The sequence below is a fragment of the Nesoenas mayeri genome (assembly GCF_963082525.1).
Source record: "Nesoenas mayeri genome assembly, chromosome: 5".
NCBI lineage: Eukaryota > Metazoa > Chordata > Aves > Columbiformes > Columbidae > Nesoenas > Nesoenas mayeri.
The window spans coordinates 19,309,368-19,424,723 of NC_137548.1; the positions used below are offsets into that span (position 1 = coordinate 19,309,368).

Below are 115,356 nucleotides of genomic sequence, written 5' to 3' on the forward strand. Positions count from 1 at the left end.
TTTGTTGGTCACTGTTGGAGGAGCAGACACCTCTTTAATGTTGTGGACTTATGAGATGGAAGGACATCGGGACAGCAGGCAGTGTGACAGTGAAGAGTCTGATCTAGATTCTGAAGAAGATGGAGGTCAGTAATAATTTATAGAACTAGCTGTATTGTGCTATCTCAAAAAGACTTTATTAACAGAAAGCTGCTAATTTAGAAATAATCAGGTTTTAGATATGATTGTTTTAGTAAAATTTCTTTTTGCAGAAAGGACCAATAAACTGTTGTGAAGGAAATGATAATGAAGTGTTTGACTTGCTGCTTTGGGTCAGAGTGTATAAAAACACTCTTGACATCTTTTAAATGAAAAAAATTAGGTGGCAATTATAGGTAACTTCCAAAAATCTATATAGAAAAATACATTCTTCACAATTTACATTTGGGCACTAATTCTAATAGAATTATGTTGAAATCTGTATAGTGTGAGATCATATTTATCTTGATGTTACAGCATCTGTTTCCATAACATGCAAGCATAGTAGACTGAAGCAGACTGATACTCATATATGGAACAATCTCTTGCAAGATCATAACATCAGTAGTTATAAAGTGTTAATTACATTTCATAGAATTAATTTCTGTTGGTTTTACCATACTTAATATTTTCCTTTTCATATTGTAATTCCAAAGGCCCCCAAACTTGCTGTCTCAAGTGCAATTTTTCCTCTGTGTCAATTCATTTTTAAATTGTCACTGCTACTCTTTAAATAGTTCTTTGTAATAAATTAATTTCAGTTTTCACTAAAATCTGCTAAATAACCAAAGAGATGCTTTAGATTTTAGAGGCTTATTAAATATTCATTGGAGAAGAAGTTTTATGCACTTACTGCCGAAAAGTATTGAAGATTGTATCTGCTAAGTAATTTAATTGCCTGCAGGAGGACTTGGTCAGCTTTAGCTTTTGGAATGAAAAATAGTAATCTTCAGACATGTTAGCACATCTTTGCCCAATAACCTTCCTTAGGCTCTGGTGCTTTACACAGGACCCTCTTAAGCTATGTGTTCAAAAATTCTCTGAAAGAAAGAGCGGTCTATTAAGCTTTAGAAGAAAAGACATTGACATATTTTTCCACAGAAGTTTCTCTTCATCAATCCTATTAATTTCATCTAGAGTTAAGAACTATTTATAAAGTTGGCATGAGTAGTCTCGGTCTTTGAAAAAAGATTGAAGGTAGGTAACAACCCTGCCACTATTTAGACTTTTTGGCATGTTGACTCTAGTAAACATCATCTTGATGTGTCTGACTATTCCTAAGCATTGTGTAGGAAGCCTGTACAGACCTATGGATTCCATCCTAATGGATGGATCCTGAAATTGAGAACAACCTGGTGCTACATCTTCCAGAACTTAACAGCAGGCCCTTTGTTAGTGACCCTGAGTTAAGGCCAACCAGGCAGAAATGGGGTAGCTTTCAATGTCACTTGAATCTTTGTTAATAATTTTTTCCACAAAGTTCCTGCAGAGAATTTTTTTTTCTTAAAATGTCTTTTATTAACAATGTTCATTATTCCCAGTTGCTTTCTTTCTGTTTTCTATTGATGTTACTAATAATACATGGTATAATTGCTCTTGTACTCCAGTACAGTGTTGAAAGCTGCACAAATTATAATTTAACTTTTTTTTTCCTGCTATCTCTTTTTTTTTTTTTTTTTTTTGGTACTGTTTACTCATTTTGTTAGGTTATGACAGTGATGTGACAAGGGAAAATGAAATTAATTACACCATCAAGGCCTTATCAACAAACATTAGACCAATGTTTGGAATTAAGCCTCATCTGCAACAAAAGGAGCCAACTTTAGATGAAAGGTAATTGCTAGATTACAGTCCTAGCCAAGAAAGCAATCTGAAAAGATGATTAATAGTAAGACATAATTATATTGGAATATTTATACATCTTTAAAATGTATGTGTAAAAAGAGTGGAAATATTTATTCGGGAAAAATAATCAAGCAAACAAACTTAAGAAAAGTCTTACCTAAGGACTAGGCTTTACCTCTTTTTCAGAGACCACAAAAACTCTGAATGACTTATGTATATGAGTATGTTTGGGCAATTTCTTGAGGTAATTGAGTTCCTTGCTGTTGTTTGATAATATATTCTTTTTGAAACTTAAATACTGAGTCATGTCTAGTGGTGTCATTCTAGGCATGAACGTGTACAATTGTTTTGTTGGAAGACAGCTCTCAATTATTTGCTTCTGCTAACAAGCTAATCTGACTAATTCATCTGTAAATGCTCCTTGCATTGTTTCTGCCTCCAGATAACTTATACCTTTCTTCGAAAAAATCTGTCCACAGTGGTTTTGCAGTTTCTATTAATGAGTGTTAGAAAATGAGGTTGATTGCTTTGCAGTGTTAGTTGTATTGTTTGGTTCACTGTCATACGCTTTCAAAGAGAAGAGAATGGGAAATAAAGTAGAATAAGACCAGCTGGTAAAGTAGATGTGAAATAAGAAAAAGAATTTATAACCACTAGAACATAATCTGTTGCAGAATCTGCAACTGAGCACGAGATCCTGGAAGTTGTTGTTGTCAGCAAAATCCATGTGGACAGTGTAGGTGAGAGAAAAAGGAAGAGGGATTCCTAACGCAATCCGTGGCAGTTGAGGAACGCTGGTATTAAAGAGCAGGAAGACAGGAAAACACAACATAGTATAGTCAGGAGTAAGGATATAGAGAAATAGCAGTTTGGAAACTTCCTGCAGAGATGTGAGTAATTCTGTTACAATTCACATGCCTCTTTCTGCAGCCAAGCTGCAAATCTGTGATGCCCTTATTCAGAAATGCAGCCTGACCTTTGTGGTAGTTTTGGTATTGTCTTTTGGTTTTAGGCTGTGGTGCTGAAGGAAAGAATGGATGCCTGCAGAAAAAGCTATGGCTCCCTATCTTTCATTTAAATGAGAAATGGTCTTTCTACTTCATAATTAAATGTATTTGATGTGGAAATCAAAGATAAATTATATGCATGGTATCAACAGTTTGGATTTATATTTACTCTTGGTAATGAAAGCTGTGATTAAAGATTTTTTTTTAATTCAATTCTAAACCTCTTTTATTTCTTTCAGTATTTTTTTCTGAATCAGAGTGATTTGTTTTTCAATTTCAAATAAAATATTCAAGTAAGGTAACTAGATTCTGATTCAAAATACATAAAATTCAGGAAAATATTTAATTGCCTGCATTGTTTAGAGGTTTGGGGCCTTAAAACTTTCAAGAAAACCTTTTATGAAGAATGAGAACAGAAAATGGTTACGGTATGCATTTTAACTTCTGTTCTGCCCAAGTTAATATTGTATAAGTTTGGTAAATGTTTTAGTAGTTCTACTTTAATAGATACTAATTTTTATTTTAATTTTATTTCCCTTTCCTTTTGCTTCATATGAAGGCAGGGGGTAGTGAGGTAAGTTCATTTACACCACATCCAGATCAAACGCATTTTAATAACTTAAGCTGCTTGGGAAAGTAGTTGTATTTTGAAATAGGAGTGAAATCTTTAAGTCTTTTCTATTAAATAGTAGTTTGTTAATGGGTACAAAAGGGATAAAGGACAAAGAGTAAGCCCTGTTCTCAGTCTCAGTAGACATGGGTGAGTCCTAAATAGAGTATTTGGGAGGAGGTGATAAAATCTCATCCTCTTTTCCTCAATAATTTGAAACGGCTAAGGAACAGCTTGACTTAAGTAGCTATAGTCATAGAGCTTGCCTAACTTCTTGTGAACTTCTTTAAGACTATATCTCAGCATTGGCATAGAGGTTCAACATGGAATGAGAAGTGCAGGGGGGCCATTGCAGAGATGCCTGAAGTGGCTATACGAGCAGTACTGCCACATCTGTGCCACTGTGCTTGAGCTAATGAAGTTTCAGGAACAAGAGGACCGTAATTGACTTGGCAGCAGCATTTTACCAACACACCTGTACTACTTAAGGAGCTGAGCTGCGAGGTCCACAGAGCTTTGATATGACATGCAGAGTAGCTAGCTTAGGTGCCTGCATTAGATTTTGCACATACTCTATTTAGAATATATGCCATACTCAACACCATGCTCTTATGTTTGTAGCACAGTACATCCTCAGGCTGTAGGCCACCCTTTAGACTTGTAGACTGAGCTACCAGGTCACTTGGACCTACACTGGTTAAGAAAGAGAACTTCTCTTCTACCTACCTGGACCCTGTTTCCGTTGTGATGGCAGATGATAGAATTGTGTTGATCTCCTTGTATCCTCGTGCAGACAACTTGACGTAATCAAGAAAGCCACATCTTCATCTAACTTTTAGGTCATACCACTAGCAACCTTTACAAAATTAATTCTGGTTCTGGGCTTTTAAAAAAATATGTATCTGTAAAGTCAGTGTTTCTGTGTAAGTTACATAGAGCATGTATAACTTATACAGACTTTTCTTCTGTATTTGTTCATTTACAGGTGTTTGGTTGTACTTTTCAAAGTGTGGATAGTACATCTGTGTCATTCTGTGTTATGCATAGGCTTGTTATAGTGACTGACAAACATTAGAAGAGATACATTTCTTGTATTAATAGGAACTTTATTGGAGTCCGTGTATTCTCAGGATCATGGGTACACACCAATGTAGAATGTGATTCTGAGAATGTCTTTCAATTTTGACTTTGTTTATCAAGGATATTCCCTACCAGAAAGTATCTGAACATCTTTTACTGTTGAACGTAGGAAGGTTAATTCTCTGTGGGAGAAGATGGAGATATTAATAAAAGCTAACACATAACTGAAGTTTAAGGCTATGTATAAAGGCCTTAAAGACCACATCTAAAACATAGTTACTACTTAAGATTGTTGTACCTGGCAGCTGAAGTGGAATTCATAAACCCAAGCTGACTAGTGAAGTTCCCTCTATATAGAAGGAATATGATTTTTTGGTATCCTGAGTATTACATGAGATAAGCAATAGAACACTAAAGGAAGAAGTATATCTGAAATCTCATCTGTTTTGTACTTCTGTCTCACAGAAGCTCCTCTGTGAGGCCAGGAGTTGTAGTCTAAGACTGTGGCCTGGATATAGAGTCAGAAATTACTCAACTACATACCAAAAATTGATTCATTAGAATTATTTTGATTCTAATATTATCAGAAAGGTTAAGTTGATCTCACCTTTTATATTTTAAATATTAAGATGTTGTAGGAAATAATAGTTTTTAGCCACTTAATGTATCAAAAATTCAAATACACATCAAATAACACAGGTGGGTCAAAACAGCACCACTCTTTTTTACTAAAGCAGAATGGAATGAAAGGATCCCTAGCATCAGAAAGGGAGAATAAGCAAAAGAGGGTGCAAAACACTGCAATCTGGTGGTTAGGTAACTTCTTTGTGAAGTATGGAACATGAAATTCTGCTTTTGGTGTAGCATAATCATTTCCTTCCAGTGACCCTTAATTCAGAATGTAAATGCAATTCCCAGAACATGAATCTGAACAAAGGACTAGTTTTGCTCTCTGACAGAGGTAGTGTCCTCCTCTCAGTTTTATGGTTTTGCTCGTAAATTACTTTTTTTCCTTGCAACAGCAGAACTTAAAGAAAAAAAAAGGTTCTCCCCTTCACAGTAGCACAGTTTTACTAGGAGCAGTGGACATTTCTGTGCCTTAATCATTTTCATGTCTAACACATTACCTTGAGATGTGAGATGCATCAATTCATATTTGTAGGCAGCACTGCCTTTATTTTTTTCCTTCAGGATAAACATCATTTTCCCTACTTTTTCTATGACCTTTTTTAAAAAGTATTATTTCTGTAACAATCTCAGTAATTCAGTATTCAAAAGAAAATAATACGGTAAACATTTTTTAAACCTGAAATATTTAGGTCTGTTTTATCTACTGCTTGAGTCAGTTGAAGAAGAGAACAATACATGTTGTGAAGAAGGATTTAGAAATGGATGGAAGAAATAGTTTGCTGCACACCAAACCCCAACTTCCAGGCATAACCATTTGCAGTTTTATTGCATGGTTCCTATAATGAAAAAGCAACTGGATTAGTGTGCTCTAGTACTAGAGAGCATACCTGACCAGATGATGCAAGCTATAAAAGGATACAGCTGGCAGTAAGCTCATTCTAATAGGGCCCATTGATGCTGCAAATGAAGAAAAATGGTAGCATTGCAGTGGTAGTTGTTCAGTCTTCGTTTTAGGACAGAAAGGAAAAATGGAGATGAAAGACCTACAAGACTGCATTAGCTTCAAAGCTGTTTCAGCTTGCTTTTGATTGTGTATTGAAAACAATTATTTTTATTTGCTCTTGTAGGTTCCCATACAATAATTTTTGCTTTATTAGAAGTTTTAAAATTAAGAGAGATGGCTTTAGAGGCTTTATTTTTAAGTCTTAAATCAGCATTACTTCAACTTATTATATCATGTAATGAAAGAATCAGCAGGCAGTTAATTAGAGTTAATAAGTCTGAATGTTACTTCTAGCTTTCTTTCAGAAGTTAGTGAGACAGAAATTTTTTGAAAATAAGACATGCTAGTGCTGTAAAAGTCGATATGCTGAACAAAAATATGTTGAAGCCTTAAATTTCAGGCAGATTTTTTTGAAAAACTTACGGATACTAGAACTCAAGATTTTGTTCAGATTCAGTTGTTTTAAGGTGTCCTTGCAGTGTAGTTTAAGGCCACCTCTACTAATGATACACCATTCTCTAGTAGTAAAATTACCATAATGTATCTTTGACATTGAAATACTTACTTTCATTTGTATTGAAAACACAAAATGATGTTGTCTGAGGCAGCACTTAGTCTATAATTTGAAGTATTTTAATTTCTGAATAGTGATATTAAAAGATAATATTTTTATGTGAAAAGATGTCTACTCTGTGTCTGATATGAGTGCGTAATAGCTTTATGGATATTCAGCAGCACACGATAAATTGGAAAACTGTTTTATCCTTTACTGAAAGTTCTTTCCTAGTATGTTTTTGTGCTAGGTAAATTGCTCAGAAGAAAAATCCATCATGGATTTTGAAAACAGTTCTGGCTCAGCTACTCCCTGAACTGCAAATCACTAGAGGTTGGGAGAAGAATCGGGAGAATATCACTCCATTCTTATTCTGTTCTTACACTCCCTGAAGAGCTCGCTATTTGTCACGGTCAAAGGGAGTACTTTAGATAAGAACATCTGTACCAAGAGATCTCATAACTAAACAACTAGGAATTCTGGTTTAATTTTTCACCATAAATTTGCCATACTAAAGATTTGCAAGCAACTAAGAGCTCTGAAAGAGTCTGTCTCATACTCATCACTATCCTCTTTATATATACCATTACTCAGTCTACATGCTGAGATCTCTTGTATGACTTCCCAGTGTTGTATATCTTTTGAAAATTCTTTAGATGCTCAGCATGCACTCCCAGATGCAATTCAAAACCAGGCAGCATGGAAAAATTGCTTCAAATATATATATATGTGTGTGTATATAGATATGTATTTTGTCTTGAGGATTTCTTTGTGTGTGTGTGTAAGGACATATGCAAAAGTGCATAACCTGTTTTGGATTCTTGTGTATTCATAATGGGAAAGGAACTAACAGACTATTTACAAACTAGTGCTTTACTGATCTAGAAGTGAAGAATTTTTTCTACTTGATACAGACAGTAAAAAAATGTAAATTGTACTTCCAGGGGGGTCAGGGAGGCAGGAAGCTGCTGGAATGAGCTTTCCTTTTTCTGAACCTCGCACTAATCACCTTGTCATTGGCACTGAAATTTAGAGATTTTATACAAATATCCTACATATGTTTTGCATAAATGGGTGGAATGCAATTAGATTTTTCTCCTTGCCAGTGTCATGACTTGTGATGTGAACGTGTAAATAGCAGAAATTCCAAAGTTGTTTTAGTAGAAGATCAGCTTTGTCCTCTCCTTTCACTCTGTCAACTTGTGTGATTTGGGAGAAGGGAGAAGCCAGGAATCAAACTGAAAAATTACAGCAAGAGAGTTTCTGTGAGCAGCTCCTTCTCTCTGTTCATGCTGTTTGCAGAATAAATCAGGTTACAGGAAAGTTTAAATTTTAAGTTAACTATTTTTTTAACAGTTTTAGAAAGAAAGCAGGGCTTTTTGAAGTTAACCTTTCTGTGAATCAGTTTCTGCACATGGGAATGTACATCAGTGCAGGATATTAACCTTGAGATTGAAATCCCCCAAAATTTCTGGAGATTTCATTCTTCACAAGCAAGAATTTAATTATCTTGATTTATGTGTATTACTGTCTCTGAGCCCCAGTGATTGACTAGAACAACATTATGGAAAGTAATGGTCTCCCTTTACCAGTTTAAGGTAATTATTTTTTCCTCCCATAGCTGACCTGACTCATGTCTTTGAGGAAATCAAAAAGCCAATTACCAAAGTATCAAGGTTTACCAAAAAATCTCTAGTTTTGAATGCAAGGAAAAAACCTGTTCATTTTGCAACTAAAATAATCAGATGTGGTCAGGAAACAAATATCTAGAGGAACAATTGCATGGCCCAGGGATGCAGGTTGGAAGATTTGTATTTGGGTTATGATCTGTGTAGAATGACTTCATCAACAGAAGGTAAGAAGTTATATGAACCGTATGCATTTATCAAAGGCCCCCAAGAAAGGGATAACTGAAACACAGGCATATTGCGAGATAGGTTGAATATATAATCGTAGAATCATTTAGGTTGGAAAAGACTTCTAAGGTCATTGAGTCCAAGCATTAACCTAACACTGCCAAGTTCACCTCTAAACCATGTCCCTAAGAACCTCATCTACACATCTTGTAGACACCTCCAGGGATGGTGACTCCACTACTTCCCTGGGCAGCCTGTTCCAATGCTTGACAAACCATTCCATGCAGAAATTTTCCCTAATATCCAATCTAAACCTCCCCTGGTGCAACTTGAGGCCATTTCCTCTTGTCCCTTTGCTTGAGACTTGGGAGAAGAGACCAACACCCTCCATGCTACAACCTCCTTTCAGGTAGTTGCAGACAGTGATAAGGTCTCCCCTCAGCCTCCTTTTCTCCAGGCTAAACAACCCCAGTTCCAAATAAGTCTTGTATACCTCAGTGATGAAGTTGACACAAAAGCCTTTAATGCAATCTGCCTTGTGCCAGTTACGCGTCCTATCATATCTCCATATCTGTAAATATTTACTGGCTAAAAATTAGCTATGTCACATGTCACCCATGTGGAAAATCTTGTTCCATACTTAAGTCATGAGATTGAAAAGTAGACTTGGAGATTAAAGAATTGAAACTGCTGAATAAAAGCTAAAAATTTTCCTCTGACTATATGAACATTTGGTTCAGTGTACTCCGTAAAATTATAAGGGAAATCTGCGCTCCATTCCTGGAGAAACTCTTATCTCTCCTGCATAGTGCCTATTCTGAAAAATATCTGAAGATATTTGAATTCTGTGGTACTTGAAGAATTGCATGTTATTGACTGTAAAACCTTTTCAAGATGCGTTTGAATTTTATTCGAAGAAAAGGTGTAGTTGTTTCCTGTATGAAGAAACAGTGCATCAGTCATGCATTGCAGAATAAAGTTGGAACTAATTAGAAGAGATTCCATAAAACAGATTCTTTTCAATAGAGGAAAAAAAAAAAACATTTTTAAGTTAGCAACACTATTTTCTTAATTTTTTGGAAAGTTTTCCCTAACAGATGAGAGAAAAATTATTTTTGCTTCACCTCTAAGACTGATAACTAGTGTCTATGCTGCAGTGGAATTGCTTGTTAGTTCTTAAAAGAAAAGCAAATTTTAAAAAAAGACAGTGTACCTGCTAATTAGCCTAAGTGCCCATGCATAGTACAAGTATTAGGAAATAATGCACATGCCCATATTTTCCAATGGATAATGAATTTTTGCTAGTCGAAGTATAGCAGTATGCATCACATCTGACTGAGAAAACCCATCTAGTGCAACACGTTTGTGAAACAGATGCCCAAATATCAGCAGTCAACATAAATTGTATTAAATAATAATGAAAAAACAGTATATATCAGCAGTGCTCAGTACCCTGCACATTTTGACTGGCCGAGATAATTTATTTTAGTATAACTGAATGTAGTTTTATGAGTCAACATCTGTCTTTAATAGTGAGTTGACGGTTCTACTCATCAGCTCATTTCAGGCACTTAAACCTGCACAACATTTCTTTGAGTAGTTCAGGTGTTGTGTTTGCCAACTCTTTAAACATTTTACATACTTCAGAGGCTTTTGGTCTGATTCCACTTTCTTTCTCTCTTTACAGTAGGAGTCATTCCTAAGAATTAGATTCTCATGCCAATGCAGGTTCATTGTTCCTGTTAAATGAATAGACAATAGACAATTCTGTACATAGACAATAGATCTACATAATGTGTGAAGTTGTGAGTAATCCCTTTGTTGTAAAAAGAAGTAAACAAATCAAAAAGTCAATAATAATTCTATCTATTAAAAATTTACTGACACCTAGATCTCAGCAAAACTTGTATAAGTAATCCTTTTCTCTTTCCCACCTGCTGCTGAAAAGAGGTTCCAGGTAATGCTTTTATTTTGCTATCTAGTCCATATTTTACTGTCATCTCCCATTTTTCTTAAGAAGCCATCTGTCATGTTGGGTGCTATACCATGCACCTATTACTCTTCAGACTATTGCTGTATTACAAATTTTAAATTTGTATGTATTCATTGTAGTTCCATTCCATACAATAAGCTAGATATTTATTTACCTACCAATATAAAATTAGCTACATCCCTATGTTTTACAAATAGTATTTTTCAATAATATGTATTAAAGTACAGAGATGAGCGTTCTCTTCAGTCCCTACTGGACAGCTATCCACCTCAAAGGTGGATTGTTTTACATTTGATTGGACAGTCTTGCCTGAGATGTCAAGGTGTACATGCTACTAAATTATTTAAGTATTAGATTATCTATGTCAACATTGGTGTGTACAAAATGGCACTTACTGCTCATAGGACACATGAAAATAATTATGACTAATCATTCTCAAGAAGCAGTATTTAAAAACTACCAGGTTTCATTATCTTCTAATGGAAATCAGACCTCTACAGTTTCACAAGTGACTTTGAAAATCTTACAAAGAGTGAATGGAGACAACTCCTACTTACTTTTTAATTGAATTCTCTACTTCATGCTTGCCAGCCCCTTATGGGCAGGGCATTGAAAGTCACTTCATGCTGAAAGCTGGTATGAAATCATCTGCTGTGTTCTCTGTAAGCCGCCCAAAGTTTGGGTTGCAGCTGTAGGGACCCTCACAGGAAGGAACTTTTGTACCAACAGCTGTAATTTGCTTTGTGAAATCATGCCCGAAGTAACACTTGGGTTTTTAAAACAGAATAAGTATTGTCATTTACATTGTCATAAGTTACCATGGAACTAAAAGAATTGATGGCAGTTTGTATTAACTACAGAAGACCATCCCTTGTTCTGTTAATAACTTTCAGAACTCAGTATCAATAATAAAAATAGTGAGTTAAATACAACAGCATCATACAAGACAACATGGGTAACAGTATCAATAATATTGAAACTATGTCTAAAAGCATAAACACAAACTGCTTCAAAATGTTTGAATTCTATTTGCATGTTGAAAATAAAGTGCCAATAGTAAGGTATTTATTTCCCCTATGATAGATGGCTGGAACTCTCCTTCCACATGTTCAAACTGACCCCATCCATTTGTTTATTCATCCCAAAATGTTTTTCATGCTCTTTTTCCCATCTTTTGCACACAGTGGTTTTTATGCATGCAGGTATATGACCACTGGGTGTTGTATATGCCATTATTTGCTTTTCTGCACTTTAAATAGTAAGTGGAAAATATATTCAGCTTTTCCAGCTTTAAAAAAAAACATTTGGAAAATGTATTCTGATGTACTTCAACATTCCTACTTTTAAATGCACAAATTGTCATCTTGAAACTTAATTAAGAAAAAATACATACACGCTTGTAATTTGTATTTCAGTTCCACTGCTCTGAATCAATATAGAGTTAGTCTTTCATAGGTGGGTACTTGTATAAATTATTTAGGTGACCTGTGAGATAATAACAGCTGAGCATAAATTGTCAAGTCAGGTTTTACTGACCAATGTACATTCACTTTGTTCTTTCTCATGGCAATGTACAAATGTAAATGTACTATGATGATTGGCTAAGGATGAATATGAACCTGTATTTGTGTTTGTTTATCTGTACAACCTTTAGGTATAATGGTCTTTTCAAGTGGTTGCATAATATGAGATTGTTTTACCTCTTCTCCCATTCTATCACAAGGGATCAGCAGGCAGCAAATATTATAAAAATGCCACATTCTAGGTCCAAGCAGCAGAGGAATCTTCACTTCCAGTCAGTTCAGCTCCAGGAACATAAACCTGTGCCAGAACCATGTCCTTTCAGTTGTTACTGCCAGAACCATGTCCTTTCAGTTGTTACTGCTTTTTTTTCAACTTTTGATAGGCTCTTCTGCTCTATTTAATTTTTGTGCCTTTTGTTTTTTCTAACTCACTTATTCCTCTCTCATACCTGTACATAAATGAAATAAGAGGTGGAGGGGAAAGGGAGAGAAACAAGCTTGAGTGCTCTTTGTCACATATGATGGTGACAAGTGGAAGAAGGGCTCCTTATGCTGTGCTCTTTCCATTTTTAGAGCAACAATAATGAGCCTGTTGCTAGATTGTCCGTGACAATTGAGGAATTAAAAATATAACATATCTGGTAACATGTAATTACGGGGATTTCCTCTGCTGTTTTAGATGTATCCTTTTTATTTCCTTGAATCTGCCTTGACCTACGCAGTCCTTCCTCTGTTTTTTATAAATCTTTTGCAACAGCAGTCAAACTGCACTACTCTCTGACAACTGATAAACATACAAAATAATGCTTCTGAGAATGCCTTTTTTCTTCTGAGAAGCATGAAAATATTTTTATGGATAGATTGTTAGGAATTGTCTTTAGAATTGGACTTGATTCCCTACAGTTTGGACTTTATGCTTCATGCTTCATGGGGTGTTTTTGATGGTAATCAATAGTAGTCTTCTGTCTTTGATTCTTTGATCCAAAATTTTCATTTGCTCTTGTGCTACTTTTCATAAGCTTTTTTTTTTTTTAAGAGTAGCCTTAGTTACTCATATGCTTGTTAGTCTGCTGTTCAGGGTAAGAGAAATTTATGCCAGTTTACTAGATCTGGAACCTGACATTCTTGTTCCTTGTGCTCGCTGCAATGTAATCTAAAGGAAGCTACATTTAAAGATTTCTTGCTGTCTGAAAAGCATCAGAAATTATGCCTCACAGCTAGGAAGTCTCTCTGGAACTGTGTATCTTTTTCTACTCTCCTTTTTTCAAGGAGGTTTGGATTTTTCTCTGCTGGTGTGTGTGAAGGCTGGCAATCATATCTTGGGTATTGATGCTTCACAATTGAGTAAGGTGGCATTGTGATTTTCTTTGTAGCTGTCAAGATGTCATTGCCAGCTGGATTTCTTTTTCTCCAGAAGCCTTTTTGAGTTCTACAACGTGCCAGTAGAAGCAGCATGCGAAACCACCAGCATGCCAGTCTCACATTTCTGCAATACTCCCTTGCTGTTTTATTTTACAGCTGCTGCATGGGATGAGAGAAGAGGTAACACAACAGTGGAAAACTAGTGAATGTTGATACTATTTTTTCTAGGTTCTTCATTTTTTTCCCACTCTCTGATTTTTGGGGAGACTAATGGTTGGGACCAACAGAATCAGCAGTTATACACTCTTGTAATTTTCAGGATTTCAGCATTATTCCTGATTTCCATGTTTAAAAAGAGAAAAGTACATGTTGTGTTTGCTTAATTTAAAAAAAGGATTTAAAGTCAACATTTTGTAAGTGGTTTTCAGGGAACCACTTTTGTCTAAGTGTTTTTTAAGGACCTTCTTGCATTCATAAGTGTGCTCCTAGTTACCTTATAGATGAGCAGTAATTATGGAGGTGTCAGAGTAATTAAGGAACTACAATTATAATTCAGAGTAATAAGCTGTATGTAGCAAAAAAAATTGGTTAGCAGCTCTTAATATCATTAACATGTTACACAAATCAGGTATTAGATATATTTCAATAACTGTAATTCTTCGCCATAAAACAACAGGGTATGTATTATCACGGATATGTTCAATTCATTTAACTTGTTAACCCTGTTCGTTCTTCAAAGACTTGATTGCACAGGCAGATAAGTGGTTATTATTTTTCCATTTAACTCCAGAGACTGGAAGCACTAGGATTTGTTCAGTTTTAAACACTACTTATATGCAGAAAAAACAAACACCACTTCAAAACCCAAACAAAACTTTGTTAATGTTTTGAAAGGTCAGTGTGACCATTCCAAAAATTATATTGGGAAAAAAAGTTGTTTTTACCAGAGAAGAGGGAATCTCAATGTTATTTTACCACAGATGCTTGATGAAGCTGATTCCGTGCCCGCCTCCCCAGCAAATTTTAACTGGACCTGGGCTGTATTAGTTTCTCTCTTTCTCTGTCTCTTCATTTACTTGAATGAGTAAAGGAAGCTTTTTATTCTCTGTGTCACTTGAAGTACTTTTAGAAAGCAAATTCCTGATACCAAATCTGTGTCTTTCAATTTTTGTTCGTGCATTTCTGTAGTTTTACTTGATTGGATTTAATCAATTTGAGTAGCACACAGTGGTAGAAAGGATTCTATAGCACTGAGAGAAATCTGTTACCTCTTGAACAGTGAATTTGTAACTGAAATTGCTCATCTACTGTGAAGGTGGGGAAAAATATGGTGAAAGACTTTTTTCCTCTGTAAAACTTTAGATGGCCTCTCTCCATATATACTTAATATGATAAACATTGTGACCTATTGGGAGTGTTTTGTGTTGAGAATTTAGAAACTTCTAAATAAAAGTGTAGTTTCTTTATTTCTTAAAATTAAAACCCGAGCATTTTAATCATACTTGAAAATACCATTGTAATATGATGGGGTAGATGAGGAGATGCTAGGAGTCAGTGGTGGCAGGACAGAAGAGAAGACCTGGAAAATAGCTGGGCAGGCTAGGAGTTTTGCAGCAAGTAGGAGACCTGGAAGGTTGGTAGAGAGACATTAGTGGTTCGAGAATGGTCATGAAATGGGATGCTGGGATTGCTGATGGAAATCAGATGTATACCTTGCTTCCTATGCTGGTCAACATGCTTCCATAGACGATGCGGGCAGCCCAGACCATGCTCGGTTTGTTTTTCCTTCTCTTTTTTCCAAAAGTCAGGAGAACACTGTTTCGTGCTCACAGACTAAGGGAGAGGATGCTGTGGCTGTGAGCTCGGTCCAGGCTGTAACTGAAAAAACACCCCAGAATGTTAAAATGCCTTGCTTTTCTCTCTTGAGGTGTATGTGAATTCCTTCTAACTAGAGACCTCAGAGAGAAAAAAAGAGACCTGTAACTGAGGACCTTTGAGAATTAAGTCTGGGGATACATTCCCACCAGACCAATTTCAAGCAGGACTGAAAGAGTGTATTTAAATGTTGCAATCTTTCAATATTTGTATCTAAGCAAGGAGACTTTTAGTGCATGTCTACATTGGACTCCTTTTCTGACCTGGATTGCTATGTACGATAGGTGTCCCCAGATTTTTCTTGCACTTCCAGTCTATTAGAAGTCTGTTTTCCAAGAACAAGAATTTTGTAGTAGCAAAAAAAGTGTTAGACTACAGTTCTTTGTGAAATGTAAATATCTTTCTCCATACTTCAGTTAGTGTTCTCTGTTTTAATTTGCAGTTATTTATGAATTATTATTAAATATGAGCCTTAGTTATTTTGCTTCATGCCTTGAATTTTCTTTTGAACTTTAAATTATTATTTCATACTTTGATCTGGTAAGAATTTGTTTAATACAGCTCATATTGCCTCCCTGTGAAAAGACTAATTGTGTTACCTGATGTAAAGTAGCAATATTTCTTCTTAGATCTGCATTTGGATTTTCTAGTGTAAAGATTTTACATTTCATAAAATCTAGATTTCTGATGCTGATTTAAATATTTCAAGTACCTTCCTGTGGCCCTATCTAACACAGTAGTCAGCTTTAATAAACGTGATCATGTTTGGGTGATCCAGGCATTCAACAGACTTCTTTACCAGGTAGAAATTTTTCATCATCTGTTTTTCTTTTGTATTTTTTTTTTGGTAGGTACTTTAGAGGCTTCTAAGCATAGGGAAGGCAACAGAGGTATCTCAGAACACAGTTCAGAGTTTGCATAATAATACATACAAATCTTTTGACTGGAGGTATGACATAAATCTATAAATTGTACTAAGAATAGGCAGGGAAAACAGATGAATAAAGGTCAGAGAAAGGTATTTTATTAGAATAACTGAAAAAAACTTTTCAAATGTAGTTCAAAATATACACTGTGCAGACAAATCATAGTCTATTGTTCTTAGAAAAGAGACAGTGATTATTTTCCATCAAAGTCATTATTCAAGATATGGAATTAAAGTAGTTTGTACTAGAAAGGGAACATGAAAGAGAACTGACCTGTTGCTCTATGTGTCATATTAGTTTGTTACACTGCCTGCTGCATAAAATCAGGTAGGCTTTATTGAATCTACACATGGAATTTATTTTTAAATGAATTGTTCCTCTTGAGGGTCAAACTTAAGGGTTTCTTTTCATGGCCACATATGCTGTATATACAGAATCAATAACTAATGCTCCTGAAGGTTACTAGAAATAATTGCACAGTTTTGATAAATAATATGTATTTGTATGCTTCTTTGTATATGAACAGTTGAACATCATCTGAAAGATATGTTACAGATATTTATCAAACTTATCTAGTTGAGATTTCTTAATTAAATCTGGACTATTCAGATCAGTGGAACATAAGTTATGGCTGATTTTCATGCTTTTGCATGGTGATGGGTTTACTTCCAACAAGGTGTTGATTGATAACGTGCTTCTGTTGATGTAAGAGTGAATGTGTGGGTGTACCTGGAGTTCCTTACAAACCATTACAAAAGTAAGAAAAGTTAGGCCCTCCTGAAGGCATGTGGGAACAGGAATTATTATCTCAAGTGTTTAGATTAATCAGGTAAGCCTTTAAAGTTTATCCAATAAAAAATACTGCAGGGAAGGTTGAGTTACCTTAACAATAAAGCATGAAAAAGCTAAGAATATTCTGTTAGTGGTCATTCATTTTAGAACAAGCTTTTGCACGAACCTCATGGATTGTTGAAGAATTGTCAGAAAACCTAGCAAGTTAAACAAAGGTGTGTTGGGTTTTTTTTTTCTTCCTTTGACAGAGGTATTTCTTTTAAAGATGAAAACAAATATTAGTTAAACAGGATGGGGCTATAAGTTTTCCATATGCAATAGCAGGTTGGAAGGTACTGTGTTAGTATGGAATGGGTGACGGACAGCCTTCTCTTATTCACAGTTCTTTATTTCAGACCATCAGTTAGTAGGGCATTGCCACAGCCTGAGAAACTTCAGACGAATAACGTTGGGAAAAAAAAGAGACCTATAGAGGTAAGAAAAAAACTTGATCATCTCTTCCTTTCCTCTTCCTTTTAGGATGGGTTTGTTTTTGTTTTGCCATAAATTGACACATTTGTGGACATACTAAACATAAATGTATCAAAGATGGGAATATTGAATAGTGACTAAATAGCAAAAAAGTGAGAGAGGATTTTTTTGTTTGTTTGTTTTTGTAAATATTCCTTTTTCCTGCAAGACGAAATGGAGCACAACTTAATTCTTAGTAACAATGAAACCTTTTAAATGTGGTGTTTAGAAAGCAGTACGTCCCTTTTAGATAACTGGATTGTTAACGCGTGTATTATCACTATATAACTAAGCATCTCTTACTGCAAATTTAAAAAAACAGATTTTAAGAGTTTGTTTAAAATTCATTAGTGTGAACAGTTTTAAAAAATATTTTTGTAGAATTTATTAATGATATGTTTAGTGGCCACCTGTTTTGTTTTTGCTGGCCAAAGCAAATAAATATACTCACTTTTGACTAATCCGAAGTGGAAATTTCATCTAACCTTGAAAAATGCATACACTTCATATCAGCTGAACTATCTTCTATGATATGAAACAAAGTGTTTAGTGTAGCATAATAAACAGCCCTTTGTCATCAGTGTTCTAGAAGTTTTAGGTTGCAATTCAGCTTTCTTAATTGTCAGCTGGAATAAAATTATGAACCAATGGTTGTCATCCTTTGCTTCTTAGTATCTTCTTCATCAAGAAAGAGCTGTGTTCTTCTTGGCTCACTGTGATTTATTTGTTTAGATGCATGTGTCTGTTGTTTTCCATGTATGGATACGTGTGTGTAAATATCCTCCAGCATCCACCAAACACAGGTGACAGGGTGACATGACTGTGTATGGCAAGACTGAGCAGCAATGGCAGCTGGCAGGGAAGGCAGGATCTCAGCTTCTGTTGCTTTGGGACATCATTAAACTCTTTTCCTTTACTGCATAAGGAGATATTTGAAAAAAAAATCCTGGTAAAATACTGTGAAGTTCATAATTACTTTAAGGCTTTGGTGTAAATGTCTTTTTTAGGACTTAATTTTGGAGCTGGTATTTGGATACCGAGGCAAGGACTGCAGAAACAATGTGCACTATTTGAATGACGGTGCTGACGTAATATATCATACTGCGTCTATTGGGATCTTGTATAATGTGGCAACAGGTAGGAGAGAACCCATTTGAGGAGAAATGTTTCTTTACACACATGGAGTTACACTTTATGAAGTACCTGGTATGATTTAAATCTTACAAAAGTATGTGGGAAAATTATTAGCTGAAAATTCAGTGTGTAGAGGTGATTTGTAATAGCTGCATAAGCAAACTAAATATATCAAAAGGTTTCTGGTCATTGAATTTTGAAGGAAGTAAATATTTGATTGCTTTTCTATTAGCTTTCTGAGATATGCTTGTTAAAATGATCAGAAACTGTTAAAACATCTGAACAGTGGGGTCATTATAGTTGTTTAATGTTTTTTCTAAGACTAAGTTTTGGGGTTTTTTTAATTTGGTTTTCTTTTCAGTCCACCATATCACATACATTCATTCCCAACAAACAGTTTAGTTTAGATTACTTAGACCTTTTAAGGAGCTACACAATGCCATTTGTTTCTATAATGTTTACGGAACTCGACATAGAAAACTTGACAGAGTAGTTTGGAGTTATTCAGTGCTCTGTGTTAAAATCAAGGTAAAAAATTAGGACTTTCTGTTTTCTGGTTTTGAGCTCCAAACTGCAACATCATCATAATGCTGTTTTCTAACAAATATTATAAAATTTTCAAACATTAACCATGTCTGTATCTGTATAAATGTTTTAATTGAAGTTGGACTTTTGTTTTTTTTAGGCTCTCAGTCCTTTTACCAGGAACACAATGATGATATTTTGTGCCTCACTGTAAATCAGCACCCCAAGTTTACCAACATAGTGGCAACTGGCCAAGTAGGTATGTTTGTATTTTTGTAAAAAGAAATTAACGTAAGAGCATGCAATTAGGGCCTTGTGAGTTCACAATAAATCACAAAAATATTTGATTATGCTATCTCCGTTTGTATGAGTGTTACTCAGTTACCTGTCCTCTTTATTTGTTTCTTTGAGTGTAATTTAATAAAGTTGAAAAAAAAACCAAACATTTAGGCATGAAAGATGTTTAAGCTTATCTTTTGTTTGGAGTGTTATCAAAAGTATTTTTGTAGAAATCTTAAGCCCCATGAAATTAGTCTGGTTTTATTTAACTATTAACTTGTGTTAGGCCTTCCAAAGAAGCTTAATTGAGCTGTTCTTCACTTCTATATGGACTGACCTCAGAATTCTTAAAATAGATGTCAATTTATGTAGGTTTTATCTCATTAGACAGATTCGTAGTATCTGCTTGGTGCTTTGATAATAAATAGTCATAATATTCTAGGCAGAACTAAAACTCTAGTGGTGTTTTCCTACAGATAAATTTAGATTTAGGGGGGAAATATATAGGTTTCATAGTAATATTAAAATTGATCTATGAATTAATGAGGTTTTAAAAAAAGACAATAAAATTTTAAAAATCCACTGTACATCTGCATAGCTGAACTAATACTGCTGTTTCTAAATTTTGCAGAACAGTGTAATTTTTGTAGTCCTATAACCCAATTGCACTTTTCATACCTCCAGTTGTTTTTCAGCAGATTCAAATCCCCATTTGTTTCCTTAATGCATAGAATACCAAAACACTTTGTTTATTTTAGCCAGAATAGGCTTTTTTCTTCCCACTGTAGGTTTGGTTTGGATGTTTCATTTAAATATGGTCAGTTTTTCAGAGTTTATTATCTGCTCCCCTGTGTCTTTTGGATATTTAGATACATGTCTCATAAACATTGACTTATTGATAGTAGTAACAGTTTAGCTAAAATAGCTTTATTTCTTGGTGAATTTCTTGTCTCACAACAATCTAAATAAATCATTAATAGAAATTATTTAAATTGAAAAAATTATCAGCAGATCTTTGCCTATAGTGTGATTGAAAATAACATTTGCAGGAATTACAGACCTTTCATTGTCTTTAGGAAATTGCTTCTTCAGTGTATTTCTTAATACACTGTTAAGGCCTGTTTGCCTTTCCATATGATAGAATATATAGGAGGAATGTAGGCATAATGTGAAAAATTGTTCTTTGCGTGGATTTTCTTCAGTGTTCATCTTACCTGAGAAGAAATACACGACCCTTAATGCTTTTTTATTTCATAATCATTTCTACATCAACTAGCAGTAGAACAATTGTAAGTGTTTTGTAACATGGATTAAGGCATACAAATCAGGAGCAGATGACACTTAAACTGCAAAACATAGTTTTAAGGAGAGAATTAAATCTGAAAAATGAGCCGTAAACAAGGTATCTTCAAACTACACTTATTTTTAGATTCTGAACAGATGTTAAGGAGTACATTCTCCACAAAGAACATACTTAACTGCTGCTACTTTTCCTACTGATATGACTGGCACAAACATGGCTTCACCATTGTGATGTAAATCTTCAAGAGATTTACAGAAACGTTATTTCAAGTATTTTTAAACTGTAATGCTGTTGTGCAGAGTCTCGGTAATACTTCCCAGTACCTGAAACTTTATAATCCTGGTTTCTCAATGCTCCTATAGAAGAACATTGGTTTTATTTGCCATTTGTCAAGATCAGACTCAAGCATTCTCCTTCTTAGGAGAACAACAATGAGCATTTTTTTTTTTTCAGTTCATTTGTTAAAATATCAGTAGCAGGTAAAATGTGGGTTTTATTTAGTTTGGCAGAGAGAGACCTAACATACACCAAAACTAGACTTTTGTGTTGTAACTCGAAATGGAAATCAAAATAAATTCATTCTGTGAATTTTTATTTCTGGTGTGACCACCTTTTATCAGTAATTGTTCATCTTTAACACTAAAAGCAGTATTGGTGGTGCTGCAATGCAGAGAGATGACATCAAGGTGTATGTTAAGGAATTACACTAAATGTGCCGTATATTTTCTTTAGCTCTTATCTTACTTCTGGTCTAATTATTTTTCTGCTGCTTTTCCATTACAGGAGACTCAGCAGATATGTCAGGTAAGGGAAATAAAATTTTAACATCTTCAGGTGTAGTTAGCTTATCTAGTAGCTGTCTACAGCTTTATAGGACGTAAATTCAATTTTAGTTTATTAAAACCCTGTATCAGTGATATTACCATCAGCACTGAATATAAACCACAGCAGCTCAGCCAATTGTAAATATAGAAACAATTAAAATGTTAGAACACACTTAAAAACTACTTTCGTTGTAACATATTCCCTTCTTGCTGTCCAGTGATTAGTGAGTTCTAATCCATACTGCTACTGTAGATTCCTATGTGCTCTTGCAGGTTCTATAGACATGTTGGGGCTGACAATTAACATTTATTTTAGATACTCAATTGAATATAATTTTTAATATGCATTTCTAAAGTAAATTTCATTGAGGAGGCCTAGGTGACTGAGTGAAAAAAACAATCACCTTTCACGTTTATGTATGATTGCCATGCAGTTATTTCCACTGATTCAAAATGCTTAGTATGACATCAATTTAATTTTTTCTGCATCATTCTGGGTCTTTGACAGTCTGACAGTCTTGACTGAGCTATTTCTTATTAATATGTTGTTTTTTCAACTGTAATCTTAAAAATTCATCACCATCATGTATGAGTGAGTTCATTGTTGAGTAGCCATAGTTGTCCTGTGACACATCTTCAGAGATGCATAAACGTGTGTTCATTTGTACCTAGAAAGTATAATAATCTTCATGAGGATCTATAACTTGTTCTGTGAAGAACAAATGTACTATGGCGTTTTTAATGTGTGTCGACTTCTTTTAAATATGCCAAATTGTGCTTGCTCTAAGGATGGGAGGAAGAATATAGGTACATTTTCCCACAATTTTAAACCATATAAAAGAAGGAATGATGATATGGTTGTTTATATCAAAGAACATTTCTAGTCCTGCATATAATGCCTGGAGACTTTTCCTCTCTCACTCGCCTTCTTCCTACTGCAACTTCAGTTTGAGCTTGTGTATATTACTAAATTCTGTTGCCACTGCCTGAAACCAACACTATTTTTTTCTTCTTCTTTATGGAACCAAGAGTCTGGAATCCAAGCTGCTGCCTTGCCTTCATTAGAAAGTTGCATAGTTTCAGTTAAAATTTATCTGTGGCTATTTGGCACCTTTCTTACTGACAACTTTTGCTTTTCTAGTTTCAGTTTTCTGTTGCCTACAGTGAGGTAGGGGTTCTTGAAACAGTAATGTTTGTAACAGGCTGGAAGGGCAAATTAAGTTTGATACTGACTTGGTTTAGACTTCCTTCACATTACTGAAGCTATTTTTTGTCTGACTAGCCTATGGTAGCTTTATCTAACTTCTCCCAGAAGGACATGACATCTTAAAAAATCCCTCATGTGAGAGTGGATGTTGAGCAGCTGGAATACTTCACAGGAGGGCTTTTAGAGGGAAACCATCAAGTAGGAGGACTCGAGAGTCCACATTCTCCATCCTGCAAATCTGAAAGATTTTGTCAGTTCTTATTCATGGAATCTAGGTGACAGTTTCTGTTTGCCACCCAATATAAAAATTTTGGCCAAGGTTATAGAGGAGGTGCACAGGAAAAACCTATTCAGAGCCATAATAAAGCTTTCTCTTTCCTCAACTTTCCATAAGGACAGCAAGGTGTTTACTTAGAATCTTGAGACATGCCACTTGTTGCCTTTCCTCCCTCCCTCCCTTCCTTCCTCTCTCCCTCCCTCCCTTCTTCCCTCCCTCCCTTCCTCCCTCTCTCCCTTCCTCCCTCTCTCCCTCCCTCCCTCCCTCCCTCCCTCCCTCCCTCCCTCCCTCCCTTCCTCCCTCCCTCCCTTCCTCCCTCCCTCCCTTCCTCCCTCCCTCCCTCCCTCCCTCCCTCCCTCCCTCCCTTCCTCCCTCCCTCCCTCCCTCCCTCCCTCCCTTCCTCCCTCCCTCCCTTCCTTCCTCTCTCCCTCCCTCCCTTCTTCCCTCCCTCCCTCCCTTCCTCCCTCCCTCCCTCCCTCCCTCCCTCCCTCCCTCCCTCCCTCCCTCCCTTCCTCCCTCCCTCCCTTCCTCTCTCCCTCCCTCCCTCCCTCCCTCCCTTCCTCCCTCCCTCCCTTCCTCCCTCCCTCCCTTCCTCTCTCCCTCCCTTCCTCTCTCCCTCCCTTCCTCTCTCCCTCCCCTCCTCCTTTTAATGGCAGGTCTGATGGTGCCATGAGAGGAAATTCCAATGAGAAACAGAAGAAATTAGGAAGATTGTTCTAAAGACTGTTTTGGAACAGCTCTGAAATTGTGCACAAAAACTTAGTTTAATGTGTCTGAAATTTTACCTAGGTCTCCGTGCCTACTTTTTCCAGTGATGTGTGCCTTTGAGGGACTAGATTGATCTGATTAGTAAAACAAAGCATGGAGCTGAAATAGATTTCAGTTTATGTGAATCTGGGTCTATGACAATAACCAGTAATTGCCAGAGTTTACATTCAGATTTACTAGAGATCAGAAGTAAAGAAATTTGAGAGAGAATCTTAATGTCCTGGAAATGGCCCAGGTGCTATTCAGAGATTGAAAAGTGGACATGGATGCCATATCTTTGGAGAAGGCATTGCATTTGGAAAAAAAATATAGCTATCATCATAACAGAAATAATCACGTGTATTAGTAGCATGGAAAGACGGTTCTTACTGAATGAACTTGCAGTCTAGACAATGCAAACTAAATTAAATATCTTAGTTCTTCTGCATCAGTAAGCAAGCTGATTATTCAGCTGATGTTCTAAGAGAGCATGCATTTCAGACAGATGGCCATTTTGTAAAAAAGGAGATTTTGGTCTTGCACTGTAAAATAATTTCTCTGTTGCTGTCAGTTGTCCAAAAGCCCCTGTAGAAATTACTTTCTTGATGATCTACTCAATATCTATGAAGGGTTTTGAGTTAGCATGCTGAGCTGAGTTTTACTAGGAGAAAAACAGGCGAAGACAACTTGCTTTCAGAGCTTCTGCTGTGCTTCAGAAGTCCGCTAACAGGTTAAGCAAAGTTTTCATCTCCAGTAGTGTAATGATGCTAACTTCTTAGTCCTGCTCAATGATCCTGTTTGCTGTAAATTGGTTTCCAAAGGGAGGCCAAAATCTCCTTTCTTTTTTATTTTTCTTTTTTTTTCCGTCTGACCAGAACACTTTTTTGTCTTACTAAAAAATATTAACTGCTTCAATAAGCAAACCATTAGACATTTTCAAAGCATATGCTAATTACATGTTTTTATATTTATGTAGCTACAGCTCCTTCTATTCATGTGTGGGATGCAATGAACAAACAGACGCTGTCGGTGCTGCGGTGCTACCACTCCAAGGGCGTTTGCTCAGTTAGTTTCAGTGCCACTGGCAAACTGCTGCTCTCCATCGGGCTGGACCCCGAACACACCATTACCATTTGGAAGTGGCAGGAAGGTAGGAAAGCGATTGTTTTTGAAGCATGTGTTTATATTGTTAGAGTTATGTTGGCTTGAGTCAAGAGCAATTGTAACAAAAATATCAGCAGATCAAAAATGATTACAATAAATGCTGAGCACTATGCAGTATACAAGAGGAGGTAAAATAAATGTGCTTACCCATTCTAGTAACTACTAAATATATCTCCTTTGGAACTGTTGTGTGAAGACCAAGATAGTTCACTGATTTCCAGTTAGAATAATTAAAGAAAATTGTAGTCTTCATCCTTTGTTTTTTCAGTCATTTCTTTGCTTCTTGGTAACACTTTTTGTAAGAACTTTTTTGCTCCCATAAGAAATGTTCTGTTCTTCTCTGTTCTTATTCTTCTTTAAAGTCTGATTACTGACTAGGTGGTTGCACTTCTAAAATTATCCCCCCAAAATTACAAATTGCAGAAATGTGATGAGTACAGCTCCTCTATGCAGCTATGTAATTGGTGTCCTAAGCTGTACTACATGTTTTCAGATTGGCTTTGATCTGAGTTCAGGATTTAGGCTAAAGCAACTCAGTCTACTCCTTTCCTCACCTCGTTTCTGTCTGGCAAAGCCATGCCCAGGTTATGAAACTGGTTCTCTAGCCTTAAGGGTTTATTTCCTCTCCCTTTGGAGTTTTCCATTGATCAACTAGTATATGTCAGAAGTTTAAAGATCAGCTATAAGGTTAATAAAAAGTTGATCCTTCACAGCTTGTCTGCTAGATCCTGTGGAGCTGGATGTGATGTCAACTGTGCATTTGTACAGTGTTGGGCAGGGTGAAGGGTGTGTGGGAAGAACCCAGGCAGCAATTCACTGCTGTGTCAGGCAGAACGTGCCTGTGCTCGTTCCTAAGAGTCGATACAGATTCAACACGGCAGCCACAGGTCCAGATCAAGGAATCTTCATATGGGTCAATATGTCTGATTTTAACACCTCTGAAGCGACTGGAAAAGTATTACCTGTGAATCTAAGACCGTATGTAGCAAAGTCAGTTTCTGCATTTTCTGCAGAAAAAATTAAGTTTTCTAACTGGAGAAAATTTGCAGAGAAGTCGTTCATTAGTCTCTTGTAATTTGTCCAGAGTTTGGGATTTTCAGAGGAGTCACAGGAATTTAAGAGGAAATGGAAATTTACTTGGATCTGAGATCCTAACTCTTTTATACTTCTGAGGAAGTTGGAAATTATAAGTAGATGGCACCTTCATTAGGTACTACACTTTGCTACTGGGTCTTATTAAATGATCTGTTTTTTTAAACTTCATCTTAGTTTAGTTTTAATTTAGGAGTAGTTTGTGCTTTTCTTCTTGATCTGTGTGGTCTTGGATCACTCATCATTCTCCGTAATTTTCATTTATTTTTTTAACCATAAATGTCTGTTTTTCTCAGTGAATTCAAAATGTCCATTTTCTTTCTGCCAGGTGCCAAAATTGCCAGCCGAGCTGGTCATAACCAGCGTATATTTGTAGCAGAATTCAGACCAGATTCAGATACCCAGTTTGTTTCTGTGGGAGTAAAACATGTGAGGTTCTGGACACTGGCTGGAAGGGCTCTTCTCAGTAAAAAAGGGCTACTGAGCTCCATAGAAGATGCTCGAATGCAAACGATGCTGTCTGTAGCTTTTGGAGCGGTATGTACCTTAACAAACTATTTTAAAATGCATACAAACAAGATTGTTCTTACTCTTCTGCCTTTGTTCAGTTCAATTAGACTTTTCCAACATGCTAATGAGTATGCCAGGTTTTTTATTAAACTCAGTTTAGCATTTCTAATATATGCCTGCTAGTTAGAGCTAGTAGCAGCTTTCTTTAGAACAAAAAAATAAAAGTAATATGGATTGTATGCTTTAAAAAAAAAAAAAAGAAGGTGCTTTGGAGTGATAATACGCTGCTTGGCATTTAATATAGGTAAAACAAAGCTGATTCCAGACCGCAGGAACCAGACAGTAGAAATGAGTCTAATTTTACACCCACCTGGGAGTGATTTTATTATAATCAGTATGCATCACTTCTGAGTGATCTGAAAGCAGCGTTGTCCTGGGGCATTCATGAACATCTATGAGTTAGACGACCACAGTAGGGTTTTGTTTTGCATTGGGTTTTGTTTGACAGATGCAGACCTCGTTGCTAAGTTCCACGGCTTTGCCGTTTCAGGAGTTGCTCTGTATGAGCAGATAGCCACAGATTTCTCTGGCGAAGTGGTGACTCTTTCCTATTGCGTGCATCACTGTCCTGCTTGCTGATCTGTCTGTTGGGTTCAGACTATTGAACTTACACTATTGATTTTGATTTTTGAAACTGTAACTGGCCTGGGGTATCATTTTTCATGAGACCATCTCTTTTCAAGAGTGGTGTCCCTCTCTCAGGTGCATCTGATTTAAGAGGAAGTCCTACAAAGCAACAAGATACCTTACCCGATGCTGGCTGTTAGAGATGCACAGCCCAGGCATGAGCCTGGTTTGAGAAACCTCTGTGAACTTTCTTGTGGATAGACAGATTCTTAGCACGAGAATGAGAGTGTATGCTGAATGTCCTGGAGGATGGAATGGGGTTGTTTGAAGATGCAGAGCTTGCAGAGGTTTTGGAAAAAGCTGTGTAAACTGGATAAAGCCAAACCTGGCGTGTTCCCTGTACTTCTTGTAGGGAGCATTTCTGGGAGTGCTTTTCTTCCTTTATTTTGAGTCAGAAGAAGCTAGTTGAGATGCTCCTAAACAGGAATTACAAACAGCCGAACAGCTGTGATCTGCTCCCAAGTTCATTTCCAGTCCTCTTTTATTTACTTATTTATTAGGCCACCCTCTCACACACCCCTTTAAAAAAAGGATGTAGAACATCAACCCACCTCAATCAAGGAGAGTGTTCTTGCCAAATCTCTGCATGAGTACTGGTACTCTAAAATGCTACCAGATGATACTGAATTTTAGGATTGTTCACAGAAGTTACTAAACCAATTTTGCTCAATAACCAGTTCCTGCTGGTTTTAAATATATCCTAATAAATTGCCCTTAAATTTTAGAGGTTAAAATTTAATGCCCTTAAATTTTATTACCTTTCAAAAACAAGCAGAAATAAAGAACAACAGGCAGCTTTTAGTTCTGAGTTAAGTCAAACAGTTTTCTTCATGAACTAATAGTGTAGTCGAGTGAGTATGTTCAGCTAGCAACAAAATGGCTGCGGGCATGATGTACATAGCAAGGGAGTGCAAATTGTCTGTTTGTGTGAAATGGCTGAAACCATAGATAAACTTATGGCTGAAGCTTACGTCATTGCATTTGTTTTTGGCGTGCAAAGCCTATTAGCTACAAGAACGCACATTTCAGACTTCCAGAGACAATAGTAGCTCATTGTTCTGTCCCTACAGGTTCTTATTATCGCTTCCACAATTTCCTCTTCTACAACAGCAAATAAAAGCAATCTAGCCTAAATGCGAATGGTGATGATCTTTATTTCTGAATGTTTTTCTGCCTGCCTCACTCAGAATCAGATGATGAGCTTATTTTTCCCCTTTTCAGAATAACTTGACATTTACAGGTACTATCAGTGGAGATGTTTGTGTTTGGAAAGATCACGTGTTGATACGAATTGTGGCCAAAGCTCACAATGGACCTGTTTTCACAATGTATACCACATTGAAAGATGGTTTGATCGTTACAGGAGGCAAAGAAAGACCGTGAGTCTTCTTTTTTCCTTTTTCTGCATGCACATATTTTCATTAAAAATGGTTTGGATTCATGCCATCTAACACCTAGGCCATTGAGACATCAAAGCCAGAAGAGCAGTTGTTATTGGATCCCTAAATAGGTGGTAGGAAAAAAAGTAGATGCCACCTCCAAAGTGCAGGTAAGCCCCCACGAGCTGCAAGTACCTATTTTTTTTCCATTGATTGATTATAAGAGAAAACCTACAGTTGCTCGGATCCTGGCCTGTGTGCCTTGCTTAAGTACCTAAAGTCAAGAGAGATGAATCAGAATCTAAATGCTGTACAAGTAGTTCTCCATAATTATAACTTCTAGACTACAGTCATCTTTCTAAATCACATGTGCAAGCTTCTTCAGGCATTTTATGGTGACTTTACATTATTTTGGTTAAAAATAATAGACAAGTGTAAAATAATTTATGTGAATGGATTATCAATTAAATTGCATTATCAGTTATGCTGCATATTACATCATACAGGTAATGTTCTTCAGGTACAAATACACAGTGATCCAAGAGCTGATACAGTTCTCGCTCCTTAATCTGAAAAGGGCTGAAGTGTTGTAGTCAAAAGTGGTCTTGAAATCACATTATTGTGTTACTAAATAGTTCAATGTTTTTGCCTTCTCTCAAACTACTACTGTAGTGATAAATACCGTTTAGTTTGAAATATAACTAAGCGTTAAAAAGTTACCTCATCCAGATTACTTCCTTTTCTGAAGTTGAACCAAGGTTGCTAATGTAAGTAATTTGCACAATTGTGACTAGATAAATGGATGATAAGTGACATAACAGCAGAATGCACAGCTTCTTTTAAAGGAAGAATCTGTTTAGTTATGATGGCAGAGGCAAACTGTCTTCTCTCAAATCTAAGGTGCAGCAAAATCCTCTGTTTCTGGGCTTGTGAGCAAAATATCTCTTCAAGCATTTTATTTTTTTTCTTACAGCCTTGCTAATGATTAAAAAAAAAAAAATCGTGCTTCAGCTGCAATCTGAATCTGCAATCCATCTGTTGGCATGATAGTGCCCCATTTTGCAGGACACAGGCCACTTACCTCCTTTTCCTTAAACAGTCCTTAAAGATCCTGGTTGATATAAAGATCCAGCTGAAAACTTATTAATTCCTGTGCTTGAAAAATTTTCTTCTACTATTTATAAAACATCACTGTGATTTTATGGGCAGAAAGTTCTCCATACCCTTTAGCTTCAGAGCCTCTTAACAATTAGTGTTTGACATGAAAGAAATAGTAGCAAGTAACAGTAAGAAACAATAATTCATCTTTTGTGGGAAAATGGCAGTATTGAAAGTATACAAAATGAGTTCTACATTTAGGAAAATTGCATGTTTGCTTCTGTTTGGCATTCTTAATTGCAGTTCAATGCCTCTTTTGATAAAATCTTTTTGCTGACCAATCATATGTCAAACAGTGCTATTGGGAAGCAAAGGATATTGCATTGGAAGGACTGGAAATTTATAATTCATTACAGTTCTTTTAGTAATAATAGTACAAAAGCAGTAATTGTGTTTAAACTTTATGGAGTTCTTTGTCAGGGTTTGTTCAGTAATCAAAGTTGTAACACTGGCAGGTCAGTATTGTGGGATGTGATATTTTATTTTGGGTGAGATTCTTTTCTCTTTTTAAGACAGTAAAAACACGTCCCAGCTCACCTAGAAATACCAGTTTTATTTATAACTGTTTCATTAAACATTATCTCCTTTTTAGAAACTTATTTTATTTGAATGTGCTCCTTACTGAAATACCAGCTCTCTTGAAAGTGGGAAAAGGGAAATACTTAGTGCTTTCATGACTATTACTTATTAGTTGGGTATTTTGTGCAATTAACATTGTGTGATTTTTCTCCTGTATCTTTGTCATTTATTTCACAGTAGTAAAATACATCCTTCCTGTTTCCCTCTTGATAATCTCTGCCTGTTTTTAGAGTCAAGATGGCAGTTTGTTCACACACTGAAGTGTTCCTTTGACTAGACAAATTGCCTAAGAGCTCCTAATTCAGAATAAGCTTAGCAGTGACCCTCTTTCAACTGGTTCTGTAAAGCAGTACAATGAGGACTTTGAATCAGTATTTCTTGCTTAGTTTGGAGGCTCAGCATATTAACATCACCTGTTCAGTAAAAACAAATTGAAACTTTAATGATTTAAAATATACTATAGTATCTCCTTTACATTACATTAAATAATATAGTCCTTTCATACATTAATTGTCTTTTTGTGCCAGCCATTATACTCATGGTTTTTCCTGATTTCTTCATAGTTCAAAGGAAGGAGGAGCAGTTAAACTTTGGGATCAAGAGCTGAAACGATGTCGTGCCTTCAGACTAGAGACAGGACAAATGACGGACTGTGTTCGCTCTGTTTGTAGAGGCAAGGTAAAGCACTCATGTCTTTAAAATAAAGCTTATAATTTGTGGATTGATCTATAGCATTAAATATATGACAAATTGCTTCCTCTTTCTCTTATACAGCAGAAAAAAAATCTACTTTGTGAGATCGTAGTCTTACTTAAGGCAATGTCTATGTATTTTTTAATTAAAAACTAAGGATTTCTATTTTCACACTTCAAATATCTGACTTACAAGCAATAACTCAACTAGCATAATGATTTGTATACAGCTTTGTACTTCAATAAAGCATAGAGGAGTTTAAAAATAAATTATCGTTGATTATTTGATTACTTGAGCTCAGCAAACCTTCTTCACGGAACTATAGCTTTGGATTATATCTTCATTACTGTTCATCACAAGTAGTTAATGTATTATATCAGAGATAAATCTTTCACTGTTGTTCAAGGGGAAAATTCTTGTTGGGACAAGAAATGCCGAAATAATTGAAGTTGGAGAGAAAAATGCTGCATGTAACATTCTAATTAATGGTCATATGGATGGACCAATTTGGGGCCTCGCAACACATCCTTCCAGAGACTTTTTCCTTTCTGCTGCAGAGGATGGCACAGTGAGACTCTGGGATATTGCTGAAAAGGTAAGTGTTGGAGAAAAGTTGTTGTTTAGGAATAAGATGGAATGGTGTTGAGGACTTGAAAATTGTTTTTTAATGTGTTTGGAAACTAATGCATCAGATGGTGGCAAACTGTTAGCATAAGGTAGTTTTGAAATACGGACAAATAGAAACATTTACTCTTCTGGGTTTTTATTTCTTCACAGAAGATGCTGAACAAAGTCAGCTTAGGCCACGCAGCTCGTACTGTTTGTTACAGCCCAGAAGGTGACATGGTAGCTATTGGCATGAAAAATGGAGAATTTATTATCTTGCTTGTGACGTCTTTAAAAATTTGGGGGAAAAAAAGGGACAGAAGATCAGCGATTCAAGATATCAGGTCAGAAAATACAATACCTTTGTCTGTTGTAGTATTCTTTTGATGTTTAAAAATACAATTTTATGTTCTGAGGAGCATTGCAATGATATTTTAGAGAGCTGGAATCAATGAGTGAATTCCTACCCTGATATAGGAATAAAAAGGAAGGAGGTACATGAAGATGAGCGACAGCAATCAGTCAAAAAACAGGCGGTACCATAAGGGGAGCATCAGATGCTATTGCCAAGGATTTGTTAAAAATGCAGGATCAGTGGAGAAGTAAATGGACAATAGGGAGAGACCATCGTGATCAGGGGGCTGATGAGAGGTATGAAAAGGAGCAGAGTGAGATGCTGTGTAGGAGGTAAAATGAGATCAGAACTTTATAGGTGAAGACTAGATTGTGAGAGATGGTGGAAATGTCTGTCTGACAGTTTGCCCTTTGTTGGGTTTTGTTAGAAAGGAGTTAGCAGAAGTAAAATTTTGTTTCTTCTCAGTGGAGGAGAAGACTCTTCCTTCCATGAGATAGATAGATGGTGATGGGCCAAGGGAAGCTTCAGGAAAGCAAAGTGGAATGAGTGGGAGGAATATGAGCAGACAGGGACCTTGCTGCAGGAAGGCAGGAGAGCCCTGCTAGCAGTTGGAGGGTTGCTGGAATCAGAAAGCTGTTGCACAATATGTCTCAGAGATAATTGAAATAAAGAAACTTTTCTAGTAACACAAAAAGGGCTGTGAGGAATCTGCTCAGCTCAGGAAGCTACTAACCAGAAAGGAAAACTGGAGGAAAGAAACCACTGTGCAAAGATACATTGGGCAGATGAAGGCTTTTATTTAACATCTTTTTATTGAGTACATTTTATCTAGAAGGTCTGGCTTTTCTTCATTTACAGCATTTTATTTTTCTAGTTTGTAGCCTTGTAAGTACAGTGTAAGAGAGTCAAAGTTGTTGGGCTGTTGAGATGATAATGAGATCAGATAATGAACAGTTATTCTAGAGATGTTCCCAGTTCACTTATATGTGACAGCTGTACCAAAATTATTGCCGCCTTCTACTGCATATCCGTTCCCTGAAATTTTTGTTTCAAAAGTTATTTTGCTTATCAGACAAAATACTCTGCCTCCTTCTTTAATTCTGGATAGCGGATAACTTGAAATGCAAATTTATCTGTGCTCCTCAAATATTAGAATCTGTTGTAAGTGCCAACGTGTGTTCATAAACCCTTTTATCTGTTCAGGTTTAGCCCAGATTCTCGTTACTTAGCAGTCGGCTCCAGTGAGAATGCAGTGGATTTTTATGATCTGACGTTGGGTCCCACTCTGAATCGAGTCAGCTATTGCAAAGATATCCCAAGTTTTGTGATTCAGATGGACTTCTCTGCAGATAGCTCTTATCTCCAGGTATCAGTCATTAATTGTTCAAGATACGGAGTGGAAGATGCACTCATGACAGATACTCTGCACGTATTCTCGTTTGGCACCTGCTAAATTTTGTAAGGAAAGGTTGCAGTAGTAGGTTACTGTCACTAGACCGTGACTTTGTTGTAGTGAGAAGTGGATGATGAAAATGTTTATTCTTCATACTAAACACAAGAAATAAGCATAGAAATGAGAAACAGATTTCAAAATCACTGTAATGTGTCTCCCTGCGTTTTAACCTCTGTGATGCTGATGGGCCGTGTTAAAAGAGAAAGGAATGCAGACTGTCATTCTGTGAGCCCCAGGGACCTGTGAGCTCTTCACATCCCTGACCAGAACGGCAGCATCACACATTGTTTCGGTGACAGCCTTCGTGGTGGAGCAGCACCAAAATCGTGGTGTTACACCTCCCAGCCACAGGGCTCAAGACATTTCTTAAAATCAAAATAGAGTAGGCATACTTCTATTTCTATATTTTGTTCACGTCTGAGAGGAGGAGTAAGCTTCTTTCACTGTCAAATCAACATCTACAGGCTGAGATAAATACATGTGTTTCATCTTTTTAAAATTTAAGATTTCTTACACTTTCTCACTGTTGCTTTATGTTTGTATGTATTTTTGAGAATTTTCAACGCATTGACCAAGTATTATTAATAGTTAAGTTACTTGTAGACTAGAAGATAAGGATCAAGAAAGTGCTTTCCAAAGCCCTTTAGAATTGTATTTTCATCTTTTCAAACAAGTTCATGTATTTTAAATTCTCTGTGGTCATCTCGAAGGTCTCTACTGGGTCTTACAAAAGGCAAGTCTATGAAGTGCCTTCAGGAAAACAGCTTGTGGACCAGGCTGTGATCGACAGGATAACATGGGCTACTTGGACAAGGTAAATGATTCACACATTTACACCTGTTAAAACACTTCCAGGAGAAGCACCTACTATTTAAAAGCATATTTCTTCCCTTCATTCAGACAGATATATTTGCTTTTAACACACTCGCCTGCAACAGATCAGGTAAGTACGGTACAGCAAAAGAAAGCACATAGCAGATTCCCTCAGTAGAACATGAGCTGGTTGACCAGTGAGGACATCTGATAAAAACTGATGTCTCTGATGTGTGCCTTTCTATCCACCATGGATCTCTGGTTTCATATCTCTTACAACCTCTGTTGTTTTCATTGTGCTGCACAATTTACCTGGAATACTGCTCTATTTACTTCAAAATAGCGATTTGGGGATAAGAGTACAGGGAAAATGAAAACATTTCAAAATAGTGTGGTAATACAAATTTTATTTACAGTATTAGACTAACGGTATCTGTGTATTAAAGTTGTTATTAACATTTGCATATTAAAAGGTATACAAAAGTACTTTTAAATACCTTAAAGTTGTTATTATTATGTTTCATTCAAAACAGTCTTAGAAATTACATGAAGAATGATACCATATTTTATTTTTATTTCACGTTTAAATAATGTATTTTATATTCTATGCGGATTTTATTTTCTGTGCCTTATTTCAGGCCACTTTGCCTGCTTTCAATTTTTGTCCTCTAAATAGCACCCTTGGACAAAAAATGAGAATAAATACATGAAAATTTTCAACATATGAACCACTTTAACCAGTAATAATTGTGACTGTCTGCTGCAGGACACACTAAAACTAGAAGCTTTTCAGAGTGCTCTGAAAAATGTGTTTTGCTAGCATTCTGTTTTCTGTTTGGGTAATGCATTTTTTTCACCTCTTTGATATGAAAACAAGAAACTTGTGTTTTCTGACCCAGTTCAGTATATCTGAAACAAATCATTCCTTTTTGAACACAGTGTACTGTGCTCTGATTTGGGGGGAAAGAATCACAGAAAAATTCCCAAATAATTCACCTACTAACAAATGAGAAAGTTCTTGTTTCTGTGCATTCTTGGAAGTATGCATTTACATTGTAAGCAGAGCTGAATAAAAAGCAACTTTTCACAAAGATTTCCAAAGGAATTTTCTTATAAATGTTTTGTTTGAAATCTTAGGATAATTATTTTCTCTGTTTAGGACAATTTCTCCCTATCTGATTATAGTGAAGAATCTTCACCGGGCTCAAGGAAACTTTTAATCTAACTGATATGAAAATGTTACAGAATCAACAAAACATAGTTATAAGAATGTACATATTTTAATTTTCCAAAAGCTGGAACATACTTATGTAATGCTTATGCTATACTATTCAATTTTTTATTGTCCTTTTTTTATTCAATTTTTGGCAAATGTCTTACTGGACAATATAAGGACTATTGATTTCACCTCTGCTTCTTAGTGTTGTCCTGGGCCAAGTTATTGTGGGAATTATGTCACTGAATCAGTGTCAGAGGCACTTATGGAATGATACAAAACTTAAATACAGAATAAAACCTATATGAGATGCATATGTGCAAGAATAAAATGTAAAAATTACATTTTTATAAAACTGGTTACAATATGAGGGCTGCAGAGTATTGCCTTACTCTATTGTTTTTGCTGTAGTTTTCAAGAGTCTCTCGCTGTTCTGTTTCAGTGTTCTAGGGGATGAAGTCATTGGAATCTGGTCCAGGCATGCTGAAAAAGCTGATGTGAACTGTGCCTGTGTCTCTCACTCGGGAATCAATCTTGTAACAGGCGATGATTTTGGAATGGTCAAACTGTTTGACTTTCCATGTCCTGAAAAATTTGTAAGAACTTGTTTTTGCATCATTACAACAAGTAGTGTTGATATTATGTTCTTGAATTGTATTTCTAGAAGACATAGGATGAAAATATTTTCTCCTCTAAATTTGTAGCTTTTAATGAGTCTGTGTAACTTAAGCTCTGTAGTCTGATAAGTGTGCTTCACCTCAGAGTTTTCCTACCTTTTTGTGCAATAGCTCCCGCTATACACTTCTGTAGATGTTAATACTGTCTGCCAGTCTGAATTTGCGTAGTGCCTTCATACTGAAAATCTCAAAGCCCTTAGTTTTATGTGTCCACATCTCCAATCTCCATTTGACAGTTGAGGAACACAACTGGCAATTTTAGTCCCACCTGTGTGTTTCCATGGATGAAGAGTTTACAGATTTTTCACTAACACTAGCACTGTTAATTTTCAAGATTTGGGACTGCAAACTGCTTACAGACTTGTAATGACAGTAATTTTTGCAGTGTTAGGAAATCTACACAAAATGTAGGAGTTAATCATGTGACAAGACATATTTCATTTTATTGCGTTAGCTTGAGTATTGTTCCCAATTTGCAGGTTCCGTCTCATTTGGTGACAATTTATTCTGCATTGCAGCTTAATAGTAGTTCCCCTTCAGGAGATCTTGCATGTTTGAAAAAGCTGTCTAATATTCTGAATGATATAAATAAGTGATGCAATAAAAAGGTAGATAAAGACACGCATGCCCTGTTTGATTTACGAGGACACAGAGTATTTTGACTCTCATTTTATTGTTGTTTTGGTTTTGTTTTGTTTCATTTTTGCTTCGTTTAATTTTTTGTTGGGTTTTTTTTTTTTTTTTTCAGGCAAAACACAAACGATTTTTAGGTCACTCTGCCCACTTAACTAATATTCGATTTACAAGTGGAGATAGATACGTGGTCAGTGCTGGAGGGGATGACTGCAGGTATGTATCCTTTCCATTACTGTCAAAATTACACAGCAGTGGACAGTCCATAACAGTATAAATATAAAGCCCAAGTTCAGAGTCTTCAACTTTTGTGTGCTTGTTTTTCTGTTTGTATAGAAAGAAACGGATATCTGCAATAAAATAAATAGCCCAGATATTAACATGAGCAGTTAAGATTTAAAAAATTAGAATATGTTTACATCTGTATTCAGAGCATGTTATTTGTAACTGATTTTTTTTTATTTTGACTGTATTAGCCATTTCTTTTAACAACATTGTAGTCTTTTATATCTCATATTTTATATCTTTCTGAAAACACAGCTTATTTGTTTGGAAATGTGTGCATATGCCTCATTGAGAGAGACATGGAGATTTGCGAAGGGGACACTGCATGAAGTACCAGGCATGGAATACCCAGGACTGCAATGTGACATTCTGCTGTGCCCTGCATGCGTAAGGAATGGTGCTGATCCCAGAGACAGAGCAACCTGTCTCTGAACAACAAGTACCTGGAGCCTGTCTGGAGGATGGACTGCAACAAATACAATGAGGCCGTTAGGGTTGCCTCAGTATCGGATAATCCGGGTTTGTATTTCACTCACTGCCAGATGTTGAAAATGAAATACGCAGATAAAAGAAAGAAGTGAATTGTTAACCAATGTACAGTTTCACGGTAAGATCCTAGGGTTTTAATCAAAAGATGCTATTTCTGACTTAGTGCTGTACATTGATCTATTTTCAGCATGAATGTTTCTCCTTTAAGTTTTTGGGTCTCAGTATCACTGAAAAATAAAAAAAAGAGTATTCCATATTTTACTACTGAAAGAAATCATATATATTAACACTTAAATATATAGTATTTTAATAAATCTTTAATTATTCTAATGGAAATTTCTGTGGTCAAAAGGAACCATCATCTGGTGAAGCAGAAGATAAGAGAGCTGATTCCTTAGGACTTCGATATTTCTGTATTTAGAGGCCTGGGTCACAGTCATGTCTGGTGAAAGCTGTTTGATATGCATGATCTTCATGGCTAATTTAGTGTTTTTGTTGCACTTAAACATTAAATTAGTTCTGTGAGCAAAAATAGATTTGCTCTCTTTGCGAGTGCCTTGCCCACAACCTAGAAGTCTAACTCCAATTTTTGCCTTGTGAATAGAAGTATTCTCAGTGGAAGAGAGATCATTGCTGTGTTACTTGACTGGGCTGTTAGCCTCTGTGCTGGAAATGTAGACTAGGGTGAGGATTTTTAGTCTTCATAGTCGATAAAGCTTGGGATGCCACCAGTTGCAAAAATAGAATTTCATAGCAATATGAATTGATTTTATTTTCTCAGCATCACAGGGGGGATTCAGAGAGAATATAAACTTTCCAAACATTATATTTTGTACATTTGAACTTTTTAACAGAGTTAGGACTAGCTGGGAGAGGTCTCTATTCAGTTTTATGTCGCTATTGTAAAAAAACGGCCAATCATATGCTTCTTTAAATGGACCTGCTGTCACCTCTAGTGTAAGTGCATTTATTCTATCCTGCAACATAACTGAGGCTCTGAGTTGAAAAATCATTTCAGTGATAATGAAAACCTGAACAAAGCTGTGTTGGGGTACAAGTGAGGAAGATTTCATCAGCTGTTTGTCTAAATAATGTAATATGGATGCATTGCAGGCTGAACCTGGTTTTTAATCAGTGCGGTTAATTTTCATGCAACATAGAAGAGAACAGAAGTCACTAATTATCAGCATTACTCTCATAATGACATTCTGCTGTGAACGTAAAGCTCATTTTCTCCATGCAAGCCAGCACTGCTTTAACGATTGCGTTTGTTTAGGTCCCTCAGTACACTTTGATATTATTCTACCCTTGTGTTCTCTTATGCTAGATAAAACTAAAACAGAAATAAATCTCATCTCTTCTTGTAAGCATCTTGTGTGCATGCTGGTTATAGAGGGAATGGAAGGGCTTCTATGTAGAAAAGGGGTAGAAAAGTTAATGAGCCAGACTGCCATGCTCTCTAGGTGCAAAAATGCTTGTTATGTGCTATACAGAGCTAGTTACCCAGTGGTCTTAGATAATATATTTTATGTATAAAGGTCTAACAAATGTTTATTTTAAAGAAGCTGACGAACTAAAAAATTGTGACGTTTCTCAGGGTGATGGTTCTTAGCAAAGTCTTGCCAGTCATGCAGCTGCTGTTTGACAGCGGCACAGGCTCCGTGGATTTGCTCATGAGCATATGGGGAGATCTTGCTGGTAACATTTCTTACTTTAGGGGAATTGCAGTTGAGAATTGAGACTAGACCTGATCTGTCTCATAACCTTGTTGCCTGCCGACCTGTTTTATATGAAAATTAGTATCTGGCATTTAAATCTCATCTATGCCAGCGGAATCAGTTGCAGAACACTATTCCATAGCTGTGGTTCTATCCCTTATTAAACACATCTGTGCAGAACTTCTTGACTTGAAGTAATACTTGTCCTGCCTCTATTTTAAAGTTGCCTTTTGTTGGTGTAAGTTGGGTGTCTTTTAAGAGCTCCCTCATAGTCCTTCCTACTCAGATTGACAGGTCAAAGTCCAAGTTTTTCTGCCTCTTTGAGTTTTCCCCTCAAAATCCCAGTCTTGGCGTCTCCCAGCCTGATAATCTCCTGTAGGCCTTCCCCCCAGTGAAAGAGCTGTGTGGACTATTCTGAGGTTAGTTCCTCGGACCCCTGTCGCTGGCCATGTCCTCCTCTCCTGCCACCCCTTTGTTAACGCTGTGCCTCTCCATGGATAATTAGTCCATTGGTGCTTTTGCCCCGAGGAGCCCGCAGTCCGCGCCGGCGGGGCCGTCCCAGCGGGAGCTGCAGTGGGGCTGCGGGGGGCGCGGGGCTGGTGGCTGCAGCAGCGCACTCGGAGCAGCCAGCTGCTCCTCCCAGCCTCTCCCCTGCTGTGAGGAGTGGGGAGGGCAGCTGGAAGCGGAGGGGCTCTTGCAGAACAGAACTACCAGCCTTGTTCCTCCCTCAGCAGCCAGCACTGGTAGCGGTTTGCCAGGTAAAATGGGGTCAGCCAGCTGGGAATGGTCATGGATGCTGGGCAGTGAGTGGAGCCTCAGGTGCCGCTTTCTTCCTGAGGACAGTTTGTAGCACATTTTGTAGGACAAGCTGCAGTTCCGTCCTGAAGAGAACAGCTGGCTGTAAGCATGGTTAACAACGGCAGCTTTTTGGTCTTTATGCATGCGATGGTGCTTGGTACTGTGCCTCATTTGCTGTTTACACGAAATGCTACTGTAGTCATTTCCTAATTGTTGCCACCCGTGCTTGAAGCACATGTAGATGGAACAGGCTGCCGGTTTCTGTAGGCGGTGGGAGCTGGTGGCTGTTGCTCAGCAAAGAAGTCAGGATGACATAACCCTGTAGGACAGGTCAGGGAAGAAGCTGGAATGTGGAGGGACTGGTGACAGCCTTTTGTTTGGAAGAATCAGAGAGAAGAAGAGTGAGTGGGCAGGAGGACTCTGAAGCTGGAGAAAGCCTTTTCCGTGGTTATGTAGGCCCAAGGAAGGGGAAGCAAAAGTTCTTTGTATAATTTCATCACTCATAGTGAATTATTTCATTCTCTAGTTTTATTTTCTTTCTAACTCTTCCTGGCTAGCAACAAACATATATTTAGGCTTTTTAAAGTCAGCAACATTTTTTGTAATAAAAGAAATAAACCAGAGAACCAGTTCAATAAAAGCAAAAGCCCCCTTGAAAGCTGTTTATGTCTGCTTAGAAAAAAGAAAACGAGAGAAGGAAAATCCAGCTCCTAGGAGTGAACAAATATTAAAAATGAACACATTTAGAACTGAAAATTGCCGTAGTGTAGGAACTGAGGAACACAGTTGAGATTAGGACAGACAGAACAAATTAGCCAAACATACTGAATCATTGAGACTTGAAATCTTAATTTTTCTCATTCTTAAGGAGGCAGTTGTTATAAATGACTTTCTGATCTTGATAGGGAAGGCAAGAGATGGTGTAAAACTAAAGATTAGGAAAGCGTTTTAGAAAATTAAGGCTACTTCATCACTTCTTTTGACAGCTGAAGGAAAGCACACATTCCAAGTAATTCCTGACTTTGCTCAGTATCAGCATTTCAATATTAGCAAGATTTATTTCAGAATAACTCTCGACTTCATACCGGTCAGGTTAATGCTGACCTGGAATTGAATCAAATACAATCTCTACACATTTCCTTCTTTCATTAGCAGTGTCACAGATGTGACAAGCCTTAATCTTTAAAGATTTTGTCTTTAAATTCTATTAGCGTAAGCTATAGACAAGTGACAGTGTTTTGGACAAAGGGAATCATCCTGTAGACTCTGCAGACAGGGAAATAAGATGGCAAGTCACAAAATAAATTGCCACATCAGTGATTTTAACATCATTAGCTGTATTGCAATTGCGTACTCTTTCGTTCTCACAGTTTTCTTATGCCTCCTTGCTGCCTTCTCTGTTTTCCCTGAGTTTGTAGCACCATTCAGTTTTTGCTCATGTGGACAGACCCACAAGCTTGCTGAAGGCTGCTGTGCTTCCTTCACACCAGTCCCTGGGGTGTGAGACACCAAGCCTGTCCCCTGGGTTGTCTCCAGCTTCTGCTCTTCAGTTAACTTTGATTGCAGACTTAGACTCTGCATATCTCATTTCAGAAAAAAAAAATAGTTGTAGGTGTATAATACGCATAAAAGCCACAATAGGTTTCTTTGCCAAAATGATTAATAAGTTATTAAAAATTAGTAGGTGGGTAGAACAGGTGACCACTTACCATTCCCTTCTGAGATCAGCAACAGCACACAGTCATAACCTTCATCTGGTCTTTTGGTAACTGATAAACCAGCAATTCACTTTTTCTTTGGGAAAAAGAAAAAACAAAAGGCATGGAACAAGTGTTCTCTTTTCCCCGATGGTGTAAAACAAAACAACAGAAACTGAGGTCTGAGCACAGTGAAATAGGCAACTCTCATAAGTTCCACTTCTCTTTGAAAGGATGGAACACAGGATGGAGGAAACTAACAGGAAACCTGTAAATATAACTTGGAGAAAAGGAGGAAGAAAGGAGAACAGAGGAAAAGAGAGGAAGGAAAGCTCCTCACCAGAGACACAGTGGGGTGCTGGGTGGGGGATCCATACTGGCAGACACTGTGTTCCCATGGGCCGTGTTCGGGGAGAGGAGAGGAGAGGTTGAGGAGAGGAGAGGTTGAGGAGAGGTTGAGGAGAGGCTGCAGGCAGCTCCGCTCACTCTGGGAAGGTGCAGCTGCTCCTGTTGGGTGTTCTTCCCAGTCCGGTACCCACGGGACAGCCCGTCCGTGCTGCAGTGCAGCAGGTAACGCCGAGATCCACTGCTGCAGCACATGCGTGTGGGTAACAAGGGAAACACTGTAAATGTAAAGATGCTGTGTGGTACTGAGAGGTCAGGTAAAGTTTAAGGATGTATTTTAAAATGCTACTCATCTTTCCCACATAAACCAAACATAGATATTTTTTTAATAAGCCTCATCTGATTTATCCATATTTCAGCCTCCTGTGCAACTGGGCCTAAATGTGTTCTTTAAACAAAAAATATTAAACCAAAGAAATACTCTACTTCAGGAAACTCTCCATAACCAAGCAGTATCAATTACTGCCTCTTTCATTTCTTTTCTTCTGAAACATTATTCACCAGTTCTTTCCGATTGTGCTCAACATTTAAGATGACAGACGTTAAAGCTTCGGCCTGTATTTGTTCCGTTTAACTGGGGGTGTGATGGACACAGGTATCTGCAGAGGGAATTCAGATAACACGTGAGCAGGATTTTCCTTCCTTGCTTCCTTCCCTTAGGCCTCCAAATGTGGGTGTAGTAAAGTCAGGGATGGTGGATGTAACGTAAGGCTATGACTCTGTATGAGTAGAAATAAATTAGTGAAGTTCTTGATTTTATCCCCTGATAAACAAGTACAAAATAAGGAAATAATTGACTTAACGTAAACTCTATGTTAAAAAAATTCCCAGCTCATTACAGATGCTGCTCAGACCACTGAACCAGGCTTTTATCTGTAGTAATTCTTGGTAAGCAACAAAATCTGTGCAGAAATAGCTGGAGTGATGCTTCTCCACCTGCCAAAGGACAGCAGAGTTTGGGACATGAGGGACCGTGTGTTCCTGTCACTCGATGTGTTTGGATTTCTCTTCTAAAAGCCAAAATATGAGTTTTCTGAGTTTCTGTTGCTTGTTGTGGGAGAACCTCAAGACCCTACAAAGTGATTTTGCCCTTACTAGTATGTCTTGCCAGCCTTGAGCACAGATGTCATTTGAGAGCTCATTTAAAAACAAACAAACAAATAAAAATCCCAAACCAACCAAGCTCAAACTTTTTTTGTTCTTTTAAAGATATCCCCAGAATTATTGCCAGATTTGTTCCTGTGACGTACAGTTGTGTCTGACCCACCCCACTCTGCATCTTTCAAAGCAAGCCGGTTGTACCTGTTTAACTGTTAGTGGTCCCCTCAGAACAGGTGTTTTAAACTACAGGATTAGCGTTATTTGTGCTTTACCCATGTTTCGCCAGAGGAATTCTGCTTTCACAGGGGACAACCGCTGCTGTCCCAGCCCTGCAGGACCTGCGGCTTTTGGGAAGCCGGTGCCATCCTTGGCTGGGCTCAGCGGGGCCGAGGCAGGAGGCGAGTGCTTAAGGGAAACAAATGTAGATTATTGAAGCAAGGGTTGTGTTGGTGGGTTCTCAGAAAGGGAGGTGGTAGGTCTGGTCTAGTTCCAGTCCTCTGCAGGTGTATAAGCCTTTTTGGTGGGGGTGGAAATCATGTAATACCCTCCAGTTATTCATTGATTAGCTTTTACCATTACTCTTTTCTTCCCACAGAAGCCCTTAACCCAACTCCCCCCCTCCAAAATAAGTATCTTTTCAAATGTAGTAGCTGCGAGAGCTCAGCCAACTTCAACCACAACCTCGCTGTCACTACAGTGACTTCAATACGAAACCAAAATGTTGCTGAAAATGGATTTCCTACTAACTTAGTTGCAGACTCTTGAGACTGGGGATGGGGAGGGATCTGTCCATGCCCAGCAGGTAAAAGTTGGGTATTTATTCTTCCCAAGCAGCAAAGCAGTTAAATACCTTTTTACAGCACTTAAAATCTGAGTATATGTGATGTTCAGCTGTGGAGCTGTAAAAGGTTCTTCCACAACTCCAAGAATATTCTTTGGGAATTTAATGAATATACTTTCAAACAGAACTCCAAGCATGAACACAGGCACAAATTGCATGGAAAATTGTTTTCTGTACTTTTGTGAAATATAGGTGCTATTGGCAAGTACTTTCCACATTGCTGGTCTATTTTTCCTTTACTTGCAACTATTTATCATTGTGTTGTGCTTTTAGGTGCAAAATAGCTTTTTTTTGGTTTTGTCTTAGAGCAGTATCTGGTAACTATAAGCTTGTTTATGCTTTTTAGTTCAGTTATGCATATACAGCATATTACATTCAGTAATGGAAAAGCTGCATTACCCATTTGTGAGGAAAGATAATGCATTTTTAATGTAAAATTTCACATAGTACACTCAAGACCACAATGATCACTTAAAATAATGTAACAATCTAAGTAATGCATTAGAACCATTCCCTTTAAAACACATGCACTTCTTTTAGCTTTGTGGCTTGGTTTATTCACTTTTTTCTTTAGCGGAGAAAAAGCAGCAGCTTGCCTTGTGCTCAGCATTGTACAGTAGGCTCTAGAACATCAAAGCTGTTGAAATTCAGGAATGGAGGTGGTAGCAGTAGTTTTCTGCCACCCTTGCGGATTATTCTCATCTCACCCTGAAAGGGAAAACGGCTTCATGGTGGCAGCTGTTTCTGCAAGGGACGGCTAATGGAGGCGTTGGGAAACTCTATACAAAACATAATGTAATTTGCAGTCTTTCTTTCATCTGGAAATGCGTTTCAGCGTCGCTCCGCGCAGCGCGAATGCCCGCCCGCTCCTCCCTCCCTGCCAGGGCTCCTTAGGAAAATACGATACTGTAGTTCTTTAAGCTTAAAATCCAGTTGTCTGTTCAGGTTTGTTGTGTTTCATTATGGAGTGTGTCAGATAATCCCTCTCGCTTTAACCAGAAACAAAAAATAAAAGAAAAAACAAAAAAAAAAAAAAAAGAAAGAAAAAAAGGGTATTATTTTAAACTAGTCCAAAGGTCTGGTCATGTGTTACTGTACTAAGGGTCCTGGTTTCTGTGTGTTCCATTTTGGTTTCCACCATGAACATCTAATACCTGTAACAATGTTATATGTTTATTTAAAATATATATATATATAAAATTATATGTCAGATTTTTGCATTAAATAAGTTTTTTTAAATTTGAATATAAACTTTGAGTACTTTATTTCAAAAAAAAATTAAAAATACTTTCCTGGAGTGTTAAGTTTCAGAATTTAAGACTATATTTGTCAAATTTCAGTTTAAAATATGTAGCTAACTTTGTTTTCTGATAACGAATGTAAATATTTGTAAAAAGAAATTCTTTTGTATATTTTTGTGAAAATGTAGTTCCCCAAAAGATATGAAAGATTTAATAAAAAAGTGCATTTATGTTACTGCTCAACACTTCTCATCATTGTAATATGTCTTAACAGAGTTGGGGTCAGGTCCTGGGATCATTTTTTGCAATGTAAGTCACAGGAACTTTCTCAGGTGAGATAATCCAAGTGAGCCCGGGCCCAGGTGCCCAGGACGAAGAGGATTCTTCCAAAGGAAACACAGGGAGGTACTTTCTGTCTCCCTGGTATAAATGGAAAAGAAATGGTTTCAGCTGTTTCCAGTGAAGTGGTATTTAATTTTGTAGGCTTTTAAAACATTAACTGTTTAATTTTTCTTGCTTATGAAGTGGTTTTGTTCCCTTGTCTTTGTTTTTCCCCTGTTTGAAAAAGTATCAGGGGTATGATGACAATTATGTGGAAGAAAATGCCCAAAAGACAAACCCTTTTCTCCCTTTTTCCCTGCGAGTAGAAGAGCAGCTCCACGTCACACTTTGCCAACACCTCAGATCCACTGTCTGCATTGTACCAACCATTCCCTGAACAAAAAATACTTCTGGTATGATCCAAAGACAGGAATAAGCTTTTTCTAAGACCTTTTGACAACACACCTCATCTTAAGCAAGAGGCTTTACCCAAACAGAACACAAAATATGCTTTGAAAGTTTTTAATGGAATTTAAAGTAAAACTCTTCTTACACAGACATTTTCTTCTTACAGTGTAAAAAAAATGTAAAATTGCTCAAACTTACAAACTTGGAAAATTAGAGACATTTCAAGTATGCAATCAACTTCATTTTATGAAAACAATGTATATTAAAAGTTCAAAATGCATTAATCTTTCCAACATCCTGTGTTCCCGGTGGTTAATCGTCCTTTCTGCTGCTGTCCAAAGGAGACAAAGTTCAGTCCCAAGTTGTAACATCATCATTCACTGAGGAGAAAGAGAAAAACAATTCATGTATGATACCAATCCTACCAGTCTGCATAGATGACGTGAGAACTGATTTGTGTCCTGCCCCTCAGTGACTAAGACCCTTGCAGACGAGATCATCTGGGATGAAAAGCTCACGTGCTTTGACTATTTTTAAGAGAGGCCCATGGCCACAGCTTTCCAAAGTTTGCTGCTAGTTTATGAAATCACGGGTAGATGACAGGAGGGAGCTGTTCGGCCAGAAACTCTGAAAAACACTGCAACAGTTTGTGGAAAAAACAGCTCAGACACAAACCAACAATGGTAAAGAAGAGCTCATGTTGGATTTTCAGCTTTATTCAAGTAAAACTCAGTAAACACAACACATTCCAGTCAGGATTCCAGTGACTGTGCCTGACCACAGCTGCAGGACACCTGGTTTTCAGTGTGGCATCACAGCAGTTACTGTTTAGACTACTGGAAACAAACAGCACAGAGTTCTCTTTAACAGAAAGATGCCCACCACAGGTATGTTTCTTCATACAATCTTTGTTGTTCATTACACACACATTACTCCTGTGAGTACAATTACACTGGTGATATAAGTCACAATGTACCCCCAAACCTAACCAAGAAAAACAAGTGTCTCACCTGGTTTGCGTGCGAGTCCATTTCAAGGCGTGGCGTGGGGGTACAGCAATAGTCGGGTGGTAAAAAGCGCAGTCTGGCCTCGTACACTGGGTATTAAATCTGCAATGCTGAAAATGAAAGCGCGTCAGAAGAGGCTACTGGAAGGCAGCTGAACTCCTGAATGAGCTCACCTAGAATGTGTTACACGCAGATTCGCAGTGCTGTGTGACAGATCTGACAGGCGACTGAGTCAACAGTCACTAGTGCAATTGGTTCAACACAAGGGCAGAAGGAAATCCTTTTTCAAAAGGATTAATTATGAGTTCAATGCTCCGAAAGTGCCACTGAACTGGCAGCTGCAAGTTCCTCCTCTGCCCCAGCATCCCAGCTGGGCACATTTTTGACAAGTGCTGTGGCTCTTTGACTGTTCGAATCCCCCCAGAAGCATCTGGTAGAAAGACTATTTAAAAATACAATTTGCCAAATTCTTTAAGTCACTGCTTTTGTATATTCTTTTTCTGAGCCAAAGTTGAAGTGTGAAAAGTAAAAAGTATGAAATGCTAGTGCCATTTCCTGACCCAAAGTACCCTGTTTCAAGTATCTAGAAAGGAAGGGAAGAGATAGGAGATAGTTCTTACTTTTGGGTGGTAAAATGGACATTCCATTTTCTTACAAGCAGGAAAAAACTTGCACAGCGGACTACTGGAGGGTACGGACAGTGTGGGAGCTGGTGCTAATAGTGGAAAAGAAAAGAACAGCAAGTGAGCCTGGGTCAGAATACATGGCTTTTTTAATACAATTCCACACAAATATATCAATCCTTCTGCAATAAATTATGTTTTATGATACACCAAAGTTCTGCAAGAAATGTGGGAACCATATCACAATGCACCAAGTGGATCTCATCCTGGGTCGAATGAGACTATCAGGTAATCATTAGTCTTGGTTCTTTACCATTTCAGGACAGAAGGTACCATGGTCATGGCAATGCTTCCAACAAATTAAGCTGAGATTCTGGTAGGCGGAGAAATTCGAATGTTAAATTCAGACAGCAGCAAGCCTCCTAAAGGTTAAGCTAACCAGACAGGAAAGCGCAGGCAGTGCATTTTCCAAAAATGCGGAGGAGCTGCTGGAAATGGCAAAGGAGATAAGCACACTGTATTCTGCCTTCTGGCAAAGTATCAAAACTGCTTTGTATTCTAAGGGCTAAACCACTTCCAGAAGACCATGGCTTCAGTGGAGCAAAGGCCTCCGCCCTCTTCAAAGGCTCAGGAATGCCAACCCATAACGCAAACACAGCTATTGCGCTCACTGGGTAACCTCAGCCCTGACATTCATCTCATCCTTACAAGTTAACTCCTGCAGGGTTGGTAAAGTAAAAAAGGTTCATACTGAAACCTCTGTTTTCTACTTAGGTCACAAGCTCTTGGTACAACATGTATCCAATTAAAGAAACAAATCTGAGTCAAACTGCAGTGCTGGCCAATCCCTTCAGAAGAAGGGATGCCTTGTCCAAGGCAATACTTTGGCCTTACATAGATTTCATATGGACTCTCACATAACAGCATCCAGGGACCTTTCTGATGGCAGTTGTTGCAGTAACACTGGATTATTATTCTTCAGCTAGCATTAAGAGTTGAAAAAAAATTAAGTCAAATCAAGCAAAAAAATTCTTTCTCCATCACTGTCAGTTTCTGCTTTCAAAAATACAGTTTTCTCCACAGCGCTTTCATTCAAAGCTCAAAAAACCAAGAGAAGCTCACCTGGTTTAGGAGACGGATGGGGGCTTCGGCGACTGGCGTGAGTGTACGGACAGTCTGGCTTAGTGCACTTTGCATCGTATTTACAGTTTGGATGGATGAACAAGCATTTATCAGCAAACTTGCAGTTAGGAAAAACTCTGAGGGGAAAGAAATTGAGTCAGAAGCCCATACTCGGAGCAAAATCCCCACGGAGCTGTTGCTCACGAAAGCCAGAACTATAAGAGGGCTTGCCCAGGTGTGTTAGTTCCTCACAAAGCAGAGCGTGTGGGTGCGGGGCACCAGCTGTACTCCAACAGAGCTGCACTCATTGGCCCTGTGGACACTCTTTACGTGCAGTAAGTAACTGAACTATTAATACCTTACACTCAGTGGAGCTCAGTAGCAAGCTCCTCGATGCAAGCTAAGGCACATTGTTCTTAGCGTGCAGCACAGAGCAGCAAAGGCACTGCGAATTCACACCTCCACACAGAGGGGCATGGTTCTCTCGCTGATGAGAAAACTGCTATTTTGAATTTAGTTATGCCAGATTCTAAAAGAAAATTCCAATGTCTGAGTAAATGAAGCTATGCAATCTGGTAACATCTACCTCAAAGCAGAAACTGCCTTTCTGAACTGCTGCTGCTTGTGGATGAAAAGTGAAAGGTACAGCGCACATTCACGAGTCAGCCTTTGCTTTCAAATAAAAACAAAACCACTTCCTTACTATTTAATGGTATCCTAACATTTTCAAAAGCATTTTGACAGCTAGCAGAAGAGTGCCTGCTGTTTTAAGACGACATCAATTCCCCCATCTCTAAGCCACGCAAACCCACCAGCCTGTACACTCAGCTAAGCTTCTTTCTGCATGAGCACACAGTTGTGACTCTGCTTACGGAACACATCCCTGTATTCCGACACGGTGGATGGGAGGGAAACAGAAGGGAAATGACAGTGTGATAATCTAGCCCTGATCCTGCCCTCACAGACTTAACACCACCTTGGAATATTTACTAACACAGAAGGGAAATTTGTAGCACTGAAATAAAAATAAAGTCAAATGGACGAGCTTTGCACTACTCACTTGCAAGGCAGCGTGGGGTGATGGTATATACATTCATCTCCATTTTTACAGGCAGGCCAGTATTTGCAGCGCTCGAGCACCTTCTCCTGTTTTTGCAGCACACTTAAATCTTCCATTTCCACTAGAAAGAAAAAAGAAAAAAATCAGGCTGGGGTCTCTATGATTCTATATACGATATGGCATACACAACACAGCATCACTGAAATTCAGGATATTTCCCATTCTCTCTCTCCTTTTAACCCAATTCTTGATAAGCCACTATTAATTAAAAAAAAGCTAAGACAGTAAAAATTTATGTACAATCACATTATCTGAAGAAAATTTCCAAAACTACAAAGTGAAAGAAGTCAGAATATTGGACTGACAGCTGCCTTTTGGTGAAAAAAGACCAAACTTGAACTGTTTTCAAGGAAAATAAATGAATTTTCTTCACAAATCCAAATTGAGGTGTGAAAGTCAGACCAGATCTTGATCAGACAAGACAAAGATTCTTCTTTAGTTATGACTGTTCTGCTAAGCCATGTGTTAATGATAGCTATGCTTCCTTTCTCTGAGTTAGTTTTGGCTCTGGAAGATTATTTCAAGAGATAATGTAAAACAAACATTTTTACACTACTCAGGTACAATTTATTACCATGGGGGCACACACCAGAAAATAACAACTTCACTGTAATTTGCTCGCACAGATACCACAGCCACTTCAGTTACCTGAACCTCAACTCCAATCCAAAGAGTATTTTAAGGAATTCCAAGCTGAAATATTCAAGACGTGGGACTTTGACCTTCTCCACTTCAACATTATTTCTAAAACTTCATTCTGCAAATTCAGGCAATTCAGCTTATACCTTCACCGCTGTTTAATTTTCCCAAATCTACCTAAACCTTTGGCATGACAAAGCTTTCCAGGACTTCCAGACGTACCTCTCCAATCTAACTAGTGACACAGTTGCTCCAGCTTCACTCCATCCTCAGCTTCACTTGTGCCTTCTCCTCGCAACACACAGAAGCCAAGTAATGCTACCCTGGGGTAAAACCCCACGGCTTCCACAAACCACCTCCTCACTGATCTGACTCTGTGAACTTCAGTCACAGCCCTGCTGCTCCTGGTTAAAGTAGATGATCAGATAAGAATCCCTCACAAAGATCCAACTGTATCAGCAACACTCTCCCAAATAGCTTTAGTCATGGGTATGAAATAGACCATACCAGTAAAAGCAGAGATCTGCAAGGGTAGTACTCGAATACATTTTACACTGGACTAGTAAAAATGTGTCAATGGATATGTAACATTCCTGCCTTCTTTAAAACTGCCTGATATTGCAAACCTAGAAAGAAACATTAATACAATCTGACATATTTTTTGAAGTTCAAGGCATGGCAAAACATTCATCACAAAATCTCCTGTCCATCAGCAGCGGGACAAACGATAACAGGTCAACCAGAAGTGCAGATTCTCGTAATCAAGACAAACTACATTTTCGAAAGAACAAAACCCAAATCTTACCAATCCTGAGATACATGAAGAATTACCTACGTGTCATATTGCTCTAGTTTCCCAAGATAAACACTTCTAAAGATACAGTCCCACTGAAGCACCACATTTCGTTTGCCTAAAGAATGTTCTAATTTGAAGAATAAACACCATCACTTTGATTTCTCAAAAATTATAGATCCAAGAGTTCTATCCACAACCAAACCACTGCACTGATGTTAGATCTTGTTGGTAAGCACAATTACCATCGCAGCTCTCGAGGTGCCTGGCTACAACCTGCATCTGCTGTGCTCGAAGGCCTTTTAATCCTCTGCTGGCACACGCATTTTGGGTAACTGGCTTGAATCCTTCCGTTATACACATATCTTCCTCTTCTTGATCAGAAAGGTATCCTGGGGGACTGGGCACACCATCCAGTGTCACGATGAACTTGGGACTAGCAGGTTTCTCTGGCTGTGCAAGCTGGTCTCTACCAAGAAAAGAAATATAGTAAAATTAGTTTGACTTGAAAGGTTTGAGTAAAAGTGAGCTGCACTAATAACCAGAAGTAGTGCAAGCTAGCCTATGGAGAGTCAAGCAGTAACAAACCTGCTGTTAACTACTAATTCTGTACTTCAGTTCTTAAGGAATGTGATCTCAGGGTGAAATGGGTATAAAACTAAACGCAATTTAAGCAAAATTATTATTTAACTAAGATTTCAGAAAGCAGAACAGCTGTGACAAAAAAGAGAACTACTTTTCAGTTCTTTTTTCTTCTTCTTGCAAATCAAAGACATGTTCAAGCTACAGTTGAACCTGGGAATTATTTTGCATTTAGAACAATTTCTGGGAGTTTTCTTGCCCCTGCTTTTTTTCCTGTGCTATTCAATGTCAGTTCATTTTGCATGATTTCACAGCCCCTGACTGGACTCCCAAAGCACAAGTAGGACTGAACAGTTCCATCTAAACCACAAACAAGCATTCTGACTAACAGTCCCTAAAAGAAGAAACAATTTACCGTGTCTGTATTAGACGTCCTGAGAGCGCTCGTATTGCCTCTGTGGCCCTCTTTCCCAATTGCTGATTCTGCGGCACTATTTCCTCAGACAACCTGGGCTTCTTCAGAATAAATGACCTAGTATCTGAGTGGACCATAGATTCCGCATCATAGTAATCTGAATTGGGAGAAAAATGACATAGAAAAAGAAAAATAAGGTTGTAGTTGTACTTTTAACTTCCAGCATATTTTTTAATATCAATTTACATGGCTGAGAAGCTAATTTTATTTATTTTCTTCTAATTTCTTAGTAGTAGCTTTGAGAAAACATTTTTACTTCCTTGCTAATTCCATGGAAGTGGATCAACAAGAGCCACAGGTCATATTAGGCCAGACCAGTAAACTTTGTTACTGCAACAGCTGTGCTGAAACAGCCTTGAAGAGGGTGCATACACACCCAAAATCTCTCAGGCTTTGAACACCCACTGATGTGACACTTTAATTGCTTAGTGATGTAGAAACTAGAAAACACTAGCAATCAGTACAATTAATTGAAAAGGAAGTTATATGTTAACATCCACTGACCAAGTACTATTTGAAAATAAAACATCACAAGACTTAACCTTGAGTTGCTTGCAAGGTATCATCAATCGTAGGATCAATCTGAAGCCGAGAAGAGATCTCCCTTTGGTCAGCTCCTAAAAAAACAGCAATTACAAAAATTTCTACTGCATGTCAAAACGAAACAGTAGATTTAAGAACTGAAGCACACTTTCTAATTACTTTAATTAAAAAACAATACCACCACCACCACAACAAAACCCTCCACACTTGCAACAAGAACACCATTCTCATTGTTATGAACCCGTTTCTCCTTGTTTCAGAAACAGCAGCAATTTTTCACCAGGCAGATGGCACAGCAAAGTGTAAATACTGAAAGACTCCAGTCTTTCCCATCACCATTGCTTGGTACAAGCAATGGGGGTACAGCAATTGGTAAAGGCCAAGTTCTTCCTCCACATTTGTGTGGTGCCCGTTCAGAGAACACACACACAGGAAAGCAGCTACCTACAAGGGACCACTTCATGGTCTTCTTAAAAGATGCAAAACAAATCAGAGTAGCACTATTCTACATTTGACATTTGGTTTGAAAAAAATTGTTTTGCTTTCTATAGATTTCCTAAGCAAGCTGGCATTTCAATTTCAATGGCAAAAGAGCAAAAATATTCAGCAGAAATATATTCTGCACATTAATTCCAAGACTGATAAAGTTTCTTCTTATGTACTTTACAGACATAATTTCAACTATTTTATGTTGGCAGAAAGATTCCAAATACATCTAGATCACAAAAGAGGGATTGAAAATACAGAATTTTTGTAATAACTAATGTTTACCATTCCTTAGCAATGATGATGAGCTGATGTAACAAAGATCTTACACCAAATTTTAGTCAACAATCTAAATATCTAAATGCTTAAGAAGAGTAAACTAACTTCTATAAGAAGTATTTTTCCACCCCTTTGCTCCTATTATTCTTTGTAACTAACACAGACATACACGCATATTTCTTTCTCTGTAACAAAACCATACTGAAAAGACACTTTGATTGCCTTCAAGAGTTTCAGAACAGAAGTAAAAGCAAAGGTTACTGTTCACACAGTTATCCTGATATCAGTTGTCCTGTAACACCAAATATAGCACTCCAATATTTACACAAAAAACCCAACATTAGAATTATTTGTGTGGTTACAATATGTCAGAAAGAATCTTTTAATACTTCCTATGCTGCGAAATTATTCCAAATGTAGAGTATCTTAGCTCTCTCACATAAGCTGTGTGACAGAATTACTCCTAGAAGATACTAAGGGAAAAAAAAAAATGCAACAAATGGAGAAAAGAGAAGTTATTACAATATAAACGTGTGCATTTGCTTATGCAAAATTATTCTTCAGTGATATCCAGAATGTTATACCACCCTTCAGTTACTGATAAATTCCTCTGAGGTAATCTGTGTGTGTGTACATTAATAATATATCTTACAGCCATGCTTCAGAAAGCTTCTTGGTTTTCAGAGCACCTCCACGTGCAACTTTTGATGCTGACTTAAAAATGAAAAGCATTTATTTTCTCTGCTCAGCCTTTTGTAAAATGACATTCCCTGGAATAAATTTTTAAAGAATGTTATCAGATGACCTTGAGTTCCTTCAACTGTCTGCTCCCTTGGCTCTTCTACTTGAAGCTGAGAAGTCAGAACAGGCAGTCTGTTTTGCACATGGATTACTTCTAACTGAGATCCTTCTGGGCTAACTCGAGTCCTCGGTGCAACCGGAACAGTCTGTTTCTGTGGAACTTTAAATCAAGAAACAATGGTAAGGTCAATCATTTACATACAACCCAATCACACAACAGTATTATTTCCACATATGGTGCTAAAATAACTTTCATAAATTCCTACACATACACAAAAAAAATCCCAAGCATCTGTATCCTCAAAAAGCATCTTTAGCTACCTGTAAAATTCTTAGTGTGAAAGCACATTTGTGCATGTGCATAGAGCACTCTATGAGCGGCATCTCAGAACATCTACAGCATGAAAGAATTAGAGTGACATTAGCAAAGTATTAATTCATCCACTTCTACACTTAATTAATTAGGTCCTTTCTTACAGTATTGAAATCATTTTTCATTCCACTTTTCATATAAACAATCATGGATTATCAATGTACACATTTCATACAGCACCAGCTACCTTATGCTAAGGTGCCTGCAAATAGAATATAAAACTGTAGAATCATAGAATCGTTTTGGTTGGAAAAGATCCTTAAGATCATTGAGTCCAACCACTAATTTAACACTGCCAAGTCTACCACTAAACCATGTCTCGAAGTGCCACATCTACACATCTTTTAAATGCCTCCAGGGATGGTGACTCCACCATTTCCCTGAGCAGCCTGTTCCAGTGTTCAAGAACACTTCCAGTGCAGATGTTCCTAACATCCAACCTAAATCTCCTCTGGCTCAACTTGAAGCTGTTTCCTCTTGTCCTATCACTTGTTACTTCAGAAAAGAGATCGACATCCACTTCTCTACAACCTCCTTCCAGGTAGTTGTATCACGGAATTTGGGGGTAGCAGCATGACACGGTGACTTCTTTACTTGGCTTCTGCTAGAGCATCAGAACCGGTTGTGAAAAGCTAAACTTATTCTTCACCTGGCTGTATATCACATCAGCACTCAACTTCTGACACATACAAATAAAAGGCAGCACTGAGTACTGGATTTGTCATTTAAGATATTACCGTTTTGTTTTACCTATGTGTTTCAAATGAGCTTATTTCCTATTCCCCTCAAAATACTTTTAAAAATACAGGAAATGTTACCTCTGAAGCGCAACTTGCATGATACTTCAGATAAAATTCACAAATCACCTTTGTATTAAACCACAAAGTGGTGGTTTTTGGCCTCTCCACTGAAACATTCTCATGTTGGTAAGTCGAACTACAAGACCACTACTATTAAAAATCAATAGTTTTAATTAATTTTAAAATTTTCCGGCTATGTCTTATTTCCTGCCATATTGCTGTGTACACAGGAAAGAGCTTCCCGTGTCACCTCAAAGTACTGTTCTCTGTGTTGCTGCTTTTTCCACCATAAACACTGCTTGCTGGATACTGGCATCAGAACTGAGGAGTTTCAGTGCTCCTACCTCTTCTCTTTACAAACTGCTCACTCTGCTTACAACCTGGAATGAAGACAAGCACTTAATGCTTGGGAGGCACTTAGGTTATTTGCTATTAACAAAGAAGTATGATTTTCTTTCAGAAGTTCATTTACTGTACAAAATATTCTTTGTAAGTAGTCAAACAATTCAACAGTTTACTAGAACTATTATTAATTAATTTTTCTTCAATTCTAAGATTGGCAATGATCTTTATTAGTCATCTGTACAATTTCTTTTGTTTTAAAGCCAGCTCACTCTACAACCCACTTCTAACATGCACAGACATCTCCTCCAATTCAAGAGCCTTTGAACACAGAAAACTCCATACACATCTCATGTCTTTCATCTACTTATCAGCACCTGTACGATCCTGAAAATACAAGTAACAACAGAAAAACAGGGAAGAAGCTCACAGTGACCATTTTGTACATGTGCTGATGTAGAAGGAAGGTATGTGTTTCTTAATAGTTGGTTTGCAGGTTTTGAGCGAGAGCAGGTGAGAGATTTTTAATAGGTTTCAACTTTGCTCCAGATGGCATAAAAGTCATGGTTTGGGTAGTCTAGTGAATGGCCCTTCCCTGGGACTTACTATCTTGATTAATGTATTTTAAATAACTCTTTCCTCATTTATGCTTTCATAATTAATCACTCGAGATTAACGTAATGTTCACAGGACATAGAAAATTTCTTACATGTACCACTGACATGCCCTATTTAACATTCTGTTTTATCTCTAAGAACTATCTTTAGGTTAGATTTATAAAACAGGGCTTGGAAATACTATAGTTTGGCAGAAATAAAAATAATGCTCATTACCAGTGGAATAATTCGTTGTTTTTGTAACCGATTCCTGTGCTTCTGAGATTGCCTTCAGTATTAAATTCTTATTGGCCTGTTTTGAAGGCGGCAATGAAGGTCTAAGGGAGATTAAAAAAATAATGGTACATTAATTGCAACAGCACAGGTATCAATGTTAAACACAGTTATTTCAACAGGTAAACACAATTATTCATAATACAGATAGAGATCATAATCTAAAATCACTTTATCCAGACTTGTTTTCAGCTTGTTAACCTATTCTCCGAGTGGCTGGGGATCCACAAAATGCTCTAAAAAATGGAAGTCCAGAGGTGTGATTTCACCCCTCAGCTTAAGTTGCTGTAAAACCACGCAGCATCCGAAAGGTATTATACGGGTTTGTATAATTCAACTGCCATTCACCTCCTCCCACCTCTGCCCCTCACTCGCCTGTTGCTGCATTGGTGTTGGCACTGGGAATTATGCGGCTGCCCCAGGGAGAAAGATCCAGCTGAAAACTGACTCCATCAAAAAAACATTAGTTGAAAAAAGAAGCTTTCTGTTTGTCTTTGAACATCAAAACTAAGGACGTTTAAATCAGATAAATGTGCTGTGGCACTGAAGACAAATTCAATGAAGTGTATTAGCTTAACACTAATTTATACAAGCCAGCACTGTAGGTCAGTAGAACCATCTCTTGCAGCGGATGCACAATAATAAAAACAGGTTACAAAATCAGAGGAAAAAAGACAGCAAAACCAGACATCTCATCCACAGAGTTGTGAGATAGTACAAAAAAAAATATTAAAATGGTTTACTGAATTTTGTCTGTCAATTTTCAAAACTGCAAACAGGTTTCCCCAACTTCCAATTGCAAAGTTCTTGTTCATTAAATTCATTCTGGAAACTACACAGAATCATTGAGATCTCAAGTACCTTCTTTCTGGCTTTGCAGGTACAGACACACTGCTGGAGATGCCTCCTGTTCGCAATCCATAGTCTTCCTCGTCCTCCTCATCTTCCCCATCATTACAGAACTTTTTCACTTTGACTACTGAGCTCACAACAGGCAACCGTCTCTTCCTGGAGCTTTCTTCCTGCAACAAACAGAGCAGCCAAAACAATTCATTTAGCATAAAACATGTATTAATAAGCCAGCAAAGAAAATATTGCAATTCAACCTAAAGCCAGAAGATGGAGAACTTCCATTCAAGCTGCACGAGTCTAGGACTACTGTACTGTCTGCAGAAATAAGTGGCAGCAGTAGGGAATATGAAAATCAGACATATTTACACTCAAACATCTAATTAAAAATGTAACTGTAAATAACACCAAGAAACAGAGAAGAAAAATCTAAAGCACAGATCATTTATCCAACGTGTACAGATGAAGCAGAATTTGCCAAAGAAATTAATACTACCCTTCAAGATGTACCTGTACGTCTCATAGAGAGAAGTCAAAGCAGTATGAATGACTTTCCCCTCTGTATCAACTCTAATTCCAGATTAGTGCAAGGGCAAATTTCTAGCAAGCTGACATATTCCAAGGGAAACAACTAGCTATACAGAGCCAGAATGGGCTAGTTCAGGCAGTGCAAGATCCCTGTTCTGACATAGCCACACACCACCACCACAGCGCATGTGGTAGTGACCAATTTAAATGCCAGGCTACGTGGAAGCACAGAAGCAAGCATGTGTCAATAATTCCTGTAGGAACCGTCACTCAGCACTGAGCTACACACGAGCACAATGAGGCATCTGGATGCCAGGTTTGTACACAAGACCCTTTAAATGATCCTGTATCCTCCAAGGAGAAAGAAATATCCTAAGGGATGGACCTGGACTACACCGATACAGAAGGTTCATACAGTAAAAACAAAAACAACAACAAACCAATACCTAAGGAAATCAAAGAATCGCTTAGGTTGGAATAGAACTTTAAGATCATTGAGACCACCTGTAAAACAAACACTGCCAAGTTCACCACTAAACCATGCCCCTAAGTGCCACATCCACATGTCATTTAAACACTTCCAGGGATGGTGACTCAACCACTTCCCCACGCAGCCTGTTCCACTGCCTAACAACCCTTTCTGAATAAAATTCATTGTCCTTTAGCAAAGACAGAGAACCATATGAGCGGTAACAAACAAAGATACACTTGGAATACAAGGTATGTAAAATTTCCTCTTCATTACAAAATTAGCTGCCATAACAATCTTCATTTCTCTCACAAAGGGCTCTTAAACTGATTCCTATGGATAGTCTTAAAACTATTAGCTAGGATTATCACTCTGCCTGGCTTAGTCTGGCCTCCAAAGTATGCAGGGCTGCAATCACCTTTTAGTTTGTCCTTGTACAACACCTATCCCAAAGAGTTCCTAAATGCCATGGTTCTAAAGAGTATAATAATCCTAAACAAGCAACATATCTGGGCTTTAGGGACTAATGTATATCTACCATAGGTATGAATAAAGAGCATCCAAAAACCAGATTTACAGAACTGTGTAGAGCTGGAGATTTACATAGCACATACAGAAGATCATGCTGTTGCAATGTTGCAAATTTAATATTTCTGATTCCGCACATGCATCATAACCATGTGCTAACCCATTCGTCCAACCTCATATAGCATGAAGAAGTACAAGCTAATTAAATCTGACATGCAGCAACCAGTCAAGTGATGACGTTACACTATGCAATCTCTTTTTAGCAGTGGATCTGAAGAATGAAATCCCAAATCTACTGGTATCAGTAACAGAAGTCTTTTGATTTCTCTGAGGTCAAGATTTTACTGGAAGTGTACATAGCAATTTAGGTTCCTAGCCAGTCTAAAACACTGCAATAGTTTAGGTTGTACTAACCTCACTACCTGCTTTATCGGCACTAAGTTTGGAGGTGGGTCTGTAACTCTCTGCTAAGCTGCCAAATGCTTCTGGATTGCCCAGCTGGCCCGTTTCCAGAGACCTGCAGCTCTGTGTGTCTGACTGCCGGCTCCCCTGTAAGCTGCCCTGCTGTGATAGTCTGTGCACGTGTGTATTGCCATCCCCACTCCGGCTCGCTGGCGGTCGGTAGATTTCAGCAGAAGGACGAGAAGAACCATAAGTTACAGTTACAATAGGTTTCTTCCGTGACAAAGGATTCTCCTGCACAAAGTTCAGGTCTTCATCAATTAGATCATCTGGTTCAGGTTTAATGTCAATTACAGCTTCAGAAGGTGACAATTCCCTCAAAGGCTTGACTGTAGATGTTAAGCGGGATGCAGAACCGTCTTCACAAGACTGCCTGATAAAATAAGAAATTGCCAACTGTTAAGTCATCCGCAAATAAAGCTCTGGAAAATGAGAACTGTCTTTTAAACAAAGCCAGCAGGAAAGAATCATTAAGGTACTATTGTTCATACAAATCTAACACACTGATCGCTACTTTTAGTTTGCTTAATTCATCTAATCTCAACTGCTCCTTAAAGAAATTGAACTGAACTCATAATATGATGTTTTTATGCAACAAATTGTAGCAATACTTTATTCTTCAAAAGTACTTTGACCTTCCCAAGTACCTGTGCTCTTCAGAACGGCTACTACAGTCACACAACTACTAATGTCTGAATGTGTGTAAGTAACCAGAAGCTTTACCGTGAAGTAGCGTTCCTTTGCTCCTGTGAGCTGGTTGAAACTCTTGAGTCGCTTCTTTCAGTCCGAGTGCTGGAAACTGCAAGAGGTGGCAGGATATCTTCACGCCTCTTCTCATCATTTGCACACGAACTGCTTTTGCTGGAAGGAAGGTTGCTCTCAAAGATATTAGATTCTGAAGATTTTACACTAGATGGTTCTGTGGAGACAAGTACCTTTCATTTTTACATCAAAGCACAGCAATACAGATTTTACAATAAATGTAGCTAAGAAACTGCAAAAAAGACATCATGCAGATCTGAAAACACAACAAGCTGAAAGCTATTTCAGCTGAAAACATTAGCAAGAAACACCCAGAAATAAATTCTGGACTCAGAAATAAATTCTTTATCTGAAAATATAAAGCAATTTTTCTAAAGAGTCAGGACCCAAAAGACCATCTAAATTGAAAAGTAATAGAACAGTCAGCTATTTTTTTTAAATTCATTAGACATGCAACACTACACAGAAAAGATAACCTACTTTCATCCAAAACTAATTTTCTTACTTACCAGTAGTCACAGATCGCAGCTTATCCAAAACACCATGGAGCCTGAAATAGATGAGGGACAGGGAAGAAAGAAAAAGAGAAAAAGGAAAAAATAAAATAAATTTAAATTTAACTTACATTCAGAATAATAATCTTCCAGAAACAAACTGCCTTTCCCCCCTATAACAAGCATCTCATTTATCCAAGACATCACTTCTTATCAACTGACATGTATAACCTCAAAAGTGAGGCTTTAAGTATCTTGCCTCCAGTGAGTCTTCACACACGCAGGTAGAGCATTCGTCACATTGTTAACTTGAAAAAATACACAACTACGAAAGCAAGAAAACTCCCTGGAATGAAATATCTGTTTGGATACTCTGAAACACGGACTTAACGGAAGATTTATACTGTAAGCCAAACTCAGTATTAGAAAATCCATGAGAAATATTATAATGGTTAAGGCTGTCATGCAGTCTAGCATAAATTAATTCACACTGTCAGGAGTTTAGAAAAGAGTTCATCTGTTGCTAGTTCATCCTGCTCACAATAATTCTGGGGCTCTACCTTTGTTTTGTAGAGCTGAGTGGTGGTAACAAATAAAAGCCTGAGAGGTGGGAATACATAAGCCTTTGGTATACGGAATTAGATCCAGTGCTCATCTGCCCTTATATAGTAATTCCCATGCACAACTGCAATCTGAAGCACTATTAGCACAAAAGCAAACAAGTTTGTCTGGTTTTTTTTTTACATTTTTACATCTAACTACAGTAAATAACACTCTCGTGCTCACAGTGAGTTTTGCAGGAATAATTTTTAGTCAACATATGGCCCTCACTTACCTGAGCATTTCGCACTTCATTCAAAAATCTGACTGGACCTTTGAGCAAAGAATATAAGCCCTCCAGTCCTTTGCTACTTAATTCTCACAGCAATAGCCTAATTGTTGACAGACCAAAAATAACTTACTTACTAGGGCTGCAAAGTAAAAGTTTTGATTAATGTAAATTACACAATGGGAAGCTAAGTAACTTCTTAAATTCTCAGGTTTCACTTACAGAAAACAGTCCTGACTGCCGCTAAGAAGCGTGACAAGTAGCTTACAAACATACCAGACAGTGAACCTGACAGTGTTGTTTCCAAGGAAAAGAGAAAGGTCTTCTGTCATCTGCTCCTGACTCTTCTTATTGGCCACCATAACCATAATATAATCAGGGAGCTCTTCATCTAATAGAAAAAGAAATATGTTGTTTTAAAGTGCAATAATCATAAAATGTATAGCAAACATCCTTAAACATGTCACCAGATTTTTTCTCCAGTTTTACTATAAAGACTCTGTCGGCAGAGGATTAGGTAAGTAAATTAACAAGATTTCCATTTCCTCTGAAGTCCAATACAAGTGTCAGCTATGAGTGAGGAATAAAAGACTGTCATCTTCACAAGAGCATAAGTTGAAGGTGAGTAAATAAAGCATTAAAAGGACAAGACAAACAACAGCAACTTGGCTGCCTATATCCTTTTACTTGAACAGTAACAATGACCTACAATTTTCATCACTTCAAATGTGGCCAAATATAGCACATTATCCTTGTCAAATTTCCTCCAGTTACAAAGATCAAACAGATGAATATCCCTTTCTGATTTATGCATTAAACAAAAACTCTATTAACTTCCAGATTTTCCATATACAAAACCAATTAATACCAGGCCATTAAAAAAAAAATAAAAGGCAAACCACACAAACAGCAACCTCAAGAGTCTGATTCTCTAACTTCCTAACACATGCAATTTCATACACAGGGAGAAATCCATTCCCTCACTCACACAGGGTACACCTGCTCATCAGAATGGAGAGGAAGATGCTCAGAATCTGACATTACTACATTAAGGGTTTGGGGAGTTTGGTATTTGGCTTTTCACTTTGGCCTAACTCTGACCTACTCTGAAGGACTGAATGGTGCATTTGTTGCTTGAGGGCATTGGGTATGCCTCCTGAGCACATACTTCAATTTAGTTTAATCAAACTCCTCGTGCTCTCCAATACCACTCCATGACACAAACATAACAATAGTAAGTGAAGGTAGTTGGAAAACCCACTTCAAATTGCGAATATGAACCAAGGCATTAATACAGCTTTACTAATTTCAATTAAGTTAAGCTTGTAGACAACATTAAAAAGAACTAAAACAATGAAAACTCTTAAATAGGAATCAAAATACAAATCAAATTAATTGCCTTTCTTCTGTGTCTCTCTATGTACCCTGTAAATAATTAACTGGTACCCTAGACTACAGAAATAACATTCATACACTGCACCTGCTCTCCACTATCACTATTCAAGCGTTTCAACAAAACATATCTCTAGCCTAATCACTAACTGTTTGTGTGTGTTTTGTTTATGGTTTTCGTTGATTTGTTTGTTTTTTAAATTTATTCATTTGTTTTTTCATGTAAGCTGCAAGCTGCACGAGACGGAGGGATACCCAGATCCAGGAACTTAGAATGAACGTCATTCTTTGGCCATGCTACTTTCAAACCTGGTCACCTCCTCAGGTGGTTTACCATATGATAAAGAAGGTGGTACTTTAAATATAGATCAAAACATAAGTTAAAACCTGTAACTGCACAATAAAAGAAGGAAAACAATTGTTTCTCTCAGTGACTCTGTTGGCTTACGCCAACTTAGATTGTATGCAAAACTACAGCCTTTTGAAAATATTGACAGTTGATGAACATTTAACTATTTTTGTTCTGCTTCATAGATACGAATTTTTCCTAAGTTCTAGACACCAAATAAGTTTCAACATGTCTTGTAGCAAAATACTTTTTGATAGAAAAGAACTAGTAATTATAGAAAGAAACAAAAGCATGGTTCTTGCTCACAGAGGCTAGAATGAGGGAGAAACGACTTTTAATAGTTACCCAAAAGAAAAAAAAAAAGAGGCTTTGAAAAACATTACTTGAAAAGTTCTCCAAAATACTCTACTCGAGAAAATAAACCTGGAAAATGACATAATTTTTTAAATAATGGTTTAGAAACAAAAAAGAGGCCAAGGGAAGCGAGACTTGGTGATAAAGAATACAAAGTTATTTAAAGAAGTTCAAAAGCTGACTGAGAAGAAAGTGCAGACCTTGTATACTGTTCTTGGGAACTGCCTTCTGAATACAGGAAACAGAAAGAAAACAGAGAAAGAAGAATCAGCCATAGCTGGAATCAAAGATTACTACTATTCTATCAGCATCTTGGCATTACAGATAAGAGAGATATTTTTTTTTTAGAAACACAGGAAAAAGCAGACAAAGTATCAACGAATGAGAAACTGAAACCTGGAATGACAGTAAAAAAGAAAAAAAAAGTCACTGTAAAGGCAACTTTTGAAATGGTGAAAAAAGACGGCCTTACAATGAAAAAACTCTAAACACTGTTCCTTGGCACTTGCTGAGTTCAGAACATCAGCTCATAGGTTCACAGCTTCATGGAACATCAGCTCCCTTCTATGGAATCAATACATTCTGATTCGATAAATACAATAGCCTCCTTTAAATGGGAAATGAGTTCAAGGTTAAACTACAAACTTTGAACTTGGTCCTGCGACTCATGGGATCTCTGAGCTATGGTCTCCATTCCTTCCCTTCAGCTGAAATCCAAGAAATATCACAGACAACAAGGTAGTTGCAGGACTGAGGTATTTGGCTTCCAACAGAACACTATATTGTTATCAACTTTTGCTGCTGTAAAAAACAGCTGCTCTTAAGTGTGACATCCCTTTAATCCTGGATTTCGGGGGAAAAGAAAAAAAAAAAGAAAAAGGAAATAAAGAGGTGGGGGGGGGGTGGAAAACAAAGCCATTTACACAGCTCATATCTCTTTCCTTGCAATCCAAAATAAAATCTCACCCTGCCTCCAAGATTCTGTTACATATGTTTCACCAAGATTAACATAACTCTTAGTTTTCCTGTCAGCTGTCAAACTCTTACATTTTGCAGATTTGTCCTACATAGTGTTTCTGACATGGCCTTTCCACCTGCTAAAACAGCCTATCTCTGTGTTACAGTAATATCCTTTCTCCTAATTTTGACAAATGTCTCACCCCGAATTCAAAAGGCTATTGAAAACGTGCCTAAGAAAAACTGACTCCATCTCAGAGTGGTCACAGGTAACTGCTGCTATATTCGAAAGGATCTTGCTTTACATGTTTCTCCTTATGCTTCAAAGAAACTTCCTTCCTTTCCAATATTCACAGACACATCACTGTTTGTTTTTCTTTCAAATCCCTGGACATGTCTCTTTGAAAAGGGAGACTGCTAGCCTTCTTCATTATTTCCTTTTAGTTCTTCAAACATCAATGTCCACATACTGCCTCCTCTTATGGTTTGACTACACATATTTTTGAGAAGTAAGTCTTCTTCTTTCATACTAGCCCAGCACTTCATATAATTCATCTCATGCTTAAGGCTTCTGTATGCAGTAACACAAGTAATAATAAGTAAATATGCTATTCCATTGACTATAATTTGTTTCCTATCTAACAACGAACCTATAGAAGATTACTAAACATATGATAAAACTTACCAACATAAGCCCCCAGCTCCTGCAACTTTCCTTTTATAGCACCCTAAAAAATAATGAAATAGCATTTAAGGGATGGAGCAACAAAGTATTTCTAACTGCAAAATGGTGGGAAGCCTAGCAAAGTTTTTCTCATTAACTGTTTGAACATGTTGGTTTAACATGCCACTTTTCCTATTCTCCACTGCTCATGATATAAACGTTGTACTAGTGAGGGGCTGTAAGCTGAACAGCAAGTGTCAGGAATCTCACACTCTACCATATTTCATATATACTGTACCACACTATACGTCCTGACGCTACCAGACAAGCTCCAAGCCCCTGCTGAGACCACCTGGGCTCATAAAGTGCAAAGAAAACAAATCCTGGGTGCTTTGATAAAAGGTCATTCCCGGCTCAGCCAGAGAAGAAAAAAACAAACTGCCAGGATTTTCAAACTGTGAGTGCTGAGCAGGAGCAGCCCTGGCGGAACGGGGGGTCGGATCAGAGCCTCCGGCCAGAGCTGCTGCCCCGCCGGGCAGCCCCCGGTCCCGGCCCCGGCCCCGCGCCGCTCCTGGCCGCTACGGGGCGCGGGCGGAGAGCCGGCCGGGCCGCTGCGGCACGGCAGGACCCCGGCTCCGCGTCCCACAGGAACGACTCTCCTGATCGTGTCCCTCCCGGGGAGCCCCGAGGCCGAAGGCCGCCCGCTGCCGGGAGCTCCTGCCAACCCCGGCCCGGCTGGGGGTTCGCCCGGCTCCCTCCTGCCGGGGGAAGCAGGCCGGGCGGTGCGGGGCCCGCCGCAACTCAGCACCCCGCGCCTGAGGGGAGGCCGGAGGGAGCCCGGCGCCTGGGCCATCGGCCAGGCCTGCCTCCCGCAAGCGGGCGGAGAGGGAGCGACCCGGCTGCTTCTCTCTCACCCGGATCTTGCGGCTGATCTCAGTGCCGATCTCCATGGCGGCGCCGAGCCGTGCCCGCTCCGCTCCCGCCGTAGGCCGCGCCGGCTCTGGAGCGCCGCCCCGGAGAGTGCGCGGCCTCCGCCCGCAGCGCCCCCTGCCGGGCCGCGGCGGTGCTGCCGCGCCAGCCCCGCCGCGGGGGTCCCAGAGCGGGGCGGCGGGAGTGAGGCCGAGCCGCGGGGAGTGGCGCCCCGGCAGAGCCCGGGGCACTAGCGGAAAGGCACAAGGTGCCCCGTCTCACTCTGGCGCTCCTCGGCAGCCGCCGTCTTTTCCCGCTTCTCTCCTTGCCCCGGCAGCTGCCCCCGCCGGCTCCTCGGGGCGCGCCCCGCACCGCCCTTAACAAAATGCTCCGTGTGCCCAGCCGGCACCTAACACCGAGGGCGGCCTGGTGGGTCGGGGCGCCCCTGGAGCAATGGCCGGGATGAGAAGGGCCGCGCAGCCCCGGCCGGGAGGCCGGCGGGCAGGGAGGCCCGGCTGCCCGCGGCCGCTGTCACCGCCGGTCACCGCCAACCGCCGGGGCCCAGGGCTGCGGCCCGGCCTGCGCTGCGGGCACCGGCAGCCGCGGAACGTGGAGAAATAAATGTACCTTGTAGCACATCTCTAACGGTCGCGTGACAGCGGGTCTGCTCTTAATTACTCAAGTGTCACATTCAGCTCTTTTTTTTTTTTTTTTTTGAAGTTTCCTCTTTCTTCCTGTTTCTCTAAAACTGGTTTATGAAGTCCTGCCACATGGTTTAGAAGTAGGAACACCATAAGATTAACAAGGTTTAACATTAATGCTCTTCTTAAAAAGTACAAAAATGGAAGATTTAAATATCTGTTAAAAACCACTACATTATGATACAGCAATACACAAGGTATCCAAGTAACTTTAAGTGCTGTACTATAGCTATACTATAAAAGTATTTTAATATTGAATTTTAGTTCTGTGACCCCATGTTGAGACTGATAAGCCTTAAAACAAGATGCTCTTATTTTTTTCTAGGAGGCTGCAGCATCTACTAGTCATATCGCTAAGGAGTCATTTGCAGAGGGAGGAACTCCAGCTATGTGGAGAAAACCCTACGGGGCAAATAACAGTAAGCAGAAAAGATGTCATGTATAAGGCATACCATTTATCTTTTGCATCAATGTCCCAGCTTCACTTCAGCTGCTTTAGTGAGTACTAACATTATAGAAAGCTCAGCCTACAGCTAAAGGGTCTTTTACAAGTAATGCTAGTGGGTAAAATAAACTCCAGGCGTTGTAGTTAACAGCTGTATTAATCTCTTTCTGCATCACTGCTCCTAATATAAACCAAACATGATACAGAGATAACCTAGACTCATTATTGCTAATGATCTGAGCTGTTTGCCTGACTATACTTGTAATATACTGGTGTTACAGCGAGATTCAACTAGTAACAGATTAGTTAAATTACAGCATTCCGTTTTAACCTTCAAGAGACATATTTCTCTCTCTTAAGATTTCAAATAAGTTGCATTACTTTATTATTGGAACAAGAAAAATAATTATTGAGGGACAGAAATAGGATTTGAGTTTATTTCATAACTAACTAATGGATTTACTTTAGAAAGACATATGGTGTTTTAAAAGAAAATATATCCTTTGTGAATAACAACAGGAGCTCATTGCTTCAAGTTCAGCACTGCATTACGTGTAGGAAAACTGCCTGTTTTCTTCTAATAGGAAAATTCTATAAACTTACTTAGTTATTTAGTAGAACATGGTTCAACATTTTACAGTGTCTTATAAGTAAAAATGAATCTTGAAACCATGAAATTTCAGGGTTCAAGCATGTAACAGACATACTGTATGCTTATTTTTCTAGCACCTTCCATTCTCTCCACTACCAAGAAGCAGGTAACGATGCATAAAGACCCATCTCTCTCTTGCTTTTGCACAAATAAGAAATGCAATGGTGAAAAAACAGGGAGGCTTCAGATACAGAGGCAAAACACAGAAGTGATGAATAAAGTGAATTCGGCCAGAGAACAGCTTTAATAGTCATATGTAGAATCAGAGATATTCTGACTTTTCAGTTCATGAAGTCACTATCTTGCATGGCTAGTGAGTAAATCAAGATATTTTTCCACATGACTTCTCCATTGTTTCAGCATCCTGGGAATGCCCCTTTAACTAGTAGTTTCTGGATTGTCCTGCCTGTGTTTTTGTTACAAATGGATAGCTCTTCAGTAGACTGAGCGGTACATCCATGCGTACCACTTGTGTGCCCGGAGGGTGACTGATTCTGCTTCCTCTGTGGCTCACTTCCAACTTTCTGTCTTACCATTAGTCAGTGCAAAGACCTGGTGCTGGACAGAGTTCCCAGAATCAGAACAAGGCGCATACGGGCGTCAGCCTTCACCCTGTTGGCTGACATAGTCAACTGCAATCACGTATTTGGACCAGGATGGAAAAAAAAAACACCACCACCCTGTTCCAGAAGGGAAGATGTGGATAAGAGCAAAAAAGCTTTATCCCTGTTCCACTATGGGCAGGCAGAATTCAACCTAATAGGCAAAACCTTTTTTTTTTTTTTGTATTTACAGAACAATGGCTGCAACATTCAGCTGTAGGATATTAGTCTTTTCGTCCCATAATCTTCAATAAGAGAGTAAAGAGTACAGTAAAAGATGCAGGCATTTCTATCCATGCATGTCGTGAGTGCTGACCAGGGATTAAAGAGGAAAAGCACAAGTACAGAATAATGCCCTGGGGCAATCACTCCATGTCTTATTGATGTGATTTTATCAGAGTTCATCACATGTTCCTGGACTCCGTTGTCTCTTTCTCCTTTTTATTAGAGTTGATAGTTGGAGCAAAGCAGGTAACGGAGAGCTGATAAGGCAAAAAATGAGATAGGGCAAAAAGGAGAAAGTGCAGAAAACCACAAAGTTAGGATACGACAGAAAATAGAAAAAATAATTCAGGAATAAAAGTTTGATGACCTTCAAAAGGAGAAAATGTGGGCTGCAGAGGAGCATATTGACAATGTCCAAGCTGTCTCTTTTAAGATGAGGTGTTGTGTTTAAATGCAAAGAAAGAAAATGCAGCAAGGACTAACTATGGAAAATAAGAAACTTCTAATAAATGCAGTAACTTCTAGGCAGGGAATAAGGCAGGAAATGGGTGTGATCAAGATTTAGAATAGGAAATGTGACAGATAAGAGAATTGAGACTTTGTTTCCAGTATGAATTGTCTAGGAATAGGAGGTGTTGCCGCTATTACCCTGAATTTCCATGGCTTGAATTTGTCATGTGCTGTATCAGTCCGTTTTCTCTGGCGAGTAACCGTAGTTCTGGCCCGCAGCAGATATCATTACAAAAGGGTATTCATTTAGGTTAGTTCAAAGTTATTTTATTTTCCTTTATATAAAATTCCCTTGGATTAGTTCTTTTTTTTGGTTTATGGACTTCTCATCGTAACTATGGTTGATATACAGAGGGGAAAAAAAAGGGATATTCCGCTGATCTGAGGAAAGACCATTGTGTCTAAGAAATAACTCGGAAGAGTTCAGCATAGTACGAAATTACCTACATATTTCAGCTGAGATTAGTGATCTCCTGAGTAACGTGCTATTTGCGTAGTAGATCTGCAGGTTAGACCTGCTCAGACAGTAGCATGTTTGTGTGCTTTACATTACTTAAACACTTTCTAAGTTTTGCCCTTATGAGTCAGTGTTCACACACGCACTTTACCTTGTTCCTCATCACTGACCCGTTTCAAGTTTGTATATACTTTAGCCTTGCTCACACAATGTGGAGAGCCATAAAATTCCAAATTGCATATGATTTCTGATTTCACACACGTGCAAACATACACACACAGAGGTCTCCATATATTTGTGGGACTGGAGTACAGCCCCTTATAGGATGTTTGCATTGGTTAAACACTAAATATTACTTAATTGATATACATTTAATGCTGGTAAGACAATTTTTATTACGGGCAAAATTTCTACTGACACCTTTAGGAAATCTAAGTCCCTACAAGGGCTGAAAGATGAGTCTTTAGTCTGTGTTTTCTTGGTTTGTGTATTACCAGCAGCTGAAACTTTGCAAGGACTTTTGTTTTTAGCTGCAGACATAAATGTATGTGCACAGGTCATTTAATATGACACATACAGATTAAACCTTGAAAATATTTCCAAGCTGCATGAAAATAAGACCGACAGAATTTTTGGTAAGAGGTTTGCCTTAATTGGAAGTGCTTAAAATATATGATCATATGATTCAAAAAAGCGAGGATTGCCTGCTATTTGTTGTAACCCCTATTTCTGTAACGCCCCTGTAGCCAGAGAAGCAGCTGTTCATTGCTGACATTCTCCCTGCCAGGCATTCCAACTCTCTGAGGTAATGGGCTACAAGCATACGGGCCTTCGCTTTAATTCTTTCAGCGTATCCTTCCGCATGGATAGAGCGAGGGGAACGCCTCCAGGAAAAGAAATTAAATGCACACACACAGAGGCACAGAGAGACGGGCGATTTGAAAATATTCCCGAGAACGCAATTTGCGCTCATGCAGCACAGCGTCACATGAAAGAGAAAGCTGCCTGAAGAGCTGGCTGGCACAGGTTTATTTGGTTGTAATATTTTCTTCCACCCCCAGCTCTTCACCCAGTGGAATGATATCCAGAGCAAGTTTTTTGAGACAGGAAGTGAGGAATGTTTTCACTATGAGTGATCTGAGAAGAAGGTGGGTTAGCCGAGATAGCAGCTGTTTCGGACAAGAGGAACACAGTAAGTCAGCTCCCGAGGAATACAGATGAGATGGCTCCGGGAGAAAAAGGCTTGGAGTGCTCTGGGGTGTTTTTGGCTACACATATGTGAAAGCAGACTCGGTGTCTTTGGATCGCTGCACAAGGTAAGGGGAAAACAGGAGGCACGGTGGAAAAATAGCGGGTGATCATCTCTGCTGTTTACTGTAAGACTGGGGAGTTTCAAGCATTTACTTTTTGAAAAGTAAAGGCTGTAGAACTGTGCTTCTGGAGGTAGGGGAGATTTGAGATGTGCACTTCTTGCTGCTCTTTCAGTCCAAGAGTCATGTCAAATATTAACTGGTAAAACAAGGGGAGAGTGGGGCTTTCTGTTTGGTTTTGTTTGGTGGTTGGTTTTTGTCTTGTTTTGTTTTGTTTGTCTTCCCAAATATTTCTGAAATAAATATATGTGTTTTAAGCATTTTAAATTACAGGAACCCTTTTTCAGCATCAGATATTGCAGTTTTATTTTGCATGCTGTCATTCATGCAGGCTATTTAAAAAATCTTTCTAAAGAAAAATACTAATTGTTGATGGAGGAGTGGGAGGTGTAAGTAAAAAGATACTACAGTGCTCAATAATAATGTGTCAGTTATGACCAAGTTGCTGAAATTCTAATATAACCTTTTTGAAACTACCTGTTTGGGTTGAAATATAAATGTACAAAGTTTGACCACTAAAGACATTTTTAGCTGTTGTGTGAAAATTCCAGGCTTGCTAAATAAAGGCTTGTTATTGCAGAGGTCATCAATTGGATTTGTAACTCCTGGCTTTGTGTAGTTCCTTTTTGCTACAGTAGCTTTATAACAATACAGATGCATCCGAATTTGAAGTAATGCAGAAGGCAAACATGAGAGCACCTAACATTGCAGAATGCACAGCTGCTGGATAAATACAGCACAGCTGTGTTTGCAGGGAGTACACATGGCTAGCAGTAGAAGTTACTGAATGATACCTCAGTGTGATTCATCAAACTTGCCTTTATTCTACAATATTTATTACATGTCAGGAGTATTTTTTTTAATTTGGTCTTTTGTGACATGGACTGGAAGTTAGTCACTTAAGTTTTCCTTGTTATAAATATGTTTCAGAATTAATGGATATTAGCTCAGATATGTACTGAGTTAAAATTAAATCGTTGAGGTAAATGTTCAGTAAAACAATAAATGCAAGCAACAAATTATAACCTGAAGAGCACTCCTAGCACATTCTGAAAATTCCGCTCTAAACTTTCTCCTGCGCTTGCATTGCCAACCTGTCTGCACAGCAAAATAACTGAAAGTCTGAGATTGCCTAATGTCAGTATTAGATGGTTTGGAAATTTCATGTCAGGTCAGCCTCTGGTTAGTGATTTTTTCAATATTTTTTTTTCCATGCCCATAGAATACTTTTCCAAGGGCCTGATGGTGGCATAAAAGTTTGAAGGTGTTTCATATTCAGTGGTACTACATGAAAATGGAGATTAAAATAGCACTGAACTTCTGACTGCAGCTTTCAAAAAGATGAGGAAGTTGGTTTTTCTCATTGCCGCAGCACCAAAGAAAGCGTGTAACTGTGCACAGAGAATGTGTTGGAAAACAGGCCCCAGGGACATGAGCTGAGGTCAGTCAGTCAGAAGTTTCTCTGCCAGGAATAAACCCAGTGCGAGATTCTGCTGGCAGCAGGCAGGGAACTAAAAGCTTCTGTCTGTAGAGCATTCCTTGCGTGCTGCTCTGGGGAGGCAGGATTTGGAGGATCAAAGTGCAGAGTGAGTAATAAAGTGAGGAGTCCCCACGTATCCCTAAATTTTTCAGGGAAACCTGTTGCTATCAGTTGTCATTTATTCTGCAGTTGCACGCAGAAATAAATTATTTACTGTTTGGGACAGGGTTTTTTTTTAATGATTTTTAGGTAGTATCTGTAGAGCATGAGGATTGTGTAGGATGGTAGGACTGCCTCAGGATTGCTAGAAAGGTGCTCATGAAATATGCTTATGGTCACTCTTTGGAGAGGGGTTGCAAAGATGTCACTGAGGAGAAATGCCGAGCTGCCTCCTCTTTCCGGCTGTGCCTGCCTTTCGGTGCTGTGCTGCTTACAAGGGAGCCTGATACAAGATTTTCAACCTAAAGACTTTGTGGTTGTGTTGAATAACATTAAATCTTTAGATATGTATCTAAATGTACAAGTAGTATGTGGCTATTTGTTTATAGCTCTGCCTTTGAGTGTAGAAACAGGTGTGCTAGGAAGATGACTACTTCTGATTCCCCCACCTCGAATAAATGTATATCCTCCTGTTATTCCTGTCTGGTGATTTTAAGAGTCTTCAGAAATCAAATTATGCCTTTTAAAACGTGCTACTAATACGTACCAGCCTAAAAAAAAAAAAAAAAAAAAGTATGTGGGTGTTTTCTTTTTCCTGTCAGGCGGTGCGGCGCTGCCACTAGAGGCGCCCAGGCCGAGCTCCCCACGCCGGCGGCCGCTGACAGTGATGGGAAGAAGCCGAGCTGTCTCCGACCGGCCCGGCCCTCAGGCCCGGCCTGGTGCGGCTGCTGAGGCCCAGGGGCTGCTGTCGCCCAGAGGCTGCTGTCCCGGCGCAGCCCCACGCTGGCAGCGCTGCGGGGCGGGCCCGGAGGCGCTTGGCGGGGCCGGGGGACCCATCGCCTCAGCCCCGCAGTGAGGGCGGTGGTTTTACCACCGTGTGCGAAGCGCTTTCCCTTGAGCGGCAGCCGCAGCGCCCGGCCTCGGTGGAGTGACTGCTCTCAACACGCGTACTTCTGCAGGAAAAAAACCCCACTGTGTTTAAACAGTGTTTCTATTTTGCATCTCCCGCTGAAAAGCAGCGCTAGTAAGAGTGACACTCGAAAGAGGAGAAAGGCAAAGCCTGTGTGTTGTGGAGTTGACAGGAGAGGAGGCGTGATGGTGTTTGCAGAAGGTGGGGAAATGGGTGGCTACCTTTAGGCTGGGATTTATGTAAGTTTTTCACGGAAAAATTAGAAAATAAATGGTTTTCAGAGGTCACATACTCTCTTGGTGAGGCAAAGCGTAACCAGAAACATCATACAGCAGTTTAGCATAAAAATTAATGGTACAGCTAGCTGTAATTCAGGGAAAATAAAAGGAATTGGATTTTAATTGTCTGGTAGGAAATGGCTAAGGTGTGAGCTTTAGTGCCTCCCTTCCTGCCTTTCTTTTTTTTTTTTTTTTTCCCCTTAATCATTTATGGGGCTTGATTTTGTGTTTAATCTAACAGATAGCAGCTGAGGCTGCATGCTGCTCTGAAAAACAAGGCAGATTGCTGGTTTTGCTCTAAGAAAATTGCTTTCTTCAGTATTAGAAATACCTAGGGCAACTCGGACTTTGTAGAAGTATTTCATTTAAATACTGATTCAGTTCAGAAATACTCATTTTAAGACATTGCAGCCATATTTGATTAAGACTCTTTACTCACTTGCGAGTATAAAAAAAAATAATAAAAAAAATCAACTTGCCAAAGATTGGTGTTGTCTGTGGAAAAACCAGAAACTCTGGTGCTTATTTCATTATTTGAATGCATAACAGTGCTGCATTTTGGAGAAGTAGACTGATTATTTAGATTTAGAAGAAATATACATGTTATTTTTCCCATGTTACCATTCCCCTTTCAGTAAAGAGTATTTCTGATTCTTGTATTTATTCTTTTTGCTCCTTACTAGGATTCCAGTGGATGCCCCTTCTGCCTGTCTCTTGGTGGAAAACCTGCTTGTCTTTAATGGATACTGCTGCTGCTGGTTGATCTCTGGAGACTTTACAGCTCCTTCCCTTTTGAGAGGAGACAACTTCTTGCCCCCTCTCGAGGTCCCGGTGGTGGTAGCTTTCTATCAGTAACCATCTGTGAGGGAAAAAGAAGATGCCTCTACCTTTTGGGTTAAAATTGAAACGAACTCGACGTTACACGGTATCCAGCAAGAGCTGCTTGGTGGCTCGTATCCAGCTGCTCAACAATGAGTTTGTGGAGTTCACGCTGTCGGTGGAAAGCACGGGCCAGGAGAGTCTGGAAGCTGTGGCTCAGAGGCTGGAATTGCGAGAGGTAAGTGAACTGCCGAGCAAAGGTGTGATTTTTGTTTCGTGCTACATGACCTGTGTGGTGAATCCTTACCATTTATTCAGTTTATTTATTGAAGGAGCTATCCTGTGTTCTTATTGTTGCTTCTTGATGGGGCCTTGGCTTGCTCCAAATTGCAAAACTGATGTTACAGAGCTAGGGAATGCCCAAGGGGGAGGACATGTGAGAAGTGGCAGTGAATAGAAGCTTACAGCTATGAACAAAGTGACTGTTTTTTTTAAACCTGACAATGCTGAAAATCCTGCTCAAAAAAACACATAAAGCAACAAAAAAAAATTTCTGCCTAGGCAACGTGGTTAAGAATTACTGCAAGACTTGTGACAACTTTTAGCTAAGGATACAAAAGAGGGTGTTACTCGTGTGCGTGGTTTTTTTTTTTAATGGATTAGTGCTGTGAAAAGAACCTAAAGCACAAAATATGATAAGTGTACCACTGACCAACTATTTGTATTACTTTTTCAAATGCCACAAACATGTTTGCAGACACTGTCTTGGAGCAAGCATATAGTAATTTAGATCGAGTGCTGGCCTCATAAGGAAACATCGTTTGCACTAGTTGAATCTGTATATATCTGTGTAACCTGGTTTTTTTTATCCCAAAAATTCCTACGTGCTATTCTGAAAGGTCCTTTTGCAACTGAAATTTACTCTTCTCCTGCACATTTAGTAATGATTCATACATCTCCTGTATTGAGTGAATTACTTCTGAAATGCTGAGAGGTGAAATGTTGTTCATAGAAATCTACATAGATTACCAATGTATGAACCAGTGTCATTGTTTTATAATTTTGTTGAATGCAGGTGGATTTGATTGCAATAGTTGAATTGTCTTGATCCTGTGTAACCTAACGTTTTCCACTAGAGTCTCAAAAGGTTTAGTCCATTTTGTAGTCATTAAACTGTGACAGCATTTTTGGGAGGCAGGAGAGAGAGAGCTTGTAATAAAAGTTCAGTGTTGCTAACATTTTTCTGAAAAAGATGCTTTTGCTTTGTTATGTAGTCTGCCATATAATGGTGTTTTGAATATGGGATTCGAATGCAGGATGAAAACCCTAGATTAGGTAACCAAAAAAAGAGTAATTGTGACAATAATTATCTAAGAATTATGATTTTTTTTTTTAAATGTTATGTTTTCATTGTCAAGCAATGGCAACGGCTTGTAACTTTGCTCAAATACTGAGCAAATAAATTTAGGACTCAGTCCTGCAAACATTTATTACCATATCCAGCGTGCATTACTGCAGGATTTCTCAGTAGGAAATACTATATACAGTCAGGGTTTTTTTCAGAAATACTTTTTGCTTGGAGAATAATAAACAAATGAAATAGTTGTGAATCCATTAATTTCTAAGTGTTTGTTTACTGTGGTTGTTTTCAATCCCAATATGCATTCTTTTAGATTGCCCAGATTTTCTCTTTTTGGGTGTGTTCAGTTCTTTCTTTTTTCTATCTTGCTCCTTCTAGCAAAGAGAGAATCTAACTACTTTTGTAGCCTTAGTATTTACTTAGAACACATCAGGTGTCATATATCTAGAATTCATTTATTATGTTATGAACAGAGTTTGTCAGTTTTATCTATCCACTTTCAGATGCCACTGCTAAGTCAACAGAAGGTAAAGTATTTAACTATATTTGGTTTGCAAAATGCAAAGGCTGTCTTCCTGAACGATGATTGCGAGCTTTTATTGAACTAGTCAAAGCACATTGGAGATTCAAGGTTTTTTTTCCAGATATTCTTCATTATCTCTTTCTTTGTAGCTACTCCTAAAAATCTGAGTATTAAAAAAAAAATAAAAAAGAAAGAGAAAGATGGCAATTCCCTCAATTAAGAGTCATATATCAGACTGAGGGAGTTGACAGTACACTATTGAACTCTGAGCAGATTCCTTCAGTCATGCATTCTTGCATGGATTATTTTGGCAGGAAAATGTGTCGCAATAAAAAGGAATGGAAAGCAGGGATATAAATTACTTTCCAGAGCTTGCATTCAAAAAATGTTGTTCTGCCTTTAAATAGTCAGGTTTGCCAAGTGGATACTGGGTCATTCCTGAGTGCTGGCTTAGTAGATAGTTTTCAGAAAGAAAAATTGGCTCAGGACTTTGTTTAAATCTGCAAAAACAATATTCCTTGATACTATAAAATACTAAGTCCTTTCTATAAGATGTTGCATACTGTAAATGGACTAGGCATCCTTAAAGCATGACTGTGAATTCAAAGTGTCAAATGTGAAAGGGTGACTGTTTGCTTAATACTGAGGATTTAAGCAGTTAGGAAAATGGAGACATCCCTTTCGGATTAGTGTATATGGGCTACGCAGTTATGATGTGCGGTTCTCATGCACATTAGAAACAGTTTATTGCAGGAGGTATGAGGGGAATCTGTCTCTTCACACATTGAATAGTAAAATTCGTAAATGTCTTTTTCTCTCTGGTGTAGTCTCCGGTTACTGAACTCGGGCAGCGAATTGAACAGCTTACTTTTAATGCTGTGCCATCTTTTAAGATATTTGTTTTAACACATCCTTATGTGAACAAGTAGTCTTCAAATTATGCTTTGTGTGGCTGAACATTGGTTTTCTTTTGATTTTTTTCCAATTAGTACTTCTCAGTTTCCAAGTTATATACTACTACAGACACAAAGTTAGGGTTTAGGAATTGTTTTACAGTTTTATTTTTTTAGTCTATGGTAGACTTTACAGAAAAGTGAAATTAATGCATTAAACTAAGATTAATATCTTCTGGTATTCCCAGAAAGTGACTCCTCAGCCATGGTTATGTTATCCAGCTCTCTCAAACTGAGAAATTGGGGAAAGAAGCCAAAGGGAACAAGGAACATAAGTCACTTACCCTTTGTAATGCAGCCTGTCTTTTATCCTGAGAGAGAACTATAACCAAACTTGATTTATGCAAAAAGCTGTATTTGTTGTGGAAAACCGTTCTGGAATTACAAGTTTTGATGAACTGCTGAGAGCTCTGATTGTTAACTAGTTCCAAAAGTATCTGCAACACTGTTCATCTTGCATCTAGGGCATAAGTATATGGATTTAATACTTGGAAATATAGAAATGTCTTTTTGTAACAGTTGATACAGCTAGATATCTATAGGATGTTTGGCAGGAAATGTTACAACTGATTTACCTCTCTTGCTGAATCTTTTATTTCTGTTTTCTGATGTCACTTCTAAACCAGAATGAAGGGGCAAATTCTGCTGCTGTGTACAAGCGGAGTCTGACTTAGCTGCAGATAAAATATGTGGTAGAGATTTGGGCCCAAGTACAAGAACTAATGGGAGGGAACCTCTGTGGAGAGTATGTGTTGTGCATATGCAAGTTCCTGTGTTTGTTTTGGACGTGACTAGGGAAAAAGGAACCAAGGTTATCCGGATCCTGAATAAGTTTGAAGTTCTGAAGCAGTGCCTGTGAAACTTTGCTCTGAATTCAAGTATCACCTCTTGTTTGGAGAAAATACATAAAAATATTTTTATTTCAGTGTGGTTGTTTCTTAAATGTGTGGTTTGCATACATAAAAAATAAGAGCAATTCCAACCGTGTTCTTACATGTATACGTATCAGCAAACATATTGACTGGGAATTAAAAGTTGGGCCATGTCACTAACATAATTGTGTTTATGCCTTGTATCAAAGTCTGACAGCAATTTTAGCTAATGCTCGGAGAAATAAGAGAAGAAGCAGTGCTCATAGGTGAACTGCTATGGTTGCTTCTGTGAACCAAATCTTCCTTAAAATTAGGAAAAATTGTCATGGAGGAATGTATATAAAAATGATCAATTTAAAAGGTGCTACTTCACTGAAAAACCAACTTGACTCCATCTGAAACATATATAAACTATAAGTGTGCTGTAATTGTAAGTTAGGAGCCAAGATAGACTGAAGGACAGAGCAGACAGCCAAAAATCAGTAATTGCCTCAGTGCATTTATTGTAGTTCTTCCTTTTTCTGAAGGAAAAAAGCTGTACATTCAGGTATAGAATTAGCACCTAATCTTATTACATTGAGCACCACAAAATCAAGGTTTTTCCATTAAAGCAATAGTGGTAATTAGGAAGCCTTGCCCCTGATTTCTTAAACTTTTTAAATAACATTAGGTCAGAATTTGAATGTACCACCTGATTGTATTTTTTCACTGTCACAATGTCTTTGAATTGCTCTATAATTTTATACAAATTTTGACAGGTTTTCTTTACTTTTGAAGCAAATGCATTAGTTTATTGTTTAGCATTTTTAGACTACTTTGAAATTTTGCTTTTCCCCATTGTAAAGCAATCCGAATTTAAGTCTCTTCACATTTCTTTTAGTGTCAACGCTCTGTAAGATGTGAGTCAAAAGCAGGTGAGTCCATCTTTCTCAGAGCCTTGGACAGTGGTGCAAAAAAGTAACATGATGTAAAAAAACAAACAATCAAAAAGTATGATTCTGCATTTCTTGGGCACTTTAATTGATAACTGATGTGTTTCTGTGTGAGGTTAAAACATGTTTTGATGGGATATGTCTTCTGTGCACTGTAAAGGTATTGCTCTTTGGCTTGTAAATTAGCCAGTTTACCTTTATCTAATGTACCAATGAGTACAATTTGCCTTGCCTATTAGAGACTGTTTATTCAAAATATTTGAAGGGTGTAGAACACGGTGTATTCTGATTTGTGCAATGTTTTAAGTTGAATAAATTAGAATATGTCAGATTACTTTGCAAAATTTTGATTTTGTTTGTTTATTTCCTATACCTGCTGTTTTGCTATAATCAATACTTGGCAATTGCTTTTTAAATAGCATTTGTGAAACCCACATTGTAGTAGTTAGGAGAAAATAATTGTGTGTGGGGGATATTGGGAAAAAAAGTTTACATTAGGAAAGAATTAAGACTTCAGAGTGACTTCTCTATATTCATATCGCTACTCTGCTAAATACTCCTTCCTGCAGCTGCAATTGAAGGTCTTGTCAGCACTAGAACAACAAAACTAGTCTAAGCAGAAGTAATCTGAAGTGAGTAGCTTCAAGGTGGGGAAAGGGAGGGATTTTCGTGAGGCAAGCCAACGGTCCTCCTTTTTCTGCAGGAGGCGGTGTGTAGAGGCGGCAGCTTCCCACTGGTACATGGCAAGACTCACAGGCTTCTGTTTCCACCACTTCCAGAAAGCTCTGGATCTTGTACACCAGCCAGTCCAGGCTGCTCCAGATACTTTCTCCCCTAGAAAGCAGGAAGATGTGTGGAGGAGTTTGACTGCTGTGATAAAGAGTTCAGTTTCTGGAGAATTTTCAGGGCCTCTTGTCTCCTTCTGTAGTTCTTAATATTGGAGATAGAGTAAAGCTTTCACTTGGTATCTGACAGCCGTGCGTAGTACAGGATTATTGACCCCGTTCTCCTACATGCAGCTTGTTTAAGCTGTGATATCCTGATAGCAGAAGCTGTTTTGTATCCAAGCATACAATAAACCTAGACGCAGTGGAGCCCTTGGGCTAACTGGGATTTTGTAAGTCCATCTGCAGAGCTTATCCTTGTATAATGAGGAGGTGTTTTCAGCACTCTGTTCAGGAAAGCCTTATGGCTTGTTTTATTTGTATGTACCAGTGTAAAAAAGGAAAAGCCTGAAAATATATTTTGATGGCATTATTCTGTAAACCCGGTTCTTTTTTTCTTTTTTTTTAAATGTCTTGCCTCACATTTTCGGATGTTGGTCCCTCAGGTGACTGTGCCCTAGAGGCAGGTAGCAAACTGCTTTAATTAGAGGGCATGGTATTAACAACCAGAAAACAGTTCTCTTTTCCAGTCTATTTGTAACCTGTGAGATACTCTGTAAGATTTATAATATAGGATATGGAAATTAGCTGGGAAATATATAATTAAATACATAAGTTAAAAGTAAACTTTGAACACTGCTATGCCTCAAGGGAATGTGTGGTAAAGTCTATTTGTCCTCCCTTCCTCCATCTACTAAAAGTGGTTGGTTGGTTGATTTTTTTCCCTTTAGTCTGAAGCTTTCTATAGAATGTTAGGGGTTTTGTGTTGTGTTTTTTTTGTTTGTTTGTTTGATTGATTTATGTTTGTTTGTTGTAAAGATGGCAGTACTAGTGCTTTCTCAAAATCCTGGGGAACATAACTTTTTATTTATATTAGCAAAAAATGAAGGCATAGTCATGTTTGGGGATCATAATAGATGCTGTTAATCTCAGGTGAGAAGATAACACACATCTGATATCTGCTATATGCATTTGCCATTTTTATTTATTTTCTAGATAGTGTAAATTGTGACCAAAATAGACCCTGAGATTCTATATTAAAATGTTTTTGTGTACTGCTAATCAAAACAACTGATATATACGAGTTAGGTTTAGATTAGTGCTGAAGCAGAATTACATTAGAGATGAGGTTGATCCATATTAAGGAAAACAAAATGAAGTGCATCAATTAGTTGTAACTAACTAATATCAGGCGGTTGACACAGGGAAGGACTATCTCATAGATTCAATTTCAAATTATAAAACAGATGAGGAACAGCAAAGTATCCTCAATAGATGTAGAAACTGATGAGAATGTTAAGATTTTATGATCAGTTTTTAATGGGTTTGTAACAGATAACACTTTAAAAAAAAAAAAAATTGTTATTTAATTTACAGCCAATAATTTCCCAGTAAGCTGTTTCTCTTTGTCAGCACCAATTCCATAATAATGTAGAATCAGATAGTAGTTTAAGTCGGAAGGGACCTCTGAGGGTTGAGCGATCCTGCCCTCTGCTCCAAAAGGCTGGTTTGGAGTGGGTGGCTCAGGGATTCCTGGGTGAGTTAAAGTGCCTCCAAGGATACAGATTTTACACCTTTTTTTGGCTACATGTTCCAGTGTCTGCCTAGTTGTCTTGTGAATTTTTTTCTGATCTAATTGGAATTTCCCACATTGCAGCTTGTGCCCAGTGCTTCTCATACTTGCAGTGAGCACTTCCAAGAAGAGTCTGGCTCTGTCTTCTCTAAACCCTGCTGTTAGGCAGCTGAAGCCCACAGTAAGATTTTACTTTAGTCTCTTCTCAGGACTGCTCAGCCCCACTTCTCTGACTCTCATCATACATCATGTCAAAAGACAGAATATAGTCACCCACGATAATGTAGTTTTTGTGGCACTCATAGCTGAGGGAGCTCCTCAGCTTAGTTTAGGAAGCCTGGTTGACTTCATGGATGAAGTCACTCCCACAGACTTGTGAGCTGGAATGCTGTACTGGGCTTTTGGTACTTCTGTGTTCCTGATAACTTTTGAACATTTATGCAAAAATGCTTGCTATTCCTGCCCACAATGACAGGAAGCAGCTAGGTAGAAAGCAACTGTGCAGAAATCATATGTTCTTTTTATTTCTATTTGATTTTCTTCAAAAGGGTTTGGCCATTAATAAGCCACTAAAATAAATGAACCTTAAAGTAGCGTTAATCTTAACAGCTTAACATATTTTAAGAATTATATCACAACGTGCTTTTTAGAACTGGGTGTTGTCCTGAGCTACTAATAATAAAATGTTTTAGCAATGAATAAAATTGGATTCTATTTTAATCAGTGTGAATATTCTGGAGTGCATAGGCTCCTCTGAAAATTCACAGGATCAAATTCTGCCCTTGAAGTCAAGTGAAAGGTTTGCATACAAGTCAGAAGACAAGCTTTGGTTCACAGTGTTTTGCTTGGCTTTCCATTTGATTTTCAATAGTCCAGATTGGAGGAGCTTGAAAGGGAAAATACCGTGGCAGAAAAATCTTGTTTAAAGATATACTGGATTCCAGAGAGTATTTTAAAACATGGAAACATTTTTCTTAGTCTGTTGTGCCAGTAACTACTCAGTTCTATGCGTAGGCAAGAAAAAGTGGTCAGCGATTTAAAGAAACACAGCAGTGCAAGTGATCATCATGTCTTAAAAATAGGCTATACAACTGGTTTGGACTTCAGGCTGTAGAACCAGATGTATATTACATCAGAGAGTTTGAAACAGTTGTGGCGTTAACACAAGTTTGTGCTCTTTCTCTGCATACATTTCTGTTGCACGTCTGTGCTGCTTTGAGGCTTAAATACACGAAGGCTGCGGATGAAAGTTATTCAGACAGTTGCTTAGAAATTTTTGCACACGTTTTTAGTTTGTTTCTAAAAGTATTTCTGTGGTATCTTTTGTAGAAGGCTTTCAGCCTTTCTGGAGTGCTTCCATAGCTGTTACCCTTTGGTTATTGTCTCTGCCCTGGCTGCTGCTCCCCCAGCAGGTTGTGGTTCAGCATTTCAGATCGTGCCCAGCCTGGGGGCTGGAGGGTTGGCCCAGCACAGTGGGTTTGCTTTTCTGAGCTCTTCGTAGCAACTGAGATCAAGTAGCTCATGGCATATAGTTCAACTTTAACTGTTATTTTCGTTTTTTGGTCCTCTAGTTTACTTACCGTCTTGCATTATGTATACATTACATTTGTAACGCTTGGAAGTGACGGGATGTCAGCATCACAGTCTGACTTTGGCTCCTGTCACTGTGCACGTGGTGGTAAAAGTCTTGTCATGAAAGAGAAATACACCTTTTTACAGGCATTCCTTTTATTCAGTTGGCTCAAAGGATTGAGGAGCAGTCATTTGATACATTTTGTCCTTTTCCATGTGTGTTTTGCAGTGAACATACAATTTCTTTCTTAATGGAGCTTGTATGGTACTACTGTTGTAATTCTTAACATCTTATGGAATCTTAAGGTAATGTCTTCTCAATATCCTCGTGGGTTAGTGGAGGTTACCACATGCTCTCTCTCACAGTTGGGGGATTGAAGCACAGAAATAAAAGCAAATGTTGCCTAAGGTAAAAGCAAACTGTGCCTGGACTTAGAAATTTAGAAAATGGTGTTGTTTATAGTGTTTGTATTCAAAGCCATATTTTCTTTGGCCTTATGACTTCTTAAATTTGGTTCTTGGTTTTCAGAATTCAGAAGTGAAGAACACAGTGTCCACCTGTGAAAAATTTGGGCTTGAAGATTCAGTTTACAAGAGAACTGTGTTTGTGATGTAGGAACACAGTCTGTTTCTCTGTGGTGATTTTTAAACTTTCCGAACTATGAAACTATTTTGCATATGTCAGCATTCTACTTTCCCTCCAGATATCTTCTGCTATACAAAAAACCTGCTTTTTTTCTTCTATGAACAGTTTTAATTCAATTTAATTTTTGCATTACAGCCTACCTTTTGATCAAATAGGACCAGCGTTATCTTAGTTTGCAGAAAGGATCTCAGTTAAGGTTTAAATGGACAGACTTTATCTTAACATTTTCTTTTATCTTCTGAATACTGATTTTGCGATTACATGGTAACAATAATTTTAATTTGGAGGTTTTGGATTTTTTTTTTTTTTTAACAATGGGAGAAAAGACCATCACCAAAAATCCACCAACAATCACTGAAATCCATGTTGATGCTACTTTAGAGAGGGGCAAAGAAATACATTTTGCCAGTATGCAACATCAAAGGAACATTATACCCTAGAATTGTCTCTAATTTCCCAGTTTTGCAAATTTCCTAGAGAAAATGCTTTTATGGCATAGAAGGTATTATTAATTTAATGTGCCCCAAGTTACTTGCTGTTCTGTGCTGATAGGGAGCATTGACTCCAGTGCTATCAGTGCAGTCTGAAGCGCAGCACACTGATGCGGGCTGTGGTCGTGACGTGTGGTCAGCCTGTTGGAACTGTAAGGGCAGCCAGAATCCCATCAAGGTAGACTCTTCATCCTCTTTAGAATACAAACTAAGAAGTATATATGTGAATTTTCAGATGTATATACAGGTCAGTTTTCACAGAAAAGTACCAAAGTGGCCTTTCTCTACTACCAGATGTTGCTCGCCAATGAATTTCAAATCTCTGCTCCAAAGTATCCAAGTGCAGGAGCTTCTAAGAAAACAACTGTAAATACTTTGTTTGCTAGGTAGACAATTTTTCCAAATCTAATTCACAGAAATTAGTGAAAAAAATCATTATGATAAATAGTTCTTTCTTTTGTAAAACTTGATCCTTAGTGGTTTTATTTTGTGTAAGTTTAAAACATCTGAGAATATATAAAGAAAAGTGTTGGATTAAAGCTGTTGGTATTTCTACCATTTCTACATACAATAATGTGTATGTAGCAAGGACTTGAAGAATTTCCATGTACATGTGTACAGAGGTAGTTTGTAACATTCCCTTATCTCCCTCCTCAGTTAAAAACCATGCAATTATGATTTCTAGTTTGGGTATGATAATGACATGAATACTTTTTCACTCCACATCTGTTTGTTGGCCCAGAACTGAATAAGTCCTGCAGGAGTGGATTTTAATAAGTTTAAATGTAGTGGAGAAATTTAAGTTTGAACAATTGGCTCTGTGGTGTGGATTTAGAACTATACTGTGGAGTGACAGAAAAATATTCTGGTCCAAACTCTTTCTCAGAGGTGATCTAATCAAAGTGATATTGTGTTGCTCAAGATGTATCCAGTGGCATTTTGACATTCTTGGGATGGACAACCCTCAGCCCCTTGGGGTGATCTGTTCAGTGCACACTGGGGTTTGTATTTTGGCTTGGTCAGGAGTTGCCTGCTCAGGCAAGGTCGCTTGTGGTTGTACTGGCTCCTGTTCTTGCTGCTGGGATGAGCCATATGTGCGCTTTAATGAGCTTGGCTTGGGTTGCCCAGCTGTCCTGTGCTCTTTTGTCCCTCAGCATCCCCTGTGAACCTGCCTGCCCGTTGCCCGGAGAAGCCATACTTGGTGTTCCTGCTGCCCAGTGTCATTTTCTATTTGCCTTCCCCACTTTCCTTAGTTTTCCTGTTGCACAGAAATGTGTGTGAGTTGCCACAACATGGACAGGGACTGTTTGCAAATCAAGAGTAGGTTTGGTACTGTTTTAGTTGAGGAACCTTATGTATGTGGATTATTTATCTGGAAGTAATGCCTGCTTTTGATATTAAAAGTTCTCTTCTGTTCTCTAAGTTTTCAATAACCCATAACCTTAGTGTTTTAAAACCTTTATTTCTAAGTAGCAGGTCTTTCATATAATATATTTTATCCAATATTACAATATTAACTTTTTCTCATCATTTAAATGCCTCTTTTTCAGATTACATATTTCAGTCTGTGGTATTATAATAAGCAGAATCAGCGCAGATGGGTAGATTTGGACAAGCCTCTGAAAAAGCAGCTGGACAAATATGCCTTGGAGCCAACTGTGTACTTTGGAGTAGTGTTCTATGTGCCTACGGTTTCTCAGCTTCAGCAGGAAATTACCAGGTGAACTTCATACATGTGCCTATGACTTCGCTTTCAGCATTCTGAAATGTATGGTTTATTTAGAATTGTCTGGTTTCCCCTCTTCCACTGCTACTTTAGGTAGAATTTATGTTCAAACTGTGTATTTCTTTTGCTTTTGAATATTTAAGATATGTGATAAACTAAGCAAACAACTAACTTTTTGGTGATCTTGGGAATCTGTTCAAACCTCTTTTCAATAACAGGCATACTTGCATGGTCACACGTTTGTCTCTTCTTTTGCTTTGAAGAACCATATGTTGCTTTCAGGGACGTCCATCCTTCACAAAGCACATGCAGATTTTGTTGAGCTGTGCTTTCCTTTATTTTGCTTTCAGGACTTTCTGTACTTTCAGTACAATACATCAGCAACTACAGGCTGTGTTTCAGCTTGTGATTTTCTGTGTATCACTGGGCAATGAAGATGGACATGAATTGTGATGTGAATTAGGGGAACAACACACAAGGGGTGCTGACTGCAGGGGAAAAGTAAAATTGAGCACATATACTAGCCAGTTATTCCTATGGGCCTATACATTGACTCCTAGTGTCTTAATGTATATAGTTGTTCTGATTTAATTATTATTTTTAACAGGCAAATGAGTACAAAACCAGTAACTGGATTACAAGCATATATTTGTTACTTCAGAAATATGTGCTTGCATTAGTTAACCCATTTAAGCTGGTAACTTCAAGTTGGCTGTGCTTTGAGTATGGAGTTGAGCCACATAATTGCTCAGAGGTCCTTTGAGCTTCCTTTATTCTGTGGTTACATGAAATTGTCTTTATATACTGTGCCAGTATCTGTGTTTTTATATACGTTGCCAGACACCTTTCACATAAATTGTGGTGTGAAAGGTTGTCGGGGAAATGGGCCTCTTGGTGCAGTCACTGGTGCTGTAATGTGTTGCTCAATGCTTGGCAGCTTTAGTTTTTGGTTTATGTATAATTTCTCTAAAGTTATTTTCTTTCTGAAAACTCTGAAGCTTGGGGCTTTTTAGCAGCAATTTCACTGGCTTAAAAAGTCATTCTAGTGGTCCTTTTTCCCTTTTCCCTTCTCCCAATCTTCTGTTCAGATTCTGTGCCAGTTGATGTAATAGGATGCATTAGAGTAAGATAAATGTCATGGTGTTGCACTGAATAGCTGAATTGCCTGAAAAACCTTTAACATTCTTCTCTGGCATTTATTTAAAGAATATGGTGTTTATGCCGGAGTTTTAACAGCAATTTTGCAGTGTGCTGCCACATAGAAGGCAGGAATTTACGTGACAACATTTATACTCAAGTTCTAGAAGACAGTACTTGCTTTGATGTATGATAGTGAAAGTCTGGATTAGTTTCAGAAATCTGTGGAATTTTTCATGCCTTTTCAATATAAATGAGATTGAGCATGTTTAAGCAAATTATATGTTTAATGTATACCACGAAATGGAAATGTCATAGACAAAGGAGATGGTACTTGCAGTATCACGAGGTAGTATGAAAATTCTTCATCTATATGTTTACTTTTACTAGAAGTTCTATGGAAAGAGCTTATGTTCTACTGTTTGACTGGGGAGATTTATTTCCCCAAAGGCTTTAATATGTGGTGGCTCTTTCATTTTTCTTTTTTTAAGGCCTGGGTTTAGTCCCAGCTGTCCTAGTGGCATACTGCTTTTTTTTGTAGTAGGATCCAGAAAGAGTCTAAAAAATATTTATAAAATGGCACTGTATTTAATTTCTTAGGACATTACATAGTAAGGGAAGAGAGCAGTCTTTTAGACTGATGAAAATTTGTGCAGAGTTCATCAGACCTTTCTAATCACTGAATGAGTTGCAGCACATTTCCATGTTCTGAGTAATAAAGCCTTACTTCACAAGAGTTAATGTGCAATATGAGGAAGTTAAGAAGCCTTTAAAACTAGGCTTTTAGAAGACAAATATCCTTCTTTGTAAAGTCTGTGTAATTATAATGATATTTTTGAGTTTTGAGGTGTTTTGGGCTCAAGACAGGATGTTCCATAGATGACTGAAAGGGGCAGAAGAATGCAAGAAAATAGTGGTTCAGACTGCAGACAAACGGTACAGCCAGTAGTGGTTGCATATACAAGAGATGAACCAGGAAAATGTCAGATTAAAGGAAAAGAAATGGTGTTTTGAAAGTGAGAACAAAATGTACTCAGAAGTCATAATGCAGAAATGAAGGTCACTATTGTGATTGAAGGGATGTGCAATTTTAGATCTGTTGCAAGAGAATGCAGCAATACAGCAGCAGTGTATTGAACATTGTAAAGAGGAGATAATAAAAATATTAAGGAAGAGGTAAAAAAAAATTAGAAGGGTATAGTAATAGGTAGAAATTGTGGATATTCTTTAAGAAGTAGTAGTACTTGATCCTGAAGTGATACGTGAAAGCTGAGGGAGCAGTTAACAAAGACCATGAAATAATGGGTCTGAATGATGAGGAAGACTACTCTACTCACACACTGGGGAATGCAGGGAGGAATAGGAAATGCCAGCATATTCATCTTCACTCTCTTTAAATTAAGAAGCCCATGTTAACTTTTTTTCCCGTGTAGGTATCAGTATTATTTGCAATTGAAGAAAGATATCTTGGAGGGCAACATTCCTTGCACACTGGAACAAGCAATACATCTGGCTGGTTTAGCTGTTCAGGGTAAGTAATGCAATTGTGCCAATTAGCTAATGTTGAATTAGAAACTTTGGTGACATATTTTTCTATCACATGTTTTCTGTTTATTGTTCGAAGACTCCATTCAGTAAGTTATGAAAGGCTTGCTCCTTACAACTTCGTCACATATGCTGAGGAGGGGGAACAGTCGGGTCAGTGGCCCTGAACTTGCTAGTATTTTGGTGCAGTCCTCAGAGATGTACCTGGGTATCCAAATATATTTTCAGGAGTTGAGTTTGAATTAGACATCGAAGTCACTTTGTGGCAAAGGCTTTAGTCATCTGCTTACATTGACAGACCTTTCATCTGTTTCTGTTAATTAAGACTGTTTTCTGACACCATAAACAAGAGAGACATGTTTTAATGAATAAGCAAATTTGAATATACAGTAGTAGTTGTTTGTCCACTTTTTCTCCCAAATATCCTAACACCTAAAATTATTTCAAGTTATCAGGCAAGTCTGTTATAAATTCCTGTGTTCAAAAATCCCAAAGACCCAGTTCTGTGATGCCCACATGAAAATGACTTCTTTGTTTTTTCTAGCTGGGATCACATGGGGTAGAATATACACCACAGAACCACCAATCCTATGTCTGTCTGCACTGATCAGGCCTGGTGTTCCCTGCTAACGTGCTTGTTTGATCTTAAATCTCTGAAAGTTTTTTAAAGGCAACAGCTTTGTTTAGCATGTTTATAGATTGCTTCACAGGGAATGCCACTCTAGTATATCTAACAGGAATTGTAAATCTGCCAAAAGCGAAAGGGACTAAAAAAATCATTAGCAGTAGATAAAACTTTTTTTTTTTTTTAATTATGTCTGTTGATAGCATCATGTTAAAGATGATGATTATGCTTTTTGAAAATGTGGTTACCAGTGAAGTAGGTTGAATTATATTAGTGCCTTGTTTATATAACAGTGAATCTGTTTAATCCAAGCCAGGATTTAATGCTCTTCAACTGAAAAAATCGTGCTTTGTTATTTTCGTGTCTTTGGACAGTGTAAATTTCTCTCTGCTCAGTCAGTTGTTTATAGAAATCTTCCAATATAATCCTCTTTCCAGATGGAAAATATTTATCCTTTTAGCTTTCACATTCCATTTTCAGTCTTGTGTAAGAGAGAAACTGTATGTGTTGATAACACAGTGAAAAAACAACTCAGAAAAAATGCAGGTTCTAAATTAATGTGCTCTGATGACTGAAGTAGCTTATACCAGGTAGGTTAGTTAATTTTAGCTGGGAACAAACAGAAGCAGTTGTTTGCTGTTTTGAATGAACTGGTTTCAAGAATGATCTGCATTTGAAATAATTGCAATAGGCTAATTCCAAAAACTGCTTTATCTCAAGTGCTGTGGCGGTATAGTGTGTCACAAGCTCTCCCCTTTCATCATAAATAACTTGCGTATTAATTGTCAATGCTTAATACAAATTTTGTTCCTAAATGTCTCTAAAATTATACTACTATGGACAAGAATATGTGGTAATGTAAATAGGTTCTGTACACTTGGGAATTGTGTTTATGTATTTGGGAGCAGCTGTTCTGTACAGACTGCTGTTCCACAGTTTCTCCTCTGAGATTGGTGCATAACTTGGCCAGTTCAGACCATTTCATTTCTCTTTGAAACTTTGGCCAGTTTTTACCTGGAAACAGAAAAAGAGGCAAATTCTTTGGGATGCTCTTTGTCATGACGCAAAATCAAAACTGTTATTAAAATCAAAACTTTCATTAAGTCCCTTTTGAGCATGCCCTTGAGTCCAGGACGGTTTCTGGGTGCCCTTGCTGCGTGTGTGGGTGCAGGGAGCAGAAGGAGCTGATGCCCAGGCTGCTCCAGGTGCCCCAGGTGCTCTGAGCAGCATTTGAGTCCAGCTGCAGGTTCGAGCTGTCAGCCGGTGCTGAGCTGCACGTCTTTCAGTGTCTGACAGGAGGGAGCAAAGAAGACGGAGCCAGACTTTTCACAAATCGCAACACAGGAAATTTCATCTGAACAAAATAGAAGTTTTTTGCTGTACGAGTGGTGAGACTGTTACAGGTTGCCCAGCGAAACTGTAAAGTCTCCATCCTCTGTATTCCACACATGACTGGAGAAGGCTCCGAGACAATCGGCTGTAGCTGATCCTGCTTGGGACTGGGGGGAGACACAGATGCCCCTTCCAACCTCCACCATTCTGTGATTAACAAAACCAAACAAATAAAAACCTGAGGAACTTAGGAGCTTGCAGCCACACTCTAATTGTTTTATTATTTCTTCTCCTTCTCTGTCCACAAGGAATGTTGCGATTTTTTCTGAACAAGGTAAAAAGATGGGATGTGTTTTTACTTTTTCTCTTCACAAACACAGCTGGTTAGTTTGTTCCATTGTTTTACTTTCATATAATAGTTCAACAGGATGGAGATTTGCTACTTGGAAATCCTGCTCCAGTTAACTGGGTATCAAATCATTTTGTTACAAGTGTGTTTGAATCCAAGTTTTTTTTTTATTATTTTTTAGCTGATTTTGGAGACTATGATCAGTATGAATCTCAGGAGTTTCTACAAAGATTTGCTTTGTTTCCAGTGGTAAGTACTTTCTTTTGACTGAGAAATTTAAATTCTTAAATAGATAAATTTATATTTAAATCTTTCTTTAGATCGGTAAATGCAAATAATTATTAAAGACTCCATGATCCATCTAGTTTACTTCTCCCTAGATTGTCAAAAGCAGTAAAGGTTTTATTTGAGACTGGAATGAGATGTGATACTTCGTATTACACAGAAGCAAAGTTGTTGCAAGATTTTTTCGATTTTGTTGTATATTACACAGAAAAGAAGTTTGTGATTGGTATAGGAAAGTGAGTAAAATCACTTCAAAACAGTGTGCTTTTTGGTTTTGTTTGTGTGCGTATTACAGCATCTGAGCTCCAAGACTAGAGTGGAGGGTTGATTTGTCTGTATAAAAAAAACTGTGACCATTGAATTTTGTAGAGTTTTTTGTATTTCATTCTATAAATGCTATCTTACATTAAGGGTTGGCTACAAGAAGAAAAAATATTGGAAGAAGCAACACAAAAAGTTGCCTTGCTACATCAGAAGTACAGGTAACATTTCTAAAACTCTTTATTGCTTAATTTTGTTGTGGTTGCTTCAGTAGCTCAGGAATTTGGGAATTTCAGGAAACAGTTGAACTAATTTCACCTCTCATTTAAATGAGTTTTGCACTGATATATCTGCACTGAAGTTACAAGTTTTTGCTGAATGAAAGTGAGAAGAGAACAGAATGACAGTTAAAATAAATGACAGGATACTGCTTGAAAATTAAGAGTACAGGACACAACTAAATAGTGTGATTTCACCTATGTGATGTTTCTGAAACTTTTTTATATGAAGTTGTGGCCCCAGTAAGGATGTTTCTTGATAAACAACATTGGCAGATACTGAGGGCAGTAGAAATATGGAGACAGTCACTGTGCTAGAATACTTATTGTCTTCAGTAAATGGCAGCCAAGGTGCAGTAGTCCAAGACAAAGGCAAGTTAAGTTCTCTCTCAGTTAATCAGTGAAAAATGTTTGTGAGTATGCGAGTAATACTAATTATTTTTATTGCTTGAAAACAACAGTTTGAAAGTTTCAAATCCATTTATCTTTGAAATACTTTCATAACAGGATTGCGTAGTTAAGGTTCAGCAGCAAAGAAAGCTTAATCTTCATGACATTATGAAAAAGTAAAGAAACAGAGATTGATGATTGAAAAAAGTAATGAGAGACATAAGAAAGAGCATGACAGGACTTTGCATATAGAGATAATGTCTTTTACGAGAGAAGTCATGTAGGTAGGGAAGCACAGACTTTTAATCCCTGTACCACTGCTGCAAGTCTGAGAAAACTGTCTTTGCCAGTTGGTCTAACGAAAAAAAACCTTTTCCCTACAGATCTTGTCCCTCTCTTGTTTTCAAGCTGTTACAGTTAAAACTCTGTCAGCATTTAGAAAATGAGCCTCACTTTCCTGAAATATGAAGTGTCAAAGTTCATATTGGTCCTAAACATGCGTACTGCAATAGGACAAATTCAGGTCTTGAACATGTGTGCCAGAATAATAATTCTGATAGAGTGAGAAAATAGGGTGACAAAGGTGGATATGAAGAAGGATGTGATGACTGGCTGCCATTAGCAGACATTATTATTTTAACTGGTCTTTGTTGCTGTTTATCCTGAGAGATGCCTGAGAGAAAGAAGTTACTAGAATCCAAGTATGAAGGCTGAGACAAATTTATCAGCCATTGATACTGATGAAAACAGCATGATCTGATGGTTGTCTGGATGTCTTTGGTTGCTTTTCAAGCTTTGACAGTGTCAGTCAGAGTAAAACAAAGATGCTTTTTTCTTACTGACAGTGCTATGTGATCATTGTTTTCATTTGTAGAGGCCTTATTCCTCCTGATGCAGAAATGTTATATATGCAAGAAGTAGAGAGAATGGAGGGCTATGGTGAAGAGACCTATCCTGCAAAGGTAAACAGGGCTTTGATCTTTGTCTCAGTTCCTCTATTTCCCCTATGTAAAAAGGGTTCCTTCCTGCCAAAAATAAATAAAACCCCCAAACCACACCACCCTTTTTCTCCCCTAGAATTGTAAAAGTAATTGCTGCTTATGTAACTTTGCTTTCAAAGACTTTTTTCTGTATTTGCATAATTTTTTGCAACTTTTTACAGGACAGCCAAGGAAGTGACATATTCATTGGAGCATGTCTTGATGGTATCTTTGTCAAACACAAAAATGGTCGTCCTCCCGTTGTATTTAGGTTAGTATTGTTCTTTCTTAAAATATCTTTGCGCACTTCACATTTTTTGTGTGTTCCTCGCTAGCAGGAATGACTGTTAGGTATCGTGTATTTATTCTTTTGATAAGCCTGAACATACTTGTAGTAGTCATGCTACAGTGAATACCATGGGAATTTTTCAATGTATTGACTGCAAGATGAATCCTTTTAAAGCCAGATTAATTCTAAGTGGTGAGCATTTAATATACTGTTACAAAACATTTAGTGAGTCAAAAATGTAGCATTTCTCTGCACATAGAACACCTTCAGTCCTGAAATGGGCACATCAATTTACTTAGAAATATTCAATTATAAAATTATCCATGAGTTCCTTTTGTATATTACATATAAAAGAAATAGAGGAGAGTCACATGATAACACTTGTTTCATTATTTTTGATTTATACATTTTTTTAGTTTATTATTTAATGTTCTGATGGTTGAATTGTAGACATAGGTGTGTCTGCAACTCGCTTAACAGTTAAAATTCAGTCTTTATGTGAAATGTCCTGGTTCCTACTGACTTCAAGAGGGGTTTCTCTGGCATCTTCAGACAGAATTTGGAATAAATTTCAAAAAATACAAATAAAGATTTTTTTTAAAATTAATCTTAGTAGTCTGTATTTATTGCTAGAGCAAGAAAGGCTTTATTCTTAGTGAACTTTAATCTTCTAGCATTGAATTTTGGCCTGAATATTAAGTCTTGAAATTGTATGGCCCAACACCAACAGTTACTGAAACTTGTGGTGAATTTCTGGGCTTAGAGAAAGTAGCAACTGTGGTTCTTTCTCTTAGTGGTTTCGTTTAATAGAATTTTTAAATTCAGTACCGTTAACTGTCCTTCACAAAAATCTCTATTTCTGCTGCTGACAGGAAAGCTGATGACAAATTCTTTTTAACTGTGTAGAGTGGTACAAGTGCCCCACTCTGCTTTCTTGCAGAATGAAGCAACTTTCCAAGCATGTAAGGGAGAGGAAAAAATCTTTGTCTGTGCATTTCGCATAAGGCAAAATGTCTTTTTATCTGTTAGAGAGTTACTCCTTAAGATAGCGTGAGTGACTTTATGCATGTTATTTTTTTGCTATATCATGGTTCCAGCTGTTTGAAAACCAAAGTTCCTTTTTAAAATCAGAAGTGTTTGGAAATATTTAATATTGAGACCCAAAGAATTGTGGATGCAGTCTTGTAAACATAAGGAAAAAGTTGCACATTGGAGGGCATCAGAAGGTATTTGTATTCCAAGTCCAGTATCCAGTTTCTGCTCTATTGCTTATTTGTTGCATGACTATGGGCAGTTCTACCAGGGATAGATACATTGTGGTCTTTGGGTGGCAAAAAAGGATAGGCAGATGACCCATGCATACAAATTACAAAGGCTGTGTAATGTTCATATCGGTTCAAGTAATTTTGTAACTGCATCCATAAATGCCAGTGAACTAAGACCTTAAATTTCAGAGATCTTTCTTCTACATCACACTGGTGACGTTGTTTCTCTGCCTCATGCGTATGATGGTGAAGTAGCTATAGGACACGCTATCAGCCACATCTATATAATGAAAATGGAAGTAGCATAAATACTTGTAGAGAGAATCTTGTCTCTAGATCATGCTTTTTCCGTGTGTTTATGCACTGCAGAATATTCTTTTAATATATCAACAATATAGACTTCATTTATACTAACATAATACTAATGGATCAAGCTACATTTATATTTAACAGGAAACTGAATAAATATAAGGTATTATATTTCTTGCAATCTAACTTCTACTTTTTCTCATCTGTCAATATGCAGGAGAGTTCTAGAAAATATGTATAATCATGTCTTAATGGCTTTGTTTAGTGTAGATTCCCCCCACCCCAAAAGTGTGGTTTCCTTTCAAGTAGTCAGAACTTTATAATTTACTGATAACTAAATTTGACTTTAAAAACCGAATAAATAAACAAAAAACAACCAAAAAATGCCCCACATATGACAGAATTTGAAGTGGAAGACAAGTAGTAAACTTATTACTGTACATTTTGTGCATCCTGTAAAGAGTTAGTCATGTACATATTTCCTTTCAGCAGTTATTTAATGATGCTCTGCAACTTGTTCAGATAGACTGATGAACTTTTTATTTATCCATATTCTTGGTGGTGGCTCTGTTCTTCAGTTGCATTTTCTGTGGTTTGAAGATCAGAGCTTGCCAGTCATGTTCTGTCCTTTCTGTCTGTAGGTGGCACGATATTGCCAACATGTCCCACAACAAATCCTTTTTCACATTAGAGCTGGCAAACAAAGAAGAGACGATCCAATTCCAAACTGTGAGTAGATCTTTACTTTTGTTTTTTCACTAATAAATAAAAACACAAATTAAGACTACTAATTTAACACAAAGTATAAAAGCTACTTTTAATATATTTAGCCACTTTGAACTGTATGAGTGAGTCAAAAGTAACAATACTGTCTCTGGCTGGCTTTCTACAGGAAGGCATTAAAAATCTAACTGGTTATGTTTAGTACATTGACAGGTTTGTTTGAGGTGGTCATAAAAACTTTCATCCATTCCAGTAAAATTTCTGGCATGTTTTTTTGACTTTTAAATCAGTGGTGTTTAAAGATAAATATTGTCTTAGAACTTTGCTGGAATGGGCAATGGCATTCCATGAATAATTAATTTTATGTAGCATCTACCAGTTGCCTTTGTCAAGAAGACAGCTCTTGACAGTCTTGCAGTATTATATATATATATATATGTGTGTGTGTGTGTATATATATATATATATATGTGTGTACATATATATATATATGCACGTTGCAAATTGTGTTAGTATTATAGCTGATAAGAGTGTCTTCAACAAAAAGCTTCTACTTTCAACTTTCATCAATCTAATACAATTGTTAGGATAGAGTGCGTGTTTGGGCCCACGAAGTATAGTTTTAAGGCAAACCTCTTGACAGTAATGAAATTAAATTAAGACAAAATCAGTCAATGCTAATTTAATATTAAAAATTTTAATGATTTGTCTGAAAACAAGTGATGGGTATATGTATTTGGCCTAATATGCAAATTTTTGTTTTATTTTTTGGCAGGAAGATATGGAAACAGCAAAATATGTGTGGAGGATGTGTGTGGCTAGACATAAATTTTACAGACTAAATAAATGCAGCCTGTAAGTAGAATACATCAGCGCAACTCTTGGTGCCCTTGAAGCTTCTGTGGGGAAGTGAAATCTTTTATAACCTCTGTAATGTCTTCACTGTCATTTTTAGAAGGTAGTAATTAATGACTTGGGCCTTTTTTCTTAATCTTTCTTGAGAAAATATTTATGACTAGTTTCTCAAACACATTCTGCCTTCTAACAGAGGAAAATATTAAGCATTGAAATCTTACCAAAAGTAATAGTGTTTTAGCCTCTGCTGCTGGATCTCAGTGCTGTTGACAGACTTCAGTGGCTTTGGGGGCTACTATTGCCAGGATGTTTGTGAGCTGTTGGAATCACTGGGATTTTGGCCTGGGTTTGGGTGAACTGCTCTGAAAGGACACACTAGAGGCCTTTAAAAGAGAGGGAAGTGTATGTGAAGCACTCCTGAAATGTGCTGGATTGGCAGCTGAGAGGTATGTGGTCCTTTGGATATCCGTGGAATCCGTACAGCTCAAGTAGCACCAGTGCAAAGTAAATTTAATACAATTCATCAAATTAAATTTAAATGGGCTCTTCTCCAACTTGTAAATCAAAGGCTGGAATTTGAGTTATTCTACTGGTACAGCTTTCCTTTGATTAACTTACTTGAGCCAAAGAACAGAGAATTTGACCCACTGAATAGTCTGTCATAAAAAAGCATGTTTCCCAGGTGTTCCATTCCTTTTCTCTGTACACAAGAAGATAGCTATGGAGGGGTTGGTCCAAAATTTGCTGAGGCCAGTGGAAAGACTGGAATATTTTGTAGCACCAATGACTTCTTAGTGTGTTTAAAGAGTAAGATTAATTTCAGAGCAGACCTCATACCCCAAAGCTTGTAAACCAGGCTGTCTTTTGAGTGGGATAAGAAATATTGGTAGTAGCACTGCATTGGTGGGACTTGTGCATTGCTGTCTGAATAATGTTCGATATGTAGTTCCATGTTGAATGCCAGTCTCTAGGATTACTTATTTTAACCCTTTCACCACAACATGGTTTTATTGATAGGAAAAGTCCTCAAAAAACTTTCCTGCTTATCTCTAAGATTCCCTGTCATCTGTTCCTGCCGCTGACAACTGTCTTATGCACACCTGTATTAAGTTCCGATTTTTTTTTTTCTTTATCTGTACGTACCTTGTCTTTAGAGGCTCCCTGGACTCTCCACCTGAGGAGGGCTCTCAGAAATCTTCCCTCATTCTTTCCCTTCCACGCTTTCCAATCCTTTCTCGTCCTTCACTTCCCAAAGGGTGAGCTGAAAAATCATATTCTTTCTGAAATCTGGCAATTCCTGCATTTGTGTTATTCAGCTGTCTTTTGACCTCTGTGGTGCTGCAAGATGCAGAATACAGGAACAGCGTGGGGTGGGGAAAAAGGAACTTAAGGTTTCTGAACCTTACATCCTGGAGGCAATCCAACAAATTATGAAAAATTGTTGCTGTTAGCTTGAATGTTAGAGCAAACAAATGGTCGTGCAGTAGAGTCACGCTTTCCAGTTCCTGTAACATGAGCAACATTACATTCTGTAAAATATTTTATACCTGGTCTTGTAGAACAGGTAATTTAGAGTATGAGATTTTATATGGGGCTCAAATTTGGAACAAGTCCCCAGTTACTCCACTGCTTTTTCTACCCTGCTGCAGTGCTTCAGGGACATCTCCTTTTTATGCTGCATTGAAAGGAGGCAAAGAAATAACTGAGGTATTTTGATGCTGGTTTTGTTATTCTTCTCATACTGTCTGCGATGGTGGTTTATGCACAGAGCTCTTTCTTTTTGAGACTGTTGGGGGGGACTATATAATGCAAGGCTTGGCTCCAAGAAATGTGGAGTGGTTTTAACTGAGCACTTTCCAAAGTTTGAAATGAGTCTTGGTGTTGTTAAGAATCATTTGTCTCCATAAAATTTCTTCTGTAGACAAACCCAGCCCATTACAGTGAATCCTGTTAGAAGGCGGTCTTCCTCCAGGATGGCTATGGTAAGGACAGCAGAAAATTTTATATTTGCATTTTTATGGATTTTAATTGACTTTTGTTCAGACATTAGTTTCCTTCAGTGAAATAAAATGAGCAGTGAAAAAGATGAGTATAGTATTGAGGAACTGTTTCTGACTTGTAGAAAAAGCTGGTATGTAATATCTGAAAAATGGAATTAAAATATTAATAATTGCAATGAAGAATATTTTAGGTTGATTACTCTGTCTCTAAGAGACTCATCTAGGAGATTCTCCTAGATGTCAGATGGCAAGATAGACTCTTGAGTTGGGGGTGTGTGCTTCTGAGTTTTTCCTTATATATATATTTTTTTTTAATTATGTTTTGTATGACCTCACAGGAGGAGCTTACATTTCAGATTTAGAGAAATGGTTTAAGACTGAGACTTCATGTGTGTGTATTATATATAAGATATAAGGTATAAGGTGTAAGATGTAAGGTATAAGGTATTATGTATTATATATAAAAAATCTTCAAGACTTATTTTGAAAATAAAACATGAGTTTTTAACTAACAATAAGATGCTTTATTTCTTAGCCCAAGCCTCAGCCTTATATGATGCCTCCACCACCTCAGCTGCATTACAATGGTCATTATACGGAACCATATGCATCCTCCCAAGGTAAGTTCATTAAATCCAAGGCCACACTACACAACTTCAGAAGTTAAAAGCTATAGTTTGCATTTATAGCTACTTTAGCTAGAGCTGAATGAATTCATTGAGCGAACATAGAACAGGTTTGTAATACGACAGTCATTTGAAGTGCCTGCTGCTACTCTAGGCATAGAGGCTAATGTGAAATATGGGATATGAGCAAGTTAGTAAGGATAGCATATACAGCAGCTAGAGACTGTGGTCCCTTGTGTGAGTTTAAGCTGACTGGTCTGTTTTTTGGTTCATGAACCAAATTTGTACAGTATGGCATCCTGAGATCTTTGCGAAGAGATTCTTCCTTCTGAGATCCTTGCTGCAAAGAGTAACTGGGCCCTCAGACAATTCAAAAATAAATTTAAAAAAATATTAAACCCAGGATGCAGGAAGAGAGCAGTTTCTCTCAGAGTTCACTAGGCCACAAGGTGGTGGGGAATTCAAAGGCTAAGGAAGTCTGCAAGTTATGGGTCTGGTATACATTTGTTTGCAAAAAAGGGAAGAAAAACACCAAAACAAACCCTAATTAGAATTCTCAAGGGATGCACACTCCTAATCCAAGTGGTTTGCAGTGGAGTCATGGCTGCTTTCTCTCCTTTTTTTTTTTTTTTTATTCTTACACACTGTGTCTTTAATTAACAAAGCTACTGCCCTGAAGGGCTTAATCTGAACTTTTGAAAAGTTGCCTCAGTTTTGACAGGGACCTTCATGTCCTACAACTCAGCTGCTTAAAAAAAATACTCTTAACAACTCACTGGTAATGGAATAATCCCATTTTCTATCTAAATAGAGTTACACAAATATTCATGAAGGTACAGGTATTTAAATTCAGAATGTAGCTGGATTCTTTTCATTATAATGTTGGAATGTTATTGCTGGATGTTTGCTACTGCACATATCCTATTTTTGAACAATTTTTCACAAGCAAAATAATTTTTGGTTGTCAGCAAATTCATTAACAAATGTGTGGCAATTCTTCTGGTGAACCTGTAGAGTTCATTCTTGGAAGGTATATAGAGCAATGACTGAATTGTTGTCTTCTGGACCTTGGCAGATTGTACATCCAATTAAGTAATAGTTAAATTATTAAGTGTGTATTTACCCAGGACAGTGAATATATATTAATGTGCAAACAATATATGATGGTGGTTTAAAGAGTCTCCAAAATTTCTGGAGAAAATCTGTTTTGTTTTGTTTTGTTTTGTTTTGTTTTTAAGGTCTTGTAGTACTATACCTACTTATGTCCTAAGGGTAGCAGAAGAGTGAGGGGGTTTTGTTTGGTTGTTGTGGGGTAATTTTAGCGTTTTGGTGCATTTTTTATTCATGGTGCTTTTTGTTTTTCTTGTTTTCTGTTTAAACTAATCTCATTAGATTAGTGCAAACCCTGGGGCAGACATTCTGTCTTTCAATTAGTGTGGTTTAAGATTGGTATGGGTTTTGTTTAACTTGAACTGAAATTTAGCGAACCTCTCCTAAACAGAAAAAAGCCATTCTTAGACAATGTTTTCCAATAGAAATTTGCATCATTTAAATGAACATAATAGGTTATTCTGCTATACATACCTTAGATATCAACAAAACAAAAAAAATCTGGTGTTTTTTTTTTTTTACTTTCACACTTAATACATAGCGAAGAATAACTGAGATTTTGAAAATCTCTGACATGAGTTAGCTACGTCTTAATTGAGGATATCTTTGTATGATGTCTTAGACATAAAGATTGTTGTTAAACTTTACTTTCAGATAACCTCTTTGTGAGCAATCATAATGGATACTACTGTCACTCTCAGACTAGCTTGGACAGAGCCCCTCATGACTACAGTGGTCGGATCCGCAATGGTAGTGTCTATAGCGCACACAGCACAAACTCCTTGAACAACCCACAACATTACTTGCAGCCGTCCCCCATGTCCTCTAACCCAAGCATTACTGGAAGTGATGTCCTCAGGACCGATTACATCCCATCACATAGACACAGTGCACTAATACCACCTTCTTATCGTCCCACACCAGACTATGAAACCGTGATGAGACAGCTCAACAGGGGGATGGTGCACACCAATAGGCAGAGTCACTCGATGAGAAACCTTAACATCAGCAATTCTTATGCTTACAGCAGGCCTGATGCCTTAGTGTACAGTCAGCCTGAAATACGAGAACATGCTCACTTTGCTTCTCCACAATCGAACCATTATCCATTTAACCTGAACTACAGTTTTCACAGCCAGTCCCCCTATCCCTACCCTGCTGAAAAGCGCCCAGTTGTCGGGGCGGTCAGTGTGCCTGAGCTGACAAACGTGCAGCTCCAGGCTCAGGACTATCCAGCACCAAATATAATGAAGACTCAAGTCTACCGACCACCTCCCCCATACCCCTACCCGAGACCTGCAAATAGTACTCCAGACCTTTCACGACATATCTACATTAGCAGCAGCAATCCAGACCTTATCACGAGGCGAGTGCACCATTCTGTCCAGACATTTCAGGAAGACAGCCTGCCCGTGGCACATTCTCTTCAGGAAGTCAGTGAACCTCTAACATCAGCACACCATGCTCAGCTGCAGAAAAGGAACAGTATTGAAATAGCAGGCTTGACTCCCAGCTTTGAAGGAATAAGAATTAAAGAGAGGACCATGTCAGCTTCTGCAGCAGATGTGGCTCTTCCAAGAGTTATCTCAGAAGGGTCACAGCCCAACATTCTGATGGAAAGAACAAAGCAAAAAGAAAATGAGGAAGAAGAAGGTGTGAACTGTGATCATAAGAAAACCCTCTCAGATGCTACTATGCTGATTCACAGTAGTGAGGAAGAAGAAGAATTTGAAGAAGAAAACAAGTCTGCTACAGGTCTTTCTTCACTCCCTGAAGATCAAACCCAACTGTCATCTGTTATGGGTAGTTATTCTCATGATTCAGTACTGAACTACCCTTATAGCTCTGTTGCTTCGTCTGCTGGCCCTTTGCATATTCTTGAGCCTAAATTACATATTACTGAGACAGAAAAGAGAATGAAAGATATGAGTCCTGTTCATTTACTAGTAGAAAGCCAGGTACAGAGAAGAGGGGAAGGACTGCTTACTCCATCTATGTCAGAATCTGACCTTACAACATCAGGGAGATACAGAATAAGGAAAGATTCAGTAAAGAAGAGACCTGTGTCCGATCTTTTGTCTGGGAAGAAGAATATTGTGGAAGGCCTTCCCCCGCTAGGTGTAAGTGGATATTATTCCTCTTGTTTTGGGTTGTTTTGATTCGTTCTGTACCAGCAGTTGTTTGGGGTTTTGTGTTTGAGATTTGTTTTGTTTTAATGAGTCTGAGATGCTTTTAAAACACGTGAATTAAAAGCTACCTTAAGCTTGGCCTTTATTTTTCTGTTTTGCCCTGGCTATCTTTGCTTAGCTGTCTTTTGTCCCCTTCTCTGCCACGTCTGAGTTCTGTTTGTATAGTCCTCCCACACAAATTCAGCTGTGCAGCTTCCATCCATCTGATACACCTATCATGGACAGCAACTGTAGAATGAGCTCGTTTAAAGTCAGTTCTAGATCCTGAATTTTGCCCTACCTATCCTTATCTGGAACAGAAGCAGCTGCTTCCATTTCAGTACAAGTTTTCTAATCTTCTTTTCACTGAAAAATTTGATGTAGCTGAATGTTTACTTTTTTAAATTCATTTGTTGTTTCGTTCTGACCTACGAGGGGGGACGTGATGCATTAGGCAATAAATTCTTTCCTTGTATTCTCTTCTTTCCTCCATCCCTTCGTATTTTCATATCCTTTCCGTTTTACCTTGCCTTAAAGCTATTTTTATCTCACTATTTCTTGCTTGTCATGTGTCTTTCTCCTACTCCAATCTTAGGAAGACATAAATAGTGAACAACTGCAAGTTTCACCTTATCTGTAATTCCCACCTCATAGAAACATCAAGGTCTGTATGGGACTGTACAATTTCACTGGCAGTCCTTACCACTCACTTTGTTTTAAACTTTTGTTCAGTTATATGTAGCCCATGGCATATTTCAGGTGCTGATGGAGGGAGACCATTCTTATTATTATATTGGCTTTTAAAATTGGTTATTGTTAACTTTGCCAGTCTGAGTTAGTGTTAGTTTTCTGCACAAGTTGGACTGCAGTGGAACTACCATCTAACTCCTACTGCTGTAGTAACTGTTATAGCTGATGCTATGAAAGCTAATCTAGAGTAAGCCATGTATTTAAATAGTTACTGCTCTCACAATTTTTTGTCTGTCAGACTTCCTGTACATGGAGCTGAACACAATGAAGTGAACCTTCATCAGCATCCATTAATTTTATAATTGTGTATGTTTTTCTAAATCTCCTTCTTCCTGCTTATTATGTGTATATAGGGGAAAGAAGGTGATGCCTTTCTCCTTGTGTTCACATTTAGGTAGTCAGTATTTTGTTTTCCAAAAGATACATTTACAGACCCAGATGTGTCTGCCAAAATCATACCCTGCCTTTTCCTCCTGATAGCTATTTAAATGTTCAAGTCAACCTTTGAAATGAAATTGATATTAAAACTTTTTCACTGGAAGTGTTCAGTAAAATACTTTCTAGTTCAGTAATATTTAGGAGTGCTATTGCATAATAGAGAATATTACCTTTCTGTATTCAATATTGAGATAAATATCCTGGTAACAGAGCTGGTCCCTACCCATATTCGCACATTTTGCTTTCCAATGAACTCTTAGTGTTGTGTTTGTGTTTCTTTTGCTTTTAAATGTGGTCTCATCCTCTTAGCTTTGTTGTCGTACTCCTTACCGCCATTTAGCTTTTGAAAGGATTATAATTCAAGCAGCATATATGCTCGTATTTTCAGTGTATTTTTGTTAGCAACCAAACTTAGCAACTGCAGGAATTATTAAGTTTTCTCTTACACTTTTTAAAAGAATCATCTGACTTTTTTCTTTCATAAAAATTCCCCTTTAGTATTTTTCTCAAATAATGAATGGTGACTTCAATAATTTAGATTCATGGCCTGGTTCAGGGTTTAGATCTGTCTGCAGTTCTGTGTTTATACTTTGTATGTGCAGTTTGTTGCAAACCTATTCAAACATGTAACTATCCAAATATCTTAAGGTATATGCTCATTGTTATGCCCACTTACAGGGAAGAATAATGCCTGTACACTGAACAGTAAGGAATCACTTGTATGTGTTTCTAGGGTGGAAAGTGATTGCAGTTCTGTCCAAGAATGTTAATTGTCCAGAGTTGTCACGTCGCACCCTCAGTTGTGAGCTTTGTAGGGAACCATATTTGTAATTCTCGTGCAGTTTCATTAACCTGTCTGGAATGAAGACAGACTTGTGTGGTGTACTTGGAGGAATGTAGTCTCACCACCATAATCTCTCACTGCAGTGCTTATCAAAGAAAAAAGGTCAGAGCTGTTTGCAGAAGGGGTCAAAAAAGTATCCTTTGCTTAACTGAACTCATCTGGTTTCTACTTTATAACTTCATCAGGTGTTTAGGTATGTTTACAAGTTTTAGCTCTTCTTTTGCAGGGTATGAAAAAGAACAAAAATGATGCAAAAAAAATAGGGCCTCTAAAGCTAGCTGCCCTGAATGGACTAACTTTGACTAGAATGCCTCTACCAGATGAGAGGAAGGAAGAACCAACAAGAGCAACAAATGATGAACGGGTATGTTGAAGTTTTTTAATGCTTGATTTCTCTTTCCCACTAGTGATTTTTCAAAATGAAATGTATATGAATGGTGCTTTGTGTTGACTTTAAAATGCTTCAGATTCAAAGCAATTCAAATACTGAGAATAGAAACAAAATGAAGAATGAGACTTCTGATTGATATTTCATTTCTAGAAGTATTGGGTGTAGCTTAGATTTGTCTTTAAGATTTAAGATGACAGTGATTCAGATTATAGTTTACCCTTTGAACCTATAGGAGGCAAATTAACTGGTATCTACTAATACATTTTTTGTGCCAAGTCCTTCTGTCTTCTCTCTTAATTTGTGGATTTTGCAGACTTAAAACATATGAAAATAAAAATTATGAGTGTGAGATTGAACTTCGTTGTAATTATTAGTAGTTCATACAATTTTTACAATAAATTTTGTAGTTAAATTGCATCCCCAGGGCACAACTTGTGCAGATTGTATTCATCTGTTTCCCCCAGGTGGTTCCTGACAATATAGATGGAACTTGTGTGATCTGCAGAAATTTTAAATTCAGTAAAAGATCTCAGATCATTGAGAGGACATCAAGTTCTAGAATTTGAGGTTCGTTCTTTGAGAAATATATTATTCCATCTGCATGTATCAGGGTTACCAGCATCAGTAAGTAGACTTCAGGCTGCCTTATGTACCTTTGCATTGGTACAGGGTAGTGAAATACAGTCAATATCCAGCCTGTGAAGGGCTGTGTAGAACAGTGCTGTCATCACACATCTGACCGGGCAACAGCTCCATACACCAAGGTCTACAGTGATTATTGTATGTTCTGCACCTAGTGGTCTCTTTGAAATACTGTTCTGAGTGTGGTTGGGCATCCTCAGTTGCAGAATCCCTCTGGCTCAGTTTATTGACAGTCACTGGGCAGGGATTAGAACCTGGAGGAACACTCCTGCTCTCACCAGCCATGGTTATAAGGAACAGGCCAAGAAAATTATTTGCAAGTTACACAGTAGAAATATGGTCTTGGAGTTTGAAGGCTTGGAATGAGATCCATAGGAGGGAGATTGGACCATTCGTTTTCAACACAGGCGAAGTTCTTTTTGACCTTTATATATCCTCCTTAAAGATGCTAAGGGACAGACATGAACATTTCGTTATTAAATAGAATTCTACATTTAATATCTGTGTTGGTAATTACCTCTTGCTTATAGCCATCATCTCTTCCTGGATTGACCTTTATGGAATTCAGCTGTATTATGATTATGATTATTCTTATTACTATTATTATTCTTATTCAGCTACCCTGTTTTCCCAAAAATAAGCCCTAGCATGACTTCTCAGGATTTTTGATGATGCTCAAGATATAAGCCCTACTCCAAAAAATAAGCACTAGTTACAGTTAAAAAAAAGTAAATTTAAATAGTGTCCAGGCAGCTATACATGTAAAAAAGCAATGAGTTTGGAGCAAAAATTAATATAAGACCCTGTGTTATTTTGGGGGAAACGGGGTAGCTCTGCCCAAAGTGTTGAAGTAAAAGAAGAACCCATGAAGTCAAGTTATGCAAAAGGCATGTCACTACGCTTTCTCTTCAGGCAGTCGTGTAGAGGCAGAATATGTATCATGAAATGGGAATAATTCCTAAAGCAGTTGAGAAGAGGCAATGCAAAGCAGACATGTGACATGAAAGAAAGTCCAGACTGCAGATATTTTAGAAGATGACTTTAAAATTGGTTCAATGCCTGTTTCATTGCTCAACTTCATGTTATTATCAGTTTAAATGAAGGAATTTAGCCGAAAGATAACATAGGAGTTTGTACAGTTGATGTAATGATGTGCAAATTGTGTATGATTGAGGTTCCTCTGCAACATTTGGCATTACTGTTATTTGATACAAGATACTTTTCTGATCTGATACCACAGAGCAGTTGCTGTGAGAGGCTGCAGACATGTGACATAGATGAAATATTCTGGCTGAAATCTTACATGTTATTCCTCTAATTATTGTTGGCAAAGAGATTGTGGAATTCCAGAAGTGTCTTATGATTTGGAAAGAACTTGGTTTCGAAAGAAGAAAGGGGAGAAGGGGACAGAGCAGCTTATTGAATAAAACAGCTTTAATTATATTAGTAGAAAAAACCCTGGGTTTATACCTCAGTTGCACCAAAAATTTCTAAGAAGACTTTGCTGCTGTATTTCAGCTCAGTATTTTCAGCCTAAGAAAATGTGGAATACTGATAGTGAATGATTAGCTCATTGATTGAGGCAGGTGTTTTGCTTTATGTTTTTGAGGTTTTCCCTGTACAAATGACAAAGTCAACTCCCCCCCGCCACCGAATTACAAAGCTAAAGGAGACCTTTCCAAATGATATAATCTAATGTGCTATATCGAGGAGGAGGATTAATTGTGTATTTTTTGATCAAAGGTATTTCAGGTGGTTAGTAATATAGCATAGCTACCTGGTTTGGCCAAATATTTCTTTGCGCAGCTGGGTTGTCTTTATAGACACTCCGAGGTAATTTTACTTTCACCAGTGGTATCCGCAGTCTTTGTGACCTAATGAAATATAGCAGGCTTCTTAGTTTCCACCTCAAAAAAATTCGTGCCGGTTAGAATTGCTTCTAATTTTTCTGGTATGTTTATAAAAATATGAATACCTGGAAAAGCATTGAAAACATATGTAGGAGAGGAAAATACATACATTTTATCCTTCATGAATTCTCTGTTAAAATAGACTTATCTCAGAATGTGACTTGTTATGGTTACCTGTGTACTGTCTTTCAGTGTAAAGTTCTGGAACAACGATTAGAGCAGGGCATGGTGTTTACTGAATATGAGCGCATTCAGAAAAAAAGACTTATGGATGGTGAGTGCTCAATAGCTCGGCTTCCTGAAAATGCTGAAAGAAACCGATTCCAGGACGTCCTTCCTTATGATGACACCAGAGTAGAGCTAGTCCCAACCAAAGAAAATAACACAGGGTACATCAATGCATCTCATATCAAGGTGAGAAAAATACTGTTGGAGAAATATTTTCCAGGTCTGTGGTAAGGAAAAATGTATTTGGCTATCAATATTGATGTGATCGGACGAGTGAGAATCCCTCTATTTCTCTTCCCCTCCTTCTGCAGAGGTTTCTTTGGGGAAAAGAGGGACCTGTTTATTCTCATTACCTAGAATAATGGAGGATAAATTATTGCAGAGGTCTTCTGCATTCTGTTTCTATGTTCATCTGCTCTCTCTGTGGATTGGTGCTAACAGAAAGCATGTCCATTCTTCCCAGAGTTAAGAAGGCGAACACTTTTATATCAAACTGGGATCTTTTGCAATGATTATGATATTTTTGAACTGCAGTAACAATCCTTTTTATATCTTCCTCTTCTGTGCTCTCAGAGTAGACCTACAACAGCTAGTTCCCAGCTTAAGCTTTTTTGGATGGTCAGAGGAACAGATGGACCCATGCTCTTTCATAGTCTTCAGTTTCCCCTTTCCACAACCGTAGCTCTTTAAACTGTGTTTAAAAAGTGGAGAAGCTACAGGGTGACCTCAGGAACCTTCCAGGCAGTTTGCTCATTTTCAGTGCATTTTACCTACCTAAAGTGCAACTACAACTTGCTTCGTTGCTTTCTCTAAAAGGAGTTGAGATCTTAGTAGCAGTTGTAGTTGTGTCGCTGTCTGTTTTTTTTAATGTTTGTTCATTGATGTGGTAGCATAGCTTTTATACTTCAAGTCATTCACAAATGTTCTGACCATTCTCAAACAAGATAATATTTTTTGAGGAAACATCTAATTCTGACTCTTTAGTGCATATATAGCACCAGAGTATGAAAGCTTCTCTAAACCTGAGTAGGCTAGAATACCTTAAATTCACAAAAGAGGAATACAGTTTTATCTACTTACTTTTACATTACACTTATGATGTAAAATACATTTGTTTAGCTCTGTGCCTATATAATGTAACAGTGTCTTTCCTGCATCTAATGTGCCGAGGTGCAGCTGAAAAATGGAATGCAGACATAACTCACAGACGTAACTCACAGTGGGCTCCTACTTCTGCAGTGTTGCTGTCTTTTTTTTAAGTTTGTGCACCTGAAGAATTGGGGAAAGGGAAATTTCAATAATTACTAATCTAATGTCTTCCTTTTTGCAGATCTCTGTTGGTGGCATAGAATGGGATTACATTGCTACGCAGGGCCCTTTGCAGAATACGTGTCAGGATTTCTGGCAGATGATCTGGGAACAAGGGATTGCCATCATAGCTATGGTGACAGCCGAGGAAGTGAGTATAAACTGAGTCAGGTTTCTCCCAGAAATTCTGCAGTGATTTTGTTATGATCTGTAAGAGGAAAGGGATCTTGGCTCCAACAAGAAGACCAATTAAAGATAAATTTCTAGTAACCCCCTTGCCCTTCTGTCTTGCCTTCCTTTGGCAGAAAGATGTAAATTTGCAAACTCTTTCTGCTGGAAGGCTGGTTTACTCAGTGAAAAACTGTAGTAGTACTTAATAGAGGAGAGATGCAGTTGTTACAGGATCATTGCTTGTATGAGTGTTTGCATGTTTCTTGTTAAGCAAGCTTTTTACTTTTAAGGAAAGCGGGCGAGAAAAAAGCTTCAGATACTGGCCGCGTCTTGGTTCAAGACACAACACTGTGACATATGGAAGATTTAAGATTACCACACGATTCCGAACTGACTCAGGCTGCTATGCAACTACGGGTTTGAAGATTAAACATCTTCTCACAGGGCAGGAGAGAACAGTTTGGCATCTGCAGTATACTGACTGGCCAGAACATGGCTGTCCAGAGGATTTAAAGGGATTTCTCTGTAAGTTATATTTAACATTTTTTTTAATACCTCCTAAAATGGCTGCTTTAAATGAATGAGCTTTTCATCAGTATACCAAGGATTCTGCTGTAAAAAGTTTGTTCACACCAGCAAGAAATACTGAATTTTATTTTTGGCAGGGATATAACTGCCAGTTTGATAAAGTGATTGTTTATGTCTAAAGTCAAGTGTATAATTTACTAAAAGGTCATACAGATTAAAACATAATTGCGTCACATACTACACATTCAAGTGTGTTCCAGCAGTTGCAAGATGGCCATGAGCCACATTTGGTGGGGAGTAGGGGAATAAGGCAAGGAAAGCCTTACAGAAGTTGGGTGATTGCATTGCTTTGGTTGGGATATGACTTGTGATTTGTACAGTGTGTCATTTTTCTGTGGGATGTCATTTGTTAAATGACTGCTTTTCTGTAGCATATAGCATTATTTAGAATAATAGCATGGCTTATGGGGCTTCATCTCCTGAATTCATTCTTCTTATATTGTTGAACTTAATAGCATACTTAGAAGAGATACAGTCAGTGCGGCGCCATACGAACAGCACTGCGGATCCTAAAAACCCGAATCCTCCTGTACTGGTACATTGCAGCGCAGGTGTAGGACGGACAGGAGTGGTTATACTGTCAGAGATCATGATCGCTTGCTTGGAACATAATGAGGTGATCTCTTCTTTCTCATGCTTTAAATGATGTTGGGTAGTGGAAGAGTAAATAATCTGCATAATAAATATTTTATGGCTGGTCATCTGAGCTTTCCCAAGATATGGCTTTTGGAAAAGCCCGTACAACTATGATTCAAAGAGCTGTCGGCAATTCGACAGAAATTAATAATCTTCCAGAGTTGCCCACTTACACACTGGGTACTGGGTTGCTTATTTGGATTCTTGACTCCGTAAGATGTTGAATAACTGAGTGGAACAAGGCATGTCCGAGACTACTGAGCTTATTTCAGGATTTCGCCCTGACTTTACCGCTTCTAGTTCATGGCATAGTTTTAATGGATAATATTCAAGAACATGCTTTGTAGCCAGTCTTTATGCGTGTTATTAAATATTTTATTCCTAGGTGTAGTAGTATTTGCAATATATCTCAGCAGAGGGCAAAGCAGTAGTTTAATAGAATACAACCTGGTCTTATTGGTCTTATGAGCTTTTAGCCAGAAGTGAGCAGTTGTAAAGTGTTTATTAATAATATAATATGCCAGCTGAGACTCCACAAACTGATTGGTTTATTCTGCATCCCTGTCCTAATGCTGCAACAAACTTCTGCAGCCATTAGATTTGTGAAGACCGTTACACCATGAGACGGCCAAGTTTAACATTCCACATATTTCACAGATGAGGAAGTTGAGGTGGGCGCGATCAGTGGGGCAGTGCAGTCCGTGTGGGCAGTGAGTTGTCAGAGCTGAACTCAGAGCAGCTGATTCTGCCCTTAGATCACTGGTACTGCTTTGAACCTCCTGCTGTGAAAGTGCAAACCCGTCTGCTTGCTCCCCAGCCACTAGTAATGGTTTGTTTTCTTCCTTCAGATGCTGGACATCCCACGAGTGCTGGACATGTTGAGGCAGCAGAGAATGATGATGGTGCAGACTCTTTCGCAGTACACGTTCGTCTATGGAGTTCTCATTCAGTTTCTCAAAAGTTCTAGACTTATATAATCCCGCCACTTCCTACAGGAAACTGCAATGGTTTACAGAAAGAAAATTACAGTTGTCCTGGCAGACCTGCTCTCACTGACATTTTCTTTATGTGATGAATCACACAGTTACCTTTTTAGGGCTGGAATCTGACTGTTACATGAGAGTCAGTCTAACAGTCCCGGCAAAGCAGGATCTCTGCTGGACTAAATTCTTCCTGTATTCAGCTGCAGTCATATTAGGGAATGATTTTACTCGTACCGGTCTGTAGTACTTGCATACTTCTTTAGGGTGGTCTTATTCTGGGCAAAATAAGTATCTTATGAAATGGAAGTACATGGCACAATTTTATTCTCATTATGTTTTAAAACATAATTTTTAACTGTGTGCAACCTGAAATCTGTAAGATGCACATAGGGTGAGAAACCTGCTCCTTGGGAACGTCAAGGTCTTATGCAGTTTCATTCTGCTTTCAATTTTATATTTAGAACAATACAGCTATATTTTTTAAAACGAACTTTTGGTTTCCTCTAGCTTACTCAGCGAATTATCAGCTCTTAGATATTTTAAGCTGTTGCTTTAAGGACAGTTATTTTTATATTCAGCATTTTTTAATTAACCTCCTCCCCCCCGCCCCCCAAACAACACCACAACCTAAAACTTTTTTAACAGCATAATATTTTCAGAGGAGAAGACTGATAATGTTTGAACTCACTTTTCAAAAAAATTTTGCAGAAAGTACTAGGAAGCTATTGGTAGTTAGTTGTAGTGCCGTGGAATAGTACTGACAGGTGAAAGATGATGTTACTTGTTGATAAGTTCCATTTGAGCAGAGGCACGTTTACCTATTGGTTTGTCGGCAAGGAGCCAGGGAAAAATATTCTAATTATCTACAAGGTTATTGGAAACAAATGGATGAAAGTATGTATTCAGTATTATTCATATATTTAGAGGACAGTTTGATTTTACTGGCTGAAATCAAAGTGGATGCAAATGTTTTAAGCACTTTTTTTCTCTGTTATTTATGTAGTTAAACATAGAAACTATAATCATGCATTGTTTCATATGGTAATTTACCTTTACTAACCTGTTATTTTAGGAAGAGCCTTTAAAGTTGATGAAGTGAGAGAGCCAAAATCGGAGTAAGAAGGTGCATAGTGGTGAAGTGGAAATGATTGTATGAAACATAATGTAGGAGGTGTGGCGGCTATGACTGCTGGTTTACACAGTGGTGACCATTAAAAATGGTTTGGTTTACACAAAGATGACCATTAAAAATGTCGATGTTCCCAGTCAAGAAAGCCTTTAAAGTTTCTGTAGAACCCTCCAGATTATTTTGTTGGTGCTAGAACAGGTTTTGCTAATGCTGTGCAGCGTTGCAACGAAGAATATCCACAGAAGCTGTTTGGGAACACCTGCAGAATGTAAGAGCTCTTAGAGGTGACACTGGAGTATTTTAGAAGCTGTGAAGGTGGCTGAGTCAATGGCTGTGATGTGGACCTGAAGATAAGTTTGGTAGTTTCCATTTTGTCCCATGGGTCTGGTTTAATGAGGGTATCCCTAAATAATCCTCTCTCTGCGGTTTTCACATGTGGTTTTACCTGCTTCTTCAAGTGTTCCGAGCTGCTGAATTGAAACTCCCTACTCAAAAGTGAGCTGTCAGTTTGTAGATATCTGCTTTAATTTCAAAAAACCCCTATGGCAGAGCAGTCTGCAGGAACATTCATGTGTCCATTTCCCTTGATACCTGCTTAGCAAAATGAAATGAGACTGAAAGCCATTTTTATCACTGGTGAAATTATGTTATTTTTCTGAGCCGTAACAAGGGTTTGGAAACTATTATGAATAATTAAAACCTCTTCAAAATAATAAGTGTCTCCCAAAACATTAATTTAGAATTATAAGTAGGTTGCCTCAATTGCCCCTATAATAAGCTACTTCTACAAAGAAAAACACACGGTCCAAATGGCATTGTGCTGATATGTTGTTCTATACAAAATATATTACCTTAAAGTACAATACAGTGATGTAGTGCATTTGGTCTGCTTTCAGGCAGTCCGAACTGTTCCACTCTCAGTAAGATTAGAATGAATATTTCAGAAGAGGGAAAAGAATGTTCTTTTCCTAACTATAAAATGCCCAGGAAGCATTAACTGCCAAATGTGAAACTGAAAGTCCAGACGAAACCAATGACTGAAGACTGATTTTTATATATAAATCTTTCAAACAAACCAATTAGACATATCTCTGTTAACAGAAGTATTGAAAGAAACAAACATACTTAGCTATTTGTATCATGCTGTATTTTAAAAAAATTGCTACTTTTTGCCACAGTTCACTTCTATCTTCAGAAATATTTTTGAATGAAAAGGTGTGCTCTAAAATGTAGCTTGTGCCATTTCCATTTCTGAAGTTTGGACTGTGATTTTCATACTCTGATACATGCAGCTTTTAATGACATCATGTGCAACCATAACTTCAAGCAAAAATTTGTAGCTGTTCAGTAGTTACTGGGACAGAACAGCTGTGAGGCATTAAAAGGAACAGTTAAAGCAAACAATTGAATAAAAAATTGATGGGATTATCTGAGATGGGCGAGGAAATGTCTCTCTTTTGGCTTTATTTTCTGTTTTGCTGAAAGAACTTGTGTTCACTTTCAGAAGTGATTGCTCTCTAACCTAGGAGTCACAGTCTTGATTTATTTTTCTAAGTGTAACACTGCTACCTCCTCCACTTCAGCTTTAGTACTGTCCATCAGCAATCTGGTTTTGCATTAATAAACTTGACCTTAACCAACTTTATATGAGTTTTCCAACTGAAGATAGCAGGATTGCTTTTGCATGGAAGCAAAAAAATCAGGAATTTCTGTTATAAAGATACCAAATGAAAATAAACTTCACAACCTCCTGGAACAAAATTAATTTTAAAAATCATTAAGAGTTTCAGCTAACTTTTAAAAGAAAACTCAGTTTTTAGCACTTTGTTCTGAGCCTTGCAAAGGGATGCTTTTACATGTAGTTGTGCTGGGTGCTTCATGAAGTATTGGATGTTGTAAGAACAGCTGCTGTCCATATCCAGTCACAATGTGAATTGGAGGTGGATTTATTTGTCAGAAGCCTAAAATTCCACTATAAGCCTGTCCATTTTGCCAAATATGCTTCTGCTTTTATGGGGATGAAACCAGATTATTATGCAAGATTTGAGCTGA

General features: G+C 38.0%; 3 protein-coding genes across 5 annotated transcripts in view; 2 read left to right on the plus strand and 1 right to left on the minus strand.

Annotated features, from left to right (window-relative positions):
- Positions 1-37,471, plus strand: part of EML5 (EMAP like 5) — a gene marked incomplete at both ends in the record, with an annotated part of 112,525 nt that extends 75,054 nt beyond the window's left edge. Inside the window, 17 exons of one of the 2 annotated variants that reach the window (XM_080345832.1) lie at positions 1-125; positions 1,725-1,851; positions 17,418-17,547; positions 18,591-18,720; positions 19,403-19,501; positions 21,608-21,628; positions 24,856-25,029; positions 26,464-26,672; positions 28,554-28,711; positions 31,012-31,126; positions 31,548-31,736; positions 31,919-32,091; positions 33,306-33,468; positions 34,266-34,369; positions 36,027-36,180; positions 37,010-37,110; positions 37,435-37,471. The exon at positions 1-125 is cut by the window's left edge and continues 77 nt beyond it. In XM_080345832.1, the coding sequence (XP_080201958.1) occupies positions 1-125; positions 1,725-1,851; positions 17,418-17,547; positions 18,591-18,720; positions 19,403-19,501; positions 21,608-21,628; positions 24,856-25,029; positions 26,464-26,672; positions 28,554-28,711; positions 31,012-31,126; positions 31,548-31,736; positions 31,919-32,091; positions 33,306-33,468; positions 34,266-34,369; positions 36,027-36,180; positions 37,010-37,110; positions 37,435-37,471 (2,209 nt within the window). The remainder of the gene's footprint in view (positions 126-1,724; positions 1,852-17,417; positions 17,548-18,590; positions 18,721-19,402; positions 19,502-21,607; positions 21,629-24,855; positions 25,030-26,463; positions 26,673-28,553; positions 28,712-31,011; positions 31,127-31,547; positions 31,737-31,918; positions 32,092-33,305; positions 33,469-34,265; positions 34,370-36,026; positions 36,181-37,009; positions 37,111-37,434) is intronic. The other variant, XM_080345833.1, reaches the window with a different exon arrangement.
- Positions 37,472-46,296: 8,825 nt separating this feature from the next.
- Positions 46,297-66,694, minus strand: ZC3H14 (zinc finger CCCH-type containing 14). 2 transcript variants are annotated; one of them, XM_080346251.1, is made up of 17 exons: positions 66,625-66,694; positions 65,732-65,774; positions 62,271-62,385; positions 61,181-61,221; positions 60,633-60,828; positions 59,862-60,282; positions 57,935-58,095; positions 57,017-57,117; positions 54,673-54,828; positions 53,102-53,176; positions 52,500-52,656; positions 51,748-51,971; positions 50,011-50,131; positions 48,951-49,087; positions 47,826-47,920; positions 47,209-47,315; positions 46,297-46,578 (listed from the first exon to the last, which is right to left on the minus strand). In XM_080346251.1, exons 1-17 carry the CDS (start codon positions 66,658-66,660, stop codon positions 46,572-46,574), a joined length of 2,193 nt encoding a protein of 730 aa, XP_080202377.1. In that variant the 5' UTR covers positions 66,661-66,694; the 3' UTR covers positions 46,297-46,571. The 2 variants fall into 2 exon arrangements, with proteins under 2 accessions (XP_080202377.1, XP_080202378.1); XM_080346252.1 differs by lacking the exon at positions 65,732-65,774 and having other exon boundaries at positions 66,625-66,685.
- An 8,591-nt stretch (positions 66,695-75,285) lies between these two features.
- PTPN21 (protein tyrosine phosphatase non-receptor type 21) lies at positions 75,286-112,169 on the plus strand (the record flags this gene model as incomplete). The annotated part of the gene is made up of 18 exons (XM_080345195.1): positions 75,286-75,465; positions 86,584-86,753; positions 89,330-89,427; positions 91,929-91,996; positions 92,444-92,514; positions 93,836-93,923; positions 94,124-94,212; positions 96,446-96,533; positions 97,303-97,382; positions 99,304-99,364; positions 99,918-100,002; positions 101,773-103,238; positions 105,545-105,682; positions 108,454-108,675; positions 109,820-109,948; positions 110,259-110,493; positions 111,012-111,172; positions 112,041-112,169. The coding sequence occupies 18 exons, from the start codon at positions 75,286-75,288 to the stop codon at positions 112,167-112,169; spliced, it is 3,558 nt and encodes a 1,185-aa protein (XP_080201321.1).
- Positions 112,170-115,356: the final 3,187 nt, after the last annotated feature.

Bases quoted from the DNA above. Each gene is read 5' to 3' on its own strand.
- ZC3H14 (XM_080346251.1), bottom strand. From the start codon at position 66,660: ATGGAGATCGGCACTGAGATCAGCCGCAAGATCCGG. The intron at 61,222-62,270 runs GTATGTTTGTAA...CATCTATTTCAG, and splicing joins ACTGTCAGGTTCACTGTCTG to GCTCCATGGTGTTTTGGATA. The intron at 49,088-50,010 runs GTGAGTAGTGCA...CTTTCCCCTCAG, and splicing joins CACCCCACGCTGCCTTGCAA to AGTTTTTCCTAACTGCAAGT.